This window comes from Cherax quadricarinatus, chromosome 75 (genome assembly GCF_038502225.1).
Source record: "Cherax quadricarinatus isolate ZL_2023a chromosome 75, ASM3850222v1, whole genome shotgun sequence".
Taxonomy (NCBI): domain Eukaryota; kingdom Metazoa; phylum Arthropoda; class Malacostraca; order Decapoda; family Parastacidae; genus Cherax; species Cherax quadricarinatus.
Window position 1 is genome coordinate 8,435,163 of NC_091366.1, and position 144,179 is coordinate 8,579,341.

A 144,179-nucleotide genomic window follows, 5' to 3' on the forward strand; every position below is an offset into this window, starting at 1 on the left:
AGCCCCTTGCACACAAAACCTCCTTTACCCCCTCCCTCCAACCTTTCCTAGGCTGACCCCTACCCCGCCTTCCTTCCACTACAGACTGATACACTCTTGAAGCCATTCTGTTTCGCTCCATTCTCTCTACATGTCCGAACCACCTCAACAACCCTTCCTCAGCCCTCTGGACAACAGTTTTGGTAATCCCGCACCTCCTCCTAACTTCCAAACTACGAATTCTCTGCATTATATTCACACCACACATTGCCCTCAGACATGACATCTCCACTGCCTCCAGCCTTCTCCTCGCTGCAACATTCATCACCCATGCTTCACACCCATATAAAAGCGTTGGTTAAACTATACTCCCATGCATTCCCCTCTGCCTCCAAGGACAAAGTTCTTTGTCTCCACAGATTCCTAAGTGCATTGCTCATCCTTTTCCCCTCATCAATTCTATGATTCACCTCATCTTTCATAGACCCATCTGCTGACATGTCCACTCCCAAATATCTGAATACATTCACCTCCTCCATATTCTCTCCCTCCAATCTGATATCCAATCTTTCATCACCTAATCTTTTTGTTATCCTCATAACCTTACTCTTTCCTGTATTCACTTTTAGTTTTCTTCTTTTGCATCCCCTACCAAATTCATCCACCAACCTCTGCAGCTTCTCTTTAGAATCTCCCAAGAGCACAGTGTCATCAGGAAAGAGCAACTGTGACAACTCCCACTTTGTGTGATTCTTTATCTTTTAACTCCACGCCTCTTGCCAAGACCCTCGCATTTGCTTCTCTTACAACCCCATCTATAAATATATTAAACAACCATGGTGACATCACACATCCTTGTCTAAGGCCTACTTTTACTGGGAAATAATCTCCCTCTTTCCTACATACTCTAACTTGAGCCTCACTATCCTCGTAAAAACACTTCACTGCTTTCAGTAACCTACCTCCTAGACCATACATCTGCAACATCTGCCACATTGCCCCCATCCACCCTGTCATACGCCTTTTCCAAATCCATAAATGCCACAAAAACCTCTTTAGCCTTATCTAAATACTGTTCACTTATATGTTTCACTGTAAACACCTGGTCCACACACCCCCTACCTTTCCTAAAGCCTCCTTGTTCATCTGCTATCCTGTTCTCCGTCTTACTCTTAATTCTTTCAATAATAACTCTACCATACACTTTACCAGGTATACTCAACAGACTTATCCCCATATAATTTTTGCACTCTCTTTTGTCCCCTTTGCCTTTATACAAAGGAACTGTGCATGCTCTCTGCCAATCCCTAGGTACCTTACCCTCTTCCATACATTTATTGAATAATTGCACCAACCACTCCAAAACTATATCCCCACCTGCTTTTAACATTTCTATCTTTATCCCATCAATCCCGGCTGCCTTACCCCCTTTCATTTTACCTACTGCCTCACGAACTTCCCCCACACTCACAACTGGCTCTTCCTCACTCCTACAAGATGTTATTCCTCCTTGCCCTATACACGAAATCACAGCTTCCCTATCTTCATCAACATTTAACAATTCCTCAAAATATTCCTTCCATCTTCCCAATACCTCTAACTCTCCTCTCCTATTTTTAACTGACAAATCCATTTGTTCTCAAGGCTTCCTTAACTTGTTAATCTGACTCCAAAACTTTTTCTTATTTTCAACAAAATTTGTTGATAACATCTCACCCACTCTCTCATTTGCTCTCTTTTTACATTGCTTCACCACTCTCTTAACCTCTCTCTTTTTCTCCATATACTCTTCCCTCCTTGCATCACTTCTACTTTGTAAAAACTAACTTTTTCTCCCTTGCTACTCTCTTTACATCATCATTCCACCAATCGCTCCTCTTCCCTCCCGCACCCACTTTCCTGTAACCACAAACTTCTGCTGAACACTCAACACTACATTTTTAAACCTACCCCATACCTCTTCGACCCCATTGCCTATGCTCTCATTAGCCCATCTATCCTCCAATAGTTGTTTATATCTTACCCTAACTGCCTCCTCTTTTAGTTTATAAACCTTCACCTCTCTCTTCCCTGATGCTTCTATTCTCCTTGTATCCCATCTACCTTTTACTCTCAGTGTAGCTACAACTAAAAAGTGATCTGATATATCTGTGGCCCCTCTATAAACATGTACATCCTGAAGTCTACTCAACAGTCTTTTATCTACCAATACATAATCCAGCCACTTATCCTTCTTTTTCCCAACACCTTCCCTACTCCTATTAACACTGTCTCAGAGGGTGAGGAGAGAGCTTGTCACCTATAACCCACCAAGTAGTTTCAACAGGTACTTTTCAGTAGGAGAGCTGTATAACCCTTGTGGGTTTAGTGCTTAGTTCTGGTTATAATAATAATATTTTTCAGTAGGAATAGTGGATGGGGCATTGACAGCTCAGAATACTTGAGAGTCAGGCTAACTGCTACCACCAACGTAGGATTTTCATAGGGGTCATCAGGTCTTAGATGGTTGGGTGCTATATTTTGGGTTATTGGGTAATGAGTCTTCACATCAGTGTGGGCAAACTTTGAAATCACAGGACTCTGGCCTGGGGGATGCTCCTTATGACTGTGAGATATATAGTATCCAAGATAGCTGACACTCAGCTGAAGGATTGATGGAGGCTTGATTCTCAGTCCACCAGTGGTTGCTCAGTCTTTGGCCAGTCAGGCTATTGCTGAACCCCTTCAGAAGGCCCAGGAGCTGTAGTTCAACACCCTTAGGAGGCCCAGGAACCTCAGCTCGATAATCTCAGGAGACCCAAGAGCTGTAGCTTAGGAACCCCTCATGGAAGGTTCCTTGATGTTGGTGAGGGGCTCTTGATTTAGGGAATTGGATCTGTGCTCCAGTTCCCCGAATTAAGCCTGAATGCCTTCCACATCCTCCCCAGGTGCTGTATAATCCTACGGGTTTAGCACTTCCCCTTTGATTATAATAATAATAATGTTGGTTAGGAAAAGCATTACATGTATTTAATTATCACAGAAAGACCAATATCCCAGAATACATAAGCACCCTTTAGTCTTGAAATATCTCAGCAGTTGCATTCTCAAGTTAAGTGCATAGAAGATTAGAACCCCTTAAGGAAGGCTTCTTGATGCTGGTGAGGGGCTCTTGATCCGAGGAGATGAACTTAACCTTCTCTTTGGATTAAACCCAATTAACTCCCATTCCCCACTCGCTGCAATACTCTGTGGGTTTAACGCTTTCCCCTAAATACAGTATATATATTTTTTAACACACTGGCAGTCTCCCACCAAGGCAGGGCAACCCAAAAAAGAAACTTTCACCATATATGGCAGTTCAGATGTTCCCCAAAACAGCAAATATCTTTAAGTGCTCTCATGTTTATTTGTAAAGCCCCAGTATGCAGGGGCCTGTTTATGAGAGTATTTAACGTTTCCACTGTAGGCTAAGTAGCCTTCAGAAAGGGGGGGGGGTCACGGAGCCTCCCTGTTCATAAATGTTCATTTATTTTGTTTAACTCATTAGTAGCAGTGTGCCAGTGAGTTAATGTGAACTGCAGTGTGGTGGTTTTCTTGGAGTAGACTGTAAGTTGTACATAAGTTATTATATATATTTTATATAGGGGAGTTTTTGTCCTTCCTTCCTTCCTAATAATAATTAATATTATTTAATATACGAGTACATGCTGGTCCAAGGTTCGCTGTGTTTTAAGAGTAATTTTATAACCCCTAGACAGCAGTGTGAGCAGCCTCTAGCAGCCAGGAACATTTTATTAAAGTTAGGGCATGAAAGTCGTAACACAGATACACGACGTCCCTATACAACCCAGAGGATTCACCAGTCTAAAATATTAGTGTAAAGCACAACAGCAGATACACTAGTTCCCTACATAACCGAGGAGATCAGTTAATCTAACATAAAAGTGTATAGCAAAACAAAAGATAAACTAACTTCGGCTGTGTTAGTGACAACATCTATAAAGGAATTACCACTGACGGGCACAATGGTATTCCCTACTCCACTAGTAAACTCACAACGGAAATTAAAATCACTCGTCAACAGACCTTTGGTCACAACAGGAAAAAAATGACTACCAAACTCAGACAATGATAAACAAAACAGAAGAATTGTATAAGTAACTTTTGCAATAAATGGACGTCAATCAAGTGTTAATATTCTTCCTTGATGCTGTTAAAGGATTCTTGACCAAGTGAATTTAAGCTATCCTCCCCTTCCTAGGATCAAACCTCATTACCTCTGATCTCTAAAGGTTTAGTACTTCCTCGTAAATATAATAACTGTCAAATATACGTAAACGTCGGACAACTGCTACCATAACAATGGTCAGTTACTGCTACCATAACAATGGTCAGTCACTGCTACCATAACAATGGTCAGTCACTGCTACTATAACAATGGTCAGTCACTGCTACTATAACAATGGTCAGTCACTGCTACCATAACAATGGTCAGTCACTGCTACTATAACAATGGTCAGTCACTGCTACCATAACAATGGTCAGACGCTGCTACCATAACAATGGTCAGTCACTGCTACCATAACAATGGTCAGTCACTGCTACCATAACAATGGTCAGTCACTGCTACCATAACAATGGTCAGTCACTGCTACCATAACAATGGTCAGTCACTGCTACCATAACAATGGTCAGTCACTGCTACCATAACAATGGTCAGTCACTGCTACCATAACAATGGTCAGTCACTGCTACCATAACAATGGTCAGTCACTGCTACCATAACAATGGTCAGTCACTGCTACCATAACAATGGTCAGTCACTGCTACCATAACAATGGTCAGTCACTGCTACCATAACAATGGTCAGTCACTGCTACCATAACAATGGTCAGTCACTGCTACCATAACAATGGTCAGTCACTGCTACCATAACAATGGTCAGTCACTGCTACCATAACAATGGTCAGTCACTGCTACCATAACAATGGTCAGACGCTGCTACCATAACAATGGTCAGTCACTGCTACCATAACAATGGTCAGTCACTGCTACCATAACAATGGTCAGTCACTGCTACCATAACAATGGTCAGTCACTGCTACCATAACAATGGTCAGTCACTGCTACCATAACAATGGTCAGTCACTGCTACCATAACAATGGTCAGTCACTGCTACCATAACAATGGTCAGACACTGCTACCATAACAATGGTCAGTCACTGCTACCATAACAATGGTCAGTCACTGCTACCATAACAATGGTCAGTCACTGCTACCATAACAAAGGTCAGTCACTGCTACCATAAAAATGGTCAGTCACTGCTACCATAACAATGGTCAGTCACTGCTACTATAACAATGGTCAGTCACTGCTACCATAACAATGGTCAGTCACTGCTACCATAACAATGGTCAGTCACTGCTACCATAACAATGGTCAGTCACTGCTACCATAATGGTCAGTCACTGCTACCATAACAATGGTCAGATGCTGCTACCATAATGGTCAGTCACTGCTATCATAACAATGGTCAGTCACTGCTACCATAACAATGGTCAGTCACTGCTACCATAACAATGGTCAGTCACTGCTACCATAACAATGGTCAGTCACTGCTACCATAACAATGGTCAGTCACTGCTACCATAACAATGGTCAGACACTCAGACTCTGCTACCATAACAATGGTCATTCACTGCTACCATAACAATGGTCAGTCACTGCTACCATAACAATGGTCAGTCACTGCTACCATAACAATGGTCAGTCACTGCTACCATAACAATGGTCAGACACTGCTACCATAACAATGGTCAGACGCTGCTACCATAACAATGGTCAGACACTGCTACCATAACAATGGTCAGACACTGCTACCATAACAATGGTCAGACACTGCTACCATAACAATGGTCAGACGCTGCTACCATAACAATGGTCAGTCACTGCTACCATAACAATGGTCAGACACTGCTACCATAACAATGGTCAGTCACTGCTACCATAACAATGGTCAGTCACTGCTACCATAACAATGGTCAGTCACTGCTACCATAACAATGGTCAGTCACTGCTACCATAACAATGGTCAGTCACTGCTACCATAACAATGGTCAGTCACTGCTACCATAACAATGGTCAGTCACTGCTACCATAACAATGGTCAGACGCTGCTACCATAACAATAGTCAGTCACTGCTACCATAATGGTCAGCCACTGATACCACAACAATGGTCAGACGCTGCTACCATAACAATGGTCATTCACTGCTACCATAACAATGGTCAGGCACTGTTACCATAACAATGGTCAGGCACTGTTACCATAACAATGGTCAGACGCTGCTACCATAACAATGGTCAGGCACTGTTACCATAACAATGGTCAGGCACTGTTACCATAACAATGGTCAGACACTGCTACCATAACAATGGTCAGTCACTGCTACCATAACAATGGTCAGACGCTGCTAACATAACAATGGCCAGTCACTGCTACCATAACAATGGTCAGTCACTGCTACCATAACAATGGTCAGTCACGGCTACCATAACAGTGGTCAGACGTCTCTAACATAACAATACTCAGTCACTGCTACCATAACAATGGTCAGTCACTGATGCAATAACAATAGTCAGTCACTGCTACCATAACAATGGTCAGTCACGGCTACCATAACAGTGGTCAGACGTCTCTAACATAACAATGGTCAGTTACTGCTACCCTAACAATGGTCAGACACTGCTACCGTAACAATGGTCAGACATTGCTACCGTAACAATTGGCAGACGCTGCTACCATAACAATGGTCAGTCACTGCTACCATAACAATGGTCAGACACTGCTACCATAACAATGATCAGACACTGCTACCATAACAATGGTCAGACGCTGCTACCATAACAATGGTCAGACACTGCTACCATAACAATGGTCAGTCACTGCTACCATAACAATGGTCAGTCACTGCTACCATAACAATGGTCAGACGCTGCTACCATAACAATGGTCAGTCACTGCTACCATAACAATGGTGAGACACTGCTACCATAACAATGGTCAGACGCTGCTACCATAACGATGGTCAGACACTGCTACCATAACAATGGTCAGACACTGCTACCATAACAATGGTCAGACGCTGCTCCATAACATTGGTCAGACAATGGTCAGACGCTGCTACCATAACAATGGTCAGACACTGCTACCATAACAATCGTCAGACACTGCTACCATAACAATGGTCAGACGCTGCTACCATAACAATGGTCAGACGCTGCTACCATAACGATGGTCAGACACTGCTACCATAACAATGGTCAGACACTGCTACCATAACAATGGTCAGACGCTGCTCCATAACATTGGTCAGACAATGGTCAGACGCTGCTACCATAACAATGGTCAGACACTGCTACCATAACAATCGTCAGACACTGCTACCATAACAATGGTCAGACGCTGCTACCATAACAATGGTCAGACACTGCTACCATAACAATGGTCAGACGCTGCTAACGTAACAATAGTCAGACACTGCTACCATAACAATGGTCAGTCACTGCTACCATAACAATGGTCAGACGCTGCTACCATAACAATGGTCAGACGCTGCTACCATAACAATGGTCAGACACTGCTACCATAACAATGGTCAGACACTGCTACCATAACAATGGTCAGTCACTGCTACCATAACAATGGTCAGACACTGTTACCATAACAATGGTCAGACCCTGCTAACGTAACAATAGTCAGACACTGCTACCCTAACAATGGTCAGACACTGCTACCGTAACAATGGTCAGACACTGCTACCGTAACAATGGTCAGACACTGCTACCGTAACAATGGTCAGACTGCTAACGTAACAATGGTCAGACACTGCTACCGTAACAATGGTCAGACTGCTAACGTAACAATGGTCAGACGCTGTTAACAATAATCAGACACTGCTAACGTAACTAATCGTAACACTACCAGACTGCCATGCAACCATCATGCAGATTGCCATGCAACCATCATGCAGACTGCCATGCAACCATCATGCAGACTGCCATGCAACCATCATGCAGACTGCCATGCAACCATCATGCAGACTGCCATGCAACCATCATGCAGATTGCCATGCAACCATCATGCAGACTGCCATGCAACCATCATGCAGACTGCCATGCAACCATCATGCAGACTGCCATGCAACCATCATGCAGACTGCCATGCAACCATCATGCAGACTGCCATGCAACCATCATGCAGACTGCCATGCAACCATCATGCAGACTGCCATGCAACCATCATGCAGACTGCCATGCAACCATCATGCAGACTGCCATGCAACCATCATGCAGATTGCCATGCAACCATCATGCAGACTGCCATGCAACCATCATGCAGACTACCATGCAACCATCATGCAGACTGCCATGCAACCATCATGCAGACTGCCATGCAACCATCATGCAGACTGCCATGCAACCATCATGCAGACTGCCATGCAACCATCATGCAGACTGCCATGCAACCATCATGCAGACTGCCATGCAACCATCATGCAGACTGCCATGCAACCATCATGCAGACTGCCATGCAACCATCATGCAGACTACCATGCAACCATCATGCAGACTGCCATGCAACCATCATGCAGACTGCCATGCAACCATCACTAGTCAACCGCCAATGAGAGGTCATATTAAATACTACAAATGCATCATTGCACAAAAGAATTATCGCAGAAACATTAAATAAAATAATATCACAGTGCCGTGGCTCGAACACCACACAAATAACCCACACATTCAAGAGGAACCTATAGACGACGTTTCGGTCTGTTCTGGACCATTATCAAGTACCAACTCTGTTGTGATGATAATAATCTAAGACGAAATGCCATTGTCATAGTCCTCATACAGGATAGCTTCAGGATAACTAATATAGAATCTATACACAAATAACCCGCACATAGAAGAGAGGAGCTTACGACGACGTTTCGGTCCGATTTGGACCATTTACAAAGTCACACTAACCAGAAGTGGAGCAGGACGGCTATATATAGGCAGGAAGAGGTAGTGGTGGTAGTAGTAGTAGTAGTAGTAGTGGTAGTAGTAGTAGTAGTAGTAGTAGTAGTAGTGGTAGTAGTGGGGAACTAAGGAGGAGGAGCCAGTCAAATGTAAAGAAAGGGGAGCACTGCAAGGGAGCTAGGTGCCCACAAGGGAGCTAGGTGCCCACAAGGGAGCTAGGTGCCCACAGAGGGAGAGCAAGTCACGGTATTGTGCCTTTTTTTGTTATTTAATATAGAATCTACTTGTGATGATAAGCATCCTGTAAACAAGGGGCTGCCTTACAATAACAAGATTCACCCTCACGCACGTGACGATAATCAAGATTTTGGTCCAAGAACTTTTGGGTAAAACCATGGAGGTGATCAAGAAATAAATATAGAATGTAGAATATGTGTTATGGCCAAAATCATATCGGCAGTAATGCTGGAGACTTCAACGCTAGACGCGCCACGTTGAACACACCGCTTCTCATCTATCAGCGACGCTAAGCAACGCTGGGTTTGGTTATTGCTTGGACGGGTGACCGCTTGGGAATACCAAATGCTGTAGGCTTCATTATTTTTAGATGAGGTATGATAAACCTCTTGGAACAGGGAATATATCTGGTAACGAACAGCGAAGAGGCGGGGCCAGGAGCTGTGAATCGACCCCTGCAACCATAAATAGGTGAGTACACGTCAAGAAATTAGAGAAAGTAAAGGTTTGCAACAAGACTAGTCCCGGAGCTAAAGGGTATGTCCTACGAGGAGAGGTTAAGCGAACTCAGCTTGAAGACACTGGAGGACAGGAGGGATAGAGAGGACATGATAACGACATATAAAATACTCAGAGGAATTGACAAGGTGGATAGGGACAGGATGTTTCAGAGATGAAACACATCAACAATTATTATTATAATCAAAAAGGAAGCGCTAAACTTACTAGGGTCATACAGCCCACAACAAGGGGGTCACAAATGGAAGCTGAAAACTTAGATGAGTCACAGGGATGTTAGGATGATTTCCTTAAGTCATAGAACTGCCAGGAAGTGGAACAATCTGGAGTGATGTAGTAGAAGCAGGAATCCTGTCTCTCCTACATCCTGCTGGAGGATCCATACATAGCTTTAAGAAGAGATACGATAAAGCTCATGGAGCAGGGAGAGAGTGGACCTAGTATCGACCAGCAAAGAGGCGGGGCCGGAGCTGTGAATCGACCCCAACCACAAACAGTACATATACAGGCGAGTACACACACAGACCAGGAACTGTGAATCGACTCCTGCAACCCCCTCCCCCTCCACACACAGGAGGCAGGAACCATATATAGTTTTAAGACGAGGTATGATAAAGCTCATGGAGCAGGAAAAGACCTAGTAGCGATCAGTGAAGAGGCGGGGCCAGGAGCTATGTATCGACCCCTGCAACCACAAATAGGTGAGTACACACACACACACACACACACACACACACACACACACACGTGAAGCAGTATCGCTAAATAGTGCTCCCAGGATTTAGCGTTCTAGTGGCTGTCCTAAGATATTATTAGCGGTCATCCAGTGTAGTGATAAGGTCATAAAAGAGTGATTAAGTAAATACTGAAAGTAAGAAAAATTAGTCAATCCCCAGCTGTTGGTGTTGTGAATGTAGCTAACATCATCAGACTTGTTATGACCATAATACTGTACTAAAGAAAAAAGAGGAAATACCAAGTCTTAAAAGAAAAAGAAAATAAAAACTTGAATGCATGATAAAGTTCCTGAAGGAGTTACAAAATTGAAGGAGTTGATAGACGACCAGCAGGAACCTCCATTGTTGTGCAGACGACGTCACTTGCCTATTTGTGGTTAATTTTGGTTAGTGTCTAAAGTCTCAAGTGTCTCGCCCTGCTGGTTGTATGCTATACCATCTCTCTCTCCCTATTTCAGTATCAGGAGATAGATAGTGGTTAGTAAATTATCTAAATATCGCCAGGTAAACTCCAGAAGTTGTGTAGCCTAGTGAACCCCCCCCCCCCGTTTTTCTGAGGGACAAGCTAGTAAACAAGTACGCACATACAAACACACGTGTGCACCCGTAATTATTGTTATAATAAACATTAGTATATAATAATAAGGAATTGAGTGAGAAAAAATAATCCTATAATCTTCAAAAAGTAAAGTAGCCTAGTGTGCGGAGATCTGGGCCGGGAGAGTACCGGTGAACCAACAACAATAACAAATAGTGTTAACGTAACCCCCCCCCTCTTTTTCAAAGAACAAGCTAGTAAACACACACACACAAACACAAGTGTACGCAATTAATATTATATAGTATATATTAGTGCATATAATAAGGAATTGATTGTGAAATTTTTTTTATAATCTTCAAAAGAGTAGCGTAGCCTAGTGTGCGACGCACACCCACACACCCACACACACACACACTCACACACACCCACACACACCCACATACACCCACACACACCCACACACCCACACACACCCCCACACACCCACACACACCCACATACACCCACACACACCCACACACACCCACACACACCCACACACCCACACACCCACACACACCCACACACACCCACCCACACACCCAACCACACACCCAACCACACACCCACCCACACACCCAACCACACACCCACCCACCCACACCCACCCACCCACACACCCACCCACACACCCACACACCCACCCACACACCCACCCACACACCCACCCACACACCCCCACACACACCCACACCCACACACACCCACACACCCACACACACCCACACACCCACCCACACCCACCCACACACACCCACACACCCCCACACACACCCACACACACACAAACACACACACCCACACACCCACACACACCCACACACACCCACACACACCCACACACACCCACCCACACACCCACCCACACACCCACCCACACCCACCCCCCCCCCACCCCTCCCCACACACACGAAACACACACACAACACACACAACACACACACACACATATTGCCAGACACACATACACTCCCCCCCCTCCCCCACCGACATCTCACTCCTTCACCTGATCCCTCCCCTCCCTCTTTCACCCTCCCCCTCCCCACCTCTCCCTCACCCACTTACCCACTTGCTTCACTCTCCTTCCCACTCCCCCTCCCCACTACTCTCCTATATAGCCACAGTTCCTCCTCTACCTCCCCCCCCACACTCTGACATATACAATGCTAACCTAACATACAGAATTACATAGGTTTCCCACTCTGAGGCAATCAGGATAAAACAAAAATGGGTTGCCAGAGAGCAACAAGAAAACCCAAGGGACAGGAGGAGGAAACTGCAAAGGAAGATTGGGCAGCAGAGCTCACAAAAAGGGAACAAGAATGGGAAAAGAAACTAGAAGAACTTAGCATGAGAATGGAAGAGAGGATAGACATGGAAAGCAGGAAGTGGGAGGTGAAAGTCAAAGCAGCAGAGGCCAGGATACAGAGTTTAGAAGAGGAACTGGAAAATCTGAAACAGCCTAAAGAACTAAAGAACATTATGGGATTGACAACAGAGACCGCTACCTCAGCCACAAATAAGGGGACTGTAGGGAAAGGAGGAGCAAAACTGCATGTAGAAGCTCTATCAGTGGAGACTGTAGTAAATGAAAGAGCTAAGCTATATGTGGAGGCCCTAAAAGACCACAACAGAGCCCAGGGAAAGCCGAGATGGAAAAATGACAGGCCACTGAGCCCATGTACAGTAGCTAGTGAAACTGAAGAAAGGAAAGCTGCAATGGAGGAAATCAAATTGAATGAGGGGATACACAGGGATATGCAGTGGGAGAATGAAAGGGTGAGGTCAGTCTTTGTGTATGGGCTACAGGAAGTTGAAGGGGAAACATATGAAGCAAGAAAACAAGGGGAAAAAAAAGCAATTGAAAGCATCATGAAAGTAATTGGAGAAGACGACATGACCCAGCTGGAAAATTTTCGGAGAATAGGGGGGTTTGTAAAAAAAAGAAACCGGCCAGTGAAAGTGACCTTCAAGGCAGAATCGACTCGGAACAGGATACTGCAGGAAAAAGCACGATTAAGGGACATGCCGGGATACAGGAAGGTGTATCTCGACCGTGACAGAACACAAGACGAAAGGCGGAAACTGAGAGAGATGGTACAAAGGCGAAAGGAGGAAAGAGAGGGGATGGAGAAGACAGACAGGAGATCCCAGACACAGGAAGATCAAATACAACCTCCCTCACAGCTTCCTATAGAAGCCTCCCAACCAGGTCAACCCCAGTGCAGCCAAACACTCTAAACCACAACACCCATGCCATATCCAATGCCCCCACCCACTACATTACAAACTCCACCCCCACAGCAACCACCCATAGTTCCTTATCAGGTCTCCCACTTCCCCAACCCCAATACACCTCCCAGACCACAGTCTTAGAAAAGAAGTTGAAGGTATGGTATACAAATGCAGATGGAATAACAAATAAGTATGAGGAGTGGCACGAAAGAATCAAGGAGACATCCCCAGACATAATAGCACTCACAGAAACAAAACTCACCAGTATAATAACAGATTCAATCTTTCCACCCGGATATCAAATCTTCAGGAAAGACAGAGGGAGGAGAGGGGGAGGAGGAGTTGCACTGCTCATTAAAAGCCAGTGGGGTTTTGAGAAAATGGAAGGAATGGATGGCACGGGTGAAAGGGACTACTTAGTAGGAACAATCCAGTCTGAGGGACATAAGGTGATAATTGCAGTAATGTACAACCCACCACAGAACTGCAGGAGACCAAGAGAAGAATACGATGAGAGCAACAGAGCCATGGTCGACACACTAGCCGAGGTGGCCAGGAGAGCACACGTGGGGGGAGCAAAGTTACTAGTTATGGGTGATTTCAATCACAAGGAGATTGACTGGGAAAACCTGGAGCCCCATGGGGGTTCCGAAACATGGAGAGCCAAGATGATGGATGTAGTACTGGAAAACCTCATGCATCAACATGTTAGAAACACTACCAGAGAGAGAGGAGAAGATGAACCAGCAAGACTGGACCTTGTATTCACCTTGAGTAGTTCAGACATCGAGGATATCTTGTATGAAAGGCCCCTGGGAGCTAGTGATCATGTGGTTCTGTGCTTCGACTACATAGTTGAGCTCCAAGTGGAGAGAGTAGCAGGAATAGGATGGGAAAAACCAAACTACAAAAGGGGGAACTACTCAGGCATGAGGAACTTCCTTCAAAACATTCAGTGGGAGAGGGAACTGACAGGAAAACCAGTACAAGAAATGATGGACTATGTGGCAACAAAATGCAAGGAGGCAGAGGAGAGGTTTGTTCCCAAGGGAAACAGAAATAATGGGAAGAACAGAACGAGTTCTTGGTTCACCCAAAGGTGTAGGGAGGCAAAAACTAGGTGTACTAGAGAATGGAAAAGGTACAGAAGACAGAGAACTCAGGAAAATAAAGAGATTAGCCGAAGAGCCAGAAATGAATATGCACAGATAAGAAGGGAGGCTCAGCGACAATATGAAAATGACATAGCATCGAAAGTCAAGACTGACCCGAAGCTGTTGTACAGCCACATCAGGAGGAAAACAACAGTCAAGGACCAGGTAATCAGACTGAGGAAGGGTGATGGGGAATTCACAAGCAACGACCGAGAGGTATGTCAGGAGCTCAACACGAGATTTAAAGAAGTATTTACAGTGGAAACCAGTAGGACTCCAGGAAATCAGAACAGGGGGGTACACCAGCAAGTGCTGGATGAGGTACATATAACCAAGGAGGAAGTGAAGAAGCTGCTATGCGAACTTGACACCTCAAAGGCGGTGGGACCAGACAACATCTCTCCGTGGGTCCTTAAAGAGGGAGCAGAGATATTGTGTGTGCCATTAACAAAGATCTTCAACACATCATTTGAAACTGGGCAACTCCCTGAGGTATGGAAGATGGCAAATGTAGTCCCAATTTTTAAAAAGGGAGACAGACATGAGGCACTAAACTACAGACCTGTATCACTAACGTGTATAGTATGCAAGGTCATGGAGAAGATCATCAGGAGGAGAGTGGTGGAGCACCTGGAAAGAAACAAGTGTATAATTGACAACCAGCATGGTTTCAGGGAAGGAAAATCCTGTGTCACAAATCTACTAGAGTTTTATGACAAGGTGACAGAAGTAAGACAAGAGAGAGAGGGGTGGATCGACTGCATTTTTTTGGACTGCAAAAAGGCCTTCGACACAGTTCCTCACAAGAGGTTACTGAAAAAGATAGAAGATCAGGCACACATAACAGGAAAGGCACTGCAATGGATCAGAGAATACCTGACAGGGAGGCAACAACGAGTCATGGTACGTGACGAGGTGTCAGAGTGGGCGCTTGTGACAAGCGGGGTTCCACAGGGGTCAGTCCTAGGACCTGTGCTGTTCTTGGTATATGTGAACGACATAACGGAAGGGATAGACTCAGAAGTGTCCTTGTTTGCAGATGATGTGAAGTTAATGAGAAGAATCAAATCGGATGAGGATCAGGCAGGATTACAAAGAGACCTGGACAGGCTGCAAGCCTGGTCCAGCAACTGGCTCCTTGAGTTTAACCCTGCCAAATGCAAAGTCATGAAGATTGGGGAAGGGCAAAGAAGACCGCAGACACAATATAGTTTAGATGGCCAAAGACTGCAAACCTCACTCAAGGAAAAAGATCTGGGGGTGAGTATAACACCGAGCATATCTCCTGAGGCGCACATAAATCAGATAACTGCTGCAGCATACGGGCGCCTGGCAAACCTACGGATAGCGTTCCGATACCTCAGTAAGGAGTCGTTCAAGACCCTGTATACCATTTACGTCAGGCCCATACTGGAGTATGCAGCACCAGTTTGGAATCCACACCTAGTCAAGCACGTCAAGAAATTAGAGAAAGTGCAAAGGTTTGCAACAAGACTAGTCCCAGAGCTACGGGGATTGTCCTACGAAGAAAGGTTGAGGGAAATCGGCCTGACGACACTGGAGGCCAGGAGGGTCAGGGGAGACATGATAACGACATATAAAATACTGCGCGGAATAGACAAGGTGGACAAAGACAGGATGTTCCAGAGATGGGACACAGACACAAGAGGTCACAATTGGAAGTTGAAGACTCAGATGAATCGAAGGGATGTTAGGAAGTATTTCTTCAGTCATAGAGTAGTCAAGTCATGGAATAGTCTAGAAAGTGAAGTAGTGGAGGCGGGAACCATACATAGTTTTAAGGCGAGGTATGATAAAGCTCATGTAGCAGGGAGAGAGAGGACCTAGTAGCAATCAGTGAAGAGGCGGGGCCAGGAGCTATGACTCGACCCCTGCAACCACAAATAGGTGAGTACAAATAGGTGAGTACACACACACACACACACATACACACAGGAAGTGGAATAGTCTGGGAAGTGATGTAGTGGAGGCAGGACCCATACATAGCTTTAAGAAGAGGTATGATAAAGCTCATGGAGCAGGGAGAGGACCTAGTAGCGACCAGTGAAGAGGCGGGGCCAGGAGCTGTGAATCGACCCCTGCAACCACAACTAGGTGAATCCACACACACACACACACACACACACACACACACACACACACATGAAGGAAGGCCAGGTACACAGCGACAAGTTTCAGGTCAGTGCGAGGCTGACTGCGGTGGTGAGTGAGAGTGTTGGTGTGTGGCTGTGAGGACACTTGTGTAGTATTAGTGTTGTTGACGATGACGAGCACAATAGAGGTGAGCAACACTCTCCTGCAGGAGGAGGAGGAAGGCACCAAGCTGGGCTGGCCTGATGTTGTAGTCATCGTCGTCTACTTCGTCTTCGTCTTGGGCGTGGGACTTTTTGTGAGTATAATTAATTCCACAAAGCTTCGTTCATATGTTAGACTTTGGTGTGAATATTGTGTTGAATGTAGACTGGTGTGAATCGTCACATGTGTTGAATGTAGACTGGTGTGAATCGTCACATGTGTTGAATGTAGACTGGTGTGAATCTTCACATGTGTTGAATGTAGACTGGTGTGAATCTTCACATGTGTTGAATGTAGACTGGTGTGAATCTTCACATGTGTTGAATGTAGACTGGTGTGAATCTTCACATGTGTTGAATGTAGACTGGTGTGAATCTTCACATGTGTTGAATGTAGACTGGTGTGAATCTTCACATGTGTTGAATGTAGACTGCTGTGAATCGTCACATGTGTTGAATGTAGACTGGTGTGAATCGTCACATGTGTTGAATGTAGACTGGTGTGAATCGTCACATGTGTTGAATGTAGACTGGTGTGAATCGTCACATGTGTTGAATGTAGACTGGTGTGAATCGTCACATGTGTTGAATGTAGACTCTGGTGTGAATCTTCACATGTGTTGAATGTAGACTGGTGTGAATCAAGAAGCATAAATAATAGAAGTCCTCAGGTTGTTCTTCAACTCTATACATCCTTGGTTAGGCCTCATTTAGATTATGCTGCACAGTTTTGGTCACCGTATTACAGAATGGATATAAATGCTCTGGAAAATGTACAAAGGAGGATGACAAAGTTGATCCCATGTATCAGAAACCTTCCCTATGAGGATAGACTGAGGCCCTGAATCTGCACTCTCTAGAAAGACGTAGAATTAGGGGGGATATGATTGAGGTGTATAAATGGAAGACAGGAATAAATAAAGGGGATGTAAATAGTGTGCTGAAAATATCTAGCCTAGACAGGACTCGCAGCAATGGTTGTAAGAACATAAGAACATAAGAACATAAGAACGAAGGAACACTGCAGAAGGCCTACTGGCCCATGCGAGGCAGGTCCAAGTCCCTACCGGCTTAAGCCAATGCACCCAACCTAGTCAGGTCAGGTCACATTGACTTAAGGGAGGAACACGGCAACCGACCTGTTAGCACAAGCTATCAGGTCTAACTCACACCCACCCACATCTACTCATGTATTTATCCAACCTATTTTTAAAGCTACACAACGTTCTGGCCTCTATAACGGTACTTGGGAGTTTGTTCCACTCATCCACAACTCTATTACCAAACCAGTACTTTCCTATATCCCTCCTGAATCTGAATTTTTCCAACTTAAAACCATTGCTGCGAGTCCTGTCTAGGCTAGATATTTTCAGCACACTATTTACATCCCCTTTATTTATTCCTGTCTTCCACTTATAAACCTCAATCATATCCCCCCTAATTCTACGTCTTTCTAGAGAGTGCAGTTTCAGGGCCCTTAGTCTATCCTCATAGGGAAGGTTTCTGATACATGGGATCATCTTTGTCATCCTCCTTTGTACATTTTCCAGAGAATTTATATCCATTCTGTAATACGGTGACCAAAACTGTGCAGCATAATCTAAATGAGGCCTAACCAAGGATGTATAGAGTTGAAGAACAACCTGAGGACTCCTATTATTTATGCTTCTTGATATGAAGCCAAGGATTCTATTAGCTTTATTGCGAACACTTATGCACTGTTGTCTTGGTTTCAGATTACTGCTAACCAGAACTCCTAAATCTTTTTCGCAATCCGTAATATTAAGATCTACATTATTTAGTTTATATGTGGCATGGTTATTGTCCTGTCCAACATTTAGAACTTTGCATTTGTCTATATTAAACTGCATCTGCCACTTCTCCGACCACTGCATCAGTCTATTCAAATCTTCCTGGAGTGCTCGAATGTCCTCGTCAGAATGAATTCGACGGCCTATTTTGGTGTCATCGGCAAACTTGCCGATGTCGCTCTTTATGCCCTCATCTATGTCGTTTATGTAGATTGTGAACAGCAGGGGGCCCAACACTGACCCCTGTGGAACACCGCTCGTGACGCTTCCCCACTCTGATTTCTCCCCATTTATGCAAACTCTCTGCTGCCTCTTTGTCAACCATGCCTCTATCCAGGAAAAAATTTCTCCTCCTATTCCATGTGCTTTAATTTTCCTCAATAGTCTCTGATGTGGGACCCTGTCAAAAGCCTTACTGAAGTCCATATACACAATATCATATTCGTTACCATGATCTACCTCCTCAAATACCTTAGTGAAAAAAGTTAATAAATTCGTAAGGCAGGAACGTCCCTTTGTAAAACCATGCTGAGATTCGTTGATTAATTTATGCTTTTCAAGGTGGCTACGAACTGCCTCGGCAATTATTGATTCCATAAATTTTCCCACTATGGAGGTTAGGCTTATTGGTCTATAGTTCGAAGCTAAGGACCTGTCACCTGTTTTGAAAATAGGTATCACATTTGCCATTTTCCACTTATCTGGCACCATGCCAGTTTGTAGTGATATGTTGAAAAGATTAGCCAAAGGTGTGCTAAGCTCCTCTTTACATTCCTTTAGAACCCTTGCATACAGTTCATCAGGGCCTGGGGATTTGTTAGGTTTTAATTTATCTATTTGCCTAAGGACCATGTCACTTGTGACCCTAATAGTGCACAGTTTATTATCGTCCTGTTCTACATAATTTATCATTACTGGAATATCACTGGTATCCTCCTGTGTAAAAACTGAGAGGAAGTATGTGTTAAAAATTCTACACATTTCCTTATCACTGTCAGTGAGCTGACCCGAGGAACTTTTGAGTGGGCCTATCTTGTCCCTGATCTTACTTCTGTATACCTGAAAGAATCCTTTTGGGTTAGTCTTCGATTCTCTTGCAACTTTAACCTCATAATCTCTTTTTGCTTTTCTAATTCCCTTTTTTATTTCTCTCTTTAACTGAATATATCGATTTCTTAATTGCCCCTCTCCTCTTTTGATTTGCCTATATATGCCTCTCTTTTGACCAATCAGATATTTTAATCTATTGTTCATCCATTTAGGATCATTTTTGTTTGATCTGATTTCCCTATTTGGAACATAATTTGACTGAGCAGCTAGAACTATGCCCTGGAAAGCATCATATCGGCAACCATCACCACCTACCTGACCCCTAGTCAGGTCATTCCAGTTCAGCCCACCTAAGTAATTTTTCAGTCCTATGAAATCAGCCAAGCGAAAGTCAGGGACGGAGACTTGATTGCCATTATTAGGGGAATTCCATGATATGTTAAAACTGAGTGATTTGTGATCACTCTCCCCAAGCTCATCATTAACCTCAAGATTATTAATTAGTGTTTCCCTACTGGCAAGAACCAAGTCAAGGAGGTTATTTCCCCTAGTTGGCTCTGTCACAAACTGTATATATATATATATATATATATATATATATATATATATATATATATATATATATATATATATATATATATATATATATATTTATATATATATATATATATATTTATATATATAGTAAGTTGGAAAAATTCAGATTCAGGAAGGATATAGGAAAGTACTGGTTTGGTAATCGAGTTGTGGATGAGTGGAACAAACTCCCAAGTACGGTCCTAGAGGCCAGAACGTTGTGTAGCTTTAAAAATAGGTTGAATAAATAAGTACTCAGTGGTCAGTCGTCACGTGAGGTCACAGACCCTGAGCTGCTTTGGGGATTAGTGTGGACGGTTACAAAGCATGGCTTGCTTCTGCAGTGTTTTAAAAATTGAGGTTGGAGAGTTGAAGGAGGAGGTCTTGCTTCTCCAGGAGGAGATTAGGAGGCTGAAGGTCCACCTCAATGGGTCTGGGAGAGAGTGTGAGGTGGCTGGAGTTGTGGGGAATGAGGCTTCTAGCAGCGAGGTGCAGTCTGTCTCTCGCTGTGAGGAGGCTGTAGTTGGGGAGGCAGCAACGGCTACCAGCAGTGAGGTGCAGCCCAGCACCTGCTACAAGTGGCGAGTAGTTCACAGTAATGGAAGGCGCATCAGAGTAAGGAAAGTTAAGAGTGAAGATCTGAAGGTAGGAAATCGCTTCTCTGTTCTTCAGGATGAATGTACTTCAGTGGCCAGTGAAGGTAAGGGTACTACTGCCCCTGCTAATGGAGGTAAGCGCATTCTTGTGGTTGGTGACTCTCAGGTAAGATACATTGACCGTGCTTTTTGTAATAGGAATAAGAAGATGAGAGATAGAGTGTGCTTCCCTGGAGCTGGTGTTGGGGACATTGTCAACAGGCTGGATAATATCATGTCAGGTAATGGGAGCAAGCCCATTATCTGTCTCAGTGCTGGTGGAAATGATATTGGGAAGGGTAGGAGAGAAGAGCTGCTAGATAAGTACAGGTCAGCTATAGATTTCATTAAGTCTAAGGGAGGGATCCCAATCATATGTAGCATCTTGCCTAGAAGGGGAGTAGGAAATGAATGGTTGTCTAGGGCAATTGGTGTAAATTGCTGGCTAGACAGATACTGCAAGGAACTTGCAATCCCATTCATTGACAACTGGAACAACTTTTATGGCAAACATGATATGTATGCAAGGGATGGGGTACATCTCTCTGGGGCTGGGGTGGTAGCACTTGCAGACTCGATTGAGAAGGCCATTGGTGAAATGCCTATGATTTTAAACTGATGGAAGATAGAGGTATGGGTGTGTGTGGGAAACAAGCAGGTTGCAACACTTGGGTTGGAAACAGTAAATGTATAAAAGGCATTCAGCATGAAGTTATAAATAAAGACAATAGATCAGGTCAGCAAACAAAGGGGGACAGCAGAGGGCAGCAAGGGACTAGCTCCCTTAAGGTTTACTATACTAATAGCAGGAGTGTAAGAAATAAGATAGATGAGCTAAGATTAATTGCAAGTGCAGGAAACATAGATATTATTGCTATAACAGAGACCTGGCTCAATCTGAAAGATAGAGAGATGCCCTCTGAATGTCACATACAAGGCTATAAATTATTCCACACTGACAGGGTCAACAGGAAAGGTGGTGGAGTAGCGATGTATGTCAGAGACAATTTAAATTGTTGTGTTAGACAAGATATTAAATTAGAAGCGTCAGCCACTGAATCTGTTTGGTTACAGCTTCTCGAGGGCCGAGAAAAACTAATTTTGGGTGTGATTTACAGGGCCCCAAATCTTGATAGGGAGTGCAGTAAACTTCTATGGGACGAAATTCGTAAGGCATCTACATACGAAAATGTTGTGCTAATGGGAGATTTCAACTATAGACAGATTGACTGGAGCAATTTGACAGGAAATTTAGAGTCAGGTGACTTTCTTGATACGATCCAGGATTGTTTTTTAAAACAGTTTGTGACAGAGCCAACTAGGGGAAATAACCTCCTTGACTTGGTTCTTGCCAGTAGGGAAACACTAATTAATAATCTTGAGGTTAATGATGAGCTTGGGGAAAGTGATCACAAATCACTCAGTTTTAATATATCATGGAATTCCCCTAATAATGGCAATCAAGTCTCCGTCCCTGACTTTCGCTTGGCTGATTTCATAGGACTGAAAAATTACTTAGGTGGGCTGAACTGGAATGACCTGACTAAGGGTCAGGTAGGTGGTGATGGTTGCCGATATGATGCTTTCCAGGGCATAGTTCTAGCTGCTCAGTCAAATTATGTTCCAAATAATGAAATCAGATCAAACAAAAATGATCCTAAATGGATGAACAATAGATTAAAATATCTGATTGGTCAAAAGAGAGGCATATATAGGCAAATCAAAAGAGGAGAGGGGCAATTGAGAAATCGATATATTCAGTTAAAGAGAGAAATAAAAAAGGGAATTAGAAAAGCAAAAAGAGATTATGAGGTTAAAGTTGCAAGAGAATCGAAGACTAACCCAAAAGGATTCTTTCAGGTATACAGAAGTAAGATCAGGGACAAGATAGGCCCACTCAAAAGTTCCTCGGGTCAGCTCACTGACAGTGATAAGGAAATGTGTAGAATTTTTAACACATACTTCCTCTCAGTTTTTACACAGGAGGATACCAGCGATATTCCAGTAATGATAAATTATGTAGAACAGGACGATAATAAACTGTGCACTATTAGGGTCACAAGTGACATGGTCCTTAGGCAAATAGATAAATTAAAACCTAACAAATCCCCAGGCCCTGATGAACTGTATGCAAGGGTTCTAAAGGAATGTAAAGAGGAGCTTAGCACACCTTTGGCTAATCTTTTCAACATATCACTACAAACTGGCATGGTGCCAGATAAGTGGAAAATGGCAAATGTGATACCTATTTTCAAAACAGGTGACAGGTCCTTAGCTTCGAACTATAGACCAATAAGCCTAACCTCCATAGTGGGAAAATTTATGGAATCAATAATTGCCGAGGCAGTTCGTAGCCACCTTGAAAAGCATAAATTAATCAACGAATCTCAGCATGGTTTTACAAAGGGGCGTTCCTGCCTTACGAATTTATTAACTTTTTTCACTAAGGTATTTGAGGAGGTAGATCATGGTAATGAATATGATATTGTGTATATGGACTTCAGTAAGGCTTTTGACAGGGTCCCACATCAGAGACTATTGAGGAAAATTAAAGCACATGGAATAGGAGGAGAAATTTTTTCCTGGATAGAGGCATGGTTGACAAATAGGCAGCAGAGAGTTTGCATAAATGGGGAGAAATCAGAGTGGGGAAGTGTCACGAGCGGTGTTCCACAGGGGTCAGTGTTGGGCCCCCTGCTGTTCACAATCTACATAAACGACATAGATGAGGGCATAAAGAGCGACATCGGCAAGTTTGCCGATGACACCAAAATAGGCCGTCGAATTCATTCTGACGAGGACATTCGAGCACTCCAGGAAGATTTGAATAGACTGATGCAGTGGTCGGAGAAGTGGCAGATGCAGTTTAATATAGACAAATGCAAAGTTCTAAATGTTGGACAGGACAATAACCATGCCACATATAAACTAAATAATGTAGATCTTAATATTACGGATTGCGAAAAAGATTTAGGAGTTCTGGTTAGCAGTAATCTGAAACCAAGACAACAGTGCATAAGTGTTCGCAATAAAGCTAATAGAATCCTTGGCTTCATATCAAGAAGCATAAATAATAGGAGTCCTCAGGTTGTTCTTCAACTCTATACATCCTTGGTTAGGCCTCATTTAGATTATGCTGCACAGTTTTGGTCACCTTATTACAGAATGGATATAAATTCTCTGGAAAATGTACAAAGGAGGATGACAAAGTTGATCCCATGTATCAGAAACCTTCCCTATGAGGATAGACTAAGGGCCCTGAATCTGCACTCTCTAGAAAGACGTAGAATTAGGGGGGATATGATTGAGGTGTATAAATGGAAGACAGGAATAAATAAAGGGGATGTAAATAGTGTGCTGAAAATATCTAGCCTAGACAGGACTCGCAGCAATGGTTTTAAGTTGGAAAAATTCAGATTCAGGAAGGATATAGGAAAGTACTGGTTTGGTAATAGAGTTGTGGATGAGTGGAACAAACTCCCAAGTACCGTTATAGAGGCCAGAACGTTGTGTAGCTTTAAAAATAGGTTGGATAAATACATGAGTGGATGTGGGTGGGTGTGAGTTAGACCTGATAGCTTGTGCTACCAGGTCGGTTGCCGTGTTCCTCCCTTAAGTCAATGTGACCTGACCTGACTAGGTTGGGTGCATTGGCTTAAGCCGGTAGGAGACTTGGACCTGCCTCGCATGGGCCAGTAGGCCTTCTGCAGTGTTCCTTCGTTCTTATGTTCTTATGTTCTTATGAGTGGATGTGGGTGGGTGTGAGTTGGACCTGATAGCTTGTGCTACCAGGTCGGTTGCCGTGTTCCTCCCTTAAGTCAATGTGACCTGACCTGACTGGGTTGGGTGCATTGGCTTAAGCCGGTAGGAGACTTGGACCTGCCTCGCATGGGCCAGTAGGCCTTCTGCAGTGTTCCTTCGTTCTTATGTTCTTATGTTGAATCTTCACATGTGTTGAATGTAGACTCTGGTGTGAATCCTCACATATGTTGAATACCAGTGCCAGTAACTACATACACTTGACAAAGGACAACTTTTCCCGAGACTTAGATTATAGGTAACAGAGAATTAGATTATAGGTAACAGAGAATACCTATGATCGCACACCGAAATTATTATATTAGTGATTTAAATTGTTAAATCTTTACTGAATATAATATTACATACATGAGTGTGACAACAGTAGCGTAATTACCTATTTAAAGTTACAGGAACAGAGATAAAATTTATGGCGTCCTCTCAATGGGTTACTTTGGTGTTCACAGCCAGAAAATATGTTCAAAATTATATTTGAAAAAATATCATCCCCTCAGTGTGATGCTCTTTCTTTAGCAAATACAAAAAATAATCATTGTACAAATGTACAAGGCTGTTACCTGATCTTGATATCTGGTGATAAAATAACTTTCTCTCGTCCCACTTTAAGTATAATACAGTAATAATTCTAGAGGGATAATATAAAATTATTGTCAGTTTCACAGGATTTCCTATGTAATTGTAACTAACGTTTGTTTTCTGACATTCTCTGGAAAATTATGTAAATTGTTCTCACCAGCGGAAACTATATTTTTTTTTTTTTTACGATCTATTGCCCGAGAGATGACGTGTGAGGCATTCCAGGAAAAGTTTATTCTTGCTTTAGAAATTCCTTCCGCCACACCTGCAGTGGACCTGACACTGGTAAATAACTTCTGGTGTGAGGGGTTTAATGTTTTAGGCAAATTTAAGTGTTGTAACAGGTGAATTTTCATATTCTCTGGTTTAATTTCGGTTTCATGACGCCGGGGGATCAAGGTAACTAACTGTCATACCCACATTCAGGATACCCTGGTGTGTTGCTGGCCTTGGCCTGCCCACCCCCGCTATACCCACACCAGTGTAGCGGCATCTTGCAAGTTTCCAGACACAGTAACGACAGATTTCCACATTACGATACTGAGAGATTTCTATACCTACGATATTGAGAGATTTCCATACCTACGATACTAAGAAATTCTCATACCTTCGATACTGAGAAATTTCCATACTACAATACTGAGAGATTCCCATACCTACGATACTGAGAGATTCCCATACCTACGATACTGAGAGATTCCCATACCTCTGATACTGAGAGATTCCCATACCTCTGATACTGAGAGATTCCCATACCTATGATACTGAGAAATTTCCATACTACGATACTGAGAGATTCCCATACCTACGATACTGAGAGATTCCCATACCTACGATACTGAGAGATTCCCATACCTCTGATACTGAGAGATTCCCATACCTATGATACTGAGAAATTTCCATACTACGATACTGAGAGATTCCCATACCTACGATACTGAGAGATTCCCATACCTACGATACTGAGAGATTCCCATACCTACGATACTGAGAGATTCCCATACCTACGATACTGAGAGATTCCCATACCTACGATACTGAGAGATTCCCATACCTACGATACTGAGAGATTCCCATACCTACGATACTGAGAGATTCCCATACCTACGATACTGAGAGATTCCCATACCTACGATACTGAGAGATTCCCATACCTACGATACTGAGAGATTCCCATACCTACGATACTGAGAGATTCCCATACCTACGATACTGAGAGATTCCCATACCTACGATACTGAGAGATTCCCATACCTACGATACTGAGAGATTCCCATACCTACGATACTGAGAGATTCCCATACCTACGATACTGAGAGATTCCCATACCTACGATACTGAGAGATTCCCATACCTACGATACTGAGAGATTCCCATACCTACGATACTGAGAGATTTCCGTACTACGAAACTGAGAAATTTCCATACTACGATAGCAAGATTTTTGTACACTGATATCGTGAAAGACAATACCTGAATAATTTACACAAATCTGACTAGGAAATGCCTTACCTGCTGAAATTTTCCTAGAGTTTAGTTCCCAAGATAATACCAGACCATGATTCATGACTGGAATACGGTGGCTCATGACTAGGATACATTTGTATCTTAATAGGATATGACAACGTCAGGAAGCGGCGATATTTTCCCCACAGCCTAACAAGGTCCATAGCTGAAAAGTCACCGGAAAGAATCTAGGTTCAATGTCGAGTATTGTGTGACGGGACCAACCTTTATCCGTCTGATGTAATAAATTACTTAAACAACATCACTCAGCCTGTAGGTTATATTAGTTTATGGTAGAACATCAGTGTCTGGCCAACACTTGTCACTGGTAGCACGAAACACATGTAATAGACAACAAAATTAGGAGATCAGATGATCTGGATACTATTTACATTTCTGAGATTTTCTTTGTGAAAGACAAACAGGAGACCAGATGATCTGGATATTTACATTTTTTGAGATTCTCATTGTAAAAGACAACAGTCATAGGAAACCAGAGGATCTGAATATTTCCATCCCCGAGAGTCTCACTGAGGTACCGCTGACTGGTGGTGTACAAGCTCCATGTAGGCTTCTGTAGGCTTCACTCCTGATAAATCTAGTACTGTACCTGTAATAATCTGGAGTGAATAAAAAATTTGACAGTAAATTGAGTTTGCGAGGCTAGCCCTTGTTATAATCATAACCATAAAATTTAAAGGGGTGGAGGGGAAAGCCAGCGGAAGGTCTTAGTCAGATGACCTAAAGCTCCAGCTGCGGGTCATCATGTGACTAAGACCCGCGTCAGGAAACACTTGTCCTGTTTTCTGACACACCTTACCTAACCTCACCTAAGAACCCATGTTCGTAATGCAGTTCTGCGAAGATATTACTTGCTAAAGGGCTCTTGATCCAAGAAATTGGAGCTATCCCTTTCCTCCATCTCAAACCTGGTTACCTACCATGTAATGGTAGGTGAAAATGTTAATTTGAGAATATTATACAATTTAGATATTTCTGACTAATCTCACCCGTCTCTATTACAACATCTAACAAGCAAACAACATCTAGCAAGCAAGCAACTGCTAACATCTAGCAAGCAAACAACTGCTAAAATCTAGCAAACAAACAACTGCTAACATCTAGCAAGCAAACAACTGCTAATATCTAGCAAGCAAACTGCTAACATCTAGTAAGCAAACATCTAGCGGGAAAACAACTGCTAACATCTAGTAAGCAAACAACTGCTAACATCTAGCAAGCAAACAACTGCTAACATCTAGCGAGCAAACAACTGCTAACATCTAGAAAGCAAACACCTGCTAACATCTAGCGGGCAAACAACTGCTAACATCTAGCAAGCAAACAACCGTTAACATCTAGCAAGCAAACTGCTAACATCTAGCGAACAAACAACTGCTAACATCTAGCAAGCAAACAACTGCTAACATCTAGCGAGCAAACAACTGCTAACATCTAGCAAGCAAACAACTGCTAACATCTAGAGAGCAAACAACTGCTAACATCTAGCGAGCAAACAACTACTAACATCTAGCAAGCAAACACCTGCTGACATCTAGCGGGCAAACAACTGCTAACTAACATCTAGCGAGCAAACAATTGCTAACATCTAGTAAGCAACCAACTGCAAACATGTCAGGAAACACCATGTTTCCTGACAAACATTACCTAACACTTGGACATATTAGAAAACGTTTCGGTCTTGGGACCTGGAAGTGATCAAGGTCCCAGGACCGAAACGTTTTCTAATAAACATCCTAGTGTTTCCTCACATGTCATTCTACACCAATTTGTCGGTATTTATTACCAAGGTTTATACCACATTTTGGTATATACAAAAAAATCCTCTGTAAAATAATCACAGGATATACGTATACCCTGAGAGGTGTATATCTTCTAGCGTATATATGAGAGTACTCTAATCCTTTTTATAATAAGTACATATACAAGGTATACAGACCATAGCTGACATCAGTGACATACTACTATATAGAAAGCCCCTTGTTACGATGAGCATTTCCCGCAAATTAGGTCAGTTTTGTCCCCAGGATGCGACCCACACCAGTCCACTAACACCCAAAATATGTGTCAGGATAATGTCTGTTGATAAGTGCCTTTGGCAACTAGTAACTACTACCCGGGTACCTGTTTTAGTGATGGGTGAACATAGACAGCAGGTGTCTTGTGAAAATATGTCCTACTGTTTTCCAGCCGTACCTGGGGACCGATCCCTGGAAATCAGTGTGTGAGCTGAGTGCGCTGTCGAAAGAGCTAGGGATTATTAGAGTATTATTACCTAGTCGTGACAAGAATACACGCAGTCTTAATGATCATAGTGTAGTCGATAGGATTTCAACCCCCATTAACTAACCGTATAAATTTACACTGGTTAAAAATTTACGAAAAAAGTAAGATAATCGAGCAAGTGAAGAATGAGGGACTAAAGTGAATGTGGAATGCAAGTGAAAGATGTTGGTGTCATGAACCCAGGGCAGGATAACTTGTTGGTTTAGAAAGACACGTAAGCAAACACTATAACATATTTATTAGAAAACGTTTCGGTCCTGTGAAGTGATCAAGGTCCCAGGACCGAAACGTTTTCTAATAAATATGTTATAGTGTTTGCTTACATGTCTTTCTAAACCAACTTGTCGGTATTTATTACCAAGGTTTATACCAGGATAACTTGTAAACTGTGATGGTGATCTGGCTATAATCTATGATAGCGGGTTTTAACCGGAAGACCACACATACCACTCCCAAACATTACCATTATCTCTATTACTATTCCTGTTGTTACTTAAACACACACGAGTCTGGCCCTGGGGCAGAGTGCATGGGCATGTCATTTATCGCCTGTTCGAAGTCACTTGGCGTCAGGATAACATCAGATAGGCTTGTGTTAACCAAATTCTGTGGCTCTCTCATAAAAAATTCATTTTGATCTTCGACTCTCAGTCTGGTTAGCGGCTTGCTAAAAACTGAGTCATATTGGGACTTGAGTAGCTCACTCATTTCCTTGCTGTCATCTGTGTAGGACCCATCTTGTTTAAGTAGGGGCCCAATACTGGACGTTGTTCTCGACTTCGATTTGTCTTAAGAAAAGAAATACTTCGGGTTTCTTTCGATTTCATTTATGGCTTTTAGTTCTTCCCACAATTCCTGACTCCTATAAGATTCCTTTAGCTTAAGTTCGATGTTTGCTATTTCTCTGACCAGTGACTCCCTATGCATTTCAGATATATTGGCCTCTTTTAGCCGCTCTGTTATTCTTTTCCGTCGCCTGTAAAGGGAGCGCCTGTCTCTTTCTATTTTACATCTACTCCTTTTTCTTAAAGGAATAAGCCTTGTGCATACATCGAGTGCCACCAAGTTAATCTGTTCTAGGCATAAGTTGGGGTCTGTGTTGCTTAGTCTATCTTCCCAGCTTATATCGTTTAGGACTTGATTTACTTGGTCCCACTTTATGTTCTTGTTATTGAAGTTGAATTTGGTGAAGGCTCCCTCGTGACTAATCTCATTTTGTCGGTCTGGGGCTCCGCGCATACATGTCTGAACCTCGATTATGTTGTGATCTGAGTATATTGTTTTTGATTTGGTGACATTTCGTATCAGATCATCATTGTTAGTGAAGATGAGGTCTAATGTATTCTCCAGTCTAGTAGGCTCTATTATTTGCTGGTTTAAGTTGAATTTTGTGCAGAGATTTAAAAGCTCATGTGTGTGTGTGAGTTCTCGTCAGAGCTGCCTCCTGGTGTTATCACTGCAACAACATTATTTGCTATATTCCTTCATTTTAGGTGCCTCAAGCTGAAATCCCCCAGGAGCAAGATGTTGGGGCAGGAGCTGGCAGATTTTCCAGACAGTGGTCAATTTTTGACAGCTGTTCCTGGAATTGCTGGGACGTTGCATCCGGAGGCTTGTACACTACCACAATGACTAGGTTTTGGTTCTCGATCTTTACTGCTAAAACTTCCACTACATCATTTGAGGCATTAAGCAGTTCTGTGCAAACAAGTGACTCTGCGATATGCAGGCCAACTCCCCTCCTTTTGCCTGTTCACTGTCACATCTGTATAGGTTGTAACCTGGGATCCATATTTCGTTGTCCAAGTGATCCTTTAAGTGGGTCTCTGTGCAAGCCGCGAACATTGCATTTGCCTCTGCAAGCAGTCCACGGATGAAAGGTATTTTGTTGTTCGTTGCTGGCTTTAGACCCTGTATATTTGCAAAGAAGAATGTCATCGGACTGGTGGTATTGGTGGTACTGGGGAGGACTTTTTTTTCCGGCATTAGTATCTGTATCTGTTGGAACTCCGTGTTCATCAAGAACTGCAAGAAGCCCCTATCACGAGCTTTTACGATCCTATGGAGAGGGAACATGGACACGGGGGACGTCCCACAGTTACTAAAAACAACAGACAGCCCCACTCCACAAAGGGGGCAGTAAAGCAATAACAAAGAACTACAGACCGATAGCACTAACATCCCATATCATAAAAATCTTTGAAAGGGTCCTAAGAAGCAAGATTGCCACCCATCTAGATACCCATCAATTACACAACCCAGGGCAACATGGGTTTAGAGCAGGTCGCTCCTGTCTGTCTCAGCTACTGGATCACTACGACAAGGTTCTAGATGCACTAGAAGACAAAAAGAATGCAGATGTAATATATACAGACTTTGCAAAAGCCTTCGACAAGTGTGACCATGGTGTAATAGCGCACAAAATGCGTGCTAAAGGAATAACAGGAAAAGTTGGTAGATGAATCTACAATTTCCTCACAAACAGAACACAAAGAGTAGTAGTCAACAGAGTAAAGTCTGAGGCGGCTACGGTTAAAAGCTCTGTTCCACAAGGCACAGTACTCGCTCCCATCTTGTTTCTCATCCTCATATCTGACATAGACAAAGATGTCAGCCACAGCATCGTGTCTTCCTTTGCAGATGACACCCGAATCTGCATGAGAGTGTCTTCCATTGCAGACACTGCAAGGCTCCAGGCGGACATCAACCAACTCTTTCAGTGGGCTGCAGAAAACAATATGAAGTTCAATGATGAGAAATTTCAATTACTCCGATATGGTAAACATGAGGAAATTAAAACTTCATCAGAGCACAAAACAAATTCCTTCCACAAAATAGAGCGAAAAACCAAAGTCAAAGACCTGGGAGTGATCATGTCGGAAGATCTCACCTTCAAGGACCATAACATTGTATCAATCGCATCTGCTAGAAAAATGACAGGATGGATAATGAGAACCTTCAAAACTAGGGATGCCAAGCCCATGATGACACTCTTCAGGTCGCTTGTTCTATCTAGGCTGGAATATTGCTGCACACTAACAGCACCTTTCAAGGCAGGTGAAATTGCTGACCTAGAAAATGTACAGAGAACCTTCATGGCGCGCATAACGGAGATAAAACACCTCAATTACTGGGAGCACTTGAAGTTCCTGAACCTGTACTCATTGGAACGCAGGCGGGAGAAATACATGATTATATACACCTGGAAAATCCTAGAGGGACTAGTACCGAACTTGCACACGAAAATCACTCACAACGAAAGCAAAAGACTCGGCAGACGATGCAACATCCCCCCAATGAAAAGCAGGGGTGTCACTAGCACGTTAAGAGACAATACAATAAGTGTCAGGGGCCCGAGACTGTTCAACTGCCTCCCAGCATACATAAGGGGGATTACCAATAGACCCCTGGCTGTCTTCAAGCAGGCACTGAACAAGCACCTAAAGTCGGTACCTGACCAGCCGGGCTGTGGCTCGTATGTTGGATTGCGCGCAACCAGCAGTAACAGCCTGGTTGATCAGGCTCTGATCCACCAGGAGGCCTGGTCACAGACCGGGCCGCGGGGGCGTTGACCCCCGGAACTCTCTCCAGGTAAATTCCAGGTAAACACCAGTACCACCACCACAACTACTGTCACCCCTCTGTTAGTATCACTGCTACCTCTTTTGGTATCACCACTATTGCTATCACCGTCACCTCTACTGTCGTTGCACCACTAATATCTTCACCACCACCACTATCAGTACTGTCATTACCATTACTATCGCCACCACCACCACCACCACTACTGTGACCAGTACTATCACCACTACTGTCACCAATGCCATCACCACTACTGTCACCAGTACTACCACCACTACTGTCACCATTACTATCACCACTACTGTCACCAGTACTATCACCACTACTGTCACCAGTACTATCACCACTACTGTCACCAGTACTATCACCACTACTGTCACCAGTACTATCACCACTACTGTCACCAGTACTATCACCACTACTGTCACCAGTACTATCACCACTACTGTCACCAGTACGTACTGTCACTACTACTGTCACCAGTATTATCACCACTACTGTCACCAGTACGTACTATCACTACTACTGTCACCAGTATTATCACCACTAGTACTATTATTAACACCACAACTATCACCAGTACTACCACCATCTGCGAACAAAGTTTTCCTTATTACGGTGTGAAGGTCTAGTAGCTGGGAAGTCCTCTCAGGGAGGAGCTGTGACGGGTTTCCTGGCAGCTGAGACTTCCTATGCTGAGGTAGTGGTAGTGGTGGTTGGAAATATAAACACAAATGCAGTGTAATGTGATCCTTTATTGACTACGTTTCGCCCTTTCAATAAAGGATCACATTACACTGCATTTGTGTTTATATTTCCATTGTGTCGGTATTTTATACCATTTATTTCCATCGGTAGTGGTGGTTACTATTGTGGTAGCGGTAAGGGTGGTGGTGATTATTGTTGTGGTAGTGGTGGTGGTGACAGTGGTGGTGGTGACAGTGGTGGTGGTAGTAGTGGTGGTGACGGTGGTGGTGGTAGTGGTTATTTAGCTTAGGTTAGGTGGAAGCACTGGGCGTGTTTCCTTACACCTGCTGCCCCCGTTCACTTAGCAGTAAGTAGGTACCTGAGTGTTAGTCTCCTTACACCTGCTGCCCCCGTTCGTCTAGCAGTAAGTAGGTACTTGAGTGTTAGTCTCCTTACACCTGCTGCCCCCGCTCACCTAACAGTAAGTAGGTACCTGGGTGTTAGTCTCCTTACACCTGCTGCCCCCGTTCACCTAGCAGTAAGTAGGTACCTGGGTGTTAGTCTCCTTACACCTGCTGCCCCCGTTCACCTAGCAGTAAGTAGGTACCCGGGTGTTAGTCTCTTTACACCTGCTGTCCCTGTTCACCTAGAAGTAGGTAACTGGGTGTTAGCCGACTGGTGTGGGTGGCATCCTGGGGAAGAAGACTGAAGTCCCTCAATAGAAACAAGACAGTCCTCGATGACGCACTGACTTTCTTGGGTTATCCTAGGTGGCTAACCCTCCAGGGTTAGAAATCTGAACAAAATCTCATGTCTTGTCTCTTGAGTTAAGTTCCAAGCCAGAGCTCCAGCCAGAACGGACCCTGGGAACTCGGCCGTGTCCCGGTCCTTAGTCATGTACCTGCTATAGGCCCGGTGGCCTGGTGGCTAAAGCTCCCGCTTCACACACGGAGGGCCCGGGTTCGATTCCCGGCGGGTGGAAACATTTCGACACGTTTCCTTACACCTGTTGTCCTGTTCACCTAGCAGCAAATAGGTACCTGGGTGTTAGTCGACTGGTGTGGGTCGCATCCTGGGGGACAAGATTAAGGACCACAATGGAAATAAGTTAGACAGTCCTCGATGACGCACTGACTTTCTTGGGTTATCCTGGGTGGCTAACCCTCCGGGGTTAAAAATCCGAACGAAATCTTATCTATATACCTGGTCCAGGCAACAGGATGTTAGTAACGTCTGCGTGTGTTCAGAAAGGGATGGTTAAGATAGAGAAGTGGAGGAGCATGCATTAGGCCTACTGGCTAGACCATCATCAGTGGCCTGGTAGGCAAAGCTCTCGCTTCACACGGTGAGTGTCCGAGTTCGATTCCCGGGGAGGGTTGAAACATTGGGCGTTGTTTCCTTACACCGGTTGTCCATGTTCACCCATCAGTAAAATGGGTACTTGGGTGTTAGTGGACTGGTGTGGGTCGCATCCCGGGACAAAACTGACCTAATTTGCCCGAAATGTTCTGCATAACAACGTAGGTTGTGAATGTGATGAATGCTTTTGAAAACCGACAAGTTGAAGAACTGAGACACTTATGCAACACATGGGAATCTTTATTGAAGAAACGTTTCGCCACACAGTGGCTTCATCAGTCCAGTACAAAGTAGAAATGGGAAAGGAGAGAAGTTTGAGGTAATCAGTCCCTCAAAATGGAATCGATGTGTTCAGTCCATCACTCTTGTAGGAAGTGCAGCATAGGGCCAGGTTGAGGGACTAATTACCTCAAATTCCTACTCTCCTTACCCATTTCTACTTTGTATTGGACTGATGAAGCCACTGTGTGGCGAAACGTTTCTCCAATAAAGATTCCCATGTGTTGCATAAGTGTCTCAATTCTTCAGGTTGTGAATATTATTATAATCAAAACTAGGTGCTCAATGTAAATTGTGAATAACGTGAAACCCAGTACTGGCCCCTGTGGAATGCCACTCATAACCGGTCCCCTCTGATTTCTCCCCATTATTTTCACCTGAACCCATGACCTTGGGGTTACTGTGACGTGCCATGGGTCAGCGGCGGCAGTTATAATCTTCTGTGAGATCTTATTTCAGTTTTGTTTCTCACTATACTGACATGAATATTCCGCATTTGAGGCACTGTCAAGTTGCTGAACAATTGCTGGCAACATTAGATAAATATTAAGAAAAAACAAATTTAACATGTTAATATTTGGTCATGTTTCCATACGATCTGATTACCAATTTCAGGTAGTTAGGCCTAGAATAAGAATTTTTTTTTTTTTTATGTAAGTCGAGTTCATTTCTTGAATCCATTTTTTCCCCAGGACAAGCAAATCACCGTTAAGTTTTTGGCATGGGACTTTCATTTCCTTCAAACAATTTTCCATAGGCCTGAGGGTAGGGTTGTTCCCTGACCATTGGACAATATCGACACTGTTCTCTTGCAACCATTTCTTGATTATTTCAACATATACGGAGCACTGTGTTGCATGAAGTGTGGTGTCGTGAATCTTGTAGAGAGAGAGGATATGCTCCTTAAGCGGTTTGGTTTGAAAAATAAACACAAACACAGTGGGATTTATCAAGACACAAACAGCTGTTTGTGATGATAAAGTCACTGTGTGGGCGAAACGTAGTCACTAAAGGCTCCTATAATACTGCATTTGTGTTTTTCCATCGTGTCGGTATTTTATGCCATTTATCTCCATTAAGCACATCTACTGCACATACAGACTGGTATCCAAGTGAGAGTGGATCTCATGCGACTCAGCATCGTTTGCTGGTTCCTGCCACTTCATCAGATGGCCAAGTGAATCACATAGGTCATGTCATACATGCTGCAGGGACACTTACCACTTACTGCCTCAGACTTCTTGCCATCTGAACCACCACACACTATGGGTCCACTTCCTACACAGGAACGTATGGGTATTCTGGTTGTATTTTTAACCAGGTTCTTGATAGTGGTCGAAAAGGATTTTTACATGTTATAGTGTTGTTTGTGGTTTTATTGTGTGTAACTTCTGAATCCTAACGTTTGTACAAGAAAAAAATCGAAGAATGTCTGTTGGTCACAGTCATCTTAAAACTGGCAAATACACTGGACACATTAGGGGGTACCTCCCCACATGAGGGGGTGATGTATAGCTTAGTGGGGTTATCTGCACGGTCCTCTCCTCCTGCAATCATTAAAAAAATGGGAAGGGATCTTTGGACCAATGAATACAATGGATGTATGGGCGCCCCTCATCGAGGAAATCCTGGCTTGAGATGCTATACATTCTCAGGAAGGACGCAGTTATGACGCCTTTCCTGGTCCTGCTATCTTGACGAAAGTAGTGATATAGAATTGTAGATCATCCTTATTAGTAGGTATACGATATATCTTGTAAACAAGGCCGCCATTTGTTTTAGGCGGCAGAACATTAACCCTTAAACTGTCCAAACGTAGATTTACATTTTTTCAACATTTGAAGGTATGTAAAAAAAACGCAGAGCTTCTTTTTTTTTTTTTTACATTTGAAAACGTGTAAAAAAACCTTTGATCTACGTTTTTTATTGAAAATATGTAAAAAAAACGTGGATCTACTTTTGGAGCACAACGCATGTGAACGTAGATCTGCTTGGACAGTTTAAGGGTTAAGGAAAGAGCGTTATTCATTTTTTTCTACTTCCACGGTGATCTTGATGGAGAGTTGTGTAGTTGATTTCTGTGAGCAGGTTCCGGAAGATTTAGCTTCTCTTGAAGGCATCAGTCTTGGAGATTTCTGCCGAAAATTGTGGCTTCGACAAGGCCTGGTTGATCAAGGAGAAATATTAGTCACCTTGTAGGGTTCTGTATCTTGTTCAGGAGATGAGATGAGCAGTCAGTTCAAGGAAATGGTACATACTGCAGGGAAGAAAGTCATACAGGGAGACTTGCAGTCGCTGGTCTCAAGCCCCTCAGGGTTGTAATAAGCCTTTTTTGGGCTGCCATGACAAAGAGTCACTACACGACTCTTCTCAGTTATTGTAATGTCAAACTTCACCCCAGGATATTAGCTTCATTGTAGGGTTATTAAATTTATTTTCTCTCTCTCTCTCTCTCTCTCTCTCTCTCTCTCTCTCTCTCTCTCTCTCTCTCTCTCTCTCTCTCTCTCTCTCTCTCTCTCTCTCTCTCTCTCTCTCTCTCTCTCTCTCTCTCTCTCTCGCTCTCACATTCAACACTCAAGGTTTTTTTTTAATAGATTAAGCTAAAAGTTCTTATGTTTAATACAAGCTAAGAGCTGTTACCTACCTTAGCTTATCTAAAAGCTTCCCCTAGCAGTATATTATTATCATCATTATTATTATTATTATTATTATTATTATTATTATTATTATTATTATTATTATTATTATTATTATTATTATTAATATGAAACAGACAAGGAGCAGGATGGAGACAGAGTCACCTATGGGCCAGAAATTTCATTTGGTCTGTTGATTTTATTTCATTAATGTTTGTATGCTGTGAAAACATTCTAAACTCGACCATTCTTAGAATGATCGATCGCAGATGAAGTGATGAGTGTAATTGTTGTTGACTGCCCGTCTTGCGGTATGGAAGGTGTCTTCTCGTCGTCTGCGAAGTGGAGCCAACCGTAGTACCGTCATAACATTGTCCTTAATGAACAACAAGGCACAATACCATGACTGGAACAATAGACAAATAACCTGCACATGAGATAGAGCTTACAACGACGTTTCGGTCCGACGCGGACCATTTACCATATTAAAAGCTCTGCTGAAATAACAGAGCCATGGGGGCCGAGTCCTGGCGAAAAATCGCCTTGCACGGTGCATTCTGATGAGACGAGACGGGGAACAGGGAATCCAAGAAAGTGGTGCATACTTAAGGTGAGAGAGAGCTTGCGATTGTACAGTTTTGCAGCCTCTGCTGTTGAGCAAATACGAGGTATCGTATTTTCCGGCATATAAGGCGCACGTCTGAAGTATCATAACGGTATATCAGCAGTCATATAAAGGGCTAATTACCCTCGTATTTCACGCTAAAGCATAACCCAGAACCTACCCTTGACCCTGATCTTGAGCATATAAGGCGCAGGGTTATTTTCAAAGAATTTGTGGAAGCGCGCCTTATATGCCGGAAAATACGATACGTCTTAGTTTGGTTTGCATAATTTACCTCGTGATTCTTCATAGACATTTTGGAGTCATATCTCAGGTTATTCACTTGATCCCCTGGCTCTTAACACCCATTCATTGTTACCATAACTCCAGTATTAATAACACGCTGGCTAAAAAAAACATCATTTGTGTGTTTGCAGAGGCAAATGTATCCTGCCATTGTTGTGCCCAGGTTGACATAGTTGCTGATCAATGTGCCTGAGACCAACTGGCATTTTATCTCTTGCATGTTGATAAATTAGACACATGTGCAACTCTTGGGTATCTTTATTGAGGAAACGTTTCGCCACACAGTGGCTTCATCAGTCCATACGTAGGAGAAACTTGAAGAACAGGAGGAGAATGAGGTAATCAGTCCCTCAACCTTGAGTCGATGTGTTCAGTCCATCAATCTTGAGTAGATGTTAGAGTACATTTATAAGCAGGTTTATTCAGATATAGGTACACATAAATACAGTTACATAAATTATCATACATAGCGCGTATGAATAGATTACCTAGGATAAGCCAGAAAAGTCAAAAGTGACCTATTTCCATTGGTGTGCCTAGGATTCTTTGACGAGGTGAAGGTCATTGAAGTAGACATTCTATAACAGTGGACCAAACACTTCGTTGTTGAACACTGGCAACAACTGATGTTAAACCTTGGCTCCCTGTCGAGGGAATGTCTCAGAGCAATGTCTGCAACAACCGAGTGCCGTGTAAACTAAGAGAGAGCTACTCCCTTGAAGTTAGTCATTAAGGAAGTATATTGCAAAGGCAGACTCCAACAGTTAGTTCTATATCTTATTATCCAAGAGCTTGCAGTTTATCTAAGACTCCCTGGTGCCATATTCGGCCGAGGGCACCAGCAATGTCTGGTGCTGCTACACAGCTCATCTTGAATTAGTCTGCATAAATAACTCATTACGAATGCAACCTCTGTAACTTGTTCAGCTATCAGAGCTTTGGGGTCCAGTCCTTGGACCAATTATGTACCTCTGTAATCTGTTGACTACCGCCCACAGGATGGGTATGGGGTGCATAATGTAGATATTAAACTGATCTTAGATTCATCTAGAGGCTGGTTCCACACAAAAGACAAATTTAACAGTAATCAGCTACAGAGTGACCTTTTCTGAAGCCAAACTGACGGTCACACATAAGCGAGTGATGGAAAACTTCTGTTATATGCCGTCAAATTACTGTCTCAAGAATTTTGTCATTAATTGACAGGAGTGACATTGGTCACTAGCTGATGTGTATCGTTCTGCTTTTATTTTTGTGAACACGTACAGCATTTGCTTTATTCCTCAAAGACCATTTACTCTGTGTTAGGCAGAGCTGATAGATGCGAGTGAGGCGATGCCAGCTGATCGATACATCTACTCAGAAAAATAAAACACTTGTGCAGCATTTGGAAACCTGTATTGAGGAAACGTTTCGCCAGCCAGTGGCTTCTTCAGTCCAATACAGAGAACAACTATGCAAGATGAGTGTCTCATTCAAGGTGACTTTTCCAAGCCATTTACATCACATCAACTCAGCAATCTTGCGTTCGTCGTATCTGGACCTCCAGCCTTTCCTGGTGCAGGGATTTAAGCAGGTGTACCGGACTCCATTCCTGTCATAATATATCACATCTGATAACTTTGACACATTTATTGTGGTTAGAAATGAAAGTCGCCTTAACTGGATCAGTGACTTATATCTCGGCAGCAAAGAATTTAGTAAGTACAATATGTCAGAATTCTCTTAATTGCTGGTAGAGACATCCCATCCCACACACACACACACACTCACACATACACACACACACACACACACACACACACACACACACACACACACACACACACACACACACACACACACACACATATATATATATATATATATATATATATATATATATATATATATATATATATATATATATATATGTCGTGCCGAATAGGTAAAACTGGTCACTTAGCAAGAACTCATTTAAAATTAAGTCCTTTCTAAAATTTTCTCGTATACATTTAAAGATACATTTTTCATTTATGTTAATATAAAAATTAATAATTTTGTACCAAAAGAACCTTAGAAAACTTACCTGACCTTATTATAACAAGCTCAATTTAATTTAGCCTAATCCAAGTAAATATATTTTAGATAAGTTTACAATAATTTAATAATAAACAAACACAATGAAATATATATTTTTTTTTTCGTTAGGTTCAGAATGATTTTTGTGAAATTATTACATACTCAAATTTTCGCTTGCCTTAATCGGCAATTTTTATCTATTCGGCACAACATATATACACCCAGCTCTTTGCCTCCCTCTCTCCTCCCTCACTTGTCTCTTTTTCTCTCTCTCTCCCTGCCTGTACCCTTGTCTCTCCCAACATTACTGCAGCATCACTACACAACCCATCATTACGTTGCACTGGAAGTGAGTTGAAAAATTTACTTCCTGTACTCACTAATACACAGCAGTGAAATGACAACTTGTACTGGTAGGACCATTCTACTCTCCAACATTCTACTCTCCAACATTGTACTCTCCAACATTCTACTCTTCAACATTGTACTCTCCAACATTCTACTCTTCAACATTGTACTCTCCAACATTCTACTCTTCAACATTGTACTCTCCAACATTCTACTCTTCAACATTGTACTCTCCAACATTCTACTCTTCAACATTGTACTCTCCAACATTCTACTCTCCAACATTCTACTCTTCAACATTCTACTCTCCAACATTCTACTCTCCAACATTCTACTCTTCAACATTCTACTCTCCAACATTCTACTCTCCAACATTCTACTCTCCAACATTCTACTCTGCAACATTCTACTCTTCAACATTCTACTCTCCAACATTGTACTCTCCAACATTCTACTCTTCAACATTGTATACTCCAACATTCTACTCTCCAACATTCTACTCTTCAACATTGTACTCTCCAACATTCTACTCTCCAACATTCTACTCTCCAACATTCTACTCTCCAACTGTGGTCTTGAAGATTCTGAAGCACAGGCAGGAAGATTGGTGTTTATATACTTGATTCAGGTGAGATTCAGTAGACGAAGGCATTGTTACTGGTAGGTGGGATCCCTCAATGGAAGTAGGTCATGCCCAAGAGATGGACCAGGAGTTAGCAAGAAGGTTGTGGTGATGTCCTCTGTATCAAGATTCCATGATACTGTTGTGTCTGACAAGCTGCGTACCAGAACTCTTCGTCCGCCAGGAACTTAGTCTCAAGAACTGATGAAGTCCCTGATAGTTTTATCAGTTCATTTGTCTTATTTACACTGTGGGGAATCTGTCAATTTATCACCTCTCCACAGGTTAGTGACATGGACTTTGATTCTACGTCATTGACCTTGAGAAAGTCTTTCCGTGGCTGGAACAACGATCTAATAAGTGTGTCTTATCTGTGAATTTTTGTGCAGTTTGTCTCTGTTTTTATACTTGTTGGTAATACGTCATTTGTTCTGGGTCTCGATTTAGTCAGTTAGAAAATACTGGAGAAAATTCGTTGGGTCTGTTCGTAAACAACAAACAAGCTTTTCAACAGTCTACTCTCCAACATTCTGCTAGTCAACATTCTATTCTCCAGAATTGTACTCTCCAACATTCTCTTCAGTGTTCTATCTTCCAACATTCTACTCTCTAATATCACACATTTTTGTTTCTGTTTCTTTTTTGTTGTGTTTTTAGCTACAGAATTGTTTATTATTGTCACAATCACGACGAAACAAACTCCTCATCTACCACAACACTCGCCATTACCAACCACCCCATCCTCACTTATACATTCGTTAAACAGAGGTTTTAGCAAACATTAGTGAGCTGATGCAGCAGAAGCCAGGAAATATTTGGTCTAACTTAATAACAGTTTCACAGACCCGTGGCTGTGAAGAGACAGCAGAGTCAGACTAAGTCAGTGACTAAGTTATGTCAAGCTGAGACGTCTCCCAAAATTGGAAAATCGAAATAATTAATGGTAAAGTTTACGGAAAGGATGACAAAATTAATTCACTGTATAAGGACTGATTACATCGACTCCAGGCTGAGGAACTGATTACCTCACTCTTATTCACTATTCTTCTTTGTATTGGACTGATGAGGAGGCCTGGTCACAGACCGGGCCGCGGGGGCGTTAACCCCCGAAACTCTCTCCAGGTAAACTCCAGATGAAACCACTGTTTGGCGAAACGTTTCCCCAATAAAGATACCCAAGTGTTGCACATGTGTTTAATTTATCAACTTGTCGGTTCTCTGAACCATTCATCTACAATTACTTAGGCTCTGGCAAAAAAATATAACTGCCTTGTGTATGATATATATTTTTGAGCATATTCTGTCCACTGAATGCTCCACTACCCATCGAAATAGTATATGTGGGTGTCATGCCTCAGTTAGATGTTCACTCATCATCCCAAATCACTAAAATCACGAGGAAGCACACACAATGGTGATTCTTTATGCTATACTTAGCGACTGCGATCTGATTTTTGTACGAGAGTTCACTTCACGGGTTAAGAGCTGCTATCCTGCCTTAGAATTATTTAATAACATGGTTGTGGTACATCATTCTCTAGGACGAGACCCACAACTGTTAACTAACACCCCGGTTCTTATTTACTGTCAGGTAAATGGACACTGATGCATCTAATGTGGCATTTTATTGTGGAAACGTTTCGCTCTTCAGGAGCTTTGTCAAGCCGTTACAAATATTAGGACAGCTCCTGGAGAGCGAAGCTTTGCCACAATAAGATGCCACATTAGTCGGATCTGTGCCCACTTATCTAACACCTCGGTAATTCTGTCGTTATTATTACTTACTGTTAAGTAAATCTGGGCAGCAGGTGTAGTGAGACTCTTGCCCCTACGTCTCAGTCTATCCTGAGACTGAACCTACGATATTTTGGATTGTGGTTGCAGGGGTCGAGACTCAGCTCCTGGCGTCGAACTCTCTAATCAACTAGATGCTTTTCGGTCTCTCTGTGATCTGAAACCGATATCCCCGTCTCCCATAAGCCTAGTCCCCTCTACCTTAGCGCACGCAAAATGAATAGTGCAGGGTGAGGCCTAAGTTGAAGATTTAAATCCAGGCAGAAAAGGCATTCAAAATTTACCTCATGGAAACTAATATCCTAATTTCAAGAATAAAAATGGCAGTTTGGCACACGGCCCAAAATCAATAAAATTTTAAGTTCTTTCTACCAGTTCCTCTACCAGTTACTCTGCTTGTTCCTCTACCAGTTACTCTGCTTGTTCCTCTCCCAGTTACTCTGCTTGTTCCTCTCCCAGTTACTCTGCTTGTTCCTCTCCCAGTTCCTCTACCAGTTCCTCTGCCAGTTACTCTGCCAGTTACTCTGCCAGTTACTCTACCAGTTACTGTGCCTGTTCCTCTACCAGTTCCTCTTCCAGTTACTCTACCAGTTCCTCTACCAGTTACTCTGCCTGTTCCTCTCACAGTTCCTCTACCAGTTACTCTGCTTGTTCCTCTACCAGTTACTCTGCTTGTTCCTCTACCAGTTACTCTGCTTGTTCCTCTACCAGTTACTCTGCTTGTTCCTCTACCAGTTACTCTGCTTGTTCCTCTCCCAGTTACTCTGCTTGTTCCTCTCCCAGTTACTCTGCTTGTTCCTCTCCCAGTTCCTCTACCAGTTCCTCTGCCAGTTACTCTGCCAGTTACTCTACCAGTTATTGTGCCTGTTCCTCTACCAGTTCCTCTTCCAGTTACTCTACCAGTTCCTCTACCAGTTACTCTGCCTGTTCCTCTACCAGTTCCTCTACCAGTTCCTCTACCAGTTCCTCTACTAGTTCTTCTACCAGTTCCTCTGCTAGTTCCTCTACCAGTTCCTCTGCCAGTTACTCTGCCAGTTACTCTACCAATTATTGTGCCTGTTCCTCTACCAGTTCCTCTTCCAGTTACTCTACCAGTTCCTCTACCAGTTACTCTGCCTGTTCCTCTACCAGTTCCTCTTCCAGTTACTCTACCAGTTCCTCTACCAGTTACTCTGCCTGTTCCTCTACCAGTTCCTCTACCAGTTCCTCTACCAGTTCCTCTACTAGTTCTTCTACCAGTTCCTCTGCTAGTTCCTCTACCAGTTCCTCTGCCAGTTACTCAGCCAGTTACTCTACCAGTTACTGTGCCTGTTCCTCTCCCAGTTACTCTGCTTGTTCCTCTCCCAGTTCCTCTAACAGTTCCTCTGCCAGTTACTCTGCCAGTTACTCTACCAGTTACTGTGCCTGTTCCTCTACCAGTTCCTCTTCCAGTTACTCTACCAGTTCCTCTGCCAGTTACTCTGCCAGTTACTCTACCAGTTACTGTGCCTGTTCCTCTACCAGTTACTCTGCCAGTTCCTCTACCAGTTCCTCTACTAGTTCCTCTACCAGTTCCTCTGCTAGTTCCTCTGCCAATTAGTCTACCAGTTCCTCTACCAGTTCCTCTACCAGTTCTTCTACCAGTTCCTCTGTTAGTTCCTCTACCACTTCTTCTACCAGTTCCTCTACCAGTTCCTCTACCAGTTCCTCTACTAGTTCTTCTACCAGTTCCTCTGTTAGTTCCTCTGCCAATTATTCTACCAGTTTCTCTACCATTTCCTCTACCAGTTCTTCTACCAGTTCCTCTGCTAGTTCCTCTACCAGCTCCTCTACCAGTTATTCTACCAGTTTCTCTACCATTTCCTCTACCAGTTCTTCTACCAGTTCCTTTGCTAGTTCCTCTACCAGCTCCTCTACCAGTTATTCTACCAGTTTCTCTACCATTTCCTCTACCAGTTCTACCAGTTCCTCTGCTAGTTCCTCTACCAGCTCCTCTACCAGTTTCTCTACCATTTCCTCTACCAGTTCTTCTACCAGTTCCTCTGCTAGTTCTTCTACCAGTTCCTCTACCAGTTATTCTACCAGTTACTCTGCCAGTTCCTCTACCAGTTCCTCTACCAGTTCTACCAGTTCTACCAGTTCCTCTACTAGTTCCTGTACATTTCAGTTAGGTGTTCAACGTATGACATTTATTTTCTCAGTACTGGGTTTAACTGAGAGCCACGAGAGGCTGTGGTGGTGGTGGTGGTGGTGGTGGTGGTGGTGGTGGTGGCGGTGGTGGTGGTGGTGGCGGTGGTGGTGGCGGTGGTGGTGGTGATGGTGGTGGTGGCGGTGGCGGTGGTGGCGGTGGCGGTGGCGGTGGCGGTGGAGGTGGTGGTGGCGGTGGTGGCGGTGGTGGTGGTGGTGGCGGTGGTGGCGGTGGTGGCGGTGGCGGTGGCGGTGGTGATGGTGGTGGTGGTGGTGGTGGTGGTGGTGGTGGTGGTGGCGGTGGTGGTGGCGGTGGCGGTGGTGGTGGTGGTGGTGGTGGTGGTGGTGGTGGTGGTGGCGGCGGTGGTGGTGGCGGTGGTGGTGGTGGTGGTGGTGGTGGTGGTGGTGGTGGTGGTGGCGGTGGTGGTGGCGGTGGTGGTGGTGGTGGTGGTGGTGGTGGTGGTGGTGGTGGTGGCGGTGGTGGTGGCGGTGGTGGTGGCGGTGGTGGTGGTGGTGGCGGTGGCGGTGGCGGTGGTGGAGGTGGCGGTGGTGGTGGTGGTGGTGGTGGTGGTGGTGGCGGTGGTGGCGGTGGTGGTGGCGGTGGTGGTGGCGGTGGTGGTGGTGGTAGTGGTGGCGGTGGTGGTGGTGGTGGTAGTGGTGATGATGATGGTAGTGGTGGTGGTAGTGATGGTGGTGATGGTGGAGGTAGTGGTAGTGAGGTGCTGACAGTAGTAACGCTTATATAGGTGGGGGTGGTGGTAGTAGTAGGGTGTGTGGAGGGGTGTGTGTGGAAGGGATGTGTGTGTGTGTGTGTGTGTGGAAGGGATGTGTGTGTGTGTGTGTGGAAGGGATGTGTGTGTGTGTGTGTGGAAGGGATGTGTGTGTGTGTGTGTGGAAGGGATGTGTGTGTGTGTGGAAGGGAGTGTGGGGGGTTCTGAGGGGTGGTAGTGAAGATGACAAAGATGGTGGTGATAATGATCATGACAGTGACATGTTGCAAACCACAACCTATCATACCTCGTGTGTGTAACACTACAGCAGTGACCTTCACCACAACACTGTAACACTATAGCAGTGACCTTCACCACAACACTGTGTAACACTATAGCAGTGACCTTCACCACAACACTGTAACACTATAGCAGTGACCTTCACCACAACACTGTAACACTACAGCAGTGACCTTCACCACAACACTGTAACACTATAGCAGTGACCTTCACCACAACACTGTAACACTACAGCAGTGACCTTCACCACAACACTGTAACACTACAGCAGTGACCTTCACCACAACACTGTAACACTACAGCAGTGACCTTCACCACAACACTGTAACACTACAGCAGTGACCTTCACCACAACACTGTAACACTATAGCAGTGACCTTCACCACAACACTGTAACACTATAGCAGTGACCTTCACCACAACACTGTAACACTACAGCAGTGACCTTCACCACAACACTGTAACACTATAGCAGTGACCTTCACCACAACACTGTAACACTATAGCAGTGACCTTCACCACAACACTGTAACACTATAGCAGTGACCTTCACCACAACACTGTAACACTACAGCAGTGACCTTCACCACAACACTGTAACACTACAGCAGTGACCTTCACCACAACACTGTAACACTATAGCAGTGACCTTCACCACAACACTGTAACACTATAGCAGTGACCTTCACCACAACACTGTAACACTAGAGCAGTGACCTTCACCACAACACTGTAACACTAGAGCAGTGACCTTCACCACAACACTGTGTAACACTATAGCAGTGACCTTCACCACAACACTGTAACACTAGAGCAGTGACCTTCACCACAACACTGTGTAACACTACAGCAGTGACCTTCACCACAACACTGTAACACTATAGCAGTGACCTTCACCACAACACTGTAACACTATAGCAGTGACCTTCACCACAACACTGTAACACTAGAGCAGTGACCTTCACCACAACACTGTGTAACACTATAGCAGTGACCTTCACCACAACACTGTAACACTATAGCAGTGACCTTCACCACAACACTGTAACACTACAGCAGTGACCTTCACCACAACACTGTAACACTATAGCAGTGACCTTCACCACAACACTGTAACACTATAGCAGTGACCTTCACCACAACACTGTAACACTACAGCAGTGACCTTCACCACAACACTGTAACACTATAGCAGTGACCTTCACCACAACACTGTGTAACACTATAGCAGTGACCTTCACCACAACACTGTGTAACACTATAGCAGTGACCTTCACCACAACACTGTGTAACACTGTAGCAGTGACCTTCACCACAACACTGTGTAACACTATAGCAGTGACCTTCACCACAACACTGTGTAACACTATAGCAGTGACCTTCACCACAACACTGTGTAACACTATAGCAGTGACCTTCACCACAACACTGTGTAACACTATAGCAGTGACCTTCACCACAGCACTGTGTAACACTATAGCAGTGACCTTCACCACAGCACTGTGTAACACTATAGCAGTGACCTTCACCACAGCACTGTGTAACACTATAGCAGTGACCTTCACCACAACACTGTAACACTATAGCAGTGACCTTCACCACAACACTGTAACACTATAGCAGTGACCTTCACCACAACACTGTGTAACACTATAGCAGTGACCTTCACCACAGCACTGTGTAACACTATAGCAGTGACCTTCACCACAACACTGTGTAACACTATAGCAGTGACCTTCACCACAGCACTGTGTAACACTATAGCAGTGACCTTCACCACAACACTGTGTAACACTATAGCAGTGACCTTCACCACAACACTGTAACACTATAGCAGTGACCTTCACCACAACACTGTGTAACACTATAGCAGTGACCTTCACCACAACACTGTGTAACACTATAGCAGTGACCTTCACCACAACACTGTGTAACACTATAGCAGTGACCTTCACCACAACACTGTGTAACACTATAGCAGTGACCTTCACCACAACACTGTGTAACACTATAGCAGTGACCTTCACCACAACACTGTAACACTATAGCAGTGACCTTCACCACAACACTGTGTAACACTATAGCAGTGACCTTCACCACAACACTGTGTAACACTATAGCAGTGACCTTCACCACAACACTGTGTAACACTATAGCAGTGACCTTCACCACAACACTGTAACACTATAGCAGTGACCTTCACCACAACACTGTGTAAGACTACAAGTGACCTTCACCACAACACTAACACTACAGCAGTGACCTTCACCACAACACTGTAACACTAGCAGTGACCTTCACCACAACACTGTGTAACACTATAGCAGTGACCTTTACCACAACACTGTAACACTATAGCAGTGACCTTCACCACAACACTGTGTAACACTATAGCAGTGACCTTCACCACAACACTGTGTAACACTATAGCAGTGACCTTCACCACAACACTGTGTAACACTATAGCAGTGACCTTCACCACAACACTGTAACACTATAGCAGTGACCTTCACCACAACACTGTAACACTATAGCAGTGACCTTCACCACAACACTGTGTAACACTATAGCAGTGACCTTCACCACAACACTGTGTAACACTATAGCAGTGACCTTCACCACAACACTGTGTAAGACTACAAGTGACCTTCACCACAACACTAACACTACAGCAGTGACCTTCACCACAACACTGTGTAACACTATAGCAGTGACCTTCACCACAACACTGTAACACTATAGCAGTGACCTTCACCACAACACTGTAACACTATAGCAGTGACCTTCACCACAACACTGTGTAACACTATAGCAGTGACCTTCACCACAACACTGTGTAACACTATAGCAGTGACCTTCACCACAACACTGTAACACTATAGCAGTGACCTTCACCACAACACTGTAAATATCTGAGTGTTTGTAAATACTGTTAGTGTGTGCAAAACAACCAACCAGGGGAGTTGAATATTAGCTCTAGGCCTTTAGTGTTGCAATCAACACATTAGGAGCCTGCAGTGTTGCAGAAATAGAGCAAGAAATCCAGCCAAGTAAGTTCATGTGACTGACTTTCCCAAAGGAGAGTATGAACAGACCTGCCTGAACTTCCTACCCTATTTCTGCAACATTGCAGGCTCCTGATGATGAGTTGATTGCAACACGAAAGGTCAAGAGCTAACATTCAACTCTCATTGTTGGCTGTTCTGCATCCTGTATCTCTTGTTTGCGATTTTTGTATGTTAATGTGTGTTTGTAAATATATGTCAAGTGTGTGTTTGTAAATATATGTCAAGTGTGTGTTTGTAAATATATGTCAAGTGTGTGTTTGTAAATATATGTCAAGTGTGTGTTTGTAAATATATGTCAAGTGTGTGTTTGTAAATATATGTTATGTGTGTGTTTGTAAATATATGTCAAGTGTGTGTTTGTAAATATATGTCAAGTGTATGTTTGTAAATATATGTCAAGTGTGTGTTTGTAAATACATGTTATGTGTGTGTTTGTAAATATATGTCAAGTGTTTGTAAATATATGTTAGTGTGCGTTTGTAAATATATGTTAGTGCGTGTTTGTAAATATATGTCAAGTGTTTGTAAATATATGTCAAGTGTGTGCTTGTAAATATATGTCAAGTATGTTTGTAAATATATGTCAAGTGTGTGTTTGTAAATATATGTCAAGTGTTTGTAAATATATGTCAAGTGTTTGTAAATATATGTCAAGTGTGTGCTTGTAAATATATGTCAAGTATGTTTGTAAATATATGTCAAGTGCGTGTTTGTAAATATATGTCAAGTGTTTGTAAATATATGTCAAGTGTGTGCTTGTAAATATATGTCAAGTATGTTTGTAAATATATGTCAAGTGCGTGTTTGTAAATATATGTCAAGTGTGTGCTTATAAATATATGTCAAGTGTGTGTTTGCAAATATATGTCAAGTGTGTGTTTGTAAATATATGTCAAGTGTGTTTGTAAATATATGTCAAGTGTATGTTTGTAAATATATGTCGTGTGTTTGTAAATATATGTCAAGTGTGTGTTTGTAAATATATGTCAAGTGTATGTTTGTAAATATATGTCAAGTGTGTTTGTAAATATATGTCAAGTGTGTGTTTGTAAATATATGTCAAGTGTGTGTTTGCAAATATATGTCAAGTGTGTTTGTAAATATATGTCAAGTGTGTGTTTGTAAATATATGTCAAGTGTGTGTTTGTAAATATATGTCAAGTGTGTGTTTGTAAATATATGTCAAGTGTGTGTTTGTAAATATATGTCAAGTGTGTGTTTGTAAATATATGTCAAGTGTGTGTTTGTAAATATATGTCAAGTGTGTGTTTGTAAATATATGTCAAGTGTATGTTTGTAAATATATGTCAAGTGTGTGTTTGTAAATATATGTCAAGTGTGTGTTTGTAAATATATGTCAAGTGTATGTTTGTAAATATATGTCAAGTGTGTGTTTGTAAATATATGTTATGTGTGTGTTTGTAAATATATGTCAAGTGTGTTTGTAAATATATGTCAAGTGTGTGTTTGTAAATATATGTCAAGTGTGTGTTTGTAAATATATGTCAAGTGTGTTTGTAAATATATGTGAAGTGTGTTTGTAAATATATGTCAAGTGTGTGTTGGTAAATATATGCCAAATGTGTGTTTGTAAATATATGTCAAATGTGTGTTTGTAAATATATGTCAAGTGTGTGTTTGTAAATATATGTCAAGTGTGTTTGTAAATATATGTCAAGTGTGTTTGTAAATATATGTCAAGTGTGTGTTGGTAAATATATGCCAAGTGTGTGTTTGTAAATATATGTCAAATGTGTGTTTGTAAATATATGTCAAATGTGTGTTTGTAAATATATGTCAAGTGTGTGTGTGTAAATATATGTCAAGTGTGTGTTTGTAAATATATGTCAAGTGTGTGTTTGTAAATATATGTCAAGTGTGTGTTTGTAAATATATGTTATGTGTGTGTTTGTAAATATATGTCAAGTGTGTGTTTGTAAATATATGTCAAGTGTATGTTTGTAAATATATGTCAAGTGTGTGTTTGTAAATACATGTTATGTGTGTGTTTGTAAATATATGTCAAGTGTTTGTAAATATATGTTAGTGTGCGTTTGTAAATATATGTTAGTGCGTGTTTGTAAATATATGTCAAGTGTTTGTAAATATATGTCAAGTGTGTGCTTGTAAATATATGTCAAGTATGTTTGTAAATATATGTCAAGTGTGTGTTTGTAAATATATGTCAAGTATTTGTAAATATATGTCAAGTGTTTGTAAATATATGTCAAGTGTGTGCTTGTAAATATATGTCAAGTATGTTTGTAAATATATGTCAAGTGCGTGTTTGTAAATATATGTCAAGTGTTTGTAAATATATGTCAAGTGTGTGCTTGTAAATATATGTCAAGTATGTTTGTAAATATATGTCAAGTGCGTGTTTGTAAATATATGTCAAGTGTGTGCTTATAAATATATGTCAAGTGTGTGTTTGCAAATATATGTCAAGTGTGTGTTTGTAAATATATGTCAAGTGTGTTTGTAAATATATGTCAAGTGTATGTTTGTAAATATATGTCGTGTGTTTGTAAATATATGTCAAGTGTGTGTTTGTAAATATATGTCAAGTGTATGTTTGTAAATATATGTTTACCTGGAGTTTACCTGGAGAGAGTTTCGGGGGTCAACGCCCCCGCGGCCCGGTCTGTGACCAGGCCTCCTGGTGGATCAGCGCCTGATCAACCAGGCTGTTGCTGCTGGCTGCACGCAAACCAACGTACGAGCCACAGCCCGGCTGATCAGGAACTGACTTTAGGTGCTTGTCCAGTGCCAGCTTGAAGACTGCCAGGGTTCTGTTGGTAATCCCCCTTATGTGTGCTGGGAGGCAGTTGAACAGTCTCGGTCCCCTGACACTTATTGTATGGTCTCTTAACGTGCTAGTGACACCCCTGCTTTTCATTGGGGGGATGGTGCATCGTCTGCCAAGTCTTTTGCTTTCGTAGTGAGTGATTTTCGTGTGCAAGTTCGGTACTAGTCCCTCTAGGATTTTCCAGGTGTATATAATCATGTATCTCTCCCTCCTGCGTTCCAGGGAATACAGGTTTAGAAACCTCAAGCGCTCCCAGTAATTGAGGTGTTTTATCTCCGTTATGCGCGCCGTGAAAGTTCTCTGTACATTTTCTAGGTCGGCAATTTCACCTGCCTTGAAAGGTGCTGTTAGAGTGCAGCAATATTCCAGCCTAGATAGAACAAGTGACCTGAAGAGTGTCATCATGGGCTTGGCCTCCCTAGTTTTGAAGGTTCTCATTATCCATCCTGTCATTTTTCTAGCAGATGCGATTGATACAATGTTATGGTCCTTGAAGGTGAGATCCTCCGACATAATCACTCCCAGGTCTTTGACGTTGGTGTTTCGCTCTATTTTGTGGCCAGAATTTGTTTTGTACTCTGATGAAGATTTAATTTCCTCATGTTTACCATATCTGAGTAATTGAAATTTCTCATCGTTGAACTTCATATTGTTTTCTGCAGCCCACTGAAAGATTTGGTTGATGTCCGCCTGGAGCCTTGCAGTGTCTGCAATGGAAGACACTGTCATGCAGATTCGGGTGTCATCTGCAAAGGAAGACACGGTGCTGTGGCTGACATCCTTGTCTATGTCGGATATGAGGATGAGGAACAAGATGGGAGCTAGTACTGTGCCTTGTGGAACAGAGCTTTTCACCGTAGCTGCCTCGGACTTTACTCTGTTGACGACTACTCTCTGTGTTCTGTTAGTGAGGAAATTATAGATCCATCGACCAACTTTTCCTGTTATTCCTTTAGCGCGCATTTTGTGCGCTATTACGCCATGGTCACACTTGTCGAAGGCTTTTGCAAAGTCTGTATATATTACATCTGCATTCTTTTTGTCTTCTAGTGCATTTAGGACCTTGTCGTAGTGATCCAGTAGTTGAGACAGACAGGAGCGACCTGTTCTAAACCCATGTTGCCCTGGGTTGTGTAACTGATGGGTTTCTAGATGGGTGGTGATCTTGCTTCTTAGGACCCTTTCAAAGATTTTTATGATATGGGATGTTAGTGCTATTGGTCTGTAGTTCTTTGCTGTTGCTTTACTGCCCCCTTTGTGGAGTGGGGCTATGTCTGTTGTTTTTAGTAACTGAGGGACGACCCCCGTGTCCATGCTCCCTCTCCATAGGATGGAAAAGGCTCGTGATAGGGACTTCTTGCAGTTCTTGATGAACACAGAGTTCCATGTCAAGTGTGTTTGTAAATATATGTCAAGTGTGTGTTTGTAAATATATGTCAAGTGTGTGTTTGCAAATATATGTCAAGTGTGTTTGTAAATATATGTCAAGTGTGTGTTTGTAAATATATGTCAAGTGTGTGTTTGTAAATATATGTCAAGTGTGTGTTTGTAAATATATGTCAAGTGTGTGTTTGTAAATATATGTCAAGTGTGTGTTTGTAAATATATGTCAAGTGTGTGTTTGTAAATATATGTCAAGTGTGTGTTTGTAAATATATGTCAAGTGTATGTTTGTAAATATATGTCAAGTGTGTGTTTGTAAATATATGTCAAGTGTGTGTTTGTAAATATATGTCAAGTGTATGTTTGTAAATATATGTCAAGTGTGTGTTTGTAAATATATGTTATGTGTGTGTTTGTAAATATATGTCAAGTGTGTTTGTAAATATATGTCAAGTGTGTGTTTGTAAATATATGTCAAGTGTGTGTTTGTAAATATATGTCAAGTGTGTTTGTAAATATATGTCAAGTGTGTTTGTAAATATATGTCAAGTGTGTGTTGGTAAATATATGCCAAGTGTGTGTTTGTAAATATATGTCAAATGTGTGTTTGTAAATATATGTCAAGTGTGTGTTTGTAAATATATGTCAAGTGTGTTTGTAAATATATGTCAAGTGTGTTTGTAAATATATGTCAAGTGTGTGTTGGTAAATATATGCCAAGTGTGTGTTTGTAAATATATGTCAAATGTGTGTTTGTAAATATATGTCAAATGTGTGTTTGTAAATATATGTCAAGTGTGTGTTTGTAAATATATGTCAAGTGTGTGTTTGTAAATATATGTCAAGTGTGTGTTTGTAAATATATGTCAAGTGTGTGTTTGTAAATATATGTCAAGTGTGTGTTTGTAAATATATGTCAAGTGTGTGTTGGTAAATATATGTCAAGTGTGTGTTGGTAAATATATGTCAAGTGTATGTTGGTAAATATATGTCAAGTGTATGTTGGTAAATATATGTCAAGTGTATGTTGGTAAATATATGTCAAGTATGTGTTGGTAAATATATGTCAAGTGTGTGTTGGTAAATATATGTCAAGTGTGTGTTGGTAAATATATGCCAAGTGTGTGTTTGTAAATATATGTCAAGTGTGTGTTGGTAAATATATGTCAAGTGTGTGTTGGTAAATATATGTCAAGTGTGTGTTGGTAAATATATGTCAAGTGTGTGTTGGTAAATATATGTCAAGTGTATGTTGGTAAATATATGTCAAGTGTGTGTTGGTAAATATATGTCAAGTGTGTGTTGGTAAATATATGTCAAGTGTATGTTGGTAAATATATGTCAAGTGTGTGTTGGTAAATATATGTCAAGTGGGTGTTGGTAAATATATGTCAAGTGTGTGTTTGTAAATATATGTCAAGTGTGTGTTGGTAAATATATGTCAAGTGTGTGTTTGTAAATATATGTCAAGTGTGTTTGTAAATATATGTCAAGTGTGTGTTGGTAAATATATGCCAAGTGTGTGTTTGTAAATATATGTCAAATGTGTGTTTGTAAATATATGTCAAGTGTGTTTGTAAATATATGTCAAGTGTGTGTTTGTAAATATATGTCAAGTGTGTGTTTGTAAATATATGTCAAGTGTGTGTTTGTAAATATATGTCAAGTGTGTGTTTGTAAATATATGTCAAGTGTGTGTTTGTAAATATATGTCAAGTGTGTGTTGGTAAATATATGTCAAGTGTGTGTTGGTAAATATATGTCAAGTGTATGTTGGTAAATATATGTCAAGTGTATGTTGGTAAATATATGTCAAGTGTATGTTGGTAAATATATGTCAAGTGTGTGTTGGTAAATATATGTCAAGTGTGTGTTGGTAAATATATGTCAAGTGTGTGTTGGTAAATATATGTCAAGTGTGTGTTTGTAAATATATGTCAAGTGTGTGTTGGTAAATATATGTCAAGTGTGTGTTGGTAAATATATGTCAAGTGTGTGTTGGTAAATATATGTCAAGTGTGTGTTGGTAAATATATGTCAAGTGTATGTTGGTAAATATATGTCAAGTGTGTGTTGGTAAATATATGTCAAGTGTGTGTTGGTAAATATATGTCAAGTGTATGTTGGTAAATATATGTCAAGTGTGTGTTGGTAAATATATGTCAAGTGTGTGTTGGTAAATATATGTCAAGTGTGTGTTGGTAAATATATGTCAAGTGTGTGTTGGTAAATATATGTCAAGTGTATGTTGGTAAATATATGTCAAGTGTGTGTTGGTAAATATATGTCAAGTGTGTGTTGGTAAATATATGTCAAGTGTGTGTTGGTAAATATATGTCAAGTGTGTGTTTGTAAATATATGTCAAGTGTGTGTTGGTAAATATATGTCAAGTGTGTGTTTGTAAATATATGTCAAGTGTGTTTGTAAATATATGTCAAGTGTGTGTTGGTAAATATATGTCAAGTGTGTGTTGGTAAATATATGTCAAGTGTGTGTTGGTAAATATATGTCAAGTGTGTGTTGGTAAATATATGTCAAGTGTATGTTGGTAAATATATGTCAAGTGTGTGTTGGTAAATATATGTCAAGTGTGTGTTGGTAAATATATGTCAAGTGTGTGTTGGTAAATATATGTCAAATGTGTGTTGGTAAATATATGTCAAGTGTATGTTGGTAAATATATGTCAAGTGTGTGTTGGTAAATATATGTCAAGTGTGTGTTGGTAAATATATGTCAAGTGTGTGTTGGTAAATATATGTCAAGTGTGTGTTTGTAAATATATGTCAAGTGTGTGTTGGTAAATATATGTCAAGTGTGTGTTTGTAAATATATGTCAAGTGTGTTTGTAAATATATGTCAAGTGTGTGTTGGTAAATATATGTCAAGTGTGTGTTTGTAAATATATGTCAAGTGTGTTTGTAAATATATGTCAAGTGTGTGTTGGTAAATATATGTCAAGTGTGTGTTGGTAAATATATGTCAAGTGTGTGTTTGTAAATATATGTCAAGTGTGTGTTTGTAAATATATGTCAAGTGTGTGTTTGTAAATATATGTCAAGTGTGTGTTTGTAAATATATGTTATGTGTGTGTTTGTAAATATATGTCAAGTGTGTGTTTGTAAATTTATGTCAAGTGTATGTTTGTAAATATATGTCAAGTGTGTGTTTGTAAATACATGTTATGTGTGTGTTTGTAAATATATGTCAAGTGTTTGTAAATATATGTTAGTGTGCGTTTGTAAATATATGTTAGTGCGTGTTTGTAAATATATGTCAAGTGTTTGTAAATATATGTCAAGTGTGTGCTTGTAAATATATGTCAAGTATGTTTGTAAATATATGTCAAGTGTGTGTTTGTAAATATATGTCAAGTGTTTGTAAATATATGTCAAGTGTTTGTAAATATATGTCAAGTGTGTGCTTGTAAATATATGTCAAGTATGTTTGTAAATATATGTCAAGTGCGTGTTTGTAAATATATGTCAAGTGTTTGTAAATATATGTCAAGTGTGTGCTTGTAAATATATGTCAAGTATGTTTGTAAATATATGTCAAGTGCGTGTTTGTAAATATATGTCAAGTGTGTGCTTATAAATATATGTCAAGTGTGTGTTTGCAAATATATGTCAAGTGTGTGTTTGTAAATATATGTCAAGTGTGTTTGTAAATATATGTCAAGTGTATGTTTGTAAATATATGTCGTGTGTTTGTAAATATATGTCAAGTGTGTGTTTGTAAATATATGTCAAGTGTATGTTTGTAAATATATGTCAAGTGTGTTTGTAAATATATGTCAAGTGTGTGTTTGTAAATATATGTCAAGTGTGTGTTTGCAAATATATGTCAAGTGTGTTTGTAAATATATGTCAAGTGTGTGTTTGTAAATATATGTCAAGTGTGTGTTTGTAAATATATGTCAAGTGTGTGTTTGTAAATATATGTCAAGTGTGTGTTTGTAAATATATGTCAAGTGTGTGTTTGTAAATATATGTCAAGTGTGTGTTTGTAAATATATGTCAAGTGTGTGTTTGTAAATATATGTCAAGTGTATGTTTGTAAATATATGTCAAGTGTGTGTTTGTAAATATATGTCAAGTGTGTGTTTGTAAATATATGTCAAGTGTATGTTTGTAAATATATGTCAAGTGTGTGTTTGTAAATATATGTTATGTGTGTGTTTGTAAATATATGTCAAGTGTGTTTGTAAATATATGTCAAGTGTGTGTTTGTAAATATATGTCAAGTGTGTGTTTGTAAATATATGTGAAGTGTGTTTGTAAATATATGTCAAGTGTGTGTTGGTAAATATATGCCAAGTGTGTGTTTGTAAATATATGTCAAATGTGTGTTTGTAAATATATGTCAAGTGTGTGTTTGTAAATATATGTCAAGTGTGTTTGTAAATATATGTCAAGTGTGTTTGTAAATATATGTCAAGTGTGTGTTGGTAAATATATGCCAAGTGTGTGTTTGTAAATATATGTCAAATGTGTGTTTGTAAATATATGTCAAATGTGTGTTTGTAAATATATGTCAAGTGTGTGTTTGTAAATATATGTCAAGTGTGTGTTTGTAAATATATGTCAAGTGTGTGTTTGTAAATATATGTCAAGTGTGTGTTTGTAAATATATGTTATGTGTGTGTTTGTAAATATATGTCAAGTGTGTGTTTGTAAATATATGTCAAGTGTATGTTTGTAAATATATGTCAAGTGTGTGTTTGTAAATACATGTTATGTGTGTGTTTGTAAATATATGTCAAGTGTTTGTAAATATATGTTAGTGTGCGTTTGTAAATATATGTTAGTGCGTGTTTGTAAATATATGTCAAGTGTTTGTAAATATATGTCAAGTGTGTGCTTGTAAATATATGTCAAGTATGTTTGTAAATATATGTCAAGTGTGTGTTTGTAAATATATGTCAAGTATTTGTAAATATATGTCAAGTGTTTGTAAATATATGTCAAGTGTGTGCTTGTAAATATATGTCAAGTATGTTTGTAAATATATGTCAAGTGCGTGTTTGTAAATATATGTCAAGTGTTTGTAAATATATGTCAAGTGTGTGCTTGTAAATATATGTCAAGTATGTTTGTAAATATATGTCAAGTGTGTTTGTAAATATATGTCAAGTGTGTTTGTAAATATATGTCAAGTGTGTGTTGGTAAATATATGCCAAGTGTGTGTTTGTAAATATATGTCAAATGTGTGTTTGTAAATATATGTCAAATGTGTGTTTGTAAATATATGTCAAGTGTGTGTTTGTAAATATATGTCAAGTGTGTGTTTGTAAATATATGTCAAGTGTGTGTTTGTAAATATATGTCAAGTGTGTGTTTGTAAATATATGTCAAGTGTGTGTTTGTAAATATATGTCAAGTGTGTGTTGGTAAATATATGTCAAGTGTGTGTTGGTAAATATATGTCAAGTGTATGTTGGTAAATATATGTCAAGTGTATGTTGGTAAATATATGTCAAGTGTATGTTGGTAAATATATGTCAAGTGTGTGTTGGTAAATATATGTCAAGTGTGTGTTGGTAAATATATGTCAAGTGTGTGTTGGTAAATATATGCCAAGTGTGTGTTTGTAAATATATGTCAAGTGTGTGTTGGTAAATATATGTCAAGTGTGTGTTGGTAAATATATGTCAAGTGTGTGTTGGTAAATATATGTCAAGTGTGTGTTGGTAAATATATGTCAAGTGTATGTTGGTAAATATATGTCAAGTGTGTGTTGGTAAATATATGTCAAGTGTGTGTTGGTAAATATATGTCAAGTGTATGTTGGTAAATATATGTCAAGTGTGTGTTGGTAAATATATGTCAAGTGGGTGTTGGTAAATATATGTCAAGTGTGTGTTTGTAAATATATGTCAAGTGTGTGTTGGTAAATATATGTCAAGTGTGTGTTTGTAAATATATGTCAAGTGTGTTTGTAAATATATGTCAAGTGTGTGTTGGTAAATATATGCCAAGTGTGTGTTTGTAAATATATGTCAAATGTGTGTTTGTAAATATATGTCAAGTGTGTTTGTAAATATATGTCAAGTGTGTGTTTGTAAATATATGTCAAGTGTGTGTTTGTAAATATATGTCAAGTGTGTGTTTGTAAATATATGTCAAGTGTGTGTTTGTAAATATATGTCAAGTGTGTGTTTGTAAATATATGTCAAGTGTGTGTTGGTAAATATATGTCAAGTGTGTGTTGGTAAATATATGTCAAGTGTATGTTGGTAAATATATGTCAAGTGTATGTTGGTAAATATATGTCAAGTGTATGTTGGTAAATATATGTCAAGTGTATGTTGGTAAATATATGTCAAGTGTGTGTTGGTAAATATATGTCAAGTGTGTGTTGGTAAATATATGTCAAGTGTGTGTTTGTAAATATATGTCAAGTGTGTGTTGGTAAATATATGTCAAGTGTGTGTTGGTAAATATATGTCAAGTGTGTGTTGGTAAATATATGTCAAGTGTGTGTTGGTAAATATATGTCAAGTGTATGTTGGTAAATATATGTCAAGTGTGTGTTGGTAAATATATGTCAAGTGTGTGTTGGTAAATATATGTCAAGTGTATGTTGGTAAATATATGTCAAGTGTGTGTTGGTAAATATATGTCAAGTGTGTGTTGGTAAATATATGTCAAGTGTGTGTTGGTAAATATATGTCAAGTGTGTGTTGGTAAATATATGTCAAGTGTATGTTGGTAAATATATGTCAAGTGTGTGTTGGTAAATATATGTCAAGTGTGTGTTGGTAAATATATGTCAAGTGTGTGTTGGTAAATATATGTCAAGTGTGTGTTTGTAAATATATGTCAAGTGTGTGTTGGTAAATATATGTCAAGTGTGTGTTTGTAAATATATGTCAAGTGTGTTTGTAAATATATGTCAAGTGTGTGTTGGTAAATATATGTCAAGTGTGTGTTGGTAAATATATGTCAAGTGTGTGTTGGTAAATATATGTCAAGTGTGTGTTGGTAAATATATGTCAAGTGTATGTTGGTAAATATATGTCAAGTGTGTGTTGGTAAATATATGTCAAGTGTGTGTTGGTAAATATATGTCAAGTGTGTGTTGGTAAATATATGTCAAATGTGTGTTGGTAAATATATGTCAAGTGTATGTTGGTAAATATATGTCAAGTGTGTGTTGGTAAATATATGTCAAGTGTGTGTTGGTAAATATATGTCAAGTGTGTGTTGGTAAATATATGTCAAGTGTGTGTTTGTAAATATATGTCAAGTGTGTGTTGGTAAATATATGTCAAGTGTGTGTTTGTAAATATATGTCAAGTGTGTTTGTAAATATATGTCAAGTGTGTGTTGGTAAATATATGTCAAGTGTGTGTTGGTAAATATATGTCAAGTGTGTGTTGGTAAATATATGTCAAGTGTGTGTTTGTAAATATATGTCAAGTGTGTTTGTAAATATATGTCAAGTGTGTGTTGGTAAATAAGTCTTGGTCGTGGATGAGTGGAACTAACTCCCCAGTACAGTTATTCAGGCTAAAACGTGTAGTTTTAAAAATAGGTTAGATAAATACATGAGTGGGTGTGAGTTGGACCTGACTAGCTGGTGCTGCTGGGTCTGGTGCCGTGCTCCATCCTTGAGTGGAGGTGACCAGACTAGGTGGGTCATTGGGCATATACGGGGGAGGGGTCATTGGGCTAATCTAGGAGGGGGCATGGACCTGCTCCACATGGGTCAGTAGGCCTGTTGCAGTGTTCCTTCTTTCTTATGTTCTTATGTTTATTAGACGGTTTGTAGCACTTAGCATGAAGGAGTATATTGAGTTGTTTTGTAGTGTGTATGTGTGGGTGGGTGGGTGGGTGGGTGGGTGGGTGGGTGGGTGGGTGGGTGGGTGTTTTAGAGAGAGAGAGAGAGAGATAGAGAGAGAGAGATGGTGACTTTAACGGTCATATAGAAAGTGATCCCTTGCAGTGTGCTTCCTCCCTTCTTCACTCTCTCTCTCTTGATGTTTCCCTCCCTCACTCTCCCTACTTCCCTCCCTCACTCTCCCTACTTCCCTCCCTCACTCTCCCTACTTCCCTCCCTCACTCTCCCTACTTCCCTCCCTCACTACATCTCAGTTCTTAATCGTTGAACCCTGTAGAGGTCAAACTGGTTAGTCTGGTTCCCTGTCAACTGATCCATCGATCGATCCAGAGGAGAGGTGAAGGGAAATCTTCCAGGTGGATCTTGTGTGGTGATGCTCACACACACTGTAAGGAGACCCGTAGCTGGGTTGGTAGCGCACTCAGCTCACACACTGAGGTCTGTGGCTCAATCTCCGGTACGGGTGAAAAGGTTGGGACGCGTTTCCTTAAGACACCTGCTGTTCCTGTTCACCTGGCAGTAAAATAGGTACCTGGGTGTTAGTTGACTGGTGTGGGCTTTCTTGGGTACTTTTGTGGAAACGTTTGCAACCACTGGCTTCATCAGTCCAGTGCAAAGAAGAATAGTTGAAGATCAGAGGGAGTTAGAGATAATCAGTCCCTCAGCCTGGAGTCTATGTGATCACATCGACTCCACTCACACACACACACACACACACACACACACACACACACACACACACACACACACACACACACACACACACACACACACACACACACACACACACACACACACACACACACACACACACACACACACACACACACACACACACACACACACACACACATACCTGACCTTGGCCCGGGTCATCCGGGGTGACTATTCACCCAAATTTATAAGTACTGCATTAGAGCACAGAGTTCTGTGGTCACATGATAAAGTTTGGGCAAACCTCCATTAGGAGTTGTTCAGTCTTCCCGTGAAGGACTGTGAGTTGGTGTATCCTGTGAGTGTAGAGTGAGGAGAGGCAAGGTTGTACCATACCTTGTTGTGCTGGTCCAGTGAGTGTAGAGTGAGGAGAGGCAAGGTTGTACCATACCTTGTTGTGCTGGTCCAGTGAGTGTAGAGTGAGGAGAGGCAAGGTTGTACCATACCTTGTTATGCTGGTCCAGTGAGTGTAGAGTGAGGAGAGGCAAGGTTGTACCATACCTTGTTATGCTGGACCAGTGAGTGTAGAGTGAGGAGAGGCAAGGTTGTACCATACCTTGTTATGCTGGTCCAGTGAGTGTAGAGTGAGGAGAGGCAAGGTTGTACCATACCTTGTTATGCTGGACCAGTGAGTGTAGAGTGAGGAGAGGCAAGGTTGTACCATACCTTGTTATGCTGGACCAGTGAGTGTAGAGTGAGAAGAGGCAAGGTTGTACCATACACCCGTGAGTGCAGGGCCCTGGGTCTGGTGTTGTAACGCAGAGAGCAGCTTAGTGTGGTGAATCCAACAGGAAAAACACGTGGGATGACGCTACTGTTAACCCACACAGTGTAAGGCACGCTGGTCTGTTTCAAGGTCGTTCCTGCCTTGTATTGTCTTGTGTTATAATAAATACGTTTATTTCTACACGTACACGATGCAACTTATACAGACCATAGCTGACATCAATGACATACTACTGTATAGAAAACCCATGGTTATGCAAGGTGTTTCAAGTAATTTTGATTAATTTTGTCCCCACATCAGTCGACTAACACCCAGGTACCTACTTACTGCTAGGTGAACATGGACAGCAAGTGTCTTAAGGAAACATTCTCCAGTGTTTCTACCCGTACCAGGGATCGAGCCACGGACCTCAGTGTGTGAGCTGAATGCGCTAACAACCCAACTATGGGACATAATAGTGATGAAAATTAGACACATGTGCAACATCTGGGTATCTTTATTGTAGACGTTTCGCCCTCCAGTGACTTTATCAATACTGAGTCTAGGACATAACGTGAAGACAGTAGAACTATATACAGAAAATGAGGTGATCAGGCTGAGGGACTGATTACCTCATCTTTTGTATATAGTTCTTCTGTCTTCAAGTTATGCTCTGGAAATTGTATTGATAAAGCCACTGGATGGCGAAATGTCTACATTAAAGATACCCAGGTGTTGCACACGTGTCTAATTTTCATCTTGTCGGTATGTATACCATTCATGTTGATAAATTAGACATGTGCAACTCTTGGGTATCTTTATTGAGGAAACGATTCGCCACACAGTGGCTTCATCAGTCCATACGTAGGAGAAACTTGAAGAACAGGAGGAGAATGAGGTAATCAGTCCCTCAACCTTGAGTCGATGTGTTCAGTCCATCAATCTTGAGTAGAATACGGCATACCATTCATGTACAACGGGACACAACAGTGCTGTAGTGTGTACTGTACCATTCATGTACAACGGGACACAACAGTGCTGTAGTGTGTACTGTACCATTCATGTACAACGGGACACAACAGTGCTGTAGTGTGTACTGTACCATTCATGTACAACAGGACACAACAGTGCTGTAGTGTGTACTGGCAAGTGTGACTGTCTACTGTTGTGTCTTCACTCTGAGGAAACAGTTCATAAATATTTGTGTTGACACTAAACAGAGAGGTAATGTTATAATTAGTAATACGAGTGTTTATTAATATCAGTGTTTATTAACATTAGTATTTAATAACATTAGCGTTTAGCAATGTTAGTGGTGAATAATATTATTTCTTTCCAGTCATCATGGAAAAGTCAGCGAGGTACAGTGTCAGGGTACTTCTTGGCCTCCAGGAACATGCACTGGATCCCAGTAAGTACTCACATAAAACGCCCTGGAAGATAATGTAGAATATAACGTTGGTATGTCTGTGTCTAGCATTAGCAATAATATTAGGGGACAGGCATATAATGAAACTGAATGCTATGGGAATACAGTTAGAGGCCTGAGTAGGTCTATTACTGACTATAACGTGAATATGTGTAAATACGTTTATGGAGCAACTTGCAATGTGAACATTGATGTTCTTGTAGCCAGGCTTAGGCTTTGTTACAAGTACTTCTGATAGTTGAATGTTGTAGTAGCCTGGCTTAGGCTTGGTTACAAGCACTTCTGATAGTTGAATGTTGTAGTAGCCAGGCTTAGGCTTGGTTACAAGCACTTCTGATAGTTGAATGTTGTAGTAGCCTGGCTTAGGCTTTGTTACAAGTACTTCTGATAGTTGACTGTTGTAGTAGCCTGGCTTAGGCTTTGTTACAAGTACTTCTGATAGTTTAATGTTGTAGTAGCCTGGCTTAGGCTTGGTTACAAGCACTTCTGATAGTTGAATGTTGTAGTAGCCTGGCTTAGGCTTTGTTACAAGTACTTCTGATAGTTGACTGTTGTAGTAGCCTGGCTTAGGCTTTGTTACAAGTACTTCTGGTAGTTTAATGTTGTAGTAGCCTGGCTTAGGCTTGGTTACAAGTGCTTCTGATAGTTAATGTTGTAGTAGCCTGGCTTAGGCTTTGTTACAAGTACTTCTGATAGTTGACTGTTGTAGTAGCCTGGCTTAGGCTTTGTTACAAGTACTTCTGGTAGTTTAATGTTGTAGTAGCCTGGCTTAGGCTTGGTTACAAGCACTTCTGATAGTTGAATGTTGTAGTAGCCTGGCTTAGGCTTGGTTACAAGCACTTCTGATAGTTGAATGTTGTAGTAGCCTGGCTTAGGCTTGGTTACAAGTACTTCTGATAGTTTAATGTGTTGTAGTAGCCTGGCTTAGGCTTGGTTACAAGTACTTCTGGTAGTTTAATGTTGTAGTAGCCTGGCTTAGGCTTGGTTACAAGTACTTCTGGTAGTTTAATGTTGTAGTAACCAGGCTTAGGTTTGGTTACAAGTACTTCTGGTAGTTTAATGTTGTAGTAGCCAGGCTTAGGCTTGGTTACAAGTACTTCTGGTAGTTTAATGTTGTAGTAGCCTGGCTTAGGCTTGGTTATAAGTACTTCTGGTAGTCTAGTGTTGTAGTAGCCTGGCTTAGGCTTGGTTACAAGTACTTCTGGTAGTTTAGTGTTGTAGTAGCCTGGCTTAGGCTTGGTTATAAGTACTTCTGGTAGTTTAGTGTTGTAGTAGCCTGGCTTAGGCTTGGTTATAAGTACTTCTGGTAGTCTTAATGTTGTAGTAGCCTGGCTTAGGCTTGGTTATAAGTGCTTCTGGTAGTCTAGTGTTGTAGTAACCTGGCTTAGGCTTGGTTATAAGTACTTCTGGTAGTCTAGTGTTGTAGTAGCCTGGCTTAGGCTTGGTTATAAGTACTTCTGGTAGTCTAGTGTTGTAGTAGCCTGGCTTAGGCTTGGTTATAAGTGCTTCTGGTAGTCTAGTGTTGTAGTAGCCTGGCTTAGGCTTGGTTACAAGTACTTCTGGTAGTCTTAGTGTTGTAGTAGCCTGGCTTAGGCTTGGTTATAAGTACTTCTGGTAGTTTAATGTTGTAGTAGCCTGGCTTAGGCTTGGTTACAAGTACTTCTGGTAGTTTAATGTTGTAGTGGCCTGGCTTAGGCTTGGTTACAAGTGCTTCTGGTAGTCTAGTGTTGTAGTGGCCTGGCTTAGGCTTGGTTACAAGCGCTTCTGGTTTCCTAGTGTTGTAGTGGCCTGGCTTAGGCTTGGTTACAAGTACTTTTGGTACTGTAGTGTTGTTGTAGCCTGGCTAAGGCTTGGTCACAAGTACTACTGGTAGTCTAGTGTTGTAGTAGCCTGGCTTAGTCTTGGTTACAAGAACTTCTGGTAGTTTAATGTTGTAGTAGCCAGGCTTAGGCTTGGTTACAAGTACTTCTGGTAGTTGTTGTAGTAGCCTGGCTTAGGCTTGGTTATAAGTACTTCTGGTAGTTTAATGTTGTAGTAGCCTGGCTTAGGCTTGGTTACAAGTACTTCTGGTAGTTTAATGTTGTAGTAGCCTGGCTTAGGCTTGGTTACAAGTACTTCTGGTAGTTTAATGTTGTAGTAGCCTGGCTTAGGCTTGGTTATAAGTACTTCTGGTAGTTTAATGTTGTAGTAGCCTGGCTTAGGCTTGGTTACAAGTACTTTTGGTACTGTAGTGTTGTTGTAGCCTGGCTAAGGCTTGGTCACAAGTACTACTGGTAGTCTAGTGTTGTAGTAGCCTGGCTTAGTCTGGTTATAAGTACTTCTGGTAGTTTAGTGTTGTAGTAGCCTGGCTTAGGCTTGGTTATAAGTACTTCTGGTAGTTTAATGTTGTAGTAGCCAGGCTTAGGCTTGGTTATAAGCACTTCTGGTAGTTTAATGTTGTAGTAGCCTGGCTTAGGCTTGGTTACAAGTACTTCTGGTAGTTTAATGTTGTAGTAGCCTGGCTTAGGCTTGGTTACAAGTACTTCTGGTAGTTTAATGTTGTAGTAGCCTGGCTTAGGCTTGGTTACAAGTACTTCTGGTAGTTTAATGTTGTAGTAGCCTGGCTTAGGCTTGGTTACAAGTACTTCTGGTAGTTTAATGTTGTAGTAGCCTGGCTTAGGCTTGGTTACAAGTACTTCTGGTAGTTTAATGTTGTAGTAGCCTGGCTTAGGCTTGGTTACAAGTACTTCTGGTAGTTTAATGTTGTAGTAGCCTGGCTTAGGCTTGGTTACAAGTACTTCTGGTAGTTTAATGTTGTAGTAGCCTGGCTTAGGCTTGGTTACAAGTACTTCTGGTAGTTTAATGTTGTAGTAGCCTGGCTTAGGCTTGGTTACAAGTACTTCTGGTAGTTTAATGTTGTAGTAGCCTGGCTTAGGCTTGGTTACAAGTACTTCTGGTAGTTTAATGTTGTAGTAGCCTGGCTTAGGCTTGGTTACAAGTACTTCTGGTAGTTTAATGTTGTAGTAGCCTGGCTTAGGCTTGGTTATAAGTACTTCTGGTAGTTTAGTGTTGTAGTAGCCTGGCTTAGGCTTGGTTACAAGTACTTCTGGTAGTTTAGTGTTGTAGTAGCCTGGCTTAGGCTTGGTTATAAGTACTTCTGGTAGTTAGTTATAAGTGTTGTAGTAGCCTGGCTTAGGCTTGGTTAGTACTTCTGGTAGTTTATGTTGTAGTAGCCTGGCTTAGGCTTGGTTACAAGTACTTCTGGTAGTTTAATGTTGTAGTAGCCTGGTTTAGGCTTGGTTATAAGTACTTCTGGTAGTCTAGTGCTGTAGCAGCCTGGCTTAGTCTTGGTTATAAGTGCTTCTGGTAGTAGTGTTGTAGTAGCCTGGCTTAGGCTTGGTTATAAGTGCTTCTGGTAGTCTAGTGTTGTAGTAGCCTGGCTTAGGCTTGGTTATAAGTGTTGTAGTAGCCTGGCTTAGGCTTGGTTATAAGTACTTCTGGTAGTCTAGTGTTGTAGTAGCCTGGCTTAGGCTTGGTTATAAGTACTTCTGGTAGTTTAGTGTTGTAGTAGCCTGGCTTAGGCTTGGTTATAAGTACTTCTGGTAGTCTAGTGTTGTAGTAGCCAGGCTTAGGCTTGGTTACAAGTACTTCTGGTAGTCTAGTGTTGTAGTAGCCTGGCTTAGGCTTGGTTACAAGTACTTCTGGTAGTTTAGTGTTGTAGCAGCCTGGCTTAGGCTTGGTTATAAGTACGTCTGGTAGTCTAGTGTTGGAGTAGCCTGGCTTAGATTTGGTTATAAGTACGTCTGGTAGTCTAGTGTTGTAGTAGCCTGGCTTAGGCTTGGTTATAAGTACTTCTGGTAGTTTAGTGTTGTAGTACCCTGGCTTAGGCTTGGTTATAAGTACTTCTGGTAGTCTAGAGTTGTAGCAGCCTGGCTTAGGCTTGGTTATAAGTACTTCTGGTAGTCTAGTGTTGCAGTAGCCTGGCTTAGGCTTGGTTACAAGTACTTCTGGTAGTTTAATGTTGTAGTAGCCAGGCTTAGGCTTGGTTACAAGTACTTTTGGTAGTTTAATGTTGTAGTAGCCAGGCTTAGGCTTGGTTATAAGCACTTCTGGTAGTTTAATGTAGTAGTAGCCAGGCTTAGGCTTGGTTACAAGTACTTCTGGTAGTTTAATGTTGTAGTAGCCTGGCTTAGGCTTGGTTACAAGTACTTCTGGTAGTTTAATGCTGTAGTAGCCTGGCTTAGGCTTGGTTACGAGTACTTCTGGTAGTTTAATGTTGTAGTAGCCTGGCTTAGGCTTGGTTACAAGTACTTTTGGTAGTTTAATGTTGTAGTAGCCTGGCTTAGGCTTGGTTACAAGTACTTCTGGTAGTTTAATGTTGTAGTAGCCTGGCTTAGGCTTGGTTACAAGTACTTCTGGTAGTTTAATGTTGTAGTAGCCAGGCTTAGGCTTGGTTACAAGTACTTTTGGTAGTTTAATGTTGTAGTAGCCAGGCTTAGGCTTGGTTATAAGCACTTCTGGTAGTTTAATGTTGTAGTAGCCTGGCTTAGGCTTGGTTACAAGTACTTCTGGTAGTTTAATGTTGTAGTAGCCAGGCTTAGGCTTGGTTACAAGTACTTCTGGTAGTTTAATGTTGTAGTAGCCTGGCTTAGGCTTGGTTACAAGTACTTCTGGTAGTTTAATGTTGTAGTAGCCTGGCTTAGGCTTGGTTACAAGTACTTCTGGTAGTTTAATGTTGTAGTAGCCTGGCTTAGGCTTGGTTACAAGTACTTCTGGTAGTTTAATGTTGTAGTAGCCTGGCTTAGGCTTGGTTACAAGTACTTCTGGTAGTTTAATGTTGTAGTACCCTGGCTTAGGCTTGGTTACAAGTACTTCTGGTAGTTTAATGTTGTAGTAGCCTGGCTTAGGCTTGGTTACAAGTACTTCTGGTAGTTTAATGTTGCAGTAGCCTGGCTTAGGCTTGGTTACAAGTACTTCTGGTAGTTTAATGTTGTAGTAGCCTGGCTTAGGCTTGGTTACAAGTACTTCTGGTAGTTTAATGTTGTAGTAGCCTGGCTTAGGCTTGGTTACAAGTACTTCTGGTAGTTTAATGTTGTAGTAGCCTGGCTTAGGCTTGGTTACAAGTACTTCTGGTAGTTTAATGTTGTAGTAGCCTGGCTTAGGCTTGGTTACAAGTACTTCTGGTAGTTTAATGTTGTAGTAGCCTGGCTTAGGCTTGGTTCTTCCGTTGCTTTCTCTTATCTTCTGTTGCTTTCACTTATCTTTCGTTGCTTTCTCTTATCTTCTGTTGCTTTCACTTATCTTCCGTTGCTTTCTCTTATCTTCTGTTGCTTTCACTTATCTTCCGTTGCTTTCACTTATCTTCCGTTGCTTTCTCTTATCTTCTGTTGCTTTCACTTTATCTTCCGTTGCTTTATCTTGTCTTCTGTTGCTTTCACTTAATCTTCCGTTGTTTTCACTTTATCTTCCGTTGCTTTCACTTATCTTCCGTTGCTTTCTCTTATCTTATGTTGCTTTCACTTTATCTTCCGTTGCTTTCACTTTATCTTCCGTTGCTTTCACTTTATCTTCCGTTGCTTTCACTTATCTTCGGTTGCTTTCTCTTATCTTTTGTTGCTTTCACTTATCTCCTGTTGCTTTACTTATCTTCCGTTGCTTTCACTTATCTTCCATTGGTTTCACATATCTTCCGTTGCTTTCACTTATCTTCTGTTACCTTATTATTGACTAACTCCTTCACTTTGTCTTTCACTCTTATTTTCTCTCCCTCCTCTCACTTTCCTACGTTCTTACTCTACTCTCCCTCACTTTCTCACTTTCTCCAACATAGGTGGGAATTTCACTCTCCCTCACTCTTTCACTTTCTCCAACACAAGTGGGAGCCTCACTCTCCCTCATTTTCTCACTTTCTCCAACACGGGTGGGAGCCTCACTCTCCCTCACTTTCTCACTTTCTCCAACACAGGTGGGATCCTCACTCTCCCTCACTTTCTCACTTTCTCCAACACAGGTGGGAGCTTCACTCTCCATCACTTTCTCACTTTCTCCAACACAGGTGGGAGCCTCACTCTCCCTCACTTTCTCACTTTCTCCAACACAGGTGGGAGCCTCACTAACTTTGTTTCTCCAACACAGGTGGGAGCCTCACTCTTCGCCAGTAACATAGGCTCTGGCCACTTCATAGGCCTAGCTGGTTCCGGAGCCGCAGCTGGCATTGGTGTAGCTGGCTTCGAGCAGAGTGTAAGTATGGTATACTGTGTGTACCTTGTGTTTGTGTGTGTACTTGTGTATATTTTGTGTATTTGTGTGTGTTCCTTTGTATGCTGTGTGTGTGTGTGTGTATATCGTGTGTACCTCTGTATATACTGTGTACCTCAATATACCTGTGTATACTCTGTATACCTTACATTTCACACGTATACGTGTACGTATTTGTATCTGGGTGTACCTTTGTAAATACTGTGTGTACCTATTTGCATATGTGTATATTGGGTGTTCATATATACTGTGTATGCTTTGTACCTGTGTATTCTATGTATACCTGTTAATACTGTGTATTTGTGTATACTGTGTACGTCTGTATACATTGTTCGTGTGTATGTCTGTGATACTGTGTGTACCTCTGTGTATTGTGAATATTGTGTGCACCTGTGTATGTGTATAATGTATTTACCTGTGTAGCTATGCGTGTATGTGTATACACCTAGAACACTTTTGTATACGCAGTGTGTATACCTGTGTGTATAACGTGTATATTCCAGCATACACAACATTCCCTCCACGACAGGTGTTGCCAACACCTCTCACTCTGTCTTCTAAAACGTGTTCAACTGTTGCTCGTACCACACAGGCTGTGTACGTCCTGATGCTACTGGGATGGCTGTTCGTGCCGGTGTACATGAGCTCCGGAGTGTACACCATGCCGGAGTACCTCAGGGAGAGGTTTGGGGGCCAGAGAATTCGTGTGTACCTGTCCTTCCTGGCTCTCCTCCTCTATATCTTCACCAAGATCTCCGTCAGTACCTGCGGGGTATCTCTTGTACCTAGTTATTCATCTCTAGTTACCCAGTTGTTGTTTTTTGCACCTAGGTGCCTAGTTCTTCCAGTTAGGTACCTAGTTATGAACTTAGTTATTTAGTTTTTACTCCTAGTTATCTTGTGATTACACCTAGTTAGTTTTAAACTTAGTTACCCTGATTTTAATCTAGTTGCCTAGTTTTGAACCTAGTTACCCAGTTCTTGCACCTAATTACCTAATTCTTGCACTTAGGTTGACCTGTATAATACAGCTGTGTTTACTCTAATGTATCCCCTCTGGTCGACTTGTATAATACTGGGTATATTCACTGTGATATATCCCCTTCAGCTAACCTGTGAAATACAGGTGTACCGACATTCACAAAAAACAGTAATTTAACTTTTAAAGGGGTAGAGGGGTAAGCCAGTGGAAGGCCTCGGTCAGATGACCAAAACTTCCAGTGGTGGATCTCGTAGCTCGATTGGTAGCGCACTCAGCTCACACACAGGTCCGGGGGTCGATCCCCGTTCCGGGTGGAAACATTGGGGGTGTTTCCTTACAACATCTGCTGTCAATGTTCACCTAGCCTGGGTGTTAGTCGACTGGTGTGGGTCGCATCCTGGGAACAAAATTAACCTAAGTTGCTAGAAATGCCCTGCATAACCAGGGACTTTCTTATTTAGTATGTCACTGATGCCACAGGTATGCTCTGTGTAAGCTGTATCATGTACTTGTAGAAATAATAATAATAATAATAATAATAATAATAATAATAATTATTATTATTATTATTATTATTATTATTATTATAGTTATTGTTGTCTCTGACTTCCCAGGCTGACCTGTACGCAGGAGCTCTGTTTATCCAGTTAGCACTGAATAAGACGTCACCTGAGTGGTTGTACCTGAGTATACTGTTCCTACTGGCTGTAGCTGCTGTCTTCACTATAGCTGGTGGTCTCACTGCTGTGGTCTGGACTGACTTTGTGCAGACCATTCTTATGATCGTTGGTGCCTTCATCCTCATGGTTATATGTCAGTTACTATCTCTTACTACAGTTTTGTTAGTGGTCCAATACTTGTGTAGTATATAAATAAATAAATAAATAAATATATATATATATATATATATATATATATATATATATATATATATATATATATATATATATATATATATATATATATATATATATATATATATATATATATATATGTGTGTGTGTGTGTGTGTGTGTGTGTGTGTGTGTGTGTGTGTGTGTGTGTGTGTGTGTGTGTATGCAAAACCATGGAAAGGGTGGACTTTGAATCCATGGCGAATGAGCCGTAAAACTGCAGGGCAGTGCGTTAACCACTGGACCACGTGGCAACGATAATATTAATCCAACTAGGTATATTTATACACAATAAGGAGGCTAGCATGTTGTATATATACACCTAGTTGCATCAATTTTATTGTAGCCAGCTGGCTCAGTTAACGCACAGGCCTCTTAACTTTTTGTACCCGCCATGGGTTCACACCCTCACCCATTCCCTCATCAGGTTCAATAAACTGAAAGAGTATCAATATTTCAGCTTTTATTAAAGTTGGAGGGTACGAGTCCCTGGTGGAACGTTTCCCCTACGCTACAGCGACCGTCAGAGCCGTGGACGCACAGAACAACCACTGTGGTGAACCGCCCAGTGACTACATGAACCTCCTCAGAACCATTGAACCGGGCAAGAGTGACTATCCCTGGACCGGAATGATCTTTGGTCTGTCTATTAACTCCATCTGGTACTGGTGTACTGATCAGGTGAGGAGGAAGTTGTTGGCTCTGAAGCCTGTTGACTACACCAGCTTTAGCAAGTTTGTTTTATCGTCTATTTTAGCACTAAACAGAGCTATACTAACTCTGTTCTTGCACTAAACAGAGCTATACTAACTCTGTTCTTGCACTAAACAGAACTATATCAATTCTATTTTAGCTCTAAACAGAGCTATATTAAGTCTGTTTTAGCACTAAACAGAGCTATATTAAATCTGTTTTAGCACTAAACAGAGCTATATTAAGTCTATTTTAGCACTAAACAGAGCTATATTAAGCCCTAAACATCTGATCTTAGCCCTGAACCTCTGATTCTCACCCGTAACATCTGATTTTTGCCCTAAACAGGTGATAGTCCAGAGAACACTGGCCAGCAAGAATATGTGTCACGCTAAGGCAGGCTGTATCCTGGCTGCCTACCTCAAGTTCCTGCCGCTGTGGCTGCTGGTGTTCCCCGGGATGGCTGCCCGGGTCTTGTATCCTGACCGTGTTGCCTGCGCTAGTCCAGAACTATGTGAGAAGATATGTGGCAGCCGCGGTGGTTGTTCCAACATTGCTTATGCTGAGTTGGTGCTTAATCTACTACCCTCAGGTGATTATTATTATTGGTAGGAGTAGTAGTAGTAGTAGTAGTAGTAGTAGTAGTAGTAGTGGTAGCTGTAGTGGCAGCCGCGGTGGTTGTTCCAACATTACTTATGCTGAGTTGGTGATTAATCTACTACCCTCAGGTAATTATTATTGGTAGGAGTAGTCGTAGTAGTCGTAGTAGTAGTAGTCGTAGTGGTAGCTGTAGTGGTAAAAGTGGTATTATCATTGATATTTTTATTATTATCTTTGATATTATCTTATTGGTATTATCATTGATATCATTATAATTATTATTGATATTTTTATTATTATGGTTATTATTATTGTTATTATCATTGCCATTATTATTACTATTGGTATTATCAACAATATTATCATTATTATAATATCATAGGTAAGTACCAAACCCATAAGAGTCATACAAGGCCTGTATGACAGGTACATGAGAGGAGAGGTGGAAATAAATGGTATAAAATACCGACACAATGGAAATATAAACACATATGCAGTATAATGTGATCCTTTATTGACAACGTTTCGCTCACACAGTGGGCTTTTTTTCAAATCACAAACAGATCTGTTTGTAACTTGAAAAAGCCCACTGTGTGCGTGAAGCGTTGTCAGTAAAGGATCACATTATACTGCATATGTGTTTATATTTCCAGAGGAGAGGTACCGTAGCTACAGTACCGGGCAACAAAGCTGACTTTTTCTGTGATCTTGGTTAATATTTGCATTTTGTTGATTGGCTAACGTTAGCATTTATCTGGTTTATATCCGGTTCGAAGGACCAAACTTGGAAATTTTTGATATTGTGAATCTGGTAATAACATTACTAATCTTTATTTCTACATGTATATAATACAAGGTATACAGACCATAGCTAACAATAGTGAAATACTATATAGAAAGCCACTTGTTATGCAGAGCGTTTCGGGCAGATTACGTCAGTTTTGTCCCAGGATGCGACCCACACCAGTTGACTAACACCCAGGTACCTATTTTACTACTAGGTGAACAGGGACAGCAGGTGTCTTAAAGAAACACATCCTAATGTTTCCACCCATGCCAGGGATCGAACCACGGACCTCAGCGTGTGAGCCGAGTGCGCTACCAATTGAGCTCTGAATGTGACACAGTCTTAACTTTGGGTCATTGTTCAAAGGTGGTCACCTTATTTTTGGGTCCTGGATTCCGTTAGTGTACCCGAAATTCTCCAGACAACCTGACCCACACACTGTGAATATATTTATTCAGTATTATACTCGGAAAAGCAAGCTATAAAATGCACGAAAGAGTACGAAGTACTTTAACAAGGCATAACAAGCAAGAGAGAGTACGAGGTGCTTTAAGTCACTGTTAAGAAACTTGAATAATATGTCTTAAGTTAAATAATTGTCTCACCACAGGGTAATATTACTCTCTACTACTGATAAACACACCCTTGTAGGTTTAGCGCTTCTATTTGATTATAATAATAATGCTGATAAACACAAGCATCTTAATTTCTATTTATTACAGAAAGTATATTTTTTCCCCTATTCCTAACAGTTATAATAACAATAATAATAATAATAATAATAATAATAATAATAATGAGGTGTTGACTGTTACAGGTTTATCAGGAATGATGCTGGCCGTGATGATGGCTGCTCTTATGTCATCTCTGACGTCTATCTTCAACTCAGCGTCGACCATCTTCACTATAGACGTGTGGGGGTTACTGAGACAGCGGCTGGTGCACCGGCTGCGTCTCTCAGTCACTCCTTCTGACACCGAACTCCTTATAGTGGGTCGTTTCTTTGTGCTGGCTCTGGTAGCTGTCTCCGTCCTCTGGATCCCTGTTATACAGTAAGGAGGGCCAGGAGCTATATCTGTGTGTGGATCCCTGTTATACAGTAAGTAAGGAGGGCCAGGAGCTATGTCTGTGTGTGGATCCCTGTTATACAGTAAGTCAGGGGGGCCAGGAGCTATATCTGTGTGTGGATCCCTGTTATACAGTAAGTAAGGAGGGCCAGGAGCTATGTCTGTGTGTGGATCCCTGTTATACAGTAAGTCAGGGGGGCCAGGAGCTATGTCTGTGTGTGGATCCCTGTTATACAGTAAGTCAGGGGGGCCAGGAGCTATGTCTGTGTGTGGATCCCTGTTATACAGTAAGTCAGGGGGGCCCAGGAGCTATGTCTGTGTGTGGATCCCTGTTATACAGTAAGTCAGGGGGGCCCAGGAGCTATGTCTGTGTGTGGATCCCTGTTATACAGTAAGTCAGGGGGGCCAGGAGCTATGTCTGTGTGTGGATCCCTGTTATACAGTAAGTCAGGGGGGCCCAGGAGCTATGTCTGTGTGTGGATCCCTGTTATACAGTAAGTCAGGGGGGCCAGGAGCTATGTCTGTGTGTGGATCCCTGTTATACAGTAAGTCAGGGAGGCCAGGAGCTATGTCTGTGTGTGGATCCCTGTTATACAGTAAGTCAGGGGGGCCAGGAGCTATATCTGTGTGTGGATCCCTGTTATACAGTAAGTCAGGGAGGCCAGGAGCTTTGTCTGTGTGTGGATCCCTGTTATACAGTAAGTCAGGGGTGCCAGGAGCTATATCTGTGTGTGGATCCCTGTTATACAGTAAGTCAGGGAGCCAGAAGGCAGCTGCTGCTGCCTCTCTCCTCGACTGAAGAAACCTACTGTGTAGGCGAAACGTCTCGTAATAAAAATACCTAACTGTTGCACGTGTGTCTTACTTATCAACTTATCGGTAGTGTATACCATTATCATATTTACAATGTATTTTATCTCTACAGGAACTCCAGTAACTCAAAGTTATTCGACTACGTACAGAGTATCTCAGCCTTCCTGGCGCCACCCATCTGTGCTGTCTACTTGCTGGCTCTCTTCTGGCCCAGGACCAATGAACCAGTTAGTACCCCAGTAGAAATAAGTCACTCTGACTTTTTTGGTTTATCCTAGGTTCTCTACACGTATGCTTCTGTGTATGATAATCTGTGTAACTGTATTTGTGTATACCTGAGTAAACTTACTAACACATTATAGTGCACAGGCTTCCATCTAACACCTTATACTGTTTAATACTTAGGCTTCTGACACCTTTGTATAACTAGTTAGTACATAGGATTCTAGCTGACGCCTTTGTATAACTAGTTAGTACATAGGATTCTAGCTAACACCTTTGTATAACTAGTTAGTACATAGGATTCTAGCTGACACCTTTGTATAACTAGTTAGTATGTAGGATTCTAGCTAACACCTTTGTATAACTAATTAATACATAGGTTTCTACCTAGCACCTTTTTCATAACTAGTTATGTTTCGATCACTGTAACAGAGCACTGTAACAGAGCACTGTAACAGAGCACTGTAACAAACTGTCCTGGTTACATTTTTTATGCTGTTTGAGATCTCTACAACAACTTATTTATCAACATTATAAATTATAAAGTTAATTTTAGCATTGCTAGTTACATTAACTTCCACAAACAGGCATTAAAAACTACAACTTTATACTTTCTGCAAAACTAGGTTGAAAAATGGAGTAAAAATACCGACAAGTTGATGATTAAGACACATGTGCAACAGTTGGGTATCTTTACTGTCGAAACTTTCGTCTACACAGTAGACTTCTTCAGTCAAATACAGAGTCAGCAGGTGTAGTAGTGAAATGAAGATGTAATCAGTCCTCTTTGAGGTGGTCAGTCCCTCACCTGCCTGGAGAAGAGTTTAGCTTCATGGAACTGAAGCATCAGAACGGAGTCTTAAATACTGTTAAGGATTTGTTAATTTAGGAAAATAACCATGAATAAATTTTATTTAAAAAAAAATAGATTTTTTTCACAATTCTTAAAAATTTTATTTTATCTATGGTGTATTTTCTAACTGTCTTTTTTCGACATTGTTCTATGGAAGTCGTTTTTATGAGTTATAAAAAAATATTGATTTAGCATCACCTGAGAAACTCTTCTCCCAACCGGTTTGAAACCACAATGGCTGTTTTTTTTTTTTTTTTTTTTGGGGGGGGGGTGAAGTTTATCAACTGCAAGAGAGTCATTAAAACTGCATATAACCTGTACGTCACTAGTCAACAATATGTTAGGTAAAAGGCCGCAAGTGCAACTAATGTGCCATTTTATTATGGGAACGTTTCGCTCTCCAAGAGCCTAGTCAAGCCGAAACGTTGCCACAGTAGAATGTCACATTAGTTATAGATGTGTCCTCTCACCTAACATATTGTGGGTAATTTGACCAACATTATTACAAGAATACTTTAATACCTAAAATGTGGATTACAGAAACCTCAGTGTATATCCACTAGAAGACACACACGTCTCTGTGTATATACTGAGAGAGACAGTTCTTGATCCAGTATATACACAGAGATTCACGTCTTTTTGAGTATATACACTGAGACACAACTCGCTGTTTAATCTAAAGTATACACACTTCCCAGTGTGTATATCTTAAGTTACTCTGAGAGATATGATGCATAAAAATTATCAGTATACTGTAGTTCAATATATTTTATCTGTGAATAATACACTGGTATCTTATTCCCGAAATAATGGTACGTAGGTGTTGCATATGTACCTTTGTGGATGTATGGTTCAGAGAACCGACATGTTGATAAATTAGACACATGTGCAACTCTTGGGTATCTTTATTGAGGAAACGTTTCGCCACACAGTGGCTTCATCAGTCCATACATAGGAGAAACTTGAAGAACAGGAGGAGAATGAGGTAATCAAGGTTGAGGGACTGATTACCTCATTCTCCTCCTGTTCTTCAAGTTTCTCCTATGTATGGACTGATGAAGCCACTGTGTGGCGAAACGTTTCCTCACTAAAGATACCCAAGAGTTGCACATGTGTCTAATTTATCCACATGTACCTTATTCATCTACCTGTCGATCGCTAACGCACTCAGCTCACACACTGACGTCCGGGGATCGATTCCCCTGGTGTTATTTTCATATAGTCGGACTTGAGTCCTGGAAATGGGAAGTACAATGCCTGCACTTTAAAGGAGGGGTTTGGGATATTGGCAGTTTGGAGGGATATGTTGTGTATCTTTATATGTATATGCTTCTAAACTGTTGTATTCTGAGCACCTCTGCAAAAACAGTGATAATGTGCGAGTGTGGTGAAAGTGTTGAATGATGAAAGTATTTTCTTTTTGGGGATTTTCTTTCTTTTTTGGGTCACCCTGCCTCGGTGGGAGACGGCCGACTTGTTGAAAAAAAAAAAAAAAACCTGGTGTCCCTGTTCAACCATCAATAAAATAGGTACCTGGGTGTTAGTCGACTGGTGTGGGTCGCATCCTGGGACAAAATTGACTTAATTTGCGGGAAATGCTCAACATAACGACTTTCTATACAGTAGTATGTCACTGATGTCAGCTATGGTCTGTATACCTTGTACATGTACCTGTAGAAGATATTATTATTATTATTATTATTATTATTATTATTATTATTATTATTATTATTATTATTATTATTATTATTACTGTTACTATTATTAGTATTAATAATGTAATAGTGATTGATAATTTCACTTATTTGTTGTGTTTTGACAGGGCGCCTTTTGGGGTCTGATGATTGGGCTGGCCATAGGATTGCTACGATTCATCCTGGAGTTCTCGCACACCATCCCTCCCTGCGGATCAAGTCAGTATTTACATCCTCGTAGATGACCTGGTGATACAGACACACTCTGGGAAGGGTCACCTGTGCGCAGTTCAGGACAGTAAGGGAAACATTTGGCCACGAATGGTTTCATCAATCCCAGGATTGATGTAGCCACTCGGAGCGAGACGTTCTCTCTAATCAATATTCTAAACTGTGTACAATTATCCATTTCCACGATGTTTCCATCTTTCTCTTCCTTGATTTATATAATATCCCCCCCCCCGTTGTTTTTCATTGTATATTTCCCTGCGTGCACTTACTGTGCAGAAATTATTAATATTTCTTACTATCAGCTACGTTAAGTTAGGTAAGGTTAAGTTTGGTTAAGTTAACATATGTTAACATAATTCTATATAAATCCTACAAGGTGGGGGATTGTAGACTACAACTATTATTAACTTGGGATCTTTGTTATGATTGAGCTAATTTTATGGTCATTGTTCTCATTACTTCCCATTTCTGCTTTTCTTGAAACTATTCGTTCCTCCTCTGACTGTTTCTTGCATCTTCCTCAACACTTACTTTTATGTTTCACATATTTCCTCTTTTAGCTTTGTAATAGCTATCATAACTAACATTTTCTCTGCTATTCTTTCATTTCAATACATTTGTTCATGTTAAGGCATTGGCTTAAGCCGGTGGGAGAATTGGACCTGCCTCACATGGGCCAGTAGGCCTGCTGCAGTGTTCCTTCTTTCTTATGATTCTGTCTGCGTTAGTGTGACAGCCTCTGGTATTACTACTAAGTTATGGTATGTTATGCCCTGTGTTACTGCCACTTGCTCTAGTATTAAGTGGGAGGTGGTCGAGTTTCTCCTTCCATGGGTATGGGCTGCGATCATATGCTGGATGAGTTAGTAAATTTATTTAGGCACAGGTATACATATGTAAGCTTGCAATGTTGCAGAAAGGAGGTCCAATCAAATACAATCACAGGAAGCGCCTTTGATGGAACTTCTCCCGTGGTCTTGCATCTTGTATCGCTTGTTCACGATATTTGCATTCAGCTTGATACAGTGTTTGTACAAAGGTGAATGACATTTGAGTGTACAATCTGAAAGCCCCTATACATGCAGAGCATTTTGGGCAAACTTAAGATTAATAAAACATTAACAATATAAGTAATTTTATACATGCAGTCACTTGGGTGAGTGTATGTATAAATTTAGTTTACAGTAATCATACAGTTATTATACATAGCAACTTATGTAAATAACCTGGTGACTTATTCCCATCGGGATGACTCGCGAAATCGTAATGACACGATTGTAAACAAACTATACCACGGGCGGGGATAGAACCCGCGATCAGAGAATCTCAAAACTCCAGACCGTCGCGTTAGCAACTTGAGGGGACTTGAGCTAGAGTTCGTCACGGCCACGCTAGCTGGAGATTCGTCTATAAAAACTTGCATTTGTGGTCACAGTGGTGCCTATGCTAACCTTCCTATGGTGTAGAAATATACCTAGTTGGATGAATCTTATTGTGGCTAGCTGGTCCAGTGGCTAACGTGACGGTCTGGAGTTTTGAGACTCTGACCGCGGGTTCTATTCCCGCCCGTGGTATGGTTTGTTTCCCATCGGGATCCTTATTGTTCTGTGTTGTGGTGTGATGTAAAGCCACAGATGTCACTCAGTCACTGTCTCTTGCAGGTGATCCAGATCCAAGATCAGACTTCGTCAAGGTGATAGTTGGACAAGTTCACTATCTTCACTTCAGCTGCTTCCTCTTCCTCATTACTGGGGCGGTCGCCGTCTCTTTCTCCCTGTTGACTGAGCCCATTCCCGAGGACCGCGTGAGTATCCCACCATATGCAGTCACAGATATTCCAATCTAGAAGTTGCAAAACACACACAAAAGATACATTGAAAAATTGGACACATTTGCAACATATTGGGAATCTCAATTATGGAAACGCTTTTGCCAACAAGTGGCTTCCTCAGTCCGGTACAGATACGAATAATAATAATAATAATAATAATAATAATCTTTATTTTTACATGATACAACGTGTTAGGTTGAAAATGGTATAAAATACCGACAAGTTGAAGATTAAGATACATGTGCAACAGTATCTTCTTCAGTCAAATACTATATAGAAAGCCCTTTGTTATGCAGAGCATTTCTAGGTTGATTTTGTCCCTAGAACGATAGAGCCTCTAAATCGCTGGGAACGGGTAAAATCTCTCGATTTGTACTCCCTGGAGCGCAGGCGAGAAACATACATGATAATATACACTTGGAATATCCTAGAGGGACAAGTCCCAAATCACTCCCTGCGAAAGCAAAAGACTCGACAGGAGATACAACATTCCCCACAATGAGAAGCAGGGGCCCCATAAATACGCTAAGAGACAACACAGTAAGTGTCAGGGTCTCAAGACTGTTCAACTGCCTCACAGCATACATAAGGGGGATTACCAATAGACCTCTGGCTGTCTTCAAGAAGGCGCTGGACAGATACCTAAAGTCAGTACCTGACCAGCCGGGCTGTGGTTCGTACGTCGTTCTGCATGCGACCAGCAGTAACATCCTGGTTGATCAGGCCCTGATCCACCATGAGGCCTGGTCACGGGCCGTGGGGGCGTTGACCCCCGAAACCCCTTCCAGGTAAACTCCTGGATGCGACCCACACCAGTCAACTAACACCCAGGTGGAACATTAAAATGGTATAAAATACCGACAGGTTGTTAGGTAAGACACATATGCAACAGTTAGGTATCTTTATTTCGAAACGTTTCGCCTACACAGTAGGCTTCTTCAGTCGAGTACAGAAAAGTTGATAGAAGCAGAAGAGACTTGAAGACGATGTAATCAGTCCATCACCCTTAAAGTTTTGAGGTAGTCAGTCCCTCAGTCTGGAGAAGAGCATTGTTCCATAGTCTGAAACAATATGGAGTTGAAGTGACAGGATGGAGCCTTATATAGCGCCAGGAGGTGAGACGTAGGTCAATAGTAGAAGTAAGAATGCAGATGTTGGGAGGTCAGGTCCCTCTCAAATCAAGCCGTTCTCACTAGTAGAGGTTGTCGAAGTTGATTGCAGGTCTGTACCAAGATACCCTTGTGTTGCAGTGTCTGACAGATTGAACATTAAAATGGTATAAAATACTGACAGGTTGTTAGGTAAGACACATATGCAACAGTTAGGTATCTTTATTTCGAAACGTTTCGCCTACACAGTAGGCTTCTTCAGTCGAGTACAGAAAAGTTGATAGAAGCAGAAGAGACTTGAAGACGATGTAATCAGTCCATCACCCTTAAAGTTTTGAGGTGGCCAGTCCCTCAGTCTGGAGAAGAGCATTGTTCCATAGTCTGAAACAATATCATAGTCTGAAACATTATATTCAATGTTAAATATAATTGATTTGTGGTCGCTAGCACCGAGTTCCTCTGAAATTTTTAAATTATTAACAAGGGATTCATTGTTTGCCAGAACTAAGTCAAGCAGGTTATTTCCCCTTGTAGGTTCTGTCACAAACTGCTTCAAAAAACAATCCTGAACTACTTCTAAGAAGTCGTATGATTCTAAATTCCCAGTCAAGAAATTCCAATCAATATGACTAAAGTTGAAGTCTCCTAGAATTACTATATTATCGTGGAGTTTACCTGGAGAGAGTTCCGGGGGTCAACGCCCCCGCGGCCCGGTCTGTGACCAGGCCTCCTGGTGGATCAGAGCCTGATCAACCAGGCTGTTACTGCTGGCTGCACGCAAACCAACGTACGAGCCACAGCCCGGCTGATCAGGAACCGACTTTAGGTGCTTGTCCAGTGCCAGCTTGAAGACTGCCAGGGGTCTGTTGGTAATCCCCCTTATGTATGCTGGGAGGCAGTTGAACAGTCTCGGGCCCCTGACACTTATTGTATGGTCTCTTAACGTGCTAGTGACACCCCTGCTTTTTATTTATTTATTTATTTATTTATTTATTTATTTATAATTTGAGCACACTTACAGAGGTACAAAAAAAATACAGATAAGAGCAGCATGCCAAAGCCACTTATACTATGCATAGCATTACGGGCTGGCTTAAAATTAACTTAAGATTAACTAAGCAATGATGAAATCAGTGAAAAACATTAATGTAAACTGATTACTATAAAGCACAAGTGAGTATTACAAAGACAGGTCATATGGTTGCATGCATTGTTATAAATTCAGTAGAATGGAGTATTCTGTTAGGTAGTGTATTTAAAAAATAATAAAGTTAGATTGGGTTTTAGGTTTAACATTTATGTGATATAATTGTGAGAAACATTTAAGATATACAATTTATAAGGTTCAGTTATTCAGTATTTATTTGGTTTTGGGTGAGTAAGTGATCTTTGAGAAGAGACTTGAATTTATAAACAGGTAGTGTTTCTTTTATATTTACAGGTAATGAATTCCAGATTTTAGGGCCTTTTATGTGCATTGAGTTTTTGCATAGCGTGAGATGGACACGAGGAATATCAAAGAGTGATCTGTGCCTTGTGTTATGGTCATGTGTTCTGTTGAGGTTGGCAAGGAGATGTTTGAGGGGAGGGTTAATATCAGAGTTGAGTGTTCTATGTATGTAATAGGTGCAGTAATAAGTATGGATGTTTTGTATGGTGAGTAGGTTGAGTGTATTGAATATTGGTGGAGTGTGCTGCCTGTAGTGAGAATTTGTTATCATTCTAACTGCAGCCTTTTGTTGGGTAATTAGTGGTCTGAGATGGTTACTTGTTGTTGAGCCCCATGCACAAATTCCATAGGTGAGATAGGGGTAAATAAGAGAGTGATATAGGGCCAGGAGGGCTGACTGTGGAGCATAGTACCGTATCTTCGATAGTATGCCTACAGTCTTGGAAATTTTCTTAGAAATTTGTTGTATATGTGTATGAAATTTGAGTCTATTATCAAGGTGGATTCCTAAGAATTTTCCCTCTGTTAGCTTTGTGATAGGTGATCCGTTTATCATTATGTTAAGAGGGACATCTGTAGCTCTGTTACCAAACTGAATGAAGTAGGTTTTGTCAATGTTTAGTGTAAGTTTGTTAGTACTCATCCAGGTAGATATTTTCTGTAATTCGGTATTTACAGTATTGGCTAGCGTGACTGGGCTCGGGTGGGAGAAGACGTATGTTGTGTCATCAGCAAATAGTGTGGGTTTGAGTAATTGAGAAGCATTTGGTAGGTCATTTATGTATAGGAGAAAGAGAAGAGGGCCAAGGACACTTCCCTGTGGGACACCAACTGTAATTGGTTGTGCAGAAGAGTTTGCCCCATTTGCGTACACATATTGGCTTCTGTTGCTGAGGTATGACTTGAGGTAGTTGAGGGAGTGCCCTCTTATACCATAGTGTGACAATTTTACGTGGAGCAAGTCATGGTCAACTGTATCAAAAGCTTTACGTAAGTCAATGAAGATCCCCAGTGGGACTTCTTTTTTCTCTATTGCAGTGTATATATGTTCTAGCATGTGTATAATAGCATCATTAGTATTTTTATTAGGCCTGAATCCAAATTGGCAGGGGTTGAGTATGTTTTGGGAGATAAGGTAGGAGTAGATTCGTTTATGAATTAATTTTTCGAAGATTTTTGAGAGAGGGTGTAAGTTGGATATTGGCCTATAGTTATTCAACTCTGTTTGGTCTCCTCCTTTGTGGATCGGGGTGACCCTTGCTATTTTGAGTACTGTAGGGAAGGTGGAGGATTCAATGGATTTGTTAAAGAGTGTTGCAATGATTGGTGATAGCACTTGTGACACTTTTTTGTATATAAAGGGTGGTAAGGTATTTAAATCTCCTGCCTTGTTTTTTAGTGCGTTGATAATAAGGGAGACTTCGTATGGGTTAGTCGGAGCTAGGAACAGTGTGTTCGGGTAGTTGCCGGTGAGGTAGTCATTTGGTGGGGTATCTGAGCTTGGGATTTTATTGGCAAGGTTTTGTCCTATAGTGGAGAAGAAATCATTGAGTCTGTTTGCTGTTTCTGTTGGTGGGAGTTGGGGTTCATCTGATTTTGCTAATTTTATTTCGCTATTTCGTGATATCTTTTTTGTTCCCAGAATTTCTGATAGGGTTTTCCAGGTCTTTTTTATATCACCTCGTAAGTTGGATAATCTGTTCTCATAATACAATTTTTTTGCCCTTCTTATCAGGCTGGTTAGGATTGACGAGTAACGTTTTGTTTGGTCTCTGGTTATGTGACCCATTCTGTACTGTTTTTCATATTGGTGTTTTGTATTTATGGATTTGAGAATGCTGGGTGTTAGCCAGGGACTGTTCAGTCTCTTAGCTGTCATCTGCTTAGTTTTTTTAGGGCAGTGCTTGTTATAGAGGTATTGAGTCTTTTTTAGAAAATTATTAATACATTCGTCAATATCTGTATTGATTTCTAGCTCAGTGTGCCAGTCAATGTTTGCTACTGCTGTTGTGAAGTTATTAATGGCTGCCTCATTGTGAAGTCTGAAGGTGACTTTAGTAGTGTCTTGGGGTAATTTACCAAGAGTTGTTATGAGGAAAGTAGGGTAGTGGTCTGTGGTATTATCTGTAATTATGCCTGATTTTAAAGGGGATATGGTGTTGGTCCAGATGTGGTCAAGTAGGGAAACACTAGTCTCTGTAACTCTTGTAGGTTTTGTTACTGTTGGTAGCAACATACAGTTACTCATTGTGTTTGTGAATTCAGTAACGTGTGGGTCCTGGTCTTGCAGGAGATTTATATTGAAGTCACCTGAGAGTAGTAAGTGATCTTTGTTCATGCGTGCATCAGTTATCATACTTCCTAGGTTTTGACTAAATTGGCTAATGTTTGACTGTGGAACTCTGTAGATGTTTATCAATGTGAGAGGTTTTTGTAGGTATTTGGATTTGAATTTGGCTATTATATATTCCCCATGTTCATCTCTTGTGCAAGTATTAGTGATACATTCTAGTTGGTCTGAGTAGTATATGGCTGTGCCACCCCCTTGTTGGTCTGGCCTACAGTTGTGTATGGCTGTGTAACCAGGAATGGCATAGACATCTGTACTATCAGGCTTTAGCCAGGTTTCAGTTAGTGTAATGATGGACATATTGGCATGTAAGGAATTTAGTAATGCTATGAGGTCATCGTAATGCTTGCTTAAAGATCTGATATTGTAGTTAAAGATAGTTATGTTGTTGTTGGCACTGAGAAGTGCCTTTGATTGTTCTGCAGTGTAGTAATTACAGTAACTGTTTGATTCATTTAAGTCATTAAATAAGAGGTTGGTATCTGGATCAATGCTTGTAATCATAAGATTTGTAGTGAATCTATAGTTAGAATTAAGTATAAAACAAAGTAAATAGTCTTAAGCTAAAAAGTAGCACCTGAATTATTTAACAAATGTAAAATAATGAGCTAAGGTAGTTTTTTTTTTTTTTTTTTTTTTTTTTTTTTTAGCTAAAATAAAGGAGACAATATAAAAGGGACTAGTACAAATAAAGTGATGATCAAATAATGGAGCTTGGGAATATGATAGTAGGTAGTACTATAAAATAAATGAGCTTTGGAATATAATGGCAAAATTGTGAACTTGTTCTACTTTAGCACCTGAGAATAGCACCTTGATTATTTTAACAATTGTGAATGTATAAGCTAGGGTAGTTATATAAAGCTAAAATAAAGGAGAAAATATATAAGGGACTAAAATTAAGTAATGGTAAACAAAGTTAAATGGACAGATGGTCACTATGAAATAATATTGGTTTAGGAGTAAGATCTGATTTGTAATATTAGATAAATTGAGCAGTTTATTGCACAATAAAAGTAAAAAAAAAAAAAAAAAAAAAAAAATGAGGTAGTTGGTACTAGCTAGCAAAAGATAGTTTTGGTACTTGCAAAAAAGTAATTGGAATATACACTAATTGCATACACAATGTAAAGTGACTAAAAAAACAAGTAGTGATAAACAAAATTAAATGGACAGGTAAGAAAAAATGAATATTATTAATTTGGAGTAAGATTTGACTTTTAATTTAAAATTATGAGCAATTAATAGCAGTAAGAAAGTTATAGAGTATTGGAGGTAGTTGGCATTAGCTAGTGATGAAAAATAATAAAAATAATAATGCACAATATAATAGTAACGTACACTATATGCAGTAAGAAAGTTATAGAGTATTGGAGGTAGTTGGCATTAGCTAGTGATGAAAAATAATAAAAATAATAATGTACAATATAATAGTAACGTACACTATATGCACCACACGTATATATGTATTAAGGGCACTTATCTAATCTGTTACAGAAATGTCAGCTTTTCTAAGGAAGGTAGAGAAATCATGTTCGTTTGAGATGGTATATTGTTGTCCTGTTGATGTTTTCCTTACTAGTATTTTCCCATCTCGCGTGAAACACTGATGTATTTTGTTTTCCTGTTTAAGTTTTCTCAGCCTGAACAGAAGGTTTTGACGTTTTTTTGTTAGACACTCATTTATGTACACTCCATTTTTCATTGTAATTGCTGATTTAATTAGGTCCTTTCTTTTATCGTATGAATGAAGTATAGTATCACTGAAGTAGATACTGTGTAGCAATGGAGGAGAAGGCTTGTTTTCTCGGAGCTTGGGTTAAGTGGTTGTCTGGCAGCGGAGGCAGTGTTTGGGTTAGCAGGGCTGTCTTCCTTAGATCTTCTAATTTTGTCAAGATTTGGGTTACATTCTTAGTATTCTTGGGTCATGTTGTGGTCTACGTGGGTTCATGTAGTTGAACTTTCACTTAGGCCATCACAAGTTTTGATGGGCGATGTTTTTTTGAGAAAGAAGAGCTGGTAGGATACCGTTGCTGCCGCTGCCACTGCCGCTAGGTAGTTATCTCCGTTATGCGCGCCGTGAAAGTTCTCTGTACATTTTCTAGGTCGGCAATTTCACCTGCCTTGAAAGGTGCTGTTAGAGTGCAGCAATATTCCAGCCTAGATAGAACAAGTGACCTGAAGAGTGTCATCATGGGCTTGGCCTCCCTAGTTTTGAAGGTTCTCATTATCCATCCTGTCATTTTTCTAGCAGATGCGATTGATACAATGTTATGGTCTTTGAAGGTGAGATCCTCCGACATAATCACTCCCAGGTCTTTGACGTTGGTGTTTCGCTCTATTTTGTGGCCAGAATTTGTTTTGTACTCTGATGAAGATTTAATTTCCTCATGTTTACCATATCTGAGTAATTGAAATTTCTCATCGTTGAACTTCATATTGTTTTCTGCAGCCCACTGAAAGATTTGGTTGATGTCCGCCTGGAGCCTTGCAGTGTCTGCAATGGAAGACACTGTCATGCAGATTCGGGTGTCATCTGCAAAGGAAGACACGGTGCTGTGGCTGACATCCTTGTCTATGTCGGATATGAGGATGAGGAACAAGATGGGAGCTAGTACTGTGCCTTGTGAAACAGAGCTTTTCACCGTAGCTGCCTCGGACTTTACTCTGTTGACGACTACTCTCTGTGTTCTGTTAGTGAGGAAATTATAGATCCATCGACCGACTTTTCCTGTTATTCCTTTAGCGCGCATTTTGTGCGCTATTACGCCATGGTCACACTTTTGCAAAGTCTGTATATATTACATCTGCATTCTTTTTGTCTTCTAGTGCATTTAGGACCTTGTCGTAGTGATCCAGTAGTTGAGACAGACAGGAGCGACCTGTTCTAAACCCATGTTGCCCTGGGTTGTGTAACTGATGGGTTTCTAGATGGGTGGTGATCTTGCTTCTTAGGACCCTTTCAAAGATTTTTATGATATGGGATGTTAGTGCTATTGGTCTGTAGTTCTTTGCTGTTGCTTTACTGCCCCCTTTGTGGAGTGGGGCTATGTCTGTTGTTTTTAGTAACTGAGGGACGACCCCCGTGTCCATGCTCCCTCTCCATAGGATGGAAAAGGCTCGTGATAGGGGCTTCTTGCAGTTCTTGACTCTCCTTTCTCTTTACCCTTCCTGCTCATTTCTGTTTTTCTACTAAACCTATTACTGTCCTTATTACCTAGTGTCACTGGCTTTTCAATATCTACCTCGTTCCGCTTATTACTACTTCCCCTAGAACTCATAATATTACTACACTGGGACTTCACTGTTTTCCTGCCAAAACCCATACCACTAACTATTCCTAGTTTAAGGTCCTAACAGCTCCCTCCACTGCAGTTGCCAGTGCCCCCACCCCAGACCTAGATAAATGAACCCCATCCCTGGCATACATGTCATTTCTGCCGTAGAAGAGGTCCCAGTTGTCAATGAATGTTACCGCATTTTCCTTACAGTATTTGTCCAGCCAGCAATTGACACCAATTGCCCTGGACAACCATTCATTTTCAACTCCTCTCCTTGGCAAAATACCACATATGACAGGGTTCCCACCCTTCCTCCTAATTATTTCTATTGCTGACCTATACCTGCTAATCAGGTCCTCACTCCTACGTCTGCCAACATCATTGCCTCCAGCACTGAGACAGATAATAGGATTGCTCCCATTACCTCTCATGATGTCATCCAGATGGCTAACAATATCCTCCATCCCAGCCCCAGGAAAGCAAACCCTCTGCCTCCTACTCCTGTCCTTCAAGCAGAACGCCCTATCCATGTACCTAACTTGGCTATCCCCAACAACAACAACATTCTTACCTTCCTTGGTGCCGTTTGTCGTGACGTTCCCAGTAGTCGACTCACATTCGTCGGGTAGCACCGAGAATGCATTAGATGTTTCCACAACAGTTTCCACAGCAGTCTCTTTCTTGTTCATCGTTTCTACCTTTCCATTCGTCTTCTTGATCGTCAACTTCGTTCCATGCTGTCCAGCCACTGACCACATTCCCTTCTTGACCTGAGGACTCAAAACAGGAGGACTACTACGAATCTTCTTGTTTTCCTCGGTCAGTCGCCGAATCTCCATCTTCGACATCCTCAATTCTTCCTTAAGCTGTTGGTAAAGTTGCTCGATGGAGGGCATCTTGGTTCAGTCCGTAGAGAGCACACTCGACACGTCCTCGCTGAGCTAAGTACAGGTGAAAGATGAGAAGGAGTTTACGGTAATCAGCTTGCATCTTCGTGCCGAACTGAGGAAACCTCTTATTGACAAAACATTTCCACAATAAAGATTCCCATATGACTCACGAAATCGTAATGACATGAGTTCGTCACGGCCATGCTAGCTGGAGACTCGTCTGTAAAAACTTGCATTTGTGGTCACAGTGGTACCTATGCTAACCTTCCTATGGTGTAGAAATATACCTAGTTGGATGAATCTTATTGTAGCTAGCTGGTCCAGTGGCTAACGCGTCGGTCAGGAGTTTTATGACTCTCTGATCGCGGGTTCTAACCCCGCCCTTGGTATGGTTAAGATTCCCATATGTTACACAAGTGTCGTAGTCTTCAACTTGTCGGTTTTCTAACCAATTTGCATCATAAATCGAGATATTGTCTTCGTTGTGTCCAGCCGGCATTTGTTTCTTGGCTTTGCTGTCTAAAGCCTATTACTACAAATAACAAGTAGGCTCGTCTCTGAAATCATAAATATAAATTTACTTTTGCTGGTAGTCTGAGGCATGACTGGAAAAATACGCTGACTTTGCTAACTCTAAATAAAGCTTATGTTTGCACTAATGACACACGAAATCGTAATGACTCGACGTTCTGGAGTTTTGAGACTCTCTGACCGCGGGTTCAATCCCGCCCGTAGTATGGTTTGCATTAATAACTCATTGCAGTTGTAAAGTAAAAGGACATAAGTGCAACTAATGTAACATTTTACCGTGGCAACGTTTCGCTCTCCAGGAGCTTTATCAAGTCATTACGTATTGCAATTGTGATCAGGTGTAGACGTGTGAATGGTTCATTACTTTTGTAAATTGTTCAGCTATCAAAACTTTGAGGCCCAGTCCCTAGGCCCATTATGTACCTCTTTAATGTTGAGGTACAGTCCCTGGACCCCATTATGTACCTCTGTAATCTCTTTGACTACCGCCCACAGGATGGGTATGTGGTACATGACATGCGACACATATATTGTATATGCTAGAGGCACAATACCCTGACTGGAACAATACTCACATAACCCACACGTACTCAAATTCAATTGAAAAATTTATTTCTTTGCAATGTGTAGTTTACAAGTCGTAAATTATTGTTAAGCACAAAGAAAGCCATTAACATGCATGAGCATTACACAAATAATCCGCACATAAAAGAGAGAAACTTACGACGACGTTTCGGTCCGACTTGGACCATTGACAAAGTCACACTAACAGAGGTGGAGCAGGACGGCTATATATAGGTGTATCGTTCCAGTCACGGTATTGTGCCTTTTTGTTATTTATGCATGAGCATTTCGGGCAGAAGCTTATGACGACGTTTCGGTCCGACTTGGGCCATTGATAAGTCACACTGTGATTTGTCAATGGTACAAGTCGAACCGAAACGTCGTCCTAAGCTTCTTTCTCCTATGTGCGGGTTATGTATTGCATATATTAAAAAATAAACAAATCGCTTGTTTCGCACCAAAGAAAGGTGATGTAAAGAAGGAAAACAGAGTCGTCCATTACTCAGGAAGACCCGGGGCAGGACTCGTCCTGGAAACCCACAGCCTTTTATTTTTAGTCTTCCTTGATAATGTGAGACATCGAAAGTGATTGGAAATTCACTATTTTTTTTAACAGTGGTTATTTTGTATACTGTGGTATTGCCTGTTTACTGTGAGCTTATATGTCGTGCCGAATAGGTAAAACTTGCGATTTTGGCTTAAATAACAACTCTCTTCTTGCCGAATAAGGCAAGCGAAAATTTGTGTATGCAATAATTTCGCAAAATTTATTCTGAACCTAACGAAAAAAAATATTGTTTGTTTATTATTAAATTATTGTAAACTTATCTAAAATATATTTAGTTGAATTAGGCTAAATTAAATTGCGCTTGTTATAATAAGGTTAGGTAAGTTTCCTAAATTTTTTTTGGTACAAAATTATTAATTTTGACATTAACATAAATGAAAAAAATCTTTAAACTTATAAGAGAAAATTTTAGGACTTAATTATAAGGGAGTTCTTGCTAATTGACCAGTTTTACCTATTCTGCACGACATATATATGTCTAATTTCTTGATAATTTGTGCCTCAGTTGTACCGACTGACGTTCTGGACACGACGGGATCCAAGAGTCAGAAGACCTGTACAAGAGATCGTCTCTAATGGAACTGAACAAATGCATATGGAAACCCCTCAGTCAGGTACCGTAGTGTTATTATTTACAGTATGATTTGTATACTTTAGCATAGTTTATATACAAGCCAGAATAACACATTCATGTATTGTACTTGTCATCCAGTATCTCTAAGGGCCTTGTCAGGAAACCCGAGGTTGTTTGAGTATCTTTTTAGGGTAAACTGTGACATTGTTTGCTTTACCGGGTAACTATTCCCTAGACTTTTTTTTCACCACTGAAAATACAATGAGAATTTTTATTCTACATCAAATTATTCCAAAGCCCAGCCTTATCCTAGGTATACTGCTATTCCTCCAGGATGCAAACCAGAGCAGCCAGCTAACACCGAAGTAGGTGCTTCGTAGTAACAGCAAGAGGTGGAAGGAGAGTTAGCCAAACGCCTCCACCCGCGCATAGACGTGTAGATAATTCATTACCTTTGTAACTTGGTAATAATTGTGACCAGATCTGCCTGGAGTTCATTACCTTTGTAACTTGTTCAGCTATCATAACTTTGCGGCTCAGTTCCTGGACCCATTATGTACCTCTGTAATATTTTGACTACCACCCACAGGATGGGTATGGAGTGTATAATAAACATATAAAAGTAATTTAACTCAACCCGGGCTAGTATTGAACCCGGGTGTTCTCATTGTGAGTCAGAGGCTCTGCTATTGAACAGTGATATTTATTCTCGCTATAAGACGTTCAGATTTGTGCTCCAAGCATTATAGTTCAGCAGACTTCACCACGTTGCAGTTTTGTCACGTCATTACCTCTGTAACTTGCTCAGCCATCAAAACTTTGAGGCCCAGTCCCTGGACCCATTATGTACCTCTGTAATCTTTTGACTAACAGGATGCGCATAATAAACATATTAAACTAAAAGACGTCTTGAAGAAGCAATGGTGGTTCATTTTTCAAACTTGCTCAATATATGAAGTGTACCGCATGTTAGTGCCTTTATTCTGTGTCTAAAAATATTGTATTAGATGTGAATTACGTTATTTGTATACTGCAGAAAAACTGTAAAGTATTTGTATTAAATCTCTTATGACTTTTTGAAATGTTGACAGACCTATACTTCTCAGCCTTTCTTGGCCTTGTTCAACCCTCGAGGGAGGTTCCTTGATGCTGGTGAGGGGCTCTTGATTTAGGGTATTGGATCTGTGCTCCAGTTTCCTGAATTAAGCCGGAATACCTTCCATCTCCCCCCCCCATCCTTTCCTGGAGCTGTATAATCCCAACGGGTTTAGCGCTCCCCATAACAATTGGCGTAGTTTAAATGTAGATTTCGCTGTAGAAATCAAGTTTTTCCATGATGCGTCTTTCCATGATACGTCTTTCCATGATACGTCTTTCCATGATACGTCTTTCCATGATGCGTCTTTCCATGATGCGTCTTTCCATGATGCGTCTTTCCATGATGCGTCTTTCCATGATGCGTCTTTCCATGATACGTCTTTCTGTAGATATGATCTCAAAAATGCATGAGTTTTCGTAGCAAGAGTTTGCCAAGGAGTAATTGTTTTTATTTTCACATTTAAGTTCGGTTATATCCAGAGTGTGTAGTTCACCTTCCCTTACATTGGCGCCACTTTCTGTTGTGCTGTTGTCAACATTTGGTAGACTCTTACACAAAGAGTTTTTATTCTTTATATGAATATTGTGCATTGTTACAAGTCTGAAGATGGTCTCTGTCAACGGTGTTTTGTTGAGCTTGTAGATGCAGATGTATTGTTGTGTACGAATGGTATATAATACCGACAAGATGAGATTAAGACACATGTGCAACATCTGGGTATCTTTATTGTAGACGTTTCGCCATCCAGTTTTCAAGTTATGTCCTAGAATTTGTATTGATAAAGCCACTGGATGGCGAAACGTCTACAATAAAGATACCCAGATGTTGCACATGTGTCTTAATCTCAGATGTATTGTGTTTTGGAGAATATCGTTGAGCTTGTAGATGTATTGTGTTTTGGAGAATATCGTTGAGCTTGTAGATGTATTGTGTTTTGGAGAATATCGTTGAGCTTGTAGATGTATTGTGTTTTGGAGAATATCGTTGAGCTTGTAGATATGACAGTTCATGTTTACTTGGAGTTTTTGTTATTCTGTAATTTTATATTTTTTAATGACGTTCGTGGATTTTTCAGTGTTATACGCACTTTATTTAAGAACATAAGAAAGAAGGAACACTGTAGTAGGCCTACTGGCCCATACGAAGCAGGTCCAATTCTCCTACCTATTCAGGTCCTCGCCCGGAGAAGTTGTGCATAATATTCTTAGTGAAATACATAGATGTTAATTATTTCACTATTACATTAAAATTGGGATGTTCTCGATTTTTTCCAACGGTCTGATCACTCAAGCTGTTGGTATTCACCTCGTCAAGTATTATAACACACTTTTCCCTACAGAGTTGCCAGCGTGGAGGCGCTACCTCAACATTGTGTGTGGCACCTCTGGCAGCAGTGCCGGCCTTACAGAAGCTCCTCAGCTACAGCTGAGCGAGGAAGAAAAGGCCGAGGCAGCGGCTGCCTTCCTCGATGAACCACCCTACTGGAGGAAGTAAGTAATGGGTGATTTGAAAGGCAGGAAGATGCCGACAGGTTGTATTTGAGATAGTGAGGAAATACCAACAGGAGGTAAACCCGTGTCAGTTACATCCCAACATTTATCGACCTGAAATTAAGACACATGTGCAACATCTGGGTATCTTTATTATAGACGTTTCGCCCTCCAGTGGCTTTATCAATACAGATTCTAGTCCTTCTGTCTTCAAGTTATGTCCTAGAATTTGTATTGATAAAGCCACTGGATGGCGAAACGTCTACAATAAAGATACCCAGATGTTGCACATGTGTCTTAATTTCATCTTGCCGGTATTATATACCATTCTTGCACATTTATCGACCTGGGTGTGTGAGCTGAGTGCGCTGACGATGGAGCTACAGGACACAATGTTCTACAACGTGCCTCATTTCTTGAAAAATGTCAACGGTACTACATCTGTATTCAACCAGTTTATTCGATGTTGCTGCCCATAGTCCAGTTTTAAATCTGTCACGTAAATTGAAGTCATCTCTTAATATATTTAATATTCTCAGAAGATTCTGAAACCACAGCCATTCCTAACTTATTCTGACTGCTGACATTTGGATGGTACATAATTCTACTGACCAAAATTATTGTTAATAACTGGTATATTGAACAAGCTTACAATGTTTAGGAAAATCAAGGTTCCATATTTTTTGAGCTAAATTATTCTATACTACTAATAATAATATTGGATATTGCTGCTAGAGTTGAAGATAACTTCGTAATTATTTTCCCCCTCCCAGGTTTTTGAACGTCAATGCCGTGATCTGCCTGGCCTTAACAACATTTATCTGGGGCTTCTACGCATAGCTGCCGTCCACTCGGTCACCAGCCTCTACTGTGTCTCACAGGATGTTCAACCTGCTTGTTGCAGGTGGCATGGTCTAGTGGTTAGCGCGACGGGCTGGAGTTTTGAGACTCTATGACCGCGGGTTCAATCCCGGCCGGGGGTGTGGCATGGAAGGTTTATGGAAATATGGAATGCCTGGTGTGAATGACAGCTGACCTTTAATTAAATTATATATAGAAATAGGCTTAGTAATAGTATATTGTAGGTGGTGTGAAGTGTTAAATGTTATATACTATGAGAGTGTAAGAATTTTGGGTGAATAAGACGGTTCGATATATATCTGGTGAAGTGTGTGGGAGAACTGTTATTGAGAGTGATGAGAGATACACAGTATGATTGAGAACTGTTATTGAGAGTGATGAGAGATACACAGTATGATTGAGAACTGTTATTGAGAGTGATGAGAGATACACAGTATGATTGAGAACTGTTATTGAGAGTGATGAGAGATACACAGTATGATTGAGAACTGTTATTGAGAGTGATGAGAGATACACAGTATGATTGAGAACTGTTATTGAGAGTGATGAGAGATACACAGTATGATTGAGAACTGTTATTGAGAGTGATGAGAGATACACAGTATGATTGCAAAGGAAAAAAAGTGGAATTAGAGATGAAAACAAGTGTTGATTGTTTACTCTGAAGCACCTAGGCGAGTTGTGATAAAAGAAAGTAAGTAGAGATGAAAGACAGCAACTGTACACACCTAGGACGTGTGGAAATAAATGGTATAAAATACCGACACAATGGAAATATAAACACAAATGCAGTATAATGTGATCCTTTATTGACAACGTTTCACCCACACAGTGGGCTTTTTCAAGATCCGTGTGTGACTTGAAAAAGCCCACTGTGTGGGTGAAACGTTGTCAATAAAGGATCACATTATACTGCATTTGTGTTTATATTTCCACCTAGGACGTGTACATGAAGGGTATATAATACCGTCGGTGTGCAACATCTGGGTATCTTTATTTGTAGACGTTGCTTTATCAATACAAGGACATGATATGAAGAATATAGAACTATATACAAAAGATGAGGTAATCAGTCCCTCAGCTGAAGGATTGGTTACCTCATCCTTTGTATATATATTCTTCACATTATGTTCTTGTATTGATAAAATAACGTCTACAGCACAGATGTTGTACATGTGTCTAATTCTACGCACCTAAGACATCTTTATTGCGTACATTTTGGTCGTGGGACGTTGATCCCAAGACCAAAACGTGTTAACAAAATATCCTCGCTGTATACACTTGCGCCTCTTCAGCCATGTCGGTATCAGTTTACCTTCAGCCATGTCGGTATCAGTTTACCTTCAGCCATGTCGGTATCAGTTTACCTTCAGCCATGTCGGTATCAGTTTACCTTCAGCCATGTCGGTATCAGTTTACCTTCAGCCATGTCGGTATCAGTTTACCTTCAGCCATGTCGGTATCAGTTTACCTTCAGCCATGTCGGTATCAGTTTACCTTCAGCCATGTCGGTATCAGTTTACCTTCAGCCATGTCGGTATCAGTTTACCTTCAGCCATGTCGGTATCAGTTTACCTTCAGCCATGTCGATATCAGTTTACCTTCAGCCATGTCGGTATCAGTTTACCTTCAGCCATGTCGATATCAGTTTACCTTCAGCCATGTCGGTATCAGTTTACCTTCAGCCATGTCGGTATCAGTTTACCTTCAGCCATGTCGATATCAGTTTACCTTCAGCCATGTCGATATCAGTTTACCTTCAGCCATGTCGATATCAGTTTACCTTCAGCCATGTCGATATCAGTTTACCTTCAGCCATGTCGATATCAGTTTACCTTCAGCCATGTCGATATCAGTTTACCTTCTATCTTCAAAAGAAGCTGTGCACTTGAGTTTGGAAAAGGCGTGTGATAGGTTAAACAGGAGTGAGATACGGTTGGTGTCGCAAATAGATAATAGGTAGTAAGTTGTTAAAAGCTTTAAGGAGTTTTTATCAGGAGAATGACACTCAGGAAGGTATGTAGGGTGAAAGAGAATATTTTACATTACAGGTTAGCCTAAGACAAGGATGTGTGTGTGTCAGTGTGGATGTTAAATGCGTTTATTGAGAGGGATATACATTTATATTATTGTTAATGTAGTGATCTGGTAACACAGAAGTTTACATTATATTGGAGTACCCAGTATATATTCATGCTGTGAGCTGGTAACAACAGCTTACATTACAGCCGGTTAGGCAGTACATGTATATATTTATATTCATGTTGTGAGTTGGTACCAGCAGTTTATAATTTGTTGTTAATCGGTTAGACAGTATATATTTATATTCAAGTTGTGAGTTGGTACCAGCAGTTTACATTGTGAGTCGAATACTCACTATGCTGTATATTACACGTTGTGAGTTCATAAGTTTACACTTAAATAATTTACAATAATATGGTTCCTATTTGTTGTTGAGAGATTTACACATCTGTTAGCATTAAACATTTGTAAATTATAATACAGTACTATTAATAAGATTGTAATTCGAACTACTGCTGATCCTTTGGACACCATTGTCCATGTTGCAAAAAAAATTATGGTTACCAGTGCCTCTATAGTCATTATTCTTATGGTTACCATGTTATTTATTATGTATGGTGACCATAGATAGCCTATAAAATTTATATACAAAAACATTTAATTGTTTAGTATTTTTTATAGTACAATTAAAAATTTTGTGCAAGAAATATTGCTGTGAGTTCCTCGTGTTTATGTGAATCCATATCTTACAAATTATTTTAATAAAGACAATTATTAAAAAAAATATGATTTTCAATATTAATGAAATTTCCTGAGATTAAATAATAATAATAATATTTCCTGAGATTCAGTAATAATAAAATTTCATTAATTCAGTACCACCTTAAACTAAGACGATTATTATCATGGGGAAGCGTTAAACCAGTGAGGATTATACAACGCCTGTGGGGGGGGGGATGGAAGGCATTCAGGCTTAATTCAGGGAACTAGAGCACATATCCAATTCCCTAGATCAAGAGCCCCTCACTAGCATCAAGTCGTAACTGCTGAAGAGATTGCTGGTAAGAGACTCCTGCAGCAGCATATGTGACGTACATCTAGCCTCATAGACACCTGCAGCAGCATATGTGACGTACGTCTGACCTCATAGACACCTGCAGCAGCATATGTGACGTACATCTGACCTCATAGACACCTGCAGCAGCATATGTGACGTACATCTGACCTCATAGACACCTGCAGCAGCATATGTGACGTACGTCTGACCTCATAGACACCTGCAGCAGCATATGTGACGTACGTCTGACCTCATAGATACCTGCAGCAGCATATGTGACGTACGTCTGACCTCTTAGACACCTGCAGCAGCATATGTGACGTACGTCTGACCTCATAGACACCTGCAGCAGCATGTGACGTACATCTGACCTCATAGACACCTGCAGCAGCATGTGACGTACATCTGACCTCATAGACACCTGCAGCAGCATATGTGACGTATGTGGAAAATTGCATTCACTTGGATGAATCTCATTACATACATACAAGTAAATGGTAACAAAGATAATTATTATTTATCAATGTTACATAGACAAGTAGGAATTTGGGACACCTAGGTTGCAAAAAATGTCCCCCTTCGATACCTACCACTGTCATGTCCACAAGTTGCTCTGGACCTATTAATTATAAATGAAATATACATACACCAGGAATTCTGGTAAATATATAAATTTGTGGACTGTATATTAAAATTAATAATATATATATATATATATATATATATATATATATATATATATATATATATATATATATATATATATATATATATATATATATATATATATATATATATACATTTATATAACAAAAGGAGAATACATCTTAATCATAACACTCACCAATTTGACTGGAGATTAATGTGTCATGTACAGGAACCCTTCCCCCTTTTGCCTACATTTATGAAAAATTTACTGGCCAGAATTTAAACATAAATTAGACAGTTTATCTGAGGTTCCTGGAGTTGTCCTGTCCTGTCGCCTGATATCTCAAGTTATGCAGGACTGCACATCCAACAATTTCGCCTCTTATTTGAGAGGTGTCAACCCAATGTTACCTCTAGAGCACGAAAATTCTTCACATTGTTAACAAATGTCTGTTACTCTCAATTCAAAACACACAACAATGGCGAGTCCCTTCCGCGCAGGCGCAGCTTCCCATTTTCGATAACATAATTTTTATTAAATACAGTATGGCCATCTATTTACATATAACTACTGTATTTCTGGAAAATATATACAGTATTTTCCACAACGTACGTCTGACCTCATAGACACCTGCAGCATATGTGACGTACGTCTGACCTCATAGACACCTGCAGCATATGTGATGTACGTCTGACCTCATAGACACCTGCAGCAGCTTATGTGACGTACGTCTGACCTCATAGACACCTGCAGCAGCTTATGTGACGTACGTCTGACCTCATAGACACCTGCAGCAGCATATGTGATGTACGTCTGACCTCATAGACACCTGCAGCATATGTGACGTACATCTGACCTCAAAGACACCTGCAGCAGCATATGTGACGTACGTCTGACCTCATAGACACCTGCAGCAGCATATGTGACGTACATCTGACCTCATAGACACCTGCAGCAGCATATATGACGTACATCTGACCTATAGACACCTGCAGCAGCATATGTGACGTACATCTGACCTCATAGACACCTGCAGCAGCATATGTGACGTACATCTGACTTCATAGACACCTGCAGCAGCATATATGACGTACATCTGACCTCATAGACACCTGCAGCAGCATATATGACGTACATCTGACCTCATAGACACCTGCAGCAGCATATATGACGTACATCTGACCTCATAGACACCTGCAGCAGCATATATGACGTATATCTGACCTCATAGACACCTGCAGCAGCATATGTGACGTACATCTGACCTCATAGACACCTGCAGCAGCATATGTGACGTACATCTGACCTCATAGACACCTGCAGCAGCATATGTGACGTACATCTGACCTCATAGACACCTGCAGCAGCATATGTGACGTACATCTGACCTCATAGACACCAGGTAGAGACCAATCATGGAAACCTAGTGAGGGATGAACACACTGAGTATTGTTACTCCTGATCAGCTGGGTTGTGGTGCATGTGTTAAGTTTATTTAGGTACAGGTAAACGTAAGTACACCTACACAAATTAGCATACGTAGTAACATATGTGTAAATTACCCACCAGGATAACACCCAAAAAAGTCAGAAAGTGACTATTTTCATTGGGGTCCTTCCTTGTACTTACTTCTACTAGGGTCCTTGATCTTATTTCCAATGGAGTACTTGTACTTATTTACATTGAGGTTCTTGTACTTACTTCCATTGGGGTCCTTGGAATGCGTGTGACTACCACCAACAGCCTGGTTGATCCGACCATCAACCAGAAAGTAAAAAAAAAAGGGGGGGGTGTACGACTTATCACCAACACGAGGCTTTACCAAACAATTTATATTGCCTCATATAGGAGAAACGTACCAGTAAAGGTCTCCTTTGCTGTGTGTATTTGACCTACCATTTGTCATCTATGTCATACTTGCACTATAAGTCTGGATGTCTGGTCTGGGACCGGTCCAAGGGGGCGGTGACCCCCAGATTTTTCTTCAGGTAACCCTTAGGTAGAGGCCACCATCGACACAGACATCCACACAACACTGGTCATGTTAATTAACGTTTCAATGATACTGCATTAGTACACGAGATAAAGATGATAACAAGTAAACTCTGAGTGACTGGCAAGGTACTTCACTCATCAGATACACAGATTAAATATTACATGGTCAATACCTGACCAACCGGGCTGTGGTTCGTACGTCAGCTTGCGTGCGGCCAGCAGTAACAGCCTGGTTGATCAGACCCTGATCCACCATGAGGCCTAGTCTCAGACCGGGCCGCGGGGGCGTTGACCCCTAAAATTCTCTTCAGGTAAACCTGACCGTGGCCTGGTAGGCAACACTCGGCTCACACTGAGTGTCCGTGGTTCGATCCCCGGCTGGGTGAAAATATTGGGCGTGTTCCCTTACAACTACTGTCCCTGTTCACCTAGCAGTAAGTGGGTAACTGAGTGTTAGTCGACTGGTGTGGGTGGCATCCTGGGGGACAAAACTGAAGGACCACAATGGCAATAAGACAAGAGTCCCTCCAAGACGCACTGACCTTCTCGGGTTATCCTGGGTGAATAACCTCCGGGTTAAAAATCCACACAAAATCTTAGTAGTTCTTAGAAAACACTGCTAGTACTGGATTCACCTGTGAGACAATAATAAAACTCGTTTGAGTTTCATAGGTGTAAGTATGCATCCCATACCCATCCTGCAGGTGGTCAAAATATTTGAGGCCCATAATAGGTCCATATACTGGGATCCAGCCATTTTTATCTCATCAATATGTAGTTATGATGAACTAAAATAAATATTGACCTAGAAACATTAATAGACAATTTACACATTCTACACATTCATGATAAGAGACGACTTCAGTATTTATCAGCCACAACGAATTTAGTACAATATCTAAACATTTTTTCTTAATGCTGGATGTAAGTTAACAATGTGATTCTACACTACGAATATAGTTAGAAATACCCAGAGTGTGCTGCTACCTTAACACTAAGTCATACTTCTATAATGGCGGGTCATCTAAGACCTGCTTTAGGGGACACTTGTCCAATTTCCTGACAAACTTTACCGAGGGACTGATTACCTCATCTTTTGTATATAGTTCTACTGTCTTCCTATTATGTCCTAGAATCTGTATTGATAAAGCCACTGGATGGCGAAACGTCTACAATAAAGATATCCAGATGTTGCACATGTGTCTTAACTTTCAAACTTTACCTAACCTAATCTTCTATAATGGCAAAAAACGTTCATTAAAGCGTGTGTGCATTAATACTGGTGAATAGTGCTGTATAGCCCTTGTGGTTTAGCGCTTCTTTTTTATTATAATAATAATAACTGGTGAATGGTTCACCATCCAAAAAAAAAAACTAAGCTACACTTCCCTTAAAAAAAATTGATTATTTCCCATTCGTAAACATTGTTTGATACTTATAAGCACTTCACCTGGAGTTTTACCTGGAGAGAGTTCCGGGGGTCAACGCCCCCGCGGCCCGGTCTGTGACCAGGCCTCCTGGTGGATCAGAGCCTGATCAACCAGGCTGTTACTGCTGGCTGCACGCAAACCAACGTACGAGCCACAGCCCGGCTGGTCAGGAACCGACTTTAGGTGCTTGTCCAGTGCCAGCTTGAAGACTGCCAGGGGTCTGTTGGTAATCCCCCTTATGTATGCTGGGAGGCAGTTGAACAGTCTCGGGCCCCTGACACTTATTGTATGGTCTCTTAACGTGCTAGTGACACCCCTGCTTTTCATTGGGGGGATGTTGCATCGTCTGCCAAGTCTTTTGCTTTCGTTGTGAGTGATTTTCGTGTGTAAGTTCGGTACTAGTCCCTCTAGGATTTTCCAGGTGTATATAATACCAATGAAAGCTAAACATTAGTAGAAAATGAAGAGTTGACCAGTATAATTGTTATTAGTTATTATACTGCATTACATATGTAACTAAGTGTTTTAGGAGACAGAACTCTAGCTCCAGGCCTTACTACTTGCTTGGCTGTGTGAGGAAATTTATAATTCCTGGATCTTCTACATGCCTAGATGTTAGAGTTAGTTTAATATGCTCATTATGTACCCCATACCCATCCTGTGGGAGGCAGTCAAAGGATTACAGAGGTACATAATGGGTCCAGGAACTGGAGTTTACCTGGAGAAAGTTCCGGGGGTCAACGCCCCCGCGGCCTCCAAAGTTTTGATAGATGGACAAGTTACAGTGATAATGAACTATTTACATGTTTATATCCGGTCACACTCGTAATGAATTATTTAGGATTTCGTTCGGATTTTTAACCCCGGAGGGTTAGCCACCCAGGATAACCCAAGAAAGTCAGTGTGTCATCGAGGACTGTCTAACTTATTTCCATTGGGGTCCTTAATCTTGTCCCCCAGGATGCGACCCACACCAGTCGACTAACACCCAGGTACCTATTTGCTGCTAGGTGAACAGGACAACAGGTGTAAGGAAACGTGTCGAAATGTTTCCACCCGCCGGGAATCGAACCCGGGCCCTCCGACCCGTGTGTGAAGCGGGAGCTTTAGCCACCAGGCCACCGGGCCACATTAAGACCTACCTGGAGTTCATTACCTTTGTAAATTGTGAGTTCATTACCTTTGTAAATTGTGAGTTCATTACCTCTGTAACTTGCTCAGCTATCAAAACTTTGGAGTCCAGTCCCTGGACCAATTATGTACCTCTGTAATCTTTTGACTACCGCCCACAGGATGGGTATGTGGTGCATAATAAACATATTAAACTAACATTAAGATTTACAACTTTTGGACTTGACCTACCTAGTTGTGATTGTTAGGGAAGGTCAAACACTAGGTCAGTCTACTTATTACAGAAAGTTCTTGGTCCTACTACTCGTCAACTGTTTGAGAGGGTTATAAGTAAGTTTATTCAGGTATACACAAATACAGTTACATAGATTATCATACATAGCAGCATATGTGTAGAGAACCTGGGATAGCCCAGAAAAGTCACAGAGTGATTTGCCATTGGGGTCCTTTACATAAGAATTGAGGAACACTTCAGCACTTACTGACCCATATAAGGCAAGTCCTTATCACCAGTCTTTTTCCTCACCTAGCTGTTTGAGGAAGTTGATGCATAGCTCCTGGGACTGATAATCTACTTAGATGGATTTGAAGAGATTAAACTCCAATTTCAGCCCTTGTTGACTTGATTTTTTGAAGAATTTGAATTCCAGCTCTTGCATTTGTAACGCATCTACACAATTATCAACATTATTGTTCCATTTAAATATACATCACCAGTTTCTCATGCAAAACCTCTGAGATAATATTAGTCTCGTTACCTGGAGTTTACCTGGAGAGAGTTCCGGGGGTCAACGCCCCCGCGGCCCGGTCTGAGACCAGGCCTCCTGGTGGATCAGAGCCTGATCAACCAGGCTGTTGCTGCTGGCTGCACGCAAACCAACATACGAGCCACAGCCCGGCTGATCCGGAACTGACTTTAGGTGCTTGTCCAGTGCCAGCTTGAAGACTGCCAGGGGTCTGTTGGTAATCCCCCTTATGTGTGCTGGGAGGCAGTTGAACAGTCTCGGGCCCCTGACACTTATTGTATGGTCTCTTAACGTGCTAGTGACACCCCTGCTTTTCATTGGGGGGATGGTGCATCGTCTGCCAAGTCTTTTGCTTTCGTAGTGGGTGATTTTCGTGTGCAAGTTCGGTACTAGTCCCTCTAGGATTTTCCAGGTGTATATAATCATGTATCTCTCCCTCCTGCGTTCCAGGGAATACAGGTTTAGGAACCTCAAGCGCTCCCAATAATTGAGGTGTTTTATCTCCGTTATCCGCGCCGTGAAAGTTCTCTGTACATTTTCTAGGTCGGCAATTTCACCTGCCTTGAAAGGTGCTGTTAGTGTGCAGCAATATTCCAGCCTAGATAGAACAAGTGACCTGAAGAGTGTCATCATGGGCTTGGCCTCCCTAGTTTTGAAGGTTCTCATTATCCATCCTGTCATTTTTCTAGCAGATGCGATTGATACAATGTTATGGTCCTTGAAGGTGAGATCCTCCGACATGATCACTCCCAGGTCTTTGACGTTGGTGTTTCGCTCTATTTTGTGGCCAGAATTTGTTTTGTACTCTGATGAAGATTTAATTTCCTCATGTTTACCATATCTGAGTAATTGAAATTTCTCATCGTTGAACTTCATATTGTTTTCTGCAGCCCACTGAAAGATTTGGTTGATGTCTGCCTGGAGCTTTGCAGTGTCTGCAATGGAAGACACTGTCATGCAGATTCGGGTGTCATCTGCAAAGGAAGACACGGTGCTGTGGCTGACATCCTTGTCTATGTCGGATATAAGGATGAGGAACAAGATGGGAGCGAGTACTGTGCCTTGTGGAACAGAGCTTTTCACCGTAGCTGCCTCGGACTTTACTCTGTTGACGACTACTCTCTGTGTTCTGTTAGTGAGGAAATTATAGATCCATCGACCGACTTTTCCTGTTATTCCTTTAGCACGCATTTTGTGCGCTATTACGCCATGGTCACACTTGTCGAAGGCTTTTGCAAAGTCTGTATATATTACATCTGCATTCTTTTTGTCTTCTAGTGCATTTAGGACCTTGTCGTAGTGGTCCAATAGTTGAGACAGACAGGAGCGACCTGTTCTAAACCCATGTTGCCCTGGGTTGTGTAACTGATGGGTTTCTAGATGCGTGGTGATCTTGCTTCTTAGGACCCTTTCAAAGATTTTTATGATATGGGATGTTAGTGCTATTGGTCTGTAGTTCTTTGCTGTTGCTTTACTGCCCCCTTTGTGGAGTGGGGCTATGTCTGTTGTTTTTAGTAACTGTGGGACGACCCCCGTGTCCATGCTCCCTCTCCATAGGATGGAAAAGGCTCGTGATAGGGGCTTCTTGCAGTTCTTGATGAACACAGAGTTCCATGAGTCTGGCCCTGGGGCAGAGTGCATGGGCATGTCATTTATCGCCTGTTCGAAGTCATTTGGCGTCAGGATAACATCGGATAGGCTTGTGTTAATCAAATTTTGTGGCTCTCTCATAAAAAATTCATTTTGATCTTCGACTCTCAGTCTGGTTAGCGGCTTGCTAAAAACTGAGTCATATTGGGACTTGAGTAGCTCACTCATTTCCTTGTTGTCATCTGTGTAGGACCCATCTTGTTTAAGTAGGGGCCCAATACTGGACGTTGTTCTCGATTTTGATTTGGCATAGGAGAAGAAATACTTTGGGTTTCTTTCGATTTCATTTATGGCTTTTAGTTCTTCCCGCGATTCCTGACTCCTAAAGGATTCTTTTAGCTTAAGTTCGATGCTTGCTATTTCTCTGACCAGTGTCTCCCTACGCATTTCAGATATATTGACCTCTTTTAGCCGCTCTGTTATTCTTTTCCGTCGCCTGTAAAGGGAGCGCCTGTCTCTTTCTGTTTTACATCTACTCCTCCTTTTTCTTAGAGGAATAAGCCTTGTGCATACATCGAGTGCTACCGAGTTAATCTGTTCTAGGCATAAGTTGGGGTCTGTGTTGCTTAGTATATCTTCCCAGCTTATATCGGTTAGGACTTGGTTTACTTGGTCCCACTTTATGTTTTTGTTATTGAAGTTGAATTTGGTGAATGCTCCCTCGTGACTAATCTCCTTATGTCGGTCTGGGGCTCCGCGCATACATGACTGAACCTCAATTATGTTGTGATCTGAGTATATTGTTTTTGATATGGTGATATTTCTTATCAGATCATCATTGTTAGTGAAGATGAGGTCTAGTGTATTCTCCAGTCTAGTAGGCTCTATTATTTGCTGGTTTAAATTGAATTTTGTGCAGAGATTTAAAAGCTCGCGTGAGTGTGAGTTTTCATCAGAGCTGCCTCCTGGTGTTATTACTGCAACAATATTATTTGCTATATTCCTCCATTTTAGGTGCCTTAAGTTGAAATCCCCCAGGAGCAAGATATTGGGTGCAGGAGCTGGGAGATTTTCCAGACAGTGGTCAATTTTTAACAGCTGTTCCTGGAATTGCTGGGATGTTGCATCCGGAGGCTTGTAGACTATCACAATGACTAGGTTTTGGTTCTCGACCTTTACTGCTAAAACTTCCACTACATCATTTGAGGCATTTAGCAGTTCTGTGCAAACAAGTGACTCTGCAATGTACAGGCCAACCCCCCCCTTTTGCCTGTTCACTCTGTCACATCTGTATAGGTTGTAACCTGGGATCCATATTTCGTTGTCCAAGTGATCCTTTATGTGGGTCTCAGTGAAAGCCGCGAACATTGCCTTTGCCTCTGCAAGCAGTCCACGGATGAAAGGTATTTTGTTGTTTGTTGCTGGCTTTAGACCCTGTATATTTGCAAAGAAGAATGTTATCGGACTGGTGGTATTGTTGGTACTGGGGGGGGATTTTTTTTCCGGCATTAGTATCTGTATCTGTTGGTTTGGAGTGGAGGCCATCGACTGTGGTTCCACTCCAGGAATGACTGGATTTGGTGTACGATTTCTGCCATTTCCTGCCAGTTTTTTTTCCTTCCTGGCACTAAAAAACCTCTCCCTCTTGAGTGGCTGTGGCTACCCAGGTTTTCCCATGGCCTGGATGTTTTGTATCTTTTTGTCCCCTTTAGATGGTATGCCTGGCAATTTAAGTTATAGCACAGTCTTTCCTGTACTGAAGAGGTACACAGTTCAGGGTGAAAAAGCTTACAGGAAGGGAGTTTGCATTTTCCTGTTGTCATATGGGCATGGCATTTCCTAGGGTGGTCATAGTTGCACGTCCCATCTGTTTTTCCAGATTTCCCATGCCAGCAGATACCGAGTGCATAGTATGTGCACAGGCTTGGTTTCCGTTTGCCTTGGGTTTCTGTGACTGTATTCCCTGTTGGTGCATGTTTCCCTGTCTTACTTCTATCCTCCCTAGCACCAACAATGGAGCTCCCACCATTTGTTTTTGGTAATATATCCTCACTATTGCTAGTGGAGTCCTCTTGTTTGCTATTTCCTGCGGTATTTCTAGTTTGCAATATTGGTTTTATCTTATCTTTGACTACACTTGTTTCCCTACTATGGCTCCTGTCCCCTATGAGGTCATTCATATGTATTCCTTCCTGCGTATAATTCCCGACTACCTGGACAAAATCTCCAGCTTCACCTAAAGTCAGTTCCGGATCAGCCGGGCTGTGGCTCGTATGTTGGTTTGCGTGCAGCCAGCAGCAACAGCCTGGTTGATCAGGCTCTGATCCACCAGGAGGCCTGGTCTCAGACCGGGCCGCGGGGGCGTTGACCCCCGGAACTCTCTCCAGGTAAACTCCAGGTAAACTCCAGGTAATTACTGTCTCCCAGGACAGCATCTCCAGCTTCCCCATTACTGTCTCCCAGGACAGCATCTCCAGCTTCACCATTACTGTCTCCCAGGACAGCACCTCCAGCTTCACCATTACTGTCTCCCAGGACAGCACCTCCAGCTTCACCATTACTGTCTCCCAGGACAGCACTATCAGCCCCCCATTTACTGACTACCAGGACATCATCTCCAGCCTTACAGTTTCTGACTACATGGCCAGTATCAAGGGCAGTACCATTCAGCCCGGACTTTTTATGTTCCCATCTGTTGTAGAAAGCTTCCAGGTTTTCTATGAAAGCAGCTTTGATGTTGACCTCTTTTAATACCCTTGTGATTTTAGTCCACAGATTTATCTCATTTGGGCATACCCAAAAACACTTCCCTGTTTTAATACTGCTTGTAGCTAGTTCTTGGATATCTGCACAAGGGGCGTGACACCAATTTCCACAGAAATGACAATTTATGCATGTGGAAGCCCGTTTGTTTGACTGACCACAGACTACACACAGAGGTAAACACCTCTGTTCCCGTGGTTATTTAGTCTTGTGTATGGATCATGTTCCTGGGGAAGCACGAAACCCGTAGGAGCCGTACAGCACTTGGGCAATGGAAGTTAATTTAGTATCTATATTATACACCCCATACCCATGGGAGATCCACGGATTTGATCCAAGAAATGGAAGAGGAGATCCAGTTTCAGGTATGAAATGAGAATGTATTATTACGGTACACAGATAATGTAATTTACATGTAATAAATATTGCTAGACATATTATTATTATTATTATAATCAAAAAGAAGCGCTAAGCCACAAGGGCTATACAGCATTGCTAGGCATAAAAGAAAGCCACTAGCATGGACTTCTAGCTCGACTGCTAGCGCACAGCTCACACACTGAGGTCCGTGGTGCGATCCCCGGTACAGGTGGAAACATTAGGACACGTTTCCTTAAGACACCTGCTGTCCATGTTCACCTAGCAGTAAGCAGGTATCTGGGTGTTAGTGGACTGGTGTGGGTCGCATCCTGGGACAAAACTGACCTAATTTGCGGGAAATGCTCAGCATAACAAGCGACTTTCTATATAGTAGTATGTCACTGATGTCAGCTATGGTCTGTATACCTTGTACTGGTAGAAATAAAAATAATAATATCACCTCACCCTGCACAACCTTCATGGTTGCAAGGCCTCCACTGATTACAATAAACAAATAAATTAAAATATTATTGAACGTGGACTTACTAAAAAGTGTTTTAGGTCCACGACTCTTCAACAAAACTGTAATCTATTGTGCACTGATTAAGGCATCTTGTAGGAGGTTTCTTGATGCCAATAAGGTGCTCTTAATCCAAGGAACTGAACCTAACGTCTCCTTGGATCCAGCCTGATTGAATTTTATATCCCCCAGGGCATTGTATGACCCATACAGGTTTAACGCTTCCTCATGAATGTAATAATAATCGTATTATTGCATAGACTGGAGCTTTGGCTTTGGTTTTGTGTTATTCTGAGGTATTCTCCTGTACTTACCTTATCTGTTAGCATTGAACTGATGATAGCGCGCTAAACCCGTGGGGGTGATGCCCAAGGATACCATTTCAACACAAGTTACCATCGTCAAGGACAATAATCAAGGGAATTAAGTTATCTACCAATCAGCTGAGTTATATGTCAGCCAGCTGAGTTATATGTCAGCCAGCTGAGTTACATGTCAGCCAGCTGAGTTATGTCAGCCAGCTGAGTTATATGTCAGCCAGCTGAGTTATATGTCAGCCAGCTGAGTTATATGTCAGCCAGCTGAGTTATATGTCAGCCAGCTGAGTTATCTGTCAGCCAACTGAGTTATCTGTCAGCCAACTGAGTTTTCTGTCAGCCAGAGTTATCTCAGCCAGCTGAGTTATCTGTCAGCCAGCTGAGTTATCTGTCAGCCAACTGAGTTATCTGTCATTCAGTTGAGTTTTCTGTCAGCCAGAGTTATCTCAGCCAGCTGAGTTATCTGTCAGCCAGTTATCTCAGCCAGCTGAGTTATCTGTCAGCCAACTGAGTTATCTGTCAATCAGCTGAGTTATCTGTCAGCCAGAGTTATCTCAGCCAGCTGAGTTATCTGTCAGCCAGCTGAGTTATCTGTCAACCATCTGAGTTATCTGTCAGCCAGCTGAGTTATCTGTCAGCCAACTGAGTTATCTGTCAGTCAGTTGAGTTTTCTGTCAGCCAGAGTTATCTCAGCCAGCTGAGTTATCTGTCAGCCAGTTATCTCAGCCAGCTGAGTTATCTGTCAGCCAACCGAGTTATCTGTCAGTCAGCTGAGTTATCTGTCAGTCAGAGTTATCTCAGCCAGCTGAGTTATCTGTCAGCCAGCTGAGTTATCTGTCAGCCAACTGAGTTATCTGTCATTCAGTTGAGTTTTCTGTCAGCCAGAGTTATCTCAGCCAGCTGAGTTATCTGTCAGCCAGTTATCTCAGCCAGCTGAGTTATCTGTCAGCCAACCGAGTTATCTGTCAGTCAGCTGAGTTATCTGTCAGCCAGCTGAGTTATCTGTAACCAGCTGAGTGATCTGTCAACCGAGTTGTGTCAACCAGCTTAGTTACGTATCAGCGAGCTTAATTATATATCAACCAGCTGAATTCTTTGTCAGCCAGCTGAGTTATGTCAACCACCTGAGTTATCTGTCACCAGCTGAGTTATGTCAACCACCTGAGTTATCTGTCACCAGCTGAGTTATGTCAACCACCTGAGTTATCTGTCAGCCAGCTGAGTTATATCAACCAGTGTAGGTCTCTGTCAGCCAGCTGAGTTATGTCAACCAGTGTAGGTCTCTGTCAGCTAGCTGAGTTATCTGTCAGCCAGCTGAGTTATGTCAACCAGTGTAGGTCTGTCAGCCAGCTGAGTTATCTGTCAGCCAGCTGAGTTATGTCAACCAGTGTAGGTCTCTGTCAGCCAGCTGAGTTATGTCAACCACCTGAGTTATGTCAACCACCTGAGTTATGTCAACCACCTGAGTTATGTCAGCCAGCTGAGTTATGTCAACCACCTGAGTTATGTCAGCCAGCTGAGTTATGTCAACCACCTGAGTTATGTCAACCACCTGAGTTATGTCAACCACCTGAGTTATCTGTCAGCCAGCTGAGTTATGTCAACCACCTGAGTTATGTCAGCCAGCTGAGTTATGTCAACCATTGATTTCATTCATTTAACTTTACTGAGTTATACCAGGTTCATTTTTACTGTTTCTATATAATCTACTTCACAGAATCGAAACAGAATTTAAAATTATGCATCAGGCCTAAATAAAACCTTATTTACACATTCAAACTACAAATAACAAAAGACTTTTTCAGTACGAAAAAATGGATATAATCCTAGAGGTGAATTATCACTCTAATATATACAAGGAAAAAGTCTGACAAGGTGACCTTACAATTAGTAAGTTTATTTAGGTACAGGTTCACATAATTACAATTATCATACATAGTGTAAATTACCCAGGATAACACAAAAAAACAGTCAAGTGACCTTACTGTTAGTAACCCTTATGGTTTAGCGCTTCTTTTTTATAATAATAATAATAATAATAATAATACTATTAATAAGTTCATTTAGGCACAGGTACACATAAATATATAAGGATTCCAACGGAAATAAGTCACTTTATCTGACTTTTTTGGGTTATAATAATTTTTCTACACATATCTTGTTATGTATGATAATCTATGTAACTATATTTGTGTATACCTGAATAAATTAACTTACATATCGTAAATTACTTAAGATAAGTCAGGGAAGGTGACTAGTGTTAGTAAGGTGTGATGATGAGTGAGTGTTGATAGTGTGATCAAGGTTGTTATTGGTGCTGGTGATGATGATGATGATGACACCTGTTATCATCCTCAGGGTCAATAGTTTTATCTCCTGGTGAACATTTTTATCTGTCAGGGAGTCAGTTCCTCTCTCACACTCGTCTAGTGTGCTCATACACTCGTCTAGTAACATAACTGCTCTTATACTTCTCTATTACACTAGTTTAGGTATCTAGTAGTAATGTCTAGTTTAATATGGTGGAGACTGATGGTGATGGTGACTTTACAAGTGTTAACTACGACCTCGGCTACCAGGACTGTAAGTAATGTAACTCTGCTTATATTTTTAACTAAAATGGCTGCTGTTTCTCTTGAGGTATCCCTTGAGGGCCCTTCAAGGTATCCCTCGAGGGGTCTTTCAAGGTATCCCTCGAGGGGCCCTTCAAGGTATCCCTCGAGGGGTCTTTCAAGGTATCCCTCGAGGGGCCTTTCAAGGTATCCCTCGAGGGGTCTTTCAAGGTATCCCTCGAGGGGTCTTTCAAGGTATCCCTCGAGGGGTCTTTCAAGGTATCCCTCGAGGGGCCTTTCAAGATATCCCTTGAGAGACCCACAAGGTATCCCTCGAGGGACCTTCAAGGTATCCCTCGAGGTGCTTGAATTATGTGCACCTGTGATCAAATAAACTTTACAATAATCATACAGTGTAATTTACCATGGATAACCCAAAACAAAGTAACTTATTTCTATGTTAATATTTTGTTATCCCAAGACTAACTAACCTGTAAATTCATTCAGTGAAACTTCAATGTATTTTATTGCAATAAAAATCTTTATCATTATCTTGATCACTGTGATAATATACCCCTCAAGGCTCTTGATCCAAGGAATGGGATCTGTTCTCCAGTTCCCTGAATTAACCTTGAATACCTTCCACCCCCCACAGGCGCTGTATAATCCTACGGGTTTAGCGCTTCCCCTTGATTATAATAATGCTAATAATGTGATTATATTATAATCACAATTGCTGTTTTTATTGTCATCAAAATAATATTGCTTAACCTAGCCTATTCTTGCATTAAAAATTTGTTACTAATTTGAATAGTAATAGTATTAATAAAATCAAACTAAAGCCAAAGAGTACAAAAATAAAGATGGAGCAGAAACTGGAAAATAATTTGTGCTAATATAATATAAGGAGGGTTTGGGATATTTGATGTTTGGAGGGACATTTTAACTGTCAAATCTGCACACCTCTGGTACAACAGTGATGGTGTGAATGATGGTGAAAGTGTTTCTTTTTTGGGTTACCCAGCCTCGGTGGGAGACGGCTGGTGTGTTAAAAACGTTAAAATAATGTTGCATGTATGTACTTAGTTTGGTGTTAAGAAAAGTCATCCACTTTTCAAATCACTATTGTCAGTGAATCATCAGTTACATGATAAAATATATCCACAGGTTAACCAACAACATTCTATAGGTTTAGGTTACGTTACTTTAGGTTATTAAAACCTACAGTTTTAATAAATCTATATATAGCTGAGCCCCTTGCCTGTTGGAAAATATTTGAGACTTCTGATTGCGGATGGATTGGTAATACGTACCAGTAAGATCATTTTCATCTTATGATCACATTGCTGTGGAAACTGCAAATAAGCTTACCCTAACTAAATGCTCTGTATAACCATGCATTCATGTTTCATTCTTTCCTGTATAAACAATGTATCAATGGAAATAAACTTGAATTGAATATGCTGTCTGTGCTTACTGTAGCTTTAGCAAAAAAAATTTTAAATCTTTGAATGTTTAACTCTGCATAATCACTTTGAAAAAGATTGGATTATTAACCACAAAAGGTTTGTTGTCTTCAGATTCATTTATTTTAATTAATATCTAACTGTAGACATGGTTTAGTCTCAAAAGTTATGTACAGTACTGTAAGATAAGATAAGGTTTCGTTCGGATTTTTAACCCCGGAGGGTTAGCCACCCAGGATAACCCAAGAAAGTCAGTGCGTCATCGAGGACTGTCTAACTTATTTCCATTGGGGTCCTTAATCTTGTCCCCCAGGATGCGACCCACACCAGTCGACTAACACCCAGGTACCTATTTGCTGCTAGGTGAACAGGACAACAGATGTAAGGAAACGTGTCGAAATGTTTCCACCCGCCGGGAATCGAACCCGGGCCCTCCGTGTGTGAAGCGGGAGCTTTAGCCACCAGGCCACCAGGCCTGGTGGGTTTATCTTGCTCTTGTTCAGGTGTGATAATAATAATAATAATAATATCATCTTTATTTTTACAAGTACATATACAAGGTATACAGACCATAGCTGACATCAGTGACATACTACTATATAGAAAGCCACTTGTTATGCAGAGCATTTCGGGCAAATTAGGTCAGTTTTGTCTCCAGGATGTGACCCACACCAATCGACTAACACGCAGGTACCCATTTTACTGATGGGGAGCATAGACAACCAGTGCAAAGAAACATGCCCAATGTTTTTACCTTCACTGTGTGAAGCGAGAGCTTTAGCCGCCAGGCCACGGGGCACCTAAGCTACACTAATTTTTAAGTCGTTTATTTATATTTCTAGTTTTATACTAAACAGTGGACCCCCGGTTAACGATATTTTTTCACTCCAGAAGTATGTTCAGGTGCCAGTACTGACCGAATTTGTTCCCATAAGAAATATTGTGAAGTAGATTAGTCCATTTCAGACCCCCAAACATACACGTACAAACGCACTTACATAAATACACTTACATAATTGGTCGCATTCGGAGGTAATCGTTATGCGGGGGTCCACTGTATTATAAATGATAATTCAGTTTCTTTACTAATATTTCTTATATATATATATTATGGTTTTGTGAATTCTATGAGGCATCAAATATTAATTTTTTCATTTGAACATGTGACACAGAAGACAAAAAAGAAAAGAAATCGAGTGGAATACTGTAAGGTTTTTTTTTTATGTATTTTATTTTGTTAACTCTATTCATACAGTGGAACCTCGGTTTTCATGATTAATTCATCCAGAAATTCTGATGAAAACCAAACTGTATAAAAACTGAAGCAATATTTCCCATAAGAAATAATGTAAATCCAATTACATATTTCCTTCCAGACACCCAAAAATATTACCAAAAAATACATTTTATAGAGAATAACTATAGTTTTACATAAGAAAACAATGATAAATAAATATAAATGACTGATGAAATGGATAGATGCACATTTAACATCACTTTTAGCTTTATTGAAGACTTTTGTTGGCGTATGAAAGACAGCGAGGAGGGGAGAGGGAGGAGAAGAGGTTATTGTTTGGAAGGGGAATCCCCCTCCATATGGACTTTAGGTATCAAGGCCCTATCTGGGGATACGTCCCTTCGTTGTCTTTTACTGGCACTAGGACCAGCTTGAGAGTCACTTGACCCCTGTCGCAAAAAAAAATCTATCCAGAGAGGTCTGTTTCTGGCGTCTCTTTAAGATTTGCCTAAAATGGGACGAGGCATTGTCTTTGAACATGTTGCAGACACAGCTTGCAACAGCTTTGTTAGGGTGATATTTCTCCACAAAACTTTGCAACTCATTCCACTTTGCACACATGTCTTTAATCACTGAAGAAGGCATATTCTCCCCTCTCTCTTCCTCCTCCTCTGAAGTAATTTCCTCAGCTGCAATATGTTGCTGTTCCATTTAAAGGTCTTGCAGCTCTTCAGTGGTTAGCTCTTCCCTGTGGTCCTCCACCAACTCTTCCACATCCTGGCCACTCACATTCAACCCCATGGACTTCCCCGATAGATTCCAAAATAGGTGTAGGGTCATCAGGGTTAGCCTCAAACCCTTCAAAATCCTTCTCGAGGACACATGGTGGCTTATTTAGCAGTCTCACTCAATAAACAAGCACAAAAAACAATGGATTATTATGAAATGTTATTCGAACGTATGGGGTAATGCTCACTCAACGAGAAACAAAGCCAAACTGAGTCAGAATGCGTGGGATGCTTTGTGTGGGCGCGGGCAGGCGGACACGTTTGATACGGCGGCCAATTGTCAACTCTATGAAAACTGAGCAGATGTACGACTTGAGAGTACAATTTTCCGTAAATTTAATCCACAGCATTAAGATTAAGGTCCTCCAAATATTGTACTATAATAAACCAGATAAGGAAGTTGGAATGACATTATTATTATTAATTTTGAAGTGCTAAATACTTAAGGATCAGTACAGCACCTGTGGAATAGGATTCAGTGAGAGTTGATCTTAGGTAATGTATATACGTAGTACTGTATATTGTCCAGACATAGACATTACTGTACTCTATACACTATGAGCAGCTCACTGCTATTATGCATAACTTTTACAACATCTTTGCCCAAAGCCTCACAAGTTTAAGTAGAATTTGAGTAACAATCTTAATATATGGTGAATGTTCTGTCTGGGCCAATACCCAAAAGTGATAGTGTGACAGAACTTGTTAAAATATAGGTCAGATCATATCCAACAATTCAGTTTCCCTGAGAATTGGAGAAATATTCCCTATTGGAATCCTGTTACAAGCGTATTAGAAAGAACAGCTGTTCAATGGGGAAAAAAAAATCCAAGTACTGTAGGTAAGATAAGATAAGATAAGATAAGATTTCGTTCGGATTTTTAACCCCGGAGGGTTAGCCACCCAGGATAACCCAAGAAAGTCAGTGCGTCATCGAGGACTGTCTAACTTATTTCCTTTGGGGTCCTTAATCTTGTCCCCCAGGATGCGACCCACACCAGTCGACTAACACCCAGGTACCTATTTGCTGCTAGGTGAACAGGACAACAGGTGTAAGGAAACGTGTCGAAATATTTCCACCCGCCGGGAATCGAACCCGGGCCCTCCGTGTGTGAAGCGGGAGCTTTAGCCACCAGGCCACCGGGCCTGGTATACACAAAGGTATACACAAATACAGTTACATAGATTATCATACATAGCAGCATATGTGTAGAGAACCTGAGATAACCCAAAAAAGTTAGACAAGAGTGACTTATTTTCATTGGGGTCCATTTAATACCTTATTATTATACAATGTAGGAGATAATATCTTATTATTACACAATAAAGGATATATACTAGGAATAAAGGTAAAAAGAGTCGGGTAAGAACCTAATACAGGAATCCAAAAGGAGGAGCAGCTTTTTCTGACACCTACAGTTTGTCAGAAACGGTGCAGTAGAGGATTTCTGTACTGGGTCAGTGTTGTATGACCCTAGTATGTTTAGCACTTCCTTTTGATTATAATAATAATAATTGTACCAGGTCAAGGGTAGAGCCAGCACCAGAATACAGTAAGACAAAAGAAAATATGTGTGTATGCCAGTGCATACACACATGAATGAACTATCATTAAGACAGTTCAAGCTGTGAGGATAAATACAAATGGTTAAGGCACAAAAATTACGGTATTCACCTGGCAATAAAGTGATTATTGTGAATGCTGTATTTTTTTATGGCATGGCTAAATTTCTGATGACAATTTGTAAACAAATTATTATTTCAAATTTTGATTTTTGCAAGGAGAAGTGTTTTGGACTGTTGGAGTGATGGTGATCACTTTAAGTAAGTTTATTTAGGTACATGTGCACATAAGTACAATTATCATACATAGTGTAAATTACCTAGGATAACCCAAGAAAGTCAAAGTTACTTATATCCATTGGAATTGATTATATCCATTGGAACTGATTTCAAGGGTTAATGCCCATGCTTCTTGGTCCCAGACCAGGCCTCTCTGATGCTGGCTTGTTGGTACAAGGTGCATGCAGTCCAGCATATGTACCACAGCCAGGGGTTTATTGGTAATTTCCCTTCTTCAAGAAGGGAGTACATTGAAGAGTCATGTCTCCACACATACACACGTTACTATGGATGATAATTGTAATTATATGTACCTGTACCTAAATAAACTTACTTATTCCCTTAGTGTACTACCCATACCCTTGCTTTTCATCAGAGATATTTTGCACCGTCTGCCAAGCCTCTTGCTTTCATATTTAGCATTTTCAGTGTTCAGATTTGGGAGCATTTCCTCCAGAATTTTGCAGGTGTAAATCATGACATATCTTTCTCACCTACATTCTATGAACTGCAGTTTAAGGAAGTGCTACCATACATTGATAAAGTTTAGTATAATTATGTATTCATGTCTGTTGAGGGAGTCGAGTGTGGGTTACAGTGCTGCTGTCTACATTGCTTCCATAATATTCATAATTGTGTCCCAACAGGTATTAACACCAGAGGTCAACCCAGGTTGTGGAGAAAAAGAAACAGATGCAAGAATGGACTGTGATGAACCTTGGTTAATCCATGTTACTGCCAATGGCAAGAACGACTCTATTCATCATCTATGGGGTACTCATGGAGCTCCCTCTTTCCTGGTGGTGACAACAGCTTTGAATACAACTATGACTGTCAACTGGACAGAGCTTGAAGTGCCATCTAAAGCCTCAGTGACCTTTGATAAAGACCCTGTCCATGTATTTGGCTTTTCCATACCAAATGTGAGTTGTTACTGTTACTCTTTTTAGCCTTTGTAAATTTCAAAGTGGTTTTGTGTATAGTATGGTTTCAATTAACACACACACTTAACTTGTCTAGACTTAAGTAGTTATTATGTATTAGGATAAGTCTGCCCGAAATGCCCCGGCATGATAGTGGCTTTCTTTGTACTTAACCAATCAAAATTGTAAATACACATTATAACCTTGCAAAGAAATAAAATCTTTATCTTGCTTTACGTTTCTGGAAACTGGCATTTCAACTTAAATCATGTTAACTGGACTAAGGCCATAAGGGGAAAAATAGGGTTATGTTTTTGAGACCACAAGGAAAAAGTCAAATAAGTTTTTTTAATTTAAGTTTTTTACTGCTACATTAACTTACATTGCACAGTAAGTTTACATTAATAAAACACTGTACATGTAGCTAAAAAAAAAAATTGTTCTTACCTTAAATTCTAATTAGTGGGGCACCTTTTGTAATTTTCTGCTCAATTCACATTTTCAGTAACTTTTCTGTTTTATTTACTTATGTTGACCTTCGTTATTCTTTTTAGGAGGTCACAGTATAGATTATCCATCACACCAGATTATTCATCGCACATTCTTAATAAATTTATGAATTGTTACTTCACTGCGACTAAAAGTGTGGGCTGTCTGCATCACACATACCCCACCTTCAAGATCTCTCTTTTTTCATAATGCTAATACTTCATGCTTTTTCTTTTTCTTGGAATCCCAACATTAGTATTCATCTTGGATGCCGTGGTTAATATCCAGAGATGAAATAGGGTCCTGGAAAGTTCCAAAACTAATTGATTGGCACATGATGGAGCATGGGTATTGTTTACATCGTGTGGCCTGGCTGCCCATTGTCTAACTGCGGGGCAGGAGGTAAATAGCCCATGGATATTTGTTTGAATAGGATTTGATGCACAAAGTGGACTTCAGTTTTCCAAAAATTTATGACATGCTGTATCAGTCTTCTGGTGCAGTTTGCTCTTGGATAGAATATTTCAGTCATGTTACAAATGTTTGGAATAGGAGGTAGGTTATTGAAAGTGGCGAAAAGTTTTTACGAGGATAGTGAGGCTCAGGGTAGAGCATGTATGAGAGAGGGAGATTATTTCCCAGTAAAAGTAGGCCTTAGACAAGGATGTGTATGTCACCATGGTTGTTCAGTAGATTTATAGGTGGAGTTGTAAGAGACGTGAATGCTTGGGTGTTCGCAACAGGTGTGGGGTTAAAAGGTAAAGAATCTAACACAAAGTGGGAGTTGTCAGAGTTGCTCTTTGCTGATGACACTGTGCTTTTGGGAGATTCTGAAGAGAAGTTGCAGAGGTGGGTGGATGAGTTTGGTAGAGTATGTAAAAGAAGAAAATTAAAAGTGAATACAGTAGTACCTCGAGTTTCGAACCCCTCCAACTCAAACAATTATGTAAGTTTATTATTGTAAGTACATTTGTATGTGTATTTTTGGCCTTTGAAATGGACTAACCTAATTTACATTATTTCTTATGGGAACAAATTCATCCAGTATCGGCACTTGAACAGCCTTCTGTAACAAACTAAGTTTGAAACTCGGGGTACCACTGTATAGGAAAGAGTAAGGTCATGAGGATAACAAAAAAATTAGGTAATGAAAGATTAGATATCAAATTGGAGGGAGAGAGTATGGAGGAGGTGAATGTGTTCAGATATTTAGGAGTAGACATGTCAGCAGATAGATCTATGAAAGATGAGGTGAATCATAGAATTGACGAGGGGAAAAACGTGAGTGGTGCACTGAGGAGTCTGTGGAGACAAAGAACTTTGCCCATGGAAGCAAAGAGGGGAATGTATGAGAGTATAGTTATACCAGTGCTCATATATGAGTGTGAAGCATGGGTGGTGAATGTTGCAACAAGGAGAAAGCTGGAGGCAGTGGAGATGTCATATCTGAGGGCAGTGTGTGGTATGAATATAATGCAGAGAATTCTTAGTTTGGAAATTAGGAGGAGGTGTGGGATTACCAAAACTATTATCCAGAGGGGTGAGGAGAAGTTGTTGAGGTGGTTCGGACATATAGAGAGGGTGGAACAAAATAGAATGACTTTGGGAGTGTATAAATCCATAGTGGAGGGAAGGCAGGGTAGAGGTCGGCCTAGAAGAGGTTGGAGGGAAGGGGTAAAGGAGGTTTTGTGTGCGAGGGGCTTGGACTTCCAGCAAGCATGCTTGAGCATATTAGATAGAAGCGAATGGAGGCGAATGGTTTTTAGGACTTGACATGCTGTTGGAGTGTGAGCAGGGTAATATTTATGAAGGGTTTCAAGGAACCAGGCAGGCTGGACTTGAGCCCTGGAGATGGGAAGTACAGTGCCTGTACTTTGAAGGAGGGGTGTTAATGTTGCAGTTTTATAACTGTAATGTAAGCACACCTTTGGCAAGACAGTGATGGAGTGAATGATGGTGAAAGTTTTTCTTTTTCGGGCCACCCTACCTTGGTGGGAAATGGCCAATGTGTTAATAAAAAAATAATAAAATTTATTGCAAGTGTGCTGCCTGAATGTGCTAACTAGAATCTACTGTAATCATGCATTGGGTGACCCATACAATGACCATATGTATAATCTGTTAAAATAACCACATTCAATAGCAGGAAACAAACAAAGGAATGAGTGGGGTTTGAACCCATTACCTGGAGTTTACCTGGAGAGAATTCCGGGGGTCAACGCCCCCGCAGCCCGGTCTGTGACCAGGCCTCCTGGTGGATCAGAGCCTGATCAACCAGGCTGTTACTGCTGGCTGCACGCAAACCAACGTACGAGCCACAGCCCGGCTGGTCAGGAACCGACTTTAGGTGCTTGTCCAGTGCCAGCTTGAAGACTGCCAGGGGTCTGTTGGTAATCCCCCTTATGTATGCTGGGAGGCAGTTGAACAGTCTCGGGCCCCTGACACTTATTGTATGGTCTCTTAACGTGCTAGTGACACCCCTGCTTTTCATTGGGGGGATGTTGCATCGTCTGCCAAGTCTTTTGCTTTCGTAGTGAGTGATTTTCGTGTGTTCGGTACTAGTCCCTCTAGGATTTTCCAGGTGTATATAATCATGTATCTCTCCCGCCTACGTTCCAGGGAATACAGGTTTAGGAACCTCAAGCGCTCCCAGTAATTGAGGTGTTTTATCTCCGTTATGCGCGCCGTGAAGGTTCTCTGTACATTTTCTAGGTCAGCAATTTCACCTGCCTTGAAAGGAGCTGTTAGTGTGCAGCAATATTCCAGCCTAGATAGAACAAGTGACCTGAAGAGTGTCATCATGGGCTTGGCCTCCCTAGTTTTGAAGGTTCTCATTATCCATCCTGTCATTTTTCTAGCAGATGCGATTGATACAATGTTATGGTCCTTGAAGGTGAGATCCTCCGACATGATCACTCCCAGGTCTTTGACGTTGGTGTTTCGCTCTATTTTGTGGCCAGAATTTGTTTTGTACTCTGATGAAGATTTAATTTCCTCATGTTTACCATATCTGAGTAATTGAAATTTCTCATCGTTGAACTTCAGCCCACTGAAAGATTTGGTTGATGTCTGCCTGGAGCCTTGCAGTGTCTGCAATGGAAGACACTGTCATGCAGATTCGGGTGTCATCTGCAAAGGAAGACACGTTGCTGTCGCTGACATCCTTGTCTATGTCAGATATGAGGATGAGGAACAAGATGGGAGCGAGTACTGTGCCTTGTGGAACAGAGCTTTTCACCGTAGCTGCCTCAGACTTTACTCTGTTGACTACTACTCTCTGTGTTCTGTTAGTGAGGAAATTATAGATCCATCGACCGACTTTTCCTGTTATTCCTTTAGCACGCATTTTGTGCGCTATTACGCCATGGGGTCACACTTGTCGAAGGCTTTTGCAAAGTCTGTATATATTACATCTGCATTCTTTTTGTCTTCTAGTGCATCTAGGACCTTGTCGTAGTGATCCAATAGTTAAGACAGACAGGAGCAACCTGTTCTAAACCCATGTTGCCCTGGGTTGTGTAACTGATGGGTTTCTAGATGGGTGGTGATCTTGCTTCTTAGGACCCTTTCAAAGATTTTTATGATATGGGATGTTAGTGCTATCGGTCTGTAGTTCTTTGATGTTGCTTTACTGCCCCCTTTGTGGAGTGGGGCTATGTCTGTTGTTTTTAGTAACTGTGGGACGACGCCTGTGTCCATGCTCCCTCTCCATAGGATGGTAAAGGCTCGTGATAGGGGCTTCTTGCAGTTCTTGATGAACACGGAGTTCCATGAGTCTGGCCCTGGGGCAGAGTGCATGGGCATGTCATTTATTGCCTGTTCGAAGTCATTTGGCGTCAGGATAACATCGGATAGGCTTGTGTTAACCAAATTCTGTGGCTCTCTCATAAAAAATACATTTTGGTTAGCGGCTTGCTAAAAACTGAGTCATATTGGGACTTGAGTAGCTCACTCATTTCCTTGCTGTCATCTGTGTAGGACCCATCTTGTTTAAGTAGGGGCCCAATACTGGACGTTGTTCTCGACTTTGATTTGGCATAGGAGAAGAAATACTTTGGGTTTCTTTCGATTTCATTTATGGCTTTTAGTTCTTCCCGCGATTCCTGACTCCTATAAGATTCCTTTAGCTTAAGTTCGATGCTTGCTATTTCTCTGACCAGTGTCTCCCTACGCATTTCAGATGTATTGACGCTCTGTTATTCTTTTCCGTCGCCTCTAAAGGGAGCGCCTGTCTCTTTCTATTTTACATCTACTCCTCCTTTTTCTTAGAGGAATAAGCCTTGTGCATACATTGAGTGCCACCAAGTTAATCTGATCTAGGCATAAATTGGGGTCTGTGTTACTTAGTATATCTTCCCAGCTTATATCGGTTAGGACTTGGTGAGTTATAAAACTCCAGGCCAGTTCCTTGGTTTGTTTGCAGTTGTATAGAGTGAGGTTTTCAGACTGAAGAGGATCACTAGTTAGACTGAAAATATTTGCATCATATTCCTGCTGTTGAATGTGGATCATTACTACATAGTCTTGTAAATGTAACCTGATGTCAAAATATAGTATGATTTAACTTAACTCTATCAATAGTGGAGATTTTCTGTTATCCTTCACTCCTTCACCACTTTTTTAACTTTTTTATTCAACATAAGAAAAATTTGGAAGATATCTAGAAGTCCCCACATTACTTTGTTTTAGCAGAATGTACATTACTGGCTTGAGAAGGCATTCTTTACTGTACCTGACTACAACCGTGAGAGTTCCCACCTCTAATAAGTTATGGTACTTTGCATTGTAGAACTCTATCCTTTATCTCTTTACCTTATCAGTTGTACTAATCAGTTTTTTACTGAGCCTTCCCTCCTGATATCACAAACCTCTTCTGCACACACTTGTTTCTAATTTTTACACCTAAACAGAAAAGTTTACATACTTCTACTTAGACTAGTCATCCTTCTCGCAGTGCTTGTTTGCATGTAGTATACAGGATATCACACAAATAACCAGCACATAGAAGAGAGGAGCTTACGACGATGTTTCGGTCCGACTTGTGACTTTGTAAATGGTCCAAGTCTGACCGAAACGTCGTCGTAAGCTCCTCTCTTCTGTGTGCGGGTTATTTGTGTATCGTTCCAGTCACGGTATTGTGCCTTTTTTTTTGTTATTTACAGGATGTCACCTTTTGTCTTCACTTCATTTACTCTCGTTTCTATCCACTGATGGTTTACTACCTGTACATCACTTTCCACTTTTACTTTAGCCACAATAATGATCAAAAGTATCAGTCATTTCCCAGAAGACATGTATGGTACTATACATCTAGTCACATACACTTCAATACTTGAGTATAGTGAGCATCAAACATGTGGAATATCAGAGGTTTTTGTTTCTTGTATTGTGTCTGTACATTCTGGTATGCATGGTATGACTGTCAAAACTGTGGTATGATAGAAGCTATGGTATGATAGCTTTAACTATGGTTTTACTATGATATGACTGTGGTATGATCTTGGTATGACCATGGAAGGACTATGGACAAACCATACCACGGGTGGGATTGAACCCGCGGTCAGAGAGTCTCAAAACTCCAGACCGTCGCGTTAGCCACTGGACCAGCTAGCCACAATAAGATTCGTCCAACTAGGTATATTTCTACATAAAAAGAAGGTTAGCATAGGCACCACTCTGACCACAAATGCAAGTGGTGCCTATGCTAACCTTCCTGTGGTGTAGAAATATACCTAGTTGGACGAATCTTATTGTGGTTAGCTGGTCCAGTGGCTAACGCGACGGTCTGGAGTTTTGAGGTTCTCTGACCGTGGGTTCAATCCTGCCCGTGGTATGGTTTGTTTGCAATCATGTCATTACGATTTTGTGAGACTATGGATAACTTGTGACATGACTGTGATACAGTATATCTGGAGGGTGTTCCAGAGGTCAGTGCCCCCCCAGCCCAGTCCATGACTAGGCGTGGATCAGGGTCTGATCAACCAGGCTATTACTGCTGGCTGCATGCAAACCGATGACACAGTAGTTTCTCTACAGCTCTTTGTGTGAGCTTATAGTACGTGATGCATATACTGTATGTACAGTATATTTCTTAAAAATAATCTTTTCCATTTTCTAGTGATGCCTAGTGTAAAATGGTCATGTTAATATTACCCTTGAGCTTGTTATAACTGTGTGAAATGTGTAAATTATGAATAATAAATAAAGAATAAAGATTTATTTCTTTGTGAAGGTTACAACATGTATTACAGTTTTAATTTTCTAAGTACAGTGGACCCCCGGCTTACGATATTATTTCATTCCAGAAGTATATTCAGGTGCCATTACTGAATGAATTTGGTTCCATAAGGAATATTGTGAATTAGATTAGTCCATTTCAGACCCCCAAACATACACGTACAAACGCACCTACATAAATACACTTACATAATTGGTCGCATTGGGAGCTGATCGTAAAGCGGGGGTCCTGTACATGGAAGACATATATTACAATTTTATAATTTTAACAGCTCGTCAAGTACCCAAAACCATTCATTGTAACTGTATGCTTATACATTGGCAGGCCCTACTTTAAAGTGTTTAACTAATGCAGTGGTTTTTCAGTTATACTTCTTCAGTTATTGAGGCTTCCTACAATAATTATTTGTACCACTTACTATAAGCTAAGGACGAAATTATTTTAAGGTAAGTAATGTGTGTACTGTATATTTTTAGGCCTAGATATATTGCTTAGTTAATATATGATATTGTAAACGTAATGTAAATATGTTATCAGGCTTTTATGTGCATTTGAAAGCGAAAAGACTATGCTTCACTTTACAACAGTAGCCCGGAACCTAACCTGCTGTATAAGTGGGGCCCTCCTGTAAACCAGTAGCCCGGAACCTAACCTGCTGTATAAGTGGGGCCCTCCTGTACACCAGTAGCCTGGAACCTAACCTGCTGTATAAGTGGGGCCCTCCTGTACACCAGTAGCCTGGAACCTAACCTGCTGTATAAGTGGGGCCCACCTGTACACCAGTAGCCTGGAACCTAACCTGCTGTATAAGTGGGGCCCACCTGTACACCTGTAGCCCGGAACCTAACCTGCTGTATAAGTGGGGCCCTCCTGTACACCAGTAGCCTGGAACCTAACCTGCTGTATAAGTGGGGCCCTCCTGTACACCAGTAGCCTGGAACCTAACCTGCTGTATAAGTGGGGCCCACCTGTACACCAGTAGCCCGGAACCTAACCTGCTGTATAAGTGGAGCCCTCCTGTACACCAGTAGCCTGGAACCTAACCTGCTGTATAAGTGGGGCCCTCCTGTACACCAGTAGCCTGGAACCTAACCTGCTGTATAAGTGGGGCCCACCTGTACACCAGTAGCCTGGAACCTAACCTGCTGTATAAGTGGGGCCCTCCTGTACAACAGTAGCCTGGAACCTAACCTGTTATATAAGTGGGGCCCTCCTGTACAACAGTAGCCTGGAACCTAACCTGCTGTATAAGTGGGGCCCACCTGTACACCAGTAGCCTGGAACCTAACCTGCTGTATAAGTGGGGCCCTCCTGTACACCAGTAGCCCAGAACCTAACCTGCTGTATAAGTGGGGCCCTCCTGTACAACAGTAGCCCAGAACCTAACCTGCTGTATAAGTGGGGCCCTCCTGTACACCAGTAGCCCAGAACCTAACCTGCTGTATAAGTGGGGCCCTCCTGTACACCAGTAGCCCAGAACCTAACCTGCTGTATAAGTGGGGCCCTCCTGTACACCAGTAGCCCAGAACCTAACCTGCTGTATAAGTGGGGCCCTCCTGTATACCAGTAGCCTGGAACCTAACCTGCTGTATAAGTGGGGCCCTCCTGTACACCAGTAGCCTGGAACCTAACCTGCTGTATAAGTGGGGCCCTCCTGTACACCAGTAGCCCAGAACCTAACCTGCTGTATAAGTGGGGCCCTCCTGTACACCAGTAGCCCAGAACCTAACCTGCTGTATAAGTGGGGCCCTCCTGTACACCAGTAGCCTGGAACCTAACCTGCTGTATAAGTGGGGCCCTCCTGTACACCAGTAGCCTGGAACCTAACCTGCTGTATAAGTGGGGCCCTCCTGTACACCAGTAGCCCAGAACCTAACCTGCTGTATAAGTGGGGCCCTCCTGTACAACAGTAGCCCAGAACCTAACCTGCTGTATAAGTGGGGCCCTCCTGTACACCAGTAGCCCAGAACCTAACCTGCTGTATAAGTGGGGCCCTCCTGTACACCAGTAGCCCAGAACCTAACCTGCTGTATAAGTGGGGCCCTCCTGTACACCAGTAGCCCAGAACCTAACCTGCTGTATAAGTGGGGCCCTCCTGTACACCAGTAGCCCAGAACCTAACCTGCTGTATAAGTGGGGCCCTCCTGTACACCAGTAGCCTGGAACCTAACCTGCTGTATAAGTGGGGCCCTCCTGTACACCAGTAGCCCAGAACCTAACCTGCTGTATAAGTGGGGCCCTCCTGTACACCAGTAGCCTGGAACCTAACCTGCTGTATAAGTGGGGCCCTCCTGTACACCAGTAGCCTGGAACCTAACCTGCTGTATAAGTGGGGCCCTCCTGTACACCAGTAGCCTGGAACCTAACCTGCTGTATAAGTGGGGCCCTCCTGTACACCAGTAGCCCAGAACCTAACCTGCTGTATAAGTGGGGCCCTCCTGTACACCAGTAGCCCAGAACCTAACCTGCTGTATAAGTGGGGCCCTCCTGTACACCAGTAGCCCAGAACCTAACCTGCTGTATAAGTGGGGCCCTCCTGTACACCAGTAGCCCAGAACCTAACCTGCTGTATAAGTGGGGCCCTCCTGTACACCAGTAGCCTGGAACCTAACCTGCTGTATAAGTGGGGCCCTCCTGTACACCAGTAGCCTGGAACCTAACCTGCTCATATAAATAATACTGATCTGTGTACTATTTACTCATATAAATAATACTGATCTGTGTACTATTTACTCATATAAATAATAATGATCTGTGTACTATTTACTCATATAAATAATACTGATCTGTGTACTATTTACTCATATAAATAATACTGATCTGTGTACTATTTACTCATATAAATAATACTGATCTGTGTACTATTTACTCATATAAATAATACTGATCTGTGTACTATTTACTCATATAAATAATACTGATCTGTGTACTATTTACTCATATAAATAATACTGATCTGTGTACTATTTACTCATATAAATAATACTGATCTGTGTACTATTTACTCATATAAATAATACTGATCTGTGTACTATTTACTCATATAAATAATACTGATCTGTGTACTATTTACTCATATAAATAATAATGATCTGTGTACTATTTACTCATATAAATAATAATGATCTGTGTACTATTTACTCATATAAATAATACTGATCTGTGTACTATTTACTCATATAAATAATACTGATCTGTGTACTATTTACTCATATAAATAATACTGATCTGTGTACTATTTACTCATATAAATAATACTGATCTGTGTACTATTTACTCATATAAATAATACTGATCTGTGTACTATTTACTCATATAAATAATACTGATCTGTGTACTATTTACTCATATAAATAATACTGATCTGTGTACTATTTACTCATATAAATAATAATGATCTGTGTACTATTTACTCATATAAATAATAATGATCTGTGTACTATTTACTCATATAAATAATACTGATCTGTGTACTATTTACTCATATAAATAATTCCTAGAAAATTTACATCTTTGTTAAATAATTTTTTCTGTTGCACACAACTTTACAATTTTTGATAGTTTTGTAATGTATATTTGTTTTTCAGCTTATTTTGTTCAATGATGTGCATGACACAGGAATTTTTGACAACTCCAGTCAAAGATATGTTGTTCCAATGACGGATTTTACTTGGGAAGTTAACATGGTATCCAACGACAGTGATCATGAAGTGGGCGCAAGTATTCAAACAAAGACATTTCGCGGAACTTCTCTACCTAATGAAACCAAAATTTCTGTTCAGGTAAGGCTGTATCTCTTTCAAATTACTGTACTATAGAATATTCTATGTACAGTAGAACCCTCATATCCACTGATTCGGCATTTTTATTTTATTTTTTTATATCTTTGCAAACAGTACATTGAGATTTTGTATTTACAATAATGGGTTGCAATACAAAGAGAGCCTCTATTATGCCCAGGCATTATGGGCCAACTTAACATTATTGGCTTACAGACTATTTAACACTAAGGATTATATAGTTGTACAGTAGGATAGTAATTATTTCATAATTGTACAGTAGATTATTAATTATAAATGGATCAAAATTTGTATAATACAAAAGATATATTCATATATTCGAAAATGCTTTTTGTGAAAACAATGATTCAGTTATATTCCTGTCAACAATGGATAAATGGTTCAAAGTGATTTTGAAGTTATGATGTGGGAGTACATAAGTATGTGTGTACTGAGTTTAGCTTTTAGTCTAGGGTGATTAAGTGGCTTTTGAGAAGAGTCTAAATTGATTTTCAGACTGGGTTACTTTAATATCTTCTGGTAATGAATTCCATATTTTGGGGCCCTTTATGTGCAAAAAGCTTTTACACAGTGTGATATGGACACGAGGTATATCAAAAAGAGATCTGTGTCTTGTGTTGTGATCATGTGTCCTGTTTAGGTTGGCGAGGAGAAGTTTGAGTGGAGGGTTTATTTTATTTATTAGCACACTGGCCGATTCCCACCAAGGCAGGGTGGCCCGAAAAAGAAAAACTCCCACCATCACTCACCCCATCACTGTCTTGCCAGAAGGATGCTTTACACTACAGTTTTTAAACTGCAACATTAACACCCCTCCTTCAGAGCGCAGGCACCGCACTTCCTATCTCCAGGACTCAAGTCCGGCCTGCCAGTTTCCCTGAATCCCTTCATAAATGTTACTTTGCTCACACTCCAACAGCACGTCAAGTATTAAAAACCATTTGTCTCCATTCACTCCTATCAAACACGCTCACGCATGCCCGGTGGAAGTTCAAGCCCCTCGCACACTAAACCTCCTTTACCCCCTCCCTCCAACCTTTCCTAGGCCGACCTCTACCCTGCCTTCCTTCCACTACAGACTGATACACTCTTGAAGTCATTCTGTTTCACTCCATTCTCTCTACATGTCTGAACCATCTCAACAACCCTTCCTCAGCCCTCTGGACAACAGTTTTGGCAATCCCGCACCTCCTCCTAACTTCCAAACTACGAATTCTCTGCATTATATTCACACCACACATTGCCCTCAGACATGACATCTCCACTGCCTCCAGCCTTCTCCTCGCTGCAACATTCATCACCCATGCTTCACAGCCATATAAGAGCGTTGGTAAAACTATACTCTCATACATTCCCCTCTTTGCCTCCAAGGACAAAGTTCTTTGTCTCCACAGACTCCTAAGTGCACCGCTCACCCTTTTCCCCTCATCAATTCTATGATTCACCTCATCTTTCATAGATCCATCCGCTGACACATCCACTCCCAAATATCTGAATGCATTCACCTCCTCCATACTCTCTCCCTCCAATCTGATATCCAATCTTCCACCACCTAATCTTTTTGTTATCCTTATAGCCTTACTCTTTCCTGTATTCACTTTTAATTTTATTCTTTTACATACCCTACCAAATTCATCCACCACCCTCTGCAACTTCTCTTCAGAATCTCCCAAGAGCACAGTGTCATCAGCAAAGAGCAACTGTGACAACTCCCACTTTATGTGTGATTCTTTATCTTTTAACTCCACGCCTCTTGCCAAGACCCTCGCATTTACTTCTCTTACAAACCCCATCTATAAATATATTAAGCCTTTGAGGGTTTCGGACGTACTAGTACGCCTAAATTCTAGCGCCCTCAAATCTAGTGGGAGAAAGCTGGTAGGCCTCCATATGAAAGAATGGGTCTATGTGGTCAGTGTGCATGGTATAAAAAAAATCCTGCAGCACACAGTGCATAATGAGAAAAAACAAACTTTGACCGTTTTTTTGGAATAAAACAGTGACTTTGCACTGTATTTTCATATGGTATTTATTGTTGTATTCTAGTTTTCTTGGTCTCATTTTATAGAATGGAAAGCATATCATAGAAATTGAGATGATTTTGACTGGTTTTACAATGAAAAGTACCTTGAAATTGAGCTCAAAGTAGCAGAAATGTTCGATTTTTACCAAAGTTCAAAAGTAAACAAATCATGCCAAGCATACTCAAATAACCCGCACATAAAAGACAGAAGCTTACGACGACGTTTCGGTCCGACTTGGACCATTGACAAAGTCATACTAACAGAGAAGGAGCAGGACGGCTATATATAGGCAGGAAGAGGTGGATGTAGTAGTAGTGGTAGTAGTAGTAGTAGTAGTAGTACAAGAATTGTATATAATACCGACAGGATAAAATGACACACTCACAACACCCGGGCATCCCCACCATAGACGTTTCGCCATCCAGCCAGCCACTGGATGGCGAAACGTCCACAACAAAGACAACCAGACGCCGCACATGTGTCTAATTTCATCAGTAGATGTAGTAGAAGAAGAAGAGGTAGTAGTAGTGGTAGTGGTAGAAGTGGGAAATAAGGAAGACGAGCCAGTCAAATACAAAGGAAGGGGAGCACTGCAAGAGAGCTAGAAACCCACAGAGGGAGAGCAAGCGCACCGAGGTGCGTGAAAGGGGAAGTGGTGAAATAAAATAAGGAAGGAACAGAAACACGAGACAGGAGAGAGAAAGACAACCCAGAGGAGAAAAGGAGAGAGGAAAGGGGAAGAGGAAGAAGAAAAAGAAGAAGAAGAAGAAAAAGAAAAAATGAGGATTCAGGTTAAGTCACGGGTGTTCTGAAGTTTGGAGCATCTAATACACGTCAACTGGTGAGTCTAATATTCTTTTGCAAGTGCACCAATATGATTCATACCATTTTTTACACTAATGCAGTAGTCTGCATAACAGTAAATCTTCTATTTTTTGTGAGAATAAAAATTCAAAGTGGAAAGCAAAAGAATGTAAGAGGGGCCTTGAGACGTGACTAATGAACAGAGGAAATGTCATTTTAATGCCAGGAATGTATTTCTTGTTTGTTCTGGACCCTATTCGGAAATTGGCATCTTTTGAAATTTGTGTGAAATTGGCAAAATTGCTAAATTCTGACCACTGTACTGGATAGTTGAAATTGGTAAATGGGTGGTTTCTTGCACTCATTCAATAGAAAAAATGGAGTTCTAGCGAAATATTCATGTTTTTTGTCGACTAGTAGTACGTACAGTGGAACTGGCCAAAAATGGGGCTCAAAGTGGGCAAAATCGCCGATCCGTAAACATCGCCGAGACCGCTAACTTCGCAAGAGCATAATTCCGTAAGTTTTCCATCAAATTTCATATTTTTGGTGTCATTATGATCGGGAAAAGATTCTCTATCTTTTCATAAGAATTTTTTTTTTTTTTTTTTTTTTTAAATTTGACCAACCCTGAGACCGAGTCTCGGAGAGGGCCTGTCGACCTTCAAAGGGTTAAACAACCATGGTGACATCACACATCCTTGTCTAAGGCCTACTTTTTCTGGGAAATAATCTCCCTCTTTCCTACATACTCTTCACTGCTTTCAGTAACCTACCTCCTACACCATACACCTTCAACATCTGCTACATTGCCCCCCTATCCACCCTGTCATACGCCTTTTCCAAATCCATGAATGCCACAAAAACCTCTTTAGCCTTATCTAAATACTGTTCACTTATATGTTTCACTGTAAACACCTGGTCCACACACCCCCTACCTTTCCTAAAGCCTCCTTGTTCATCTGCTATCCTATTCTCCGTCTTACTCTCAATTCTTTCAATAATAACTCTACCATACACTTTACCAGGTATACTCAACAGACTTATCCCCTATAATTTTTGCACTCTCTTTTGTCCCCTTTGCCTTTATACAAAGGAACTATGCATGCTTTCTGCCAATCCCTAGGTACCTTACCCTCTTCCATACACCTATTAAACAATAGCACCAACCACTCCAAAACTATATCCCCACCTGCTTTTAACATTTCTATCTTTATCCCATCAATCCCAGCTTCCTTACCCCCTTTCATTTTACCTACTGCCTCATGAACTTCCCCCACACTCACAACTGGCTCTTCCTCACTCCTACAAGATGTTATTCCTCCTTGCCCTATACATGAAATCACAGCTTCCCTATCAACATTTAACAATTCCTCAAAATATTCCCTCCATCTTCCCAATACCTCTAACTCTCCATTTAATAACTCTTCTCTCCTATTTTTAACTGACAAATCCATTTGTTCTCTAGGCTTCCTTAACGTGTTAATCTCACTCCAAAACTTTTTCTTATTTTCAACAAAATTTGTTGATAACATCTCACCCACTCTCTCATTTGCTCTCTTTTTACATTGCTTCACCACTCTCTTAACCTCTCTCTTTTTCTCCATATACTCTTCCCTCCTTGCATCACTTCTACTTTGTAAAAACTTCTCATATGCTAACTTTTTCTCCCTTGCTACTCTCTTTACATCATCATTCCACCAATCGCTCCTCTTCCCTCCCGCACCCACTTTCCTGTAACCACAAACTTCTGCTGAACACTCTTAACACTACATTTTTAAACCTACCTCATACCTCTTCAACCCCATTGCCTATGCTCTCATTAACCCATCTATCCTTCAATAACTGTTTATATCTTACCCTAACTGCCTCTTTTAGTTTTTAAACCTTCACCTCTCTCTTTCCTGATGCTTCTATTGTCCTTGTATCTCATCTACCTTTTACTCTCAGTGTAGCTACAACTAAAAAGTGATCTGATATGTCTGTAGCCCCTCTATAAACACGTACATCCTGAAGTTTATATTTGCGTGTATTGTTCTGTGTATGTAGTGGGCACATGAATAAGTATGGATTTTCTTAATGGTGAGCAGATTCAGACTTTTGAAAATTGGTGGAGTATGCTGGCGGGTGTGGGAATTTGTGGTTTCAGTTATCCATGGTTTACTGTGGCCCAGAAATGTCTCTTAATTTTGCATAATAATGGTCCCCATAGCACAAAGGTAGAGATACTGGCAGTTCTTCAAACCCTAAGAGAAGCCGTGAAGTGCTTCCCACAAGTGAAAAAGTGATAATTCTCCACTTGGAGGGAGGGGGTAAAGGAGGTTTTGTGGGCGAAGGACTTGGACTTCCAGCAAGTGTGCGTGAGCGTGTTAGATAAGAGTGAATGGAGACGAATGGTATTTGGGACATGACGAGCTGTTGGAGTGTGAGCAGGGTAATATTTATTGAAGGGATTCAGGGAAACTGGTTACAGTATTTTTATATAGCCGGACTTGAGTCCTGGAAATGGGAAGTACAATGCCTGTACTTTAAAGGAGGGGTTTGGGATATTGGCAGTTTGGAAAGATATATTGTGTATCTTTATATGTATGTGCTTTTAAACTGTTGTATTCTGAGTGCCTCTGCAAAAACAGTGATTATGTGTGAGTGAGGTGAAAGTGTTGAATGATGATGAAAGTATTTTCTTTTTCGGGATTTTCTTTCTTTTTTGGGTCACCCTGCCTCGGTGGGAGATGGCCGACTCATTGAAAAAAAAAAAATGGATAGGACTTACATACCTAGGGTTTGCTACAATCCACAGCTTCGGTATCCACGGCAAGTCCTTGGAACATTTTCCCCGCGGATATGGTGGTCCTGCTGTATAAACGAAAAGTGTATTTTGGCACAAAGTTCTCGGGCTATAAGCATAAATACTGATTTATATGATAAGTATGTTTGTACTGATTATGAATTGTTTGGGTTTGTTTTTTAAGTATTTTTGTGTGCTATGTGATAAGCATGTAGGTCTGTTAATGAGTATGTTGGTGTTCCTTACACACTGGCCTGGAGTTTTTAATTCACTTGAAGTAGGTTCTAACACCACCCATACCGTGGTTTGCTTGCAATTGTTATTATGATTTCATGAGTCATGATGACAGTTTTGAGAGGACTTGAGCTTGAGTTTGTCATGGCCATGCTGGCAGGAGATTCATCTGTAAAAAGTTGCATTTGTGGTCACAATGGGGACCATGCCTACCTCCCTGTGGTGTATAACTATACCTAGTTGGATGAATCTTATTGTAGCCAGCTGGCCCAGTTGTTTATGCACTGGCCTGGAGTTTTGCTATTCTCTTGTCATGGGTTCTAACCTCCACTCGTACTGTGGTTTATATTGAAATAAAGCTGTTCATTATAGAAAATTCCTTTCTGTATTCTTTAATTTTTTAATTGACACTAAATAGCTTGAGTTTCCTTTATCAATATCATTTCATATTAGCGTGACTTGTTAAACAGTGTAGTTTGTTGTTAATTCGATGAATAATATGAAATATTGTATAATGCTTGGAATAAATTGTCATAAACCCTTATTAAAGGAAAGTGAAATGCCATTTAGTCAAGGAAAAATAAACAGTGGTGACAGAAATCTGTATATTTTGACCTATGGTTCTCTGAGGTTGAAATGTACAGATCCCTTTCACTTGTTTATTGTTCTTGTCCAAGTGGTTCCTCACTTTTATTGTATAATACTGTCAGAAGTGTTTTGTTTTTGTAGTTAACAGCTTTTGGAGAGGATGGAAGAAGCACATTGTTGCCTCATCTCCTGACAACCCCAGACTCAGCCCAGATGGATATGATACTCGACCATCTGGACCTTAATCTCACTTCTGACGATAACAAGTATGTAGTGTTGATTATCTGCATTTTGTTCCCCAGTTGACTTCATGTGAGCCTTGCAAAATGTTTATGTGATATCAGAGGACATTAAGAGCTTCTGGTATCTGATAGCTGCCTTCAGTATCTTATGGAAGTGCCTTCCCCACCCATGACATTAAGTTTATTCAGGTTCAGGTACAGGTACACATAAACACATTTACATAAATTATCATACATAGCAGCATATATGTAGAGTATCTAGGTTAATCCAAAAAAGTCAGACAAAGTGACTTATTTCCATTGGGATCCTTGTGGAATCCATTGTGGGAGTCTCGTATTAGAGTTGATGAGGAGGGTCTTGGTGTGATGAGAAAGTTAACTTAGGAAGATTAGGGCTTCTCTTTGAGAGCAGCATAAATATCAGGAGTATCTCTTGCTAGTTTTAAGTAATGCTAGAGATTAGATTACATTGCCTAAAAGAGTTCCTAGGACTGCCATCAGAACTTCTGCCTGCACCATGAGAGCATTGAATTCGTAATTTTAGGACTGCCATGCCAAAAGTTGATTCCTGTTCACTTCATGAGTTATTTATGTTCGTGTTATGATTTCATGAGTCGTGAACATTTGTTAGTGTTGTAAGTACAGTAATATAGCAGTTATTGTAATATAGTTATGCAAATTCTTAGCTTGGTTGGGAAAATTAAGTTATTTTATAGTCCTGCATGGAAATTTTAGAAAGATACAGTTATGTTGTTATGTTAGTTTTGGTTCAAAACAAAAAAATTTCCTATTAAAAATTTATATCTTAAGATGATGGTAGTTTTTACTTTTAATTTATGTTGCTGTTCATTTGCTTGCTTACATTTATTATTTATATGCAGTATTTGTTTTGTAAATATTATGAGTTATTTATATTCTTTGAAATTAGATTATATGTGGAAGACGAGGGGCCAGGAGACATCAGTGGGTTTGCCAATGCACGATGGGCTATGGACCTTGTTATCTTTAGTTCAGAGGAAATAATAGATGGTGAAGAAGGTATTCAGCTTTCTGCCAGAAAGTCTCTTGACGATGAAAACACACCAGGAGTTTTCCATGTAAGAATAATCGTGAAATTTACACCCTCTATTTTATTGTGTTGAGCCATGAATATTGGTAGTTTGGCCATATCCTAATGAATATTTTCCAGAATATTCTGGCTTAATAAATAATGGTGATGGTAGCAGACTAAATTTGACTTATGACTTTTTACTGCTTGTTTTATAATCTTTTAGCATTGAAGGTTAAGGTTAATGTTAATAAAATACGTATGTTAAATGATTACAGTTGTCCATTGAATGTTGAATGTTCAACATTATGGAACCCCTTAGCTAATTTTTGCCTATTTCTGAGTAGCCACATACAACATAATTACAAGTTCTGCCTCTTAACATTTATAATTATTTGACAGCTCTACGAGGTCATGACATCTCTGGCACGGAACGGCCAGCAAGGAGGGTACATGCAATGGCGACCTGTCAGCTACCTCAGTTCTGATCGTGATGTTAATGTGGCCACGAACCCAAACATCAATAGCAGTTTTACTCTACTGAAGGAAATCTCTCAACCCCTGAAAGAATCCTTGTCATATGCAGTATTTGGGGATGAGTTGGTGGGAAAGCGAACAACTGCCAAGTCTGTTGTTTCATTTGGCTTGACTAACGACAACTTTTATTTAGCAAATAATTATACCACATGGTAAGAAAAAAGTTTGCTCATTGAAATGTGTGCTTTGTTGTATATGATTTCCTGTTTGTTATTACAGGAACATAGTTATGCTTATTGTGGCCTTTCTTCATTTTTTAGCTTATCATATAGGTTTTGGTTTCATGGCTGCAACACTACCTCTTGAATCACATTCCTAATATCTGCCACTACAGTTTTTGTAAAGAATATTTTTATAATCTAATTTCTGAGCTGGTTTACACAAATAATCTGTACATAGGGGAAAGAAACTTTATGATGTTTTGGTCCAACCTGGATCAGTAACAAGTCACACTAACACATGAAGGTGAGGGAGCCAGTATGTATGAGAGGAGGGCAGGGATTGGACAAAGAGAGGAGGAAGCAAAGAGGAAGTGGAGAAATAGTGGTAGAGGTAATACTGGAGTGGAAGAAGTAGTAGAAGTATTAATGGTGGTAGTAGGCAGGGGAAGTAGTGGAAGTGGCACAAGAGACAATACTAGTAGTACTAGTATTGTAGTAGAAGTAATGGAGTAGGTCTCAGGCCAAGGAAGGGGAGCACTACAGGAGAACTAAAGACTGTAATAAAGTTGGTAGAATTACCGACAATATGTAAAGTAAAAGGACACAAGTTCAACTAATGTGACATTTTATTGTGGCAACGTTTCGCTCTCCAGGAGCTTTATCAAGCCATTACAAACAATACATGGACACAGAGGGTATATAAAGGCTCAGAGTGAGGTGCAATACTAGTGAGGTACCATTTCGATGTTCACTAGTGGTAGTAGTAGTAGTGACAAAAGTAATACAATATGGTAGAGCAATTTTTACTCATGTACGAATTAATTGCTCTACCATATTGTATTACTTTTGTCACTACTACTACTACTACTACTTCTACTACTACTACTACTACTACTACTACTACTACTACCACTACCACTAGTGAACATCGAGTACCTCACTAGTATTGCACCTCACTCTGAGCCTTTATATACCCTCTGTGTGCATGTATTGTTTGTAACGGCTTGATAAAGCTCCTGGAGAGCGAAACGTTGCCACAATAAAATGTCACATTAGTTGCACTTGTGTCCTTTTACTTTACAAAACTAAAGACCTACAAGGGTGGGCCATAGTTTGTATTTATGGTCTCTTGTTTCCGTTATTATATTGAGGGGGAAAGCTCTAAACCTGTAGGGGGCCACAACACCTGAGGAATGGAGGGCAGTCAGGTTCAGTCCAAGAAAGGGGAGGACTAGCCCAATCACTAGGATCAAGAGTCCCACACTGGTATCAAGGAGCTTCCCTTGATAGGGCAAGAAATCCTTATCTGTGAAGACAAAATAGCCGAACAAGCTTTTTTTAGATTGTGACTTGAAAAAAAATTGAGTGGAACATTGTCTGAATAGTCTTGTTTTGCTGTGTGTGTCTGTCTTTATTCTTGTTTGCACAACATCCAACCAAATTAGTGACCCAAAAAGAGGCAAAATATTCACTATCATTCATTCAGTTGCTGTCTTGCCAAAAGCATGGTGGAATCACAAGACTATAAGAGAATACTGGTTTCCCGGTATCCTTTTATAGTCTTGTGTCATTTTTTTTTTTCACCTGTGTACTAAAGAGGGCCTTCTGTCTTCATAATTTGCAGTTTTATTCCCCATGTCTTTAAATTATGGCAAAGGACATCATACTACAGCTGCATTTTCTGTTTTAATGTATGCTAGGAATTTTGTTAGCATTTCACTACCTGTGGGAAACATTTAAGTAACGATAAATTTTGTGGAAATTTTGCTCCTTGGAGAGCAGCAAACCACAAAGGCCCAGAAATTAACAAAACGTTTTATCTTCGAAAACACCATCCCTGTGGGGATTTTCTTATAATGCAGGGTGTTCTTTCTTTATATTAAAGAATTAAAGGACAAATACATTACAGTACTTGGTTTGTTGATGGTGGCCAGGTTACAAAACTTGCTGGAATGTATAATTGTTAGTACCATTTAGTTGGGGGTGTATACCTGGTAATACAGTGGACCCCCGCATAACGATCACCTCCCAATGCGACCAATTATGTAAGTGTATTTATGTAAGTGCATTTGTACGTGTATGTTTGGGGGTCTGAAATGGACTAATCTACTTCTCAATATTCCTTATGGGAACAAATTCGGTCAGTACTGGCACCTGAACATACTTCTGGAATGAAAAAATATCGTTAACCGGGGGTCCACTGTATAGTTGCATCTACACTCATGGTTCCTTTACTTTTAAACACCTTGATTGTAAACCTACACCTTAATATGCTGAAAGCTAATCTTTAATTAGTGTATTAAATTTTAAAGTGCAGTGGTTTTATTTTTTTTTTCAACAAACCAGCCGTATCCCACCAAGGCAGGGTGGCCCAAAAAGAAAAACAAAAGTTTCGCTTTTTAACTTTAGCAACGTATACAGGAAAAGGGGTTACTAGCCCCTTGCTCCCAGCATTTTAGTCGCCTCTGACAACACGCATGGCTTACGGAGGAAGAATTCTGTTCCACTTTCCCATGGAGATAAGAGGAAATAAACAAGAACTAGAAAGAAAATAGAAGAAAACCCGGAGGGGTGTGTATATATATGCTTGTGCATGTATGTGTAGTGTGACCTAAGTGTAAGTAGAAGTATGTAGCAAGACGTACCTGAAATCTCGCATGTTTATGAGACAGAAAAAAGGACACCAGCAATCCTACCATCATGTAAAACAATTACAGGCTTTCGTTTTACACTCACTAGGCAGGACGGTAGTACCTCCCTGGGCGGTTGCTGTTTACCAACCTACTACCTATAAGTGCAGTGGTTATATTCTTAAAAAATAATGTAAAATGGCTTAAGTATATTAATTAAATGTATAACATTACTATTGATTGTAAAGCTTACTGTAATTATAATTATCTCTATTACTAAATTTAACCCTTAAATGGTCCAAACGTATATATATGTTCTCTCGCATAGCGCCCCAAACGTATATATACATTTCCTTTGTGATACGTTCAACATTGGCACGATAAGCCTGAGTCACCTAAACATGAGAGAATGGGTGTGCGCACTCACTGTGCGCCATATGAAAAAAATTGGGGACGCCTGGGTACCATATGCTCTTTTATCCTATTAAAAACAAAAGATTTTTTTTTTTTCTCAAAAAATTTGGGGCGCTACACGAGAGAACGTATATATACGTTTGGACCGTTTAAGGGTTAAAAAGAGAACCTGTCATTTTTCTTTGTAGGTCATCCTGCCTCAGTGGGATATGGCTGGTTTGTTGAAAAAAAAATTATCTGTCTTTGACTGGGGAATTGTCTCGCATATTAAGCTTGTGTGGTGGATGGATTTTTTTTAATGGTCTCCCTGGACCATGTGGTCTTGAGTGCCTAGTTTTTTGAACATTTTTGGCCATAGATGAATTAATTTGGGCATGAGTAATTTGTTGAGAATTGCAAAGATCATTGGATTATATAAGGCAGGCCATCAGTGATGGAAATAGAAGCCATTTACGTGTGTGAGCATTCAGTGAGGTCCTGGTTGCATTGATTCCTTGAGGACAATGTTAATGACATGCACTACACCAAAAATATATTCAAAGAAGCCTAGAAAAATGTTCCTTCTAACGTTAACAGTAATAACATGCCAAGAATTGCTCTGTGATTATTTGCCTGAATCTTTCATGCAGTGTGGTGCAATGATTATTATGCAGTACAGTGCTCCTTGCCACACAGTGAAATCTGTTTGTCAGTGGCTTTGTGACTGTGCCTTTCTTTGATGATCGGTAAAGAAATTCCCAAGACTTGAACCTCATTGAGAATCTCTGGGCTGTGATAGAGAGAAATCTAAGAAAAGGATATCAGTCCACCTCCACAGTTGGAAGTCACCATCTGCAAGTCATGGGGAAATTTACCCCATGAAATCCTGAAGAATGTGTGTTAGTCACTTCCTAGTTGGTTGAAGGATGCCGTAAAGTGTAGTGAACAACCTGTTTTGTGGTCATGGTTTTAGAGGAGGCTGGCATATTCTAATGACAAGCACTGTAGGCCTTTATAATTCAGTAAAACATTACCATTAAATATTTTTTGTATGCATGTTCAGTGTCCGGTTAGCCGGACTTGAGTCCTGGAGGTGGGAATTACAATGACTGCACTCTGAAGGAGGGGTTTGGAATATTTACTGTTTAGAGTGACATCTAAACTGTCGTATCTGTGTGCCCCCTGAAAGACTGGGATAGTGTGAATGATTGTGAAAGTGTTCCTTTTTTTGGGTCACCCTGCCTCTGTGGGAAATGGCCATCATGCAAAAAAAAAAAAAAAAAAATTAGAAAGTATCTCCATGGAGAAGTGGAACAGAATTCTTTCTATGTAACCCATGCATGTCATAAAAGGCAACTAAAATGCCAAGAGGAAGGGGCTAGGTTACCCCTGTTACTCTGCCTTGGTGGGATACATCTGATGTGTTGAAAAATAAAAATTAGAAAGTAACGAGCTCCTTAACTATGATAAATTATATTTTCAGGACAGTGGCATTGGGACATGGTACTCCGCCTGATGAAACTTTCTCCACATTGGTGATTGCCATCATCGCAGTGGGAGTGAGCATTCCTGTACTTATGTTCCTTATTGGTGGTACAGTGATTGTCAGCCGCAAGTGTCGCAGGTCCTCGCAGCCACTTATTCAGGATTAGTTTGTATTTTGTTTTAGATGCATTCTTTTTTTTAACTCTTGTAGCATTATGATAAATGTTTTTTAAAGTTGTACTGTATAAACAATGTCAAAAATATATTTTTCCCTTATGCTTAAGTGCATTTGGGTGTAGATAATTATTCTGTGATACTTGTAGATAGTTTTTAGTTTTTATGAAAATCTTTTGCAAATTAAATTGTTCTGTATAGACAAGTACAGTAGAATGATTTTGAAGATGTACTTCCATATACTAAAAGATTTGGTATATTGACTGCAAAATAATGGATTTTTAGTCAAAATATTTCAATTTTAGTGGTAAGAAGGAAATAGTCCAAAAATCTTAATATTTACAACATTGGGTCTAGTAATCCAGTGGTCCAAACTCACTCACACATTCAGTCACATTATGCAGGTAAGTCTTCCTGTCTCACTCTCTCATATTGACTCATGATCCAATAGTGAACCCATTTGTTCTCAGAATGCATGTTAAAAGAAATAACGTGGCTCATCAGATTTTAAATATATACAGTGGAACTTTGGTTTTCGTCATTAATCCGTTCGAAAAAGTCTGACGAAAGCCCAAATCATACGAAAACTGAAGCAATATTTCTCATAAGAAATAATGTAAATTCAATTAATCCATTCCAGACACCCAAAAATATTAACAAAAATACATTTTATAGAGAATAACTGTAGTTTTACATACAAATTAGGGCATACAAAATCCGAGGTTCCACTGTATTAGAATTATATTTATGTACAATAAACCCTTATACAGTGTTGCATAATTTAGTTTGTACAGTTTTTTTTAAAAGACATTTCAAGAATTAGGTGAACAACACAGAAAAATGTTGAAATTATTCAGTGTAAATATTAAAAAAAAATCAATAACAAGTAAAATTTGGGTACAGCTCACGTTAGTATTTCATAATGTTCAGTTGTGTGTAAAACGTGAGTACACTCCAGTGTAAAATGTTGCGAATTGCCCACATGGCAGCCCACTTCTCACCTGCTTGGATCTGCACTGGGTCACTGCATG

General features: G+C 40.9%; 2 protein-coding genes across 3 annotated transcripts in view; both read left to right on the top strand.

Annotated features, from left to right (window-relative positions):
- Window positions 1–16,644: 16,644 nt before the first annotated feature.
- LOC128691836 (sodium/glucose cotransporter 4-like) lies at window positions 16,645–98,918 on the top strand. 2 transcript variants are annotated; one of them, XR_011394114.1, is made up of 15 exons: window positions 16,645–16,862; window positions 64,366–64,437; window positions 70,570–70,674; window positions 71,285–71,449; window positions 72,289–72,487; window positions 73,028–73,248; window positions 73,609–73,852; window positions 75,465–75,699; window positions 76,640–76,754; window positions 79,425–79,515; window positions 81,189–81,331; window positions 92,607–92,715; window positions 95,114–95,264; window positions 96,038–96,168; window positions 96,247–98,918. XR_011394114.1 is itself a non-coding variant. In XM_053780755.2 (14 exons), exons 1-14 carry the CDS (start codon window positions 16,737–16,739, stop codon window positions 96,102–96,104), a joined length of 2,043 nt encoding a protein of 680 aa, XP_053636730.2. In that variant the 5' UTR covers window positions 16,645–16,736; the 3' UTR covers window positions 96,105–98,918. The 2 variants fall into 2 exon arrangements, 1 of the variants encoding a protein (XP_053636730.2); XM_053780755.2 differs by having other exon boundaries at window positions 96,038–98,918.
- Window positions 98,919–112,963: 14,045 nt separating this feature from the next.
- The window catches only part of LOC128691835 (glycosylated lysosomal membrane protein B), a 39,116-nt gene continuing 7,900 nt past the window's right edge, over window positions 112,964–144,179 (top strand). Inside the window, exons 1-7 of the mRNA XM_070101021.1 lie at window positions 112,964–113,288; window positions 119,238–119,513; window positions 129,828–130,022; window positions 136,620–136,744; window positions 137,649–137,817; window positions 138,171–138,457; window positions 142,973–144,179. The exon at window positions 142,973–144,179 is cut by the window's right edge and continues 7,900 nt beyond it. Coding sequence (XP_069957122.1) covers window positions 113,211–113,288; window positions 119,238–119,513; window positions 129,828–130,022; window positions 136,620–136,744; window positions 137,649–137,817; window positions 138,171–138,457; window positions 142,973–143,141 — 1,299 coding nt within the window. The 5' untranslated portion in view covers window positions 112,964–113,210 and the 3' untranslated portion in view covers window positions 143,142–144,179. The remainder of the gene's footprint in view (window positions 113,289–119,237; window positions 119,514–129,827; window positions 130,023–136,619; window positions 136,745–137,648; window positions 137,818–138,170; window positions 138,458–142,972) is intronic.

Coding starts and splice junctions, on each gene's coding strand:
- LOC128691836 (XM_053780755.2), top strand. CDS start 16,737: ATGACGAGCACAATAGAGGTGAGCAACACTCTCCTGCAGGAGGAGGAG. Junction 73,853..75,464: donor GCTTAATCTACTACCCTCAG/GTGATTATTATT, acceptor TGACTGTTACAG/GTTTATCAGGAATGATGCTG. Junction 92,716..95,113: donor TATGGAAACCCCTCAGTCAG/GTACCGTAGTGT, acceptor TTTTCCCTACAG/AGTTGCCAGCGTGGAGGCGC.